This window comes from Grus americana, chromosome 3 (assembly GCF_028858705.1).
Source record: "Grus americana isolate bGruAme1 chromosome 3, bGruAme1.mat, whole genome shotgun sequence".
In the NCBI taxonomy this organism is placed as follows: Eukaryota; Metazoa; Chordata; class Aves; order Gruiformes; family Gruidae; genus Grus; species Grus americana.
Genome location: NC_072854.1, coordinates 98,657,660 through 98,767,031, shown reverse-complemented (window position 1 = coordinate 98,767,031; position 109,372 = coordinate 98,657,660). Strand labels below are relative to the sequence as shown.

The 109,372-nt window shown below is 39.7% G+C and overlaps 1 protein-coding gene and 1 non-coding gene across 2 annotated transcripts; one reads left to right on the top strand and one right to left on the bottom strand.

Moving 5' to 3' along the window:
* Positions 1–8,224: 8,224 nt before the first annotated feature.
* Positions 8,225–46,188, bottom strand: HAAO (3-hydroxyanthranilate 3,4-dioxygenase). Its single transcript, XM_054821249.1, has 10 exons — positions 45,986–46,188; positions 41,799–41,877; positions 30,593–30,676; positions 28,828–28,934; positions 25,873–25,962; positions 25,129–25,172; positions 13,473–13,618; positions 12,252–12,320; positions 10,989–11,071; positions 8,225–9,582 (listed from the first exon to the last, which is right to left on the bottom strand). Exons 1-10 carry the CDS (start codon positions 46,063–46,065, stop codon positions 9,504–9,506), a joined length of 861 nt encoding a protein of 286 aa, XP_054677224.1. The 5' UTR covers positions 46,066–46,188; the 3' UTR covers positions 8,225–9,503.
* Positions 46,189–51,850: 5,662 nt separating this feature from the next.
* On the top strand, positions 51,851–51,944 carry TRNAI-UAU (transfer RNA isoleucine (anticodon UAU)). The gene is made up of 2 exons: positions 51,851–51,888; positions 51,909–51,944. It is a non-coding gene; the product is annotated as a tRNA-Ile (tRNA).
* The last annotated feature ends 57,428 nt before the right edge of the window (positions 51,945–109,372 follow it).

Sequence of the window (109,372 nt, the reverse complement as noted above, 5' to 3'; positions counted from 1 at the left end):
GGCCCTGAACAAAAGATCTTTGTTTAGGTGGTTTATGTGGTGGTATTACTGTAGCTAATCATGTCCCTGGGCTCTCAATTTCAAAAATGAACACTTATGTCACTTTAAGTAGTTGCCATGGAAATCCTCACAGTGTGAATCTCTTCAGTGAAGACCTTATGGCAGATAACTTAAATTATGTCTATTATTTCCCTAAACACATCAGGCACTAGAGTGAAAGGGGGTTTGCGTGCCTTTAAAACACATGCACAAGAACTACTACTTGCTTGCTCTAGCGTAAGTTTCCTAACCTTACTTCTCCAAATCAGATAAATTAATGTCAGATTCTAATAGTGTGCATTTACTTGAGAAAACAATACAATGACTTGAAGAGATCTCTTTTAGCTCCTAGTCCCCTAAAATATTTTTGGATTAACCTCTTTCTTTTTTTTTAATGACTTCTGTATGGTGAGCTTTTAGGAATATAAATATGGGAGACGTTACAGGCATTTGAATGCTTTCCATTGCTCTACTGTAGAGTCTGCTCTGAGCAGGTGTCATCTCTGCTAGGGCAGGGCCAAATCTAAAAAATGGAAAATATGAATGGTCTTTCAGTTTCAATTTATAACTCTCTTCTTGTGTAGATGATTAACAAGCTAATTTTAGAGGTTGCTTTGGACTACACTTAATTTTCAGGTGAAGTATGAAATAATGAGAAAGAAGTTAGTCAACTGAATTTTTTAGGTGTTCTCATTGATCTCCAGTGCTGTCTTCTCCATGTATCTAGATGTTAACATCAACATTTGAAAGCTGTTCCTTTTCAACAGAATGCAGCTAATAATGTCTGTTTTTCTAGCATTTCTGTAAAGACTAACTCAGCTGTAATGAGGGTGTTAAAGCACCAAATGTTTTGTTCTTTTATCTTGAATAAGGTACGCTATTAGAGTGTACCTGCAGATTAGAAATGTCATATCAGAGGGTACCTTGTGTTAAGCAGCCTTCATGTGCTGATGTAGTTCTATCATTGTGTCAGGCTTTAGCTACAACACCTGTGTAGACAGAGAGCCAAATTGTCTTCTGTTGCAGTGCTGTGAGATCAGGGTAATTCCATTAGCTACATATTTACACAAATATTGCCGTGAACAGCATTTGTCCCAATAAAGACACCTGAGGAAATTAATAAAATGGGTTCAAGGCAAAATGTTAAGACATAATTATAGAAAATAACAGTTTAATGACAAAATACACAAGCTGTATAAAATAATCAGTGACATAAACAGTAGAAAATATTTTGAAAACCTATATGTCTTGTTTTTAAGGAAGATGAATATTATACCCTTCACAAAGAGTATTTGTATTAGTCCTACAGGGCAAGGAACTTGAAGATGACTGTTCATGAAATGATACAAACTGTATTTATCTCTATCCAGCTCCCACTGCACTGATGTTGATGTCATGGAAATAGCATCTGTGACTAACTTGGTGCCAGCTGCACCAAAAGCCAGCCTCAAATAGGGGTGGAGATGGCACTAATGCTGGGTTAAAGCACACAAGTGGCAAAGCAAACCTTTTCTATCCTTGCTCATCTAACAGCTCCCCCCATAGTAGATAAAAGGAGTGCTTCATTCTCCTGAGCTTTCAGTCTGTCTCTCCATTCACTATATTCCCTTTTAAAATTGAGTCTGTTTAGCTTCCCCTGCCAGACACTCTGGCACAGTTCCTCAGGCACTTAAATATCATTGCGGATTTGGGTTTCCAAGCCTACATCTTATTTCCCTCTGAGGGGGAGAAAGCTTTGCAAGTAGAGTTAATTTTGCTATAGAGGAAATAAATGCTGTGAAACCATTCTATTAGATTAAAACTGATAATAAAAAAAAGAAAAACAAACCCTTTGGCCCTCAATGAGGAACGTCTGTAAGCTGCCCAGCCCCGCTGCCTGGGATGCTGTGAAAAGGCTGGGTTGGGTGAAGCATTTAGTGTAGTCGGCTTCCAGTGAAGCCCAGGATAGTTCTTCCCTCCTGTACGATCTGCTTTTTCTGTCCTTCAGCAGTATGTATGGAGTGGATCCAACCCACAGAGAGCACAGATGTAGCTGCTCCATAAAAGCTTCTGAAACATCCTGTGTCTGACATAAATAAAAATGACCTTTAGTATCAATCTCTATCTCTCTGACTGCCAATAATGGGCTAGTTGTGTTACAAAATGCCAAGCGCACACGGTATGCTTGGCACAAATTTCACCAGTATGGGCAAGATACAACTAATTACTGCATAAAAATACTCAGAAGGCATATATAGGTGTGTTTGTGTGTATATATGATGTAAATAAACTCTATGCAACTATGCAATGGTATTTTGAGGGATGCAGAACACGGAAAAGCAACATTTGCGTTATTGTAGTATAGCAGCCTGATTCTGTTAACATACTGGCATAAATCAGGGCAGCTGCATCTAAAATGGCAAAGATGTAAGTAGTGGCAAATTGCTTTCAATTAAGAATTGGGAGTAAATTGCCTAGCTTATATCCAAAAGATGGAAGAAATAGCTTTAGATAACTGAACGTTGTCATCCGTATTGGAAATAGAAGCCAGAGTTGGTTAATTTTCATTTTAAACTCCAAGTCTGATGGGAAAAGGCAATCTGATTCCCGATTCCAGTGCTGGCATACAGTTTCCTATCTTGGTTTAAAAGTAAAGCTAATCTAGTAGGTTTTGGTGGATAAAAAAAATGAAACTAATTCTTGTCATTCTGTGAAGCTTTTGCTCAGTTTTATTCAGTGTTTACCATTCTCTTCCTGAAGAGAATAACAAGATATTGTCTGAATAGGGAACCTGCCCATTGAATGTTTATTTGCCACTCAGTAATAAAGCATATAGGGTTTGAACCATGTGGGTTGTTAGTCACCAATATCAGGAAGCAAGCAGTAACTGTTAACATTTTTCTCAGGTTGTCATAAAAAAAGCTGATCTATTTGTGGTTCGACAATCTGCTGATGATTTTTTCCCAAATCAAAATGTGTCGTTCACCTTTGTTTTGTAATGTATGCCAAGATGCTATAGACAGCTCAGATCTCAAATGGGTTCAGGCAAATAATTGCTACTGGAACAACGGCTTTGTAATGATACGTGCTTTCTGTCAGTACTGGCTTTTATTTTAGAGAGTAGTGTTTTCTGCAGCTCCATTTGGGGAGCAGGAATTATCCTCTAGCTCACTAGCAACGCTGTGGTACTCCCTGCACGGCTCAGCTGATCTTGCCGCAGTATTGTGGAGCTGTACCAAGGGGGGTGGAAATGCCCCTAACAGCGGAGCCTGTGACTGGGACCTTCCTGCAGAACAGCAGAGATTAGGGTTTGACTTTTCTCCTGTGCAGAGATGGGAGCTGTTCCTGGGCTTCCGCTTCTTGTGCGACTGCTCTTGTCCTGGGGCTATTGGGTAGAATGAGGTTATAGGTTTCTGGCCGTGATTTGCAAGAAGAGAACGAGCTCTGCCCAGCTCTTGGAAAAAGCGCAGCGCCTTGTGGCTCCTCAGTGGAGGTGGCTCTCTGCAGCACCCTGAGAGCAGAGCGTGGCAGGGTGGCATTTAAATGACCTTCCAGGCATTTCCTTGTGGCTCAGCCATGGACAGCTGTGTGCTGTGTGTGCAGGTCTCTGCCCAGCACAGCGGTTCTTGTGGAGCCTGTTCAGAGGTGCCCAAATCTGCCTTCTGCATGGAGTCCAGACGCTGCCCTGGGGTTTTTGGAGGAAGAGAGGGATACCAAAAAGCTAGGAAAGGTGCAATGATTGTATTTCAGGATCAAACCCCAGTAGTGTTTGGCAATTGTACGCTGAAGCTTTCAAGCTTCAGTTCTACACATTGGCACATGCTTAGTTGCTTTACTCAACTGGATTGTTAAATTTATTTTCAAACCATAAAGCATGTGGTTTTAATTTACGGTCAACTTATATAGAAGAGTTTAAGTCTGCTCTAAGTGAAGTACAAGCTTCATCACCTTCTAAACAAACGAGTTTTCTTCAAGGGGAAAACCTTTAAAACATCTTTAAATAATCTTTTTGCTATAGTTGTACAGCACTGCAGAAGTCCTACTTTTCTCTGACATAATAAAGATGTACCCAGATTCCTCACTGAAGCTCCAAATGTGCTTATGCTTAGTTTACTTTGTCATAGCCACGACATCTTTCTCAGTGGCTTATAAGATTTATATAATGTAGTGGTTTTAGAACCAAAATAATTTTGTCCAAACTTCAGCATAATTTATCTCCTAAATAATTTTTTTTATTTAGCTGTCTAATGGCCATGCACATGCACCTATTTAGCAACTCTAAAAATATAAACTAGTGTTCAAATCTTCCAGCGTGTGGTTCTGATGCAACTTATAATGAGTTATGGGGCCAAGGGTCTTGGAGATGTATTTAACCTAGAGCAACAGCAATTTAGAAATAATTGTTCTACAACTCGCAGACCCCAAACAGGAGAGCTGTCCGCAGAGGGGAACCTGACGTATGCATTGGGATTGGTTTGCCTAGTGACTTTGCCATTTCAGGGCTTGTTTCTGGAAAGGTGCTGAATACAGACTGTCTGACTTTGTATGTATGTGTGTATGTATATATTACCCTAGCTTTCAAGCTTCAATCAAAATTCCAGTAACATTAAATGGGAGAGTTTATATGCACTTCCACACTTTCTGGATAATTATTGAAAATATTGCTGACCAGATCCAGCGTAAGATCTTTCCGTACCAGATCGTGCTAGGACCTTTGGGTCAGGTGTTTACTCTGAGCTGCAGGGCAGATATTAACTTTGTCATCTTCATTATTACTTTAAAATCAACAGTTTTACTTTGGGTCCAACCAGCTATTATACGGCACACTTTGATGTTGAAGAGTGGCTCTACAAGTAAGTACTTGTGTATTAAATCAGAATCAGACCAGGAGGTCATGACCTTCATTAGCCTGAAGTGTTTATTCAAGTGCACTCTTGATTATTAGCTGAAAATAAATAAAATAAAACCCTAAAGCCCTGAAATGTCTGCATTATGAAGACAAGCTGGTTTTGTAGGAATTTGTGAAAAGCTTAAGTAATTTTTCTTCCTTTACTTATATGCAATGATGGTGGGAGGGTTGCTTTCTGTGCATCTGTTCTAGAAAATAAATGTGGCTGGAGAGCTGAAATCAGAGTACAATGAATGTTTTTAGCAGAATGAAAGCATTTATTATCTTCATGCAACAAGATAAGGTTGGTTTACAGGTGTAGGTAAATGCTGTGTGGGCTTGAGGAAAGAGTTTACTGCAACACACCTGATTTTACTGGTTTACTGACCCACCTAGTCTAGTTTTCTGCCTCTGGTAGAGCTTGTTACTTCAAAGGAACAAGCAAGATCTAAAAATAAAGCAAGCATGGAGGAAGAAGAGTTCCTCTCTTGACTCTTACAAGCTGTCGATTTATGCATTGCAAGATGAAATGTAGTTAGCATTAGATCATTGTCTTGCCTTAACTGTTCTGTGTTATTTTTTTTAAAAAAAGACAATCTTGAACTCTGCTATTGATCTCTGTTATGTTTACTACATGATCTATGAGGGCCGTTGCGGTTCTGAGAGAACTACAAGAGGAAAACAAACATATGTGTTTTGCTTAAAGTTGCTTTTTACAGGTCTTATTTCAATATTATAGAAACAGCTGGTGAAGACTTAAGCTTTATTTCCTGTACCAGGATTATTTTTTTAAGTATTATGATAACTTCAAGCAATACTAGTTGCTTGAACTTGTTTTGAACAGGTGCTGATGTATATATAATGTAACCTTACCCATCAACGTAGTTTGTTAATGTCTTACATTTCAACACTTAATAAGGAGCAATACAGTGATACACTTGCAATTTATTTCCATAATTCATGTAAGTTGGCTTACCTCAAAATAAGAACATGAGTACTCTATCGGGTCAGACCTGTCTAGCCTAGTGGCAATAGCAGACACTAATTACTGTAAATATTTTTGATCTATATTGCTAATTTACATGAACTGAAAGACTGACTTGCTGAATTTGAAGTACTATAATAATGCTTATATCACTCATTATACCATTTAAATGCTATAATAATAGAAAACAAAATATATCAATAGCTAGACAGGAGTGTTTTATCTCTCTTTCTCTTCACAAAATTTACCAATTTTCTTATTAGGATTAAATGTTTTAAAGGCACTGAACAGCCACAGTCTCTCTTGATACTTCACTCAACAACTGGCAGGATGGGACCGTGTCACCTTTTCCCATTCGAAGTGAAGGGCAAAGCTCCTGCTGACTTTCAGGGCAGGTGAGATTCAGGCTTGGAATAACTCTCGGTGGATGCTTGTAGGGAGACTCAAAGTCCTTGGTGTGTGTTTCTAAGCTTTCGAGTCAGCTCCAGCTTGTGATTCCGGACAATCCTGCATGTGTTTAAGGTAATAATTCATTTATGAAGTATTGTGCAGGTATGGCTTCTGGTCTGTGTAGGCTTTATTGTAATACTGCTTAGAATATATGTTTGTATTAAGTCTCAGAGAAACAGCGAGCAATAGGCGGACTGTCTACGTGATATTGTACTAATGAAGTTAGCACAATCCTGCCAAAATGTAGTAAGTTTATTAAGTATAAGGTGACAAAGTATCTGTATGATTTGGATGGAAAAATGGGTGCCCAAATCAGGGTGTAGGTGCACCTTGTATAGAAAGAGGTGTAAAGAAAGTCATATATATATGCATAGGACGTGGTTTTGTGCTGGTGTGTTGCCACGGACATGCACAAACAAGCACAGGAGTGCATTAGGGCACTTTGCAGACAATGTGCCTAACTAAGCCTTTGCCGCTGACCTGAGCCTGAAATCCTTATTTAGGAGGCAAGATTAGCATTGGAGTCCCCAGACTGTGATTCCAACAACTCGGGTGCCAAAGTATCTACTGACCTGACGGCATGTGCACAGAAACAGCGCCTAACAGCTAAAAGGACTCCAGGAACCAAACTTGCATCTGGCCAACTTCCTCATAGGCAGGGGAGCATGGGTGCATCTAACTGTAACAGTACCATTGTTGGGACAGTTTACAATATATATCATATGAAGGAAGAATAAAGCACTTGAAAAAGATTGTCTGACTGATCAGGAGCTCCCTGGAACTATTTGAAGACTTGGAAAAAGAAGTTGCAGGTTTCTAAATCACAGTGGTTAAGCACCTTGGAAGGAGTTAATGACAAGTAGTGTCTGTGCTCTTCTTTGTGCTGTCTACCAAATAATTATTGAGTTGGGGCAGAGGAAAAGAACAACTGAAACAATTCTCAAGAGAGACACTTGAACGTGAAATTCTCTTCTCCCAGTACGTAGTATCTAGGCCTTTTTCTATGTTGTCTTACGCTGTTTTGATCCTGATTCTTAGGCATTCTTATGGGACTGGACACCTCTTACCTAATTTTTAGAAGACAGCAGCTCCTCGGAAGAATTTAACCGATGAGCTGCTCAGGCCTGGTTTCTGACCGTGGGCAGTGGCAGAACTGCGGGTGACTGAGCTGTGGCTTAACCCTCCTGGTCTGGGCGTTCCTCTGATTTCAAGCACCTAGCACAGCACTTGAGTAGAATTCAGGTGTTTAAGCACAAGTCGTCATAATAGGATTTCATCACAAATATAGTTTGAGTGGAGCCTTTATTTTAAATCCTTAAGTCTCTAAAGCTAGGAGGTATCTAATCCAGGGGTGCCTTAATTTTTATTCTGAAATTTCCATGGCTCACAATGCCTCTGGACAGATGACGAGCTGTTGATTATTCTGGACTTTGTCCTATGTGTTGCTCTGTTTTATCCACTTATCATTCAGTGTGCGATATAGAAACATTTCTGTGATACAAAGTGAATCCCTAAGTAGCACTGCAGTGGCTACCCCCAAACTGGTGGACTAAAAACATAACACTTTGGTATCCTAGATCCCGCAACCATAGATGTTGACTCAAGGAGTAGGCAATTCTGCAGACACACCAATACCAGTGATAATCAGATAAATGACTCCCTTGTTCAAAGGGAGTGTTACAGCTCCTTTTCATGTGCAATAACTCACACCCATAATAGCCTTAAGCACTGGGCTTAATTTCTGAAACTATGTCCCCTGTTATTAGGAAGATGTAGTAAAGTTCTGCTGTATGCTTTTCTAGAAAAGCTAGGGAATTTGCATTTAAGTTATAGATTAAAGCCAAGCCATCTGAGTCTTACTCACAGAAGAACGAACGCTTGAATAAAACACATATGACATCTCAGTTTAATGAGCTTTGTAGGTGACAGATACAGTAAAGAAATATTTTCTGAACTTAATTAGAATTACAAAAAAAAAAAATCAAGAAATGGTAAGTTTTTGCTTTCTCAAACACATAATTGATAATACTTGCAAACATTTAAGCAACCTGTTTTCTGATGTTAATAATGTGAAGGACAATATGTTTAAAAAATAATTAAAAAACCCAAACAACAAAACACCACCCCACAAAAAAACCAAACAAGCCAAAAACCCCTCTGGAGAGTTCCTGGAATAAAAGCAGGAAAAGATAATTTGACATTTGTAATTTCTGCAAGAAACCTCATTGTTCAAAAAGCAGCAGCACTTAGTATAAACTGATTATAATTTTCCTGTTCCCTTGTCCCCCCAACGCACTTCTAAGGCTACTTTGACTTAAGATTTCTGCTGCACAGGAGCATCCGTGACCCGGATGCTCCTGTGTTAGTCTCATTGCTGTGCTATCTTCTTGACAGTGTAGCGCATAGACAACATCCAGCATGGCACGTGTGGCGTGTTACCGATAACTGTGACCGATCCTGGATTGGTAGCTTTGTCGGATTTGGTAGTTGATAAGAAGATACCTGAAGCAACTACAGTGGTGATCTAAGTAGGGCTTGATACTGTTGCAGGTACTGCTTCCCCCTTTACTAATGCACCTTCCTCTCTTTCACAAAGCACTGAGATCCTCCAGCAGCGCAGCAGGTAGCTTGTTTTGTTTTTCTAAAGGCCCTTTTAGCCAAAGATCTCAGATCTGTGAGCTACTGCCAATTAAAGCTCCCCTACTGTGGGCTGGGTAACTAATGTTATAGCTAATTTACCACAAATGAGAAAACTGAGACAAAGATATGAAGACTGTTACCTAAGTAGACATAGCAGTATCTCTCCTATCTCCTTTTCTATGTGCAGCACAGACTTGTGTTTGAAAAGCCTTTAACTTAATCTAGATACTATCATATATATCACATAAGTAATTCTGCTACTTGGATCTGTTTTCATCTCCTTTCAGATAAGAACTATTGTTCTGTTTGTTCTTAAAAAAAATTACTGATTGTAGATTTTGCTGAAACTTTAACTACTTGGGGGGAAAAAAGTTTTAATTAGGTACAGCACTTGACTCCACTTAATTCAGTGTAATCATTGTGTTAGACTATTCAAATTTCCAGGCATACCAACTAAAAGATTATCAAGATAAGACGAGTAGGTTGAAACTTAGTTATCATCAAAGTCAACTGGCACAGGAGCTAGGTATAAGGCTGCTTGCGTTTTGGATCCTGAGCAATGCTGAGCGCGATACAGTCTTCTGCTCTCTTCCAGCAGTACCTGGAAAAATAGAGAGATAATCCAATGTGTTTGGGTGGGAAACCACACACTCAAACCAACAACTAAAACATTGATGCTACCAAAGATTAGAGGAAAACAAACTAGTTCTGATTACACTTGCTCTCTTTCCACATTGGTATATCTTGTGATATTTCAGGAACTACTCTTCACCATCGGTAATATAAACTGAACATCATGACGCTGTAGGGAAGAATGTATATCTCCTTATGGATGAACCAAGGGGGAAGGCATCTATTCTGATCTAGGAGGCGTAAGGATTGGAACAGAATTGCCTCAGTACAGATATTATTTTAATGAAATGAAATAAGTATCTATGAATTCAATAGTATTTTTCTTGTGGTCATCATTTTTGTATTAGCTGTTTCTGTGTCAGTTGCCGAGATGGCCAGAGATCAATCAGTGTGCAACAGGGATGCGTACAATAAAAGGTGCCAGCTGTATAGTTCTGATAAATGTCTCAATCCAATGCAAACTGTGCTGGCAGATCTCTGCACGTGCATCACGCCATGATTTTGAGAAATCATGCTCATTGATTGGACTGCAGGGCTGGGAATTAATTTAAGACAAGTGATTTCACAGAAGTGTTGGAAGTAATGGTGAAGGGAGGAGGTGGCTGTGTGTTGGAATCACAGGTGCAGAGAACATCTCTGTGCACAGCTGGATGGTTTCAGCTCTTTCAGCAAATGTTTTCAGTGCTGTACAAAAGGTGCAAATGTCAGCACTGCTGCTTATTAGATTTTTCCTGTAGGAAAAGAGGGCATTTTTGTCATCTGCCTATAATCTGCTGCATTGCATTACCAGTGAGTTTACATCATCTTTCATCTTCGTCATGGTGGGCACTTTATCAGCTTATGGCACTCTTCACAAGAGTTGGCAAGCACTTTCCCTTTCTGTTTTCTCTGGAAACTATTTTCACTGTGTTTTCCTTTACCTATATCATGTGTGTGTCGTGATTATGAAACAGCTGTATGCATTGTACTCTGGGAAGAGAGCTGTGTTCTTAGTCTGAACCCCAAATCTTGCTGTATTGATGTTGGTTAAGCCTAGTCTGAAGCTTAGAGGATCTGCTGTGATTGCAGATTAGTGTATTTGTGCCATCTACCTTTATGCACAGTCTTTTTCATGCTGCTTTTTCTTGGTAGTGCTTATTTTTTTCTTATCTTCCCCCCCCAACATAAGAGGTGAACTATAAGGAATGTCTGGCTTTGTTTCCTCCTGAAGACACTTCTGCCCTAAGGACTAATAGAGGCTATTGCAAATCCTGCATTCACAGACGCTGCGTTTCTGCACCAGCTGATACTCAGCCTGATGTGGACCCAATACAGAGAATTTATGTTGTTGGAAGCTGGGAATCACACACTGAACCACTGTTCATCTCTACTCACGTAGACTGCGCACGGACAAGCAGGCTGTCATCAGCAGATAGAGTCAGGGTTTTACCATCCATGGTAACAGTAGATGTGCCCTCCTGAAGGAAAAGAACAGATAAACGGCTTTTAATTTTCCATGTCCTGTCACTAGCAGAAAGAAAAAGCTGCAGGTAAGTATGGCAATCTTTCCCACTGAAAGAACCCTTCAAACCTGTTCTGTTTCATAAGGCCTAGCTAGGCATTCAGCTGATCTTCCCTGTCTGACACTATCAGCATCAATAAAAACATGCTTCATGGTTCGTTGTTCCCCATCGTAAAGCAGCAACCCATTGCCTGACTCTTGGGGGTACACTGCTACCAATCTAACCTAGCAGCCTGCAAGTTGGTACAGCTCTGGAAATTACAGAGAGAACCTCCTGGAGTACTTCAAGTTCCTCTTCTACTTTTCTGATTCCTAATATCTTTTTAAGTCTTGAAAAGCAGTTCACGAGTCAGCAGGGAGCTGACAGAAATCACAAATAGGAGTCCATCCACGCTGGAATGGACTCTTCATTATCCTCTCAAGCAGAGGAGCCAAGTTCTTGCCAGCAACAAGGGCTTGATTGCATAGGCTGTTGTAAGCCGTGGTGTAAACAAATGTCTTTCAAGATTATCATGCCTTTAATTAATATTTGATAGTTCCTGTGAATTTCAGCAGAACAGGAACTGGTAGAAGTATCTGCCTCCCAAACTGGGTGACTTGTGTAAATGAAAACTAGCTTTTCTCTGTTTTTTTTCCCTTGGGCTGCAAGTATTTCCTAGAAGTCAGTTGAATGAATGGCATCTGGATCACCTACCACTGTGCTTTAGTATAAGCAAGTTGTCAGTTAGATTTTTTTATTAGCTTAGTCTACCTGACTCCAGTTCAAATTCAGTATGAAGACAGATGCTTCAAGGCAGAAGTAATAGGTGATGCCTTTTTATCACTCAGAGGCATTCTGATGTATTTACAGGCTATTCCCTGGGTGTAGGGTATGTTAAAATCCACACCAAGACCTGATGAAGGATGCTAGTATCTCTGTCCTCAACATACAACATAAGATGACTTTTAGGGTGTCGGTAGTTTACAGTTATTTTTCATCATAGCTTAAAGCTGAAGGGTGGTGCCTGTTGGTGATCTTTTCTATGAGGAGGAAGGTAATCATTTTCATTTCTGTTGCTAGAAGGCTTTAATACTGTTCAGTCTGCTCTGAACTGAAACATGAACTCATTGGTTAACAAGTGTGAATTGTCACGTACCAGCTGCCATATCCAGATATCTGAATTCTTTTTACTTTTCTCAGTTGTTCCTGGTCCGTAAGCTATGACCTTTAAAAAAAAAAAAAACAGGGAAGAAAAGTAATGGATTCATCCTAGTGACCAAAGTGTATATATTCATTTTCCTACAGCATTTAAAACATTCTAATTTTACAGAAAAATCTTCATAGAAGATGATGTTATTTTTACAGACATTAAAATTCACATTACGTTTGGTATTCTCATATTGATTCCTACTGATAAAAAGGGAACTGATCACACCTGCCACTCCTTATGCTCTTCTGCATCCTCACTTATCTATCCTTCTGCCTCCTCCCACTCTCAGCTTTGCATCTATATCCTTCCTGCTTCTGTTCTTGGAACAGGCACTTCCTCCTCATGAACTCTGGGCCCTGTCAAGAGTCTGTGGAAGTAGAAAAGATTCTTCTATTAACATTAAAAAAGCTGCAGACTGGACCTTATTTTTCTCATTATCTGCCCTTTCTGTGTTCTCCCTGACAGTCCTGCGCTCCCTGTCACTTTGCTGTCAAATGTGTTGGATTCTTCGGAGCGTGACTCCAAGTAACCCAGGGAAAGAATATGTTTTGTAAACTACCGTGCATACGGCACACCTATCAAGTGGTGACAGCTTCCTTTACACGCCAGCTAGACTGTGTTTGACTAAACCGAGAAGTGCAATGCTTCAGCACAGCCCAGGCGCCCTGGTACCCTCCAGTTTTCCTTGTTTCCAATTTTGTAGGTAGAGGGGGGAGGAAAAAAAAGTGTATTTACACACTCGGGTTAGACTTGGCACTAAGAATGCCGTTCAAACGTATAGGGAAGCTGAACACACTTGTGAGTAGTATTTGCATCATGCTGGTGTTTCTGGTTTGGGAAATATGGGGGGGCGGGGAGTAAGGGGATGGAGAGAGCGAGCTGTTTTAATCCCAAAGGAAACAAATGGAAGTAGGTTCAGGCTGACTTTGTGAAGGGAAGTATCTGAGGAAGGAAGCCCCTGCCCTAAGCTGGTCAAATCAATGGACAAAGATGGGCACTTCCGAAGGGCAGGGCAGGCTGAGACTGAGTTGTTCTGCAGGGGTGAGTAACTTCTCTGCAGACGACACGTTCTTCCCAGGCCTGGATTCCCTCAGTCTGAGCAGTAGGCGCCTATTATCTTGTACCTTTAAAAATATCCCTCTCTTTCAGAGAAATTAGACCTCCTACCTCTGTTTCAAAGTTATCTCCAAACATACTCAAGGATTTCTTCCATTTTATTTCACCACGGTGATCGTTTAACCAGTCTTGGAAGGAAACTGTCTCCATAACAGAAGTGGAATTTAGCGGGAAAGGTGTTTCTTTCAGGAGTTCATCTGTAAGCAAGGCAGAGGCCTATCAGTGACGCTTGCTTCCCTTGATCTTTGCAAACATTTTATTGTTTACAGCTTGAAGGGTCCAAGTTACAGATATCTAGTCAAAAGTCAGTTTGTAACAGCGAACAGTGCTATGGTCATTATTAGGACTTCTTACCTGAGGTTGCAAGACGTGCGTATTATTTGTGTATCTTCATGGAGTTGCTTCTTTGAAACTGTTGTGCATCCACGCTTGTAAAAATGCAGTCAAACGGTGTGCAATAGACTACCTAGTTCTTGCTGGCATATTCTTCGTTATCTTTCAGATCAGCTTTTGCACTGGTAAAATCTGATGTATCTTTTCTGAGCCTTGCTGAGTCACCTCTTACGTATCCCCATGTAAGTGGAATTAGGCCATAGAACCAGCTTACCCTACATCTTTCAAGTAGTTAGTGCTTGCTTTTTATGTTTGTTCTGCCCCATGTGTTTTTAAACACACTGACTGCGGTGGAGCAAACTGGTTATCACAACCCTAAATTTAATAAAATGGCTTTTTTGCAGTGTTCCTAGAGTTGTAGCTGGATTTAATTTCCAGCAATTCTCCTTCATAACTGATTTGATTTAAAATAGTGGGAGGACTGAATGCAGTTTCAGTGTAGCTGGTGAAACTCAAGATTTGTGCTGTGTGTTGCTGATATATGGAATTAGCTTTAGTTAGTTACCAGCTCACAGTGCAGTACAGAGACAGCACAATCTCCTTGGAGATCCTTAGCAGTTTGTTCCGAGATCCCATAGGGGAACACCTGTAAAGTAATTTCAAGTAATAATGCCAACCAGATGAAGGCAAAACTCGCTAGATGGCTGTCTCCCAAATGCATTGAGGTAATACACCCGCAGCCAAATCTCAGTCTCTGTACTAGTAGTAGAATAGGTCTTTTTAAAATATTGGTGTATTCATTATGCAATGTTCTGGTTCTTTTTTAAAGCTGTATTTCGGGTTTTGCAGTGTTTTGAATGTATCGTTTCCGTTTTTCATGGAAAGACATTTTTTCATGCAGTCTTTGAACAACATGTGAGAAGGTCAGTGCATCCAAGGGATAGCAGTGTACTGAGTAAGCTGCTGCTGTTTAACAGATCATAAAAATCACGGAGCTTCTACATCCAACTCCAGACAATCTGGATGGGATGCTAATCCTTTTATTGTAGAAACAGGTTTTGCCATTCACATTCATTCTCTCCTATATTAAATTAAATGGAAGAAGTCAACATGTTTCTGCAAATGATTTGCCTCAGGAAATACTGAAAGCAATCTGAAGAAATCTGTAGCAAAAGAAGGAATTTTTTGTTTGAAAGCTTTTTGCCTTCAAGCTTTTTTTTTTTTAAAAAACCAGCATCCTACTTCTAAATTAACATAAATATTTAATATGCTTTTATTGAAAAGTAAACTCCTCTAGAGAAATTAAGAAGCACCGGAAGGAAAAAGAAAATCTTTACATTAGACTTATTCTAATCTGGGCCTGGAAACATTAAGATTAAGATTTTATTGTTTGATACTGCTACAAAGTAGTGTTAAGGTCATTGCTGATTTATTTTCACTGGGCAATGTGTCTGATTTTTTTCCTTAATTTTCACAGGTGCATCAAACTTGCTTTGGAAGTAATTAGGAATACTTATATATTTTGTCCTTAAATTATGGATATGCTCAACTATAGCTGTATTGGAAAGTTGTTTTTTGGCTATGGCAAGATACAAAATATTATGATATATATTCACACACAGCAGAGGAGAAGTAAGACACTTTAACAGAAGGTACTCAGTGCAATTAGTGTTCCAACACACTTTTAAATATTTTGTTTCATTAATAGTAGCAATATTTACCTTCTGAAGTAATACGAAGATGATAGAAAATTTTTGTCTGTTTTCAGAATAAAACAGGTCACTCTTGAATTTAGAAAAGCCTTTTGGAATACAGGAAAGTTCCACATTGGAAGGGCTTTCTACTATATATAGGGTAAGAGAACACATACTGAGAAGCCGTGGGCATCCTGCTCAGCTCAAGGGGATACATCTTCTCCACAGGTTAGGAATTCCAGCATCAAGCTCCCAAGTAAGTTCAGACTCCACATGCTGGAGAATGGATTACAAAAAGCTGAGTCTCCAGGGTGGGCACTGGGATGTTTTAGGCAAGCAGCACTATGAATGCTCCCCGTCAGTTGCAAGGAATTTGGGGTACAAAAAAGCCAGAGTACTTGTTTTGTGTTCTGACCTAGAAGCAACACAAAATCTAACAATGAAAAGTACCTCTAAACTTCTAAGTTTGTAGCTTAACTTCTGTCCCTCATTCCCCATAAACATAATTTTGCTATTTTCCTCTTTCTCGTGATCTCTGACTCCAGCTGTGCTGATCAACGGGGACAACAGTCAACAGTGACCTGCGCATACTTAGGGCCACTGTAAAGTGTAATACATGCTACACTTACTATGGAGCGCTGTCCTTTCTTGCTTGTGATGTGCAGGCACTTCCTAACAGTTTCATTTACTTCCCAGTAAAGGTGGACTTTATAATTTAGACTTTAAGTTCTTCAGGATGAGGGCTGTCTTTTGACACTTGTCTTGTCCGTGGACCCTGGTCTGTGATGGGGTTTTAGCTGATTACCAATTTTGATGTTAATGACACTTGCCTGGTGATAGCATAACGGGCCTTTGAAAACTGAGTCTGCACGAAGTGAACCTTTAGTGTGACTCACTATGGTGATTTGATTGCCTGTTACTGCAGAACAAATAAGAGAGCGCTGTGATGAAGTACCTGACGTATGTCTGACATTATTAATAGCCTGCTTGACTGAGTCTTCATTTAACCCTGAGACTTATCCCTTGCATGATGCCAAAAGCTGCGGGTGCCCCAGCTCTTGTGAACTTGAGCTAACGAGCTACGATGAGGAGGATCCAATATTTCGCGATCCCACACGTATCAGAGTTGAAGCCTGGTGCTTCCAAAGGAACTGAGTGTTTCTTATCAGGCTAATGGCTTGTATTCAGATATTGTTGCATATATTTCTGCTTGGTCTGTACACTGGCTTTCGACAATATCTCAGGAAGTGTGAGTTGGTGTGTTTCTGGAGTTCTTATGTTCTAGTACTACTGTGAGGCAAGGAGACAACATGTTTAATGACGGTAAAGGTAAAAATATGCCAGCAAAATGTAAGAAGATGGCAATTCTAAGCTAGTCAGCTAAAAGTCTTGCGTATGTATCTCCAAGTATTATATCACTAAGTGGAACAACAAATTTAATATTTTCTTACATGTTCAGGAGATCCATTTAAATAGTTCAATAGTAAAGTCCACTTCTGTAGATCATTTACCATTAAATATTCATATCACAGCAATGTGTTCTTTATGGGTTTTATAGCTCTCTTCAGCTTTAAATTAGAATGTGATGATATCATGTTAAGCTGAAAAATACATCGTGTTTATCGAACGAGTCTGTAAATATTTAAAAAAGGAAATTACAGGTTTTAGAGGAAGTTGATTTCAGTTAAACAACAGAGACTGGGAATACGAAGCTGTGCAAAACCAGAGAGAACAGCTTGCAAGAGAACACCCGTGACCATACAGGTAGTTACAGCCTCAGAGACTATCTAAGGAAGGAGTTTGATCTCGCTCGGAGTACTGTACTTCTGATAGCAATGAAGAGGACAGGCAAAAGAGGACTGCCACTGGCCTAGCAGGTCTGTGTGGGTGTATTTGCTCACACCAAACTCACATGTTACATGGAAGCTCCCCCTTCCCTACCCCAGTGACGTGTCTAAGCTTTCTTGTCAAGAAATCAGACTATCTCATTCTCCTAGAGTGTTTCTTGAGCCCTACCATCCCCAAGCTCTTCCATAGCTCTCTTGCAAACCTCATTTCTTCAAGATTTTTTGTAAAGGAAAAGAGAAAAAAAGCACATGAAATATAATATATTAAAATAGTGTCAATTACCAAACTGATTACATGTTGGCTTTATGAAAAACTGTATTTTTCAGTGACATGCCATCCTTCATTTCTAGGCAGCACATTCTAGACGGAACAATCTCCAAATCTTTAAATCACCTTATATGTTCTTACTAATTATGAAAACCCCTCCACCCTAAGTCACTGTGCTGCCTCAGAAACAGTCTGTCCCTGCGTGCTGAGGCCCCATCTCCATGCAAGGATGTGAGAAAGTCCCTTACAAATGGTGTCTCCCTCTGTAAAAGCAGAAGACATCTTTATCCAAAGTGAAGCAGTTAGATCCTCATTGTTTTGTTATCCTTTAAGTGAGTGTAAAATGATGCAGACTAGGGATAAGGAGCTCACAAGTTATTTTAGAATTATGTATTCATTTATTTCTCTCCACTTTCTAATCATCCCTTCCATCTTTTAGAGAATACTGTATCATAATGAATAGTTCTGATGTGACGGTTTTGCAGCATTTCATGTTTAATTGTCAAATGCCAGCAATAATATATACCCTGGGATGTTTTCCCCCAGATGTGCCTACCTAATTCCTGTGAAGTCTGCTTTATTCTCAATGTTAACAGAAATGTCAATGAGACTAGTAGGAGTTTAATACCTCTGCAAATAAAACTTGTGGACTGAGGGATGTAATTTCAGGCATCTGGGCTTGAAAAAACAAGTAGTTAGCTCATTCCATATAAAAATCCAGAGTGAAAGCACTGACGGTGACTGATTACTCTGGGGGTAGTTGGTTCATTTCACTGTTGTTGAGTATAGATGCAGAAACATTTAGCTGAAAATACAGCACTCGCTTGGTGTAATCACACATTTCCCTGTGTAACTGTATTTGTTTTTGTAGCATGCCCTGAGAATTGGCATGACTGCTAATTTATGACTTGTCCCTGTAATTATTTCTAGGCACATTTTTCTTTGTGTCATTAAATCTATGCTGGAAACTAAACAACAATTTTTTTCCCCCCCTAATTGAAACAAAGAAGTTTGAGGAAAGCTTTGAAAAAATATTTTTGTAATAAAGAAATATAGCCTCTTCAAAAGGAGATATCGCCAGCCAGAAGGAAGGGAATAAATTAGAACAACCAAATTGCAAGATTTAGGCCATAATTCTGTTTAAAGGCTCTTCATAATATAGCTAGGTCACTGTAATTAAGAATGATAAATTGTATTGAGAAATACTGACCACTGTTCCAATCCTAAAATCAGGAATCTTATTTTTTGTTTCTGAATCTGCCTTTTATATGACTGGGCATTTCGTTAACTGTCTTTGTGTGTAACTTCTGCTTCCATAGAAGAGCAATAGGATATTTCCTTATAACAAGTGTTCTGACCTCACTACATTTGTGAGACAAGGATTTGTACAGCACGTGTGAGCTATTACTACTAAATAGCCTTGAAAACACTAGTGAAAATGTCAGACTGACTCCATTAGTGAGTTTTCTGTTTCAGATGTTGCTATCTGGGGAGCATTTAGGGACATAAGGAAGAAAGAAGTTATCTTATTAGAGAAGACATACCTGCTGTGGAACTGCTCCGAGCTTTAGAGCTCTTTAAAATGTTAGATTTTTTTTTTTCCACTAAAGTCTGAACAGAAAGGAAAACAACTTTATAGGGCATTATTTCCAATTTCCCTGATAGGTTTATTATATACATTATGTACTACAGGTCAGCAGTGGCTTGGCTCCCATGGTGTGAAGCATTATGAGAGCTCCTGGAGATTACAGTTTATGTTCTGCCTCCCTTTGAGGAGGGTCAGCTGAGAATATTGTGGAAGAAGCAGAGTTCTTCCTGGAGACTTTTTGTTTGGTGACTATTGTCATTAGCAGTTCTGGGCTCTGGGAGCCTAATGAACTTCTCTGAGCATTCCTGGCTCCAGGGGATGTGCAGCCTGCAGTCCTGGGTTTCGGATGGTACATTGTAGTTTGCCATTAAAAAATTTAGTAGAAGTCTTCATATGGCAATTTATAGCAGCCATACTCCAGACATTGTAATTCTACTTTTTTTGTGTGTGTATTAAATGTTGCTGACTTAGGTTGGTTTGCCTGAGATCTTCATCTCTGGTACTGGTTATATACTCCCTGGGGACCGGTGTGGTGAGGAAAGTTGTTAAATGTGAAGGGAGGGGAAACGGATGAAGCCAGTGAGAGGTGGCATGGTTATACAGGACTGGAGGTGTATACTAGATAATTGCATTCCCTTCTTCCACCTATGTCCTCTTGGCTTCAGGAGGGCTAGGAACATGACTTGGAAGTTACTTAAAGGATTTAGGTATGTCGGGATAAAGACGAACAGTGTATTCGTGTGGGTGTCTTTCCCAGAACAGAGACAGCGAGGATGATATGAAAAAGGAGTAGATTCAAGTTGTTGATATAAGTTATAGCGACAGTGTCTCGGGGAATTGTACAATTATGGTGGGTCTCGACAGTTTAAAATGATCGGTAGGAATACTGTGCTGTCCTGGAGACCTCCCGGTGGCTGTCTGCAAAACAAATTCCCTAGAGGAACGCTCCTTAATATCGAAAAACTCATATGCTGTTTCTTTTAATACAAGTACTCAAAGCAGAAAGAAGTAGCATATGATAGAAGAGAAGGAGCAATCTATTTAGATATGCTGGAAGTCCTTAAAAGATGAGAGAAAAGAGAATCAAATATTCAGTTTTCTAAACAGCTTCATAGCAAATAAAACATTTCCAAAATCATTGTTCTTATTTGGAAAAAAAACCCACAGTGATAGTATCTTTACAATTGTTTCAATGTACCCACAACAGAAAGGCACAAATATTTATACAGTTATTTCAAGTTCAAAAGAATGGCCCTATACTTGCTGTGGTGTAAATGAAGACAGAATTTCTTCCTCTCCTTGTTGTATTTTTCTGAGGTAGCTTTAATTTACATAATATTGCCCACTAGCCAGTTATCTTTATTCTTTAGCTTTTTCTTATTTTCCGTTATTAACACTCTCCTCTTTTTTGTTCTGCTTGTTTTTATACACCAGTGAAACAAGACCGAACAGCAAATATGGTCCACAGAGGTTGCACTGGATTACCTACAGAGGATGACAGTACAGAAGCTGATTTTTATAGCGCTGAGCTCACCCTTATAACTCGTTTAATAGCACTACTGAAACCAGAAAACACTTGTTTATAGACCATGCCCTGGGCTGTATGGTGTTTCTACTCCAGCTGACTGATGAAAGCACCCAATTTTTCATACTCATTCAGATCCTTAGGCTTTGTCTGCTCTGAATCACAAACTGTGCTGTATTCTAACAATACTAACCAGATTTTAAGTCCAGACTGTAAATTACCCTAGATATACCTAGAATCGATGAAAGTTTCGCTACTTAAGTCACTGCAGGACTCGGTTTTTGTATTATATATCTGTATGTTCACTAACAATAAAGCTTTTATGGGAATTAAAATTTCATTGGTAATTAGAAATAGATTAATTTGGATAAACAAACCCCTGACATTCTACCTACACCGTTAATGTAGACCACTTTTAAACAAGCCTATCTTAGGAAAAGACTTTTCTTGCACTTTCCCCCATCAAATTTCACATAAAAGAAGCCTAGATTATTTCAGTGAGCGTTGCAGGATGAACTTTCAAACTTCTGGATACTTTTGTGAACAATGTTCAGCCGTCACTGAACTGGGGTTTGTCTGTCTGAACTCTCTTGTCCTCTTCACTGTAAAACTGGGATGAAATAGAAACTTTGAGAGAATCTTGCTTCTAGTCTGATTCAACTGAAAGTAGCAAGAGTAGTTTTGATAACTGCGATTCCTCATGTCAAAAATCGTATAAAGTAAACCAGACCAACCTATCTTGAATCTTCCGTGTTTAGACTATATCCTAATATATTCACCCTTATCGACAAAAGGAGGGGGGCATTTTCTCAGGCTTTGTTTCTACACGTGGTAACAAAAGAGGTTAGTAATTCAGTACAAAACAGTTCCCAGGAAGATGCCTCAATTAAGGATTGCATGCTATATATATATATTTCTGATTGTATTTTACCTGATGGTATTTGAGTACCTCTTCTAAAAATGTATCTTTTTAATAGCTACTGCTGCCTCTTCATATATTCTGAGTACCTTGCTTTCAGAGGGACTTGCCCTAGTGTTGGCTGAGCCAGAAACTATAAATAAATCAAGAAAAAGTCTGGGGTTTTGGGTTTGGTGGCTTGGTGGTTTTGTATATGTGGTGGTTTTTTAAAGCAATTGGAGCTTGATTGATTCCATTTATAGCTTTCCTCTAAGAGTGAGCTGCAATCAAGGGTTTCTTTCAAGATGTTTTTCTTCAATTTTATTCCATTTCTCTCTAAAAAAGGGGAGGCACTAGCTCAGGCTTATGTGGAGATGAACCTGAGAGTGCTTCAGCTGGCACTCTTAAACTGAGAGGATTCTGGATTTTCAGAAGAGAAACTGAAAGAAAAGGCTGAAACCCAGCCCTCAGCATAGGCCAGCTCAAATCTCATTAAAATGTCTTGAGTGAAACATCATGAGAAACCAGTGGTAGCTTGTTATACTTTGCAAATGTCATGCTGGTTGTTGAATTGGGCTTCTTAAGGGAAAAAGAGAGATGCTGAGGGAATAAATCCAAGGCATTATTTCTCTATCGGTTGGATGTGCCTCCAGAAGGATCATATCACCAGCTTACTCATATCTCAGTCCAAACTTTGTTTGACTTGATTTTATTTTTTTAACACAAGTCTCACTGACAATTACAGGAGCTTCTAGCTAAAACTTCTGTAACTAAAAATCTGGGGCATTTTCCTCATGTATAGGACATCACTGAAACTTTGAGCTTCTTTTGTCCATGAGAACTGAAAATTGGAAAACTGGAGCTGTTCCCCAGGCTGAAAGCCTGCCATGTAATTTTGTTGACTGCTTTTTGCTTATAGCAAGAGTTAAGATGAGCATTTCAAATATTTTGTTGTCTTGACTTAGCAGCTAATCCAAGAGAATAAGCCATTCAGGGGAAAAAGATGTATTGAGCTTTGAGCAAAATAACTACATTTACTTGCTTTATTTTTTTTTGTCTTGAAAAAAATTTTTTTAAGCTTTAATCGAAGTCTTGCATCTCTTTTGGCCGTTTTATAGCTTTTGAATAAATTACAAGGAAAAAGCTTCTGTACTGAATTTATCAATAGCAATTTCTCAGAGTTCTGTATTTAAAAAAAAGTGTCAAGATGTATCATAGCTTCTGATTGATTGTCAGGTTTGTTCTTTAGCTCTAGTCTTCTGCAAAAATATAAATCTTTAATGTTCTTTTTTTCCTGCACTGATATAATTAATTTGTTACTCACATAGAAGCTCTTAGCTCAGACTGAGGTGAGGGATGCTTATTGGAAATCACTGTATTGAACAAGGATAGTGTGTGTGAGATATTTTTTTTATTACAGCAGCATCTAGAGGCTTCATCTGAAATTATATTTCCTCTGCTAGACATCATATGAACACACAGGGAGAGACAGTACCTGTCCTACCTACCCCCCCAACTGCAAAAAACCAAAACCAACTCCCCTGCCAAAAACAAACAAAGAACTCAAAACAAACCCCCCCCCACAAAACCCCAAAAGCAACCACAGTTCCAACACCTGAATGTGTCATACAGGTGACACACTCAAATTAAACACATTTTGATCATGCATATAAAGAAAAGTAAGATCTTGGAGACGACAACATTTTGTTTGTAAGAAACACACGGCCTTTTTCTGAGAAGTACACTTCCTAGCCAGTCAAAGAGCCAATGCCAAAACCCGGTTCAGCTGCAAGGCCTTTCAGGCAGGGTTTGACTGGCCTACCATTTCCTAATTGCAAGGGCTCGTAAGGTCGCTATCTCCCATACATAGTATTCTTCTGTGAACTTTTCATTTTGGTGACGATGATTTAGTCAACTATTTTTAAGAAAGCTGATGTTAATGCAAAGAAGATCTTTCATTGATTTTAGGATTTGAGTAAGAACTTTTGTTCCATTATTGATTGAGATGGCAGGCAGTGACATTTTTATGGTGGCTATCAAGCTGAGATATGGGATAGATGTGGAAATAACGTTTCACTAGAACTTTTGTCTCTAATAGAGTAATTCATAAAAATAATTTCATCTTACTTAAGACATTCAGGAATGAACATGGAGATTAAGGACAACTGGTTCCAAAGACTTCTTACAGAGGGCAGCTAAAATTTATCTTTAACTTGTGACAAGAGCTATGGAATTTAAGTTATGGGTGTGACTGAAGGATGACACTCAAGTTTGTCACGTAGCTGTAAGAGTAGCGTAGCTGGGTATTACGGCTGTGCATGTGTGCACATGCAGTGTGCCTGAGCCATAGATTTCCTGGTTGGTGCAGAACATCCCCCAGTCAATAATCTGCATAGATGAGACAATAGGGTGAAGTTGAGCAATGAGATTGACTGAGCTGGTGACCTTCACAACAGCATTTGGCTAACTGGTGCAGGAACTCTCCAGGTGGGAATCTCAGGCTGTCCAGAGGTCCCACAGGCAGCTCCTGCTGTCCTTACATTGATTTGTACTTTTCCATGTGTCGATTAAGATCCTGGCAATGTCATGGAGACCCTCCAGGTAGTTCCTGCAGCAGAACTGACCAGGTTGCACCTAACTAAAACACTTGGAAATAGTCCTTAGAAACAGTTCCTGCAGGTGCAGAAATGGTCACAGTGTAGTTTTTTGTACATAGTTCAGACAGGTGGGCGATATTTGGCACATAATTTATGTTAAACAATAGCAACGAATCATGCACATGCTGGATGTTCGTGTAGAGCTGTGGGCCAACAGGACTAAGATTTCAGCAAAACAAGTTTCCCACTGAAGATGCTGTTGCAAGTGTCCTTGCAACAGAGACTTGGGTTGCCATACAGAAAGGAAACCTCATGATTGACAGATCTGATTCCTAAAGATACTAATAAATCAGTTTTCTTTAACAGTCACTTTATGTCCTATGTCTCTGTCCAACAGACTCAAGAGAGGAGTTACAACTTGAGTATCTGCTCCAGTGTGGAAGTTGCAATCCAGAGAGGCAAAATAAAAAGTGGGGCAAGAGAGCATGGAAATAAAATGTTTAACGGATCAGACCCTACATGAACTAAAAGTGTCTTTTTCTAGGTGTCCTTATTTCCTGAGAGTAGATCACAGTGTGTAGTTATAGGTAAAGGAGTACAAGCAGGTATAGAGTGTGTACATTCACCTCACAAAAATCTCATTCTGCACAGTCAGAAATCAAATTTTGTTAGTATAAGACTTGAATGGCATGCAAGGATAGAGATATTGAGATTTCATACTGTACAGTTACCTGATAGGTCATTATGATGCCATCACATGAACAACCAAGATGCTGTTGGCAATCATGTATACGGATTTTTTTGTGGTTGGAGTAATGAAAGGAATTACTTCCCAAAGTAACTTTAATTTACATAAAATTACTAAGTTTCTGTTTTCTTTTCTGATTATGTGGACAGAATCATTACTGTTCAATCAGATACAATAATTGTTCTAATTCTGAAATCAATTTGCATTACCTGGATTTGGTTTTCCAGTTTTATATTGTCTTGAATTGAAAAACCTGGAATAATAAACATTTAAACAATAGTAAAAAGTCATGGTCATGTTCTGCAGGCTAGCAAAAACTGGGTAGTAATACTGGCCATTAAGCTTTGTGCTGAGAATGGATGTGCCAGATCCTCAGCTACTATCACGTGCATTCAACAGGACTATACCTATTTTATTGACAGACAGTTTGTCTGAAAGTCCTCTAAAATTCAGGTCACTAAACAATTTCCTTGTTCACCTTTAGCAACCATTTAACAAATTGATTAGTTAATTGATGACATTCACACATTTCCTAGAAAGCAGCTCTCTACCAAATTTGCCACAGTCCTGATTAGCCATGAATAATATCGATTAAAAGTACTTAGATTAAAGCAAGAGTGAAAGAAGCCCTAAGCCGAATTAGTGTTCTACCTAGTAAACCTAGCATCGATTCCCTGTTAATTTTTCATTCCATTCTTCTTGCACTTAGCAGCAATGTGCTTTTACTTGTTCAAAAAGTATGTGAGAAACACTTGATTTTCTTTTATTTTTTTGAATCTGATTTAATGAGTTTGAGGTACACAAGATATGATGAAAAATTTGTGGACCAGCAATTAACTTTTAACAAGTCTATGTAAAATGCAGCATAAATAGAAAATTAACTATGTAAGTCACAGACTGATCTGTTAGATCATTTTAACTGTTCTTTTAAAATTGACACAGAAAAAGCTTACTCTTGAATTATTGGTGTAAGTTGAGTGCCGAGATTTTCACAGTGAAACCATTTTTCAAAGAGGACGTTAGTTGATTCTCCAACATAGTATCTGCCAAAGTAACAACATTAGTCAATCCTTTTATTAACTAGCTGATCAGGCAGTTTCACTCTTTTCAAGAAAATAGCTCCTCGATGGTGTGTAAGAACACGTTATTCTCAAGCCTGATGTACTTTATTCCCAAGAGTGGTTATTTAAGGAAGCTTTCGGTTTCCCTGTGAGCTGCTTTGGGGGGTTGGCGCTCGCGCTCCTGTCGAGGGCCTTGTAGTTCTGCTGATTGACCACAGATAAGTCACCAAATTCCTTTAGCAAACTTCCCAGATTTAATCCTGGGAATGATTGGTGCCATAGTCCCTCGGGACCAATAACTCTCCCTTTGGATGTAGTTACTTCAAAAATAAGTGGCCCCAAATACTATTTCCAGTAACTGCTTCCAAGCGGCTATGAGATAAATGCTCATATTTACGAAAGTCAGCTTGCTTATTGCCCATGCATGGACTGATAAGAAAAAAACGTGGCTTATGGACTTGTTTGCAAAAAATAGATGATTATCAGCTGCATAAATTTGGGAAGTGTCATTTAGCTCACCCCTCTGAAGAGGATCTTAGTGCTTCCCTTGCATTATTTCATGTCTTAAACAAATAAATTGTGCTGAGATCAACAGGTCAAGGTTGCTGTAATCTATGGAATGGCAAATTTAGAATTGACCTACAGATTTAAAATAGGCTGCACGGGCTGGCAAGGGAGTGATGTTCCAGTACGGTCGCTCATATCGTGACTGGCTGTGAATAGGTCCTGCGTGTCCTTTGGGTTAAAGTCACTGGAATGTGTGTTTGAGGAGGGAAACAAGGCTTACATAATTATACCGTGCATATTGGTGTATTAATGTCTGCCTTATCTATCTATATGCATAAGAGCTCTCTGGCTCCTCAGGTTTTGCAAAAACAGGGTATTTGGAAGAGAATAGCATTATTAATCCCTCCAGTATGGAAAAGGTGTGCTACGAGCACAAATCTTGAACCGGGAGAATCTATAGAGAAGGGAGATGTTGCAAATGTCTCCGTTGGGAAAAGGCTTTGCACCTGGGAAGGATTTTGCACTTTACTAGGTGTTAAAGAATACAACCACACAAATAACATCAAACTTAGTTGTTTCTGTACTTGTTTGCCATAGGATTAATATTAGCTAGTGCATTTTTCTTGTAGTATAACGCATGGAATCATTACTTAGGCTGAAACGCTGCGGCAGGCTACTTATTCTTCACTTGTACAATAATTGGCATGCTGGGGGCTCTGATTTATGACTGAGGCTTGTAGGCATGATAAATAATGGAGCATTAATGTAATATTAGACCTTGAGTCAGCGTACTTCAAAGTTTATTATGACTTCCTCTTGTACAGTCTTTGCTGCAGGTGGCTGGGAGTGAAAAAAAGTTTGAGAAGATTAGAGGTTCTGGTTGTAAATCCCCATCTCTCCCAGGAGCACACAGAGAGACAATGTGGGTTCAAAAGAATTACATGATTGTTCACTTCCAAAACCTCAGGTGTCTTTGTTCATCACGTCAGTGTGAAAACAAGAGCACTAAAAACCTCTAAGTGGTTTATTTTCAGGCACCTGATTAGATATTTTCAATTAAGAGTGTGCTTTGTTAATCTGAGTAATTTTTTTTCCACCTGCAAGCCATATGGTAGCATTTAGTTTAATTTCTCCACAAAAGCATGACTATACTAGAGTGCAAATCTCTAGATTTACCTGGGATCCCTAAAAAGCATTCAGCATCTCTCTAACCCATATCATTCACAGCCTTCATGTATGAGGTAGGTTATTTTATTTAAAGTTACCTAAAGCTACTTATGTGCCTTTATTGCAAATAAACATTGTTATCTGAATCACTGGCCAGTTGTTCCTAGCTCAAAATATCTTTTTAATAATGCAAATGCTCACAATCCACAGACCTGCAATGAAAGTTAAAAAAGGGACAAGTGTTTTAAATTAACTGGCTTTGTCTGTAGCTTGGAATCCAATCAGGTCTTTTTTTGAATGGTCCCTTTCTTACTTTCTTCTTTCTTTCTTTCTTCAGCCTTTTTTGTTTGAATGAAAAAGTGTATCTTTCTAGTTTCACATATTCGCAATCTGCCTGCTGTGACACCGCCTATGCAACAATCAAAACTGTAGGCAAAAGGACAGAAACAGTACCTTACAGATGATATTACCACAGTTTTAAATCTTTAGATTACATGAATTAGGTGTAAACTCTCTTTGGTCAGTCATAGCTGGTTAACATCAAAACAGCTTTTCTAACTTGGCCACTGTTGCTGCTGTGACTTGCTGCCTTAGACTTACAAATTCTGTATGACCACAGGACAAGGCTTAGTCCTGCTCCCACTAGAAATACAAAGTAAACCTCTCATTTCTTTGAAGGTGCTGTTCTCATAAGGCAATAAAAGCTAAGCAGAGGTGTGTACAACATAGAGGGGTTAAGAAAATTGACTTTTGTTTCCACTTCCTACACTTTTGCCAAGAAAGCTCCTCTTCATCTTTTTGCTTGCAGTGCTTACAAAGGAATTAATGTTCTGCTTGCCAGAATTGATAAAAAAATCTTTTTTGATTTGTGTTTTTAGAACTCTCATATTTTAAAACCTAAGGCAATAGCAGTAGGCAATATAGAAGTAGATAGCTATAACCACAACATGCATTTAAGACGCTTCAAAGTGTTCCTTGTTTAACTAAATCAAATGCAAAATGAGATGTCTGTTTATGTGTGTATAGATAAATAGGCATGTGGATAAAATTAGTACAGAATTGCCAGGGCAAATCTGATAAATTATCAGGAAAGTAAAATACAGTATTGTATTGACATGAGAAATTAGTTTATATTACAAATCCTAACAGATTAGCCAACAGTTTATACTTCACCTGAGCCCATCAATTTCTGTCTTTAACCTTTCCCTCTCAATCACAAGACCCACAGTGTTTGCGTATCTCTGAGGAGAATGAGGTATCCTAGCAGGTAGGAGGAACATCTGTTCAAAGAAATGGGAAAGCATCAGCGTCAGGCAGCCTTTGTTCTTTGTGTTGCCCTTCCCCTGCCCCCTAATCTGCAAAATCCTCTGCTCCTCGCCCCACTTTTCCCCTACTCTTTGTTGCTCCTGTGTTGCTCCTTGGCAGCTGCACCCACTTTGGTACCAACAGCCCAGCAGATACCGCTTCTTGCTTTGTCAGTGAATGATGACCATTGACTCTGCCATCAGCACTGCCTCTATGGCAGCCAGGTGCTCTCCTCCTGGTTTGATCATCATTGCTAGACACAATTGAAATTAAAATCTAACCCGTTACTCATCTGGAATTTATAAATTTACTGCAATTTCTGACTAGCAGAAATGGAAATAAAAAGCAAGCTTGTTGTCAGCTCAAGAAAATGTCTAAACTAATTAACCACATGTATCCCTCCAACACAGTAAGCACCTATGATTGCATGATGAGGAGTGTTATTCTTTCCGGAAATAATTAACAAATATGAGGGGCTACTTACTTACAAGTGAATAAGCAACATCTGATCGGGAGAAGTCTATTACTGAAGTTTGAGAATACACCTTTTTCTAGCAGCTATCTGACTACGTAGGAAGGTGGTAAGCCTGTACTGTTCTTCAGTGCTACAGATTTCTTGGCCAAGTTTGGGCGAGTCATTAAAATTTCTGTGCCTGCAAAGCCGCACTAATGATAGTGCCTCCCCAGGACCGGTGTCAGTCTTCCCGCTAAGGATATTGTGTGCGCCTTTTCATTAATGCTTCTGGTACGTGCCAAGATCTCAGCTGGATGTACTTCTCCAGTGTGAAGTCTATTATCAGAATCTCACCGTCTATAGGTTTGAAAATGTAGATCTGCTTCTTCATTGAAAATGTCATAATACTTTTAATGACATCAAGCTATTGGGTCTCATATATGTCTTCCATTTTAAAGGCTGGCCCCACTGGATCTAATAATCCTTTCAAAGACTGCGAGCAGTTCAAGCTTGTGACGATAATAACGAGTGGCAGTTGTGGCACATCTAATAACTTGTAGTAACACCAAGTAAAACGTCTGGTCGCGCTGTCATCAAGAGCACTGCCATCTATGCTTTAGCAAGGCCACTACTCTAAGGAAAAACAACTGAGTGCAGCCGGATATGTTTTATCCATAAATTGCTCTCCTAAAACTGTTCTCCTGTTGTGATGGTTGTGAAGTCTAGCTGTGAGAACTAAAGAAGGCTGAAAATAGCGGAATCTCTTAACTTTCTAAGTTCTATGCAGTTTGCTTAATGGCGCGTTTGGGTGGGTGGGCAGTATGTACCTGACAATGTGTAAATAAACGACTGATCCACTTGAATTCACACGGCAGATTCCGTGCCATGCAGGGGAATAAGAACTCCTCTCGGTATAGTCCTGACTATCTGGATTGGTATCCCAAATGCCCAGAGATTTTTATCTGTTACTGAAATCACAAAATGTTGAACACAGTGTATTGTAGTTTGCCATTAATTACATGGAATTTGTTATACTGCGTTCAAGATTTTTAAATTATTTTTTTTTAATCCTGATGTCATCTCTTGCACAGCAGGGATAAATTGATTTTTAAATACTCGATAAACTATTCATTTAACATACCTCTGTACAACAATAACATAAAACCAACTCTCTTTTACCTCCCCTTCTCGGATGACGATGTCTTTTGGTTTCCCATTTTCAATTATCTTCAAACACATATCTCCTTTAACCTGGTAAAAAAGCTGAGGGAATAGGAAAATAACATTAAGACCACTACTCCAAAACATTCTGTGCATCACTTTCTGTATATAAAGGATACACATACAAATACATTCAATCTGTAATTGCAAATATTTACAGGTTTTTTTCTCACAATAAATGACAGACTTCCAACCTTTGCTGCTTTTGAAAATGTTACTAAATGTGTATTATTTCCATTATCTTACATAGATTGTCAAATGTATCTACGAATATCTGCTTATAGAGCTATTCTGTGGACCCAGTGGAATTCCATTGTGTTGTTTTTACTCCTGGGAATTTGTAGTGCTGGGACGTCATGGTTCAGACATCCATTAATTACACCGTATACAAAGCTTCGTTTCAGATGTAGCAGGGTCTTCGCTATTACATTGAGTCAAATTAAATGTCACTTTTGCAAATAAGCTCCAAATAAGCAGGCACAGGTTTCTTGGGTGTGTTTTTTCATTTTTAATGGAGATTTCTGATATGGGAATAATTGCCCATTTGGAAGCGGTTCGGCTTTATTTCTGTCGATACCCTCAAAGCCCAGCAACGTCTGCTCCTCTTCCTACTGTGTGTGTAAAAGGATTACATTCGTAGCGTGTATAAGGATAGAACCACTGAACCCGTAATTCTGTCTTCAGTGACTTTTCCACAGCTCTGTTTTCAGAGTAGCTTCGGGGGTGCTCTGAGGTGCTCAGACCTAGCCTTGTGTTTCATGGCAGAACTGTGCTATGATCTGTAAGCAGGTGTCTCTTTGACCTGGAATAATGGGCAGATTTTTCCTCGTTTTATATAATACAGAGCAATAATGCTTCAAAAAGTCCACTTCAATTTTTTGTCGCGCTCTGCCAAGCTTCTACATGCTTTCTGTGTTTTGTCTGACATATCTAGAAACCAAACAGATCAATTCATATAATTGCAGCTGAAATTGTCTGAAACCTGATTAAAAGTAAGAACTGTAATGACAATCATTTTATTTATAGTAATTCACCACAATTTTAGAAAAATGGAAAATAAATAGGGGAAAGAAGAAAATGCCAAAGAATATAAAAACCCCCAACTAAACCTTTTCCAACACTAGAAAAGCTTAATCAATTTTTTGAATCAGGATTATTTCCAAAACGGTGTTGAAATATTAATACATGTCCCTGAGAATTCAAGAAACATCTTTATGAACATAACAATAAATATGCTGCCAAGGGAATGAAACAGTAGGGAGAACTGAAGATGTACTGGAAAAGAGCTCATGCTGAGAGCTCTCACACGAGTGAAAAGTTCACTGTGTGCCGGGGACATCACCATGGATAAATTATAGCTCTTGTCTAGATGGCCACAGTGTCAGGCTACTTGTCCTCCTTGCACTCCATTTCCCCATGTTCTTTTCCTGTCATTTTCTTTGGTGTTACTGAATGACCGCACAAAATGCTGTAGTAGCCCTCATTACAGAGCACATCGGGCAAGGCTAACTGCTCATTGTACAACCTGAAGTGATTTGTGTGGGGAAATGATCTCTCCTTCATTTCAAAAAAGACTCATCTAAGACCTTAAGATCCTGATGGATTATCATGCAGGCCATTGGTGGTATGGCACTGGTAATGCTGAAACTGAAAGATCCTTTTTGAAATGTTGAGCTTTGGAGTGTTATCTTCCCTATAACTACTGGGGAGCTACTACTGAACACATCCACAGGACTTGTAGATGAGGCAAAGGACAACAGAGGCAGAGTTTTATTCTGGTTGTGACCATGAATCACACGGCTAAGCAAACTTTCTGGTAATTAAATACTAAAGGGGGGAAAGGGGCCATCCAGTTCAGTAGTCAAGCATCACAGTCATAAGGAAAGATTCTGAATTTGGAATTTAAATAACTGTCAACTAGGGAAGGTGCCCTTGGACCTATTGTTTGCAAACAGAGAAGGACTTGTGGGTGATGTGATGGTCGGAGGTAGTCTTGGGCATAGCGATCGTGAAATGATAGAGTTTTTGATTCTTGGAGAAGTAAGGAGGGGGCGTCAGCATAACTGCTACCTTGGACTTCCAGAGGGCAGACTTTGGCCTGTTTAGGAGACTGGTTGACAAAGTCCCTTGGGAGGCAGCCCTGAAGGGCAAAGGAGTCCAGGAAGGCTGGACATTCTTCAAGAATGAAATCTTAAAGGCACAGGAGCAGGCTGTCCCCATGTGCCAAAGCTTAAGGAAAAGGCTGAGGTACTTAATGCCTTCTTTGCCTCGGTCTTTAATAGTAAGACCAGTTGTTCTCCAGGTACCCAGCCTCCTGAGCTGGAAGACAGGGAGCAGAATGAAGTCCCCATAAGGGGAAATGGTTAGCAACCTGCTACACCACTTAGACACACACAAGTCTATGGAGCTGGATGGGATCCACCCAAGGGTACTGAGGGAGCTGGCAGAAGTGCTCACCTAGCCACTTTCCATCATTTATCAGCAGTCCTGGCTAACCGGAGGTCCCACTTGACTGGAAGTTAGCAACATGATACCCATCTACAAGAACGGCCAGAAGGAGAATGCTTGAATAACCTGATGTCTTTCTATGACAAGGTGATCTGCTTAGTGGATGAGGGAAAGGCTGCGGATGTTGGCTACCTGGACTTTAGTAAAGCCTTTGACACTGTTTCCCACAGCATTCTCCTGAAGAAACTGCCTGCTCATGGCTTGGACAGGCATACTCTTCACTAGGTAAAAAACTGGCTGAATGGCTGGGCCCAAAGAGTTGTGGTGAATGAAGTTACATCCAGTTGGCGGCTGGTCACAAGTGGTGTTCCCCAGGGCTCAGTACTGGGGCCAGTTCGGTTTAATATCTTTATCAACTATCTGGATGAGGGGATCAGGTGCACCCTCAGTAAGTTTGCAGGTGACACCAAGTTGGGCAGGAGTGTTGACCTACTTGAGGGTAGAAAGACTCTACAGAGGGATCTGGATAGGCTGGATCGATAGGCTGAGGACAATAGAATGAAGTTCAACAAGGCTCAGTGCCGTGTCCTGCACTTGGGTCACAACAACCCCAGGCAACGTTACAGGCTTGGGGAAGAGTGGCTGGAAAGCTGCCTGGCAGAAAAGGACCTGGGGGTATTGGTCGATAGCCGGCTGAACGTGAGCCAGCAGTGTGCCCAGGGTGGCCAAGGAGGCCAACAGCATCCTGGCTTGTGTCAGAAATATTGTGGCCAGTAGGACTAAGGAAGTGATTGTCCCCCTGCACCCAGCACTGCTGAGGCCACACCTTGAATACTGTGTTCAGTTTGGGACTCTCACTACAAAACAGACATTGAGGTGCTGGGGCACGTCCAAAGAAGGGCAACGAAGCTGGTGAAGGGACTAGAGAGCAAGTCTTATGAGGAGCGACTGAGGAAACTGGGGTTGTTTAGCCTGGAGAAAAGGAGCCTGAGGGGAGACCTTATTGTGCTCTACAACTACCTGAAAGGAGGTTGTAGCCAGATGGGTGTCAGTCTCTTCTCCCAAGTAACAAGTGATACAACAAGAGGAAACACCCTCAAGTTGTGACAGAGGAAGTTTAGATTGGATGTTAGGAAAAATTTCTTCACCAAAAGGGTTATCAGTCATTGGAACAGGCTGCCCAGGGAAGTGGCTGAGTCACCATCCCTGGAGGTATTTAAGAGACGCGTAGATGTGGTGCTTAGGGACATGGTTTAGTGGTGGGCTTGGCAGTACTAGGTTAATGGTTGGACTCGATGATCCTAAAGATCTTTTCCAACCTAAACAATTCTATGCCTCTATGATTCTATTCTTCAAAACATTTTTTGAAAAGTGTCTGAGTGCTTCAGTCATCCATAAATCATCTGATGTGATTAACACAAGTGGCAGTAATTATTGAATCTACTGCTGTGCCTATGTTATACCTTGAAATTTTATCAAGAAAACTGTCAACTGTTTAATATCTCAGTGAGTTACAGTCCATGCCTATTTCACACGACAGTTTGGCAATACAGTATTGTATGGTATTTTTGCTGGAATGTTATTTTTTCTAAATGCTGACTGAGCTTTGCATTCTGGGCAAATCTAATCTCTTCCTAAGTATCTCCTGGAAAAGTCTAGGCCTGAGTAAGGAAGTACTGGTGCGCACACATGCGTATATACATGTATGTATATACACAAACATGTATGTATATATAGATAGAGAGTAAGTCAGTAGAGTTCACGTCACCTGAAAATACAAGCTTTCCTAGTTGATCTGGTTTTACTAGGATAATCTGGTACCCATTCTCCACAGCAGTACTGAAAAATAAGGAAATGTGAAACATTTTCACTCTATTAACATCTTATTAATGACAAGGTCTCCTGCTACATGTACAATATACATAGATCCTTGCAGAAAAGCCTAGACTTTTACATTGCTACTGCATAATAGGTCAAAATTGGACACAGATTTGTCTGAGTGAAGAATGTGGCTCAAGGAAGAAACAAAGGTTGTTCACCAGTCTTTTTATCCATTTTGTTACTAAATGTGCTTATTTGTTGTTGGTTTTTTAAATTCTTTTTATACCTCCTTCTTTTCTTCCTTTCATTTTTCCAGACTTTTGCCTTTTGTTTAGCTTTCCTGCTTACTATGTGGTATATTCTCATTACGATTACACTAAAATACCTCCTCTTAGTAATTCTCACCTTACCTCTAGAAGTTATGACCCACCTAGAAGTCATTCTTTACCCTAAGCATAACATTTTTTCATAACGTTGCTCAGTATGATCATTATAACTGCAGTTATACCTATGAAAACTAAACTGAAAGCCCCTTAAGATTGGGAGTTTATGTTCTTATTATTCCTTAGTCTACTTCACCCTTCTTGATCATGCTTCAAACCTGACAGCGTTGTCTTAAGCTGCAGTGAAAGGCATTATGACCAGTGCTGAATCATTGTCAAGTCTGTAAAGGGGTATTTCACTCAATTATGCAGACTCATCAAATAAATTATGCAGGCATTTCTGGAGCAAATAGGTGGAGAAGCAGAGAGGTGGGAGTTCACTGTTCCCTTCAGTGGAAGCTACTTGTCTTGGTAGGAATTAATTCCAACAGAAATTAATTCACAGAAAGTGTGAATACTACCTTAAAGAGAGCACTATCATCCCCATCATATTAATGTAGTGAGAATTATATTGCTCCTTCGTTGCCGGTATGTGTATCCCAGCAGAGTAAAGAAGCATGTAGTAGGGAAAAAACACAGTATTTCTAATTGGTTTGCATAGATCAATTACAAAACAAGTCTATTTTATTTTATGTACCACAATGCATGTAATTTAATTTGGATTCACTTTTGATATCAAACTCTGCCTAGATGTAGGAGCCCAAAGGGCTCTCTGTGAGGGCTTTTGTAGCTGAGAGCTTATTTACAGACCTCTAAAGATACCTGCAGTTTGCGGGTACTGACTGCTTCTGAAAGTGGAACTTGGGATGGCTCAGCCACTTCTGGGATTAGGCTCTGACTTAGCATATCCTGGCTTGTATTGCTTGTCAGATTGCTAAGTACTAAATTAATTTGCAGAGCATATCAAATTCTGATGTAGGAGTAGAGCCTGGGTGTTCTCCAGGCTTCAGTGGTGACTGATGTATTTGAGCACAGAAAAACAATTTTCTCCCTCTCTCATCACAAGGTTTTTCAGCCATCAGAAGTCTGGAAGGCAAACAGATGAGGAAGGTAGAGAAAACTGTGTTGTGGGGTTTTGGGTTGTTGTGGTTTGGTTTTTTTCTCTCTGCTCATTTACGTGTCATCTGTGAAACCTGAATACTAGCCAAAACTCATCCCAACAATTTTATGCAGCAAACTTTGAAGACACAATCTCCTTCTGATGCAAAAGGATCATCACTCTCATTACTTTTTAGTAGGAGCTTTGTTTCTTATTAACATATTCAAGGAATTTTCACCAGATGAACATGGGGTTTCTAAATGTAAAGAAGCAAAAAGGTTTCTCTTGCTTTGCTGCAACTCATGTTCTCGGTTTTATCTGGGAGATAAGCACTGCAGTACCACGTACCAGGATGCTGACGTAGGTCCTCTTTCCTCTCCTTCCTAGGCATTCAGTATCTCCATACAATGCAAAGGGAGAACTGAGCTGCTAGGGAAGAGTTTCTCAAAAGCATGCTGCCTAGAGAGCGGCACACGCTAGAAGAAGGGACCAGGCTTCGTTTAAGCAGGCAATTTGTCAGGAACTGGAGCTGAGTCTTACTCGTGGTGTGTGCGAGGGGGAGAAAAAGAGAAACTGAAACTCAGGTTAGAAAACTCAGACAAACGGTGGCAGATGTGACCTCAAATCTGCATTGTGTTTCAGAGCTAGACATTACTATATCTCAACCAGATCATGTAAATATGCTAGAAGAAGCTGAAGAGATTGGCCAAGATGGTCAAAGGCGAAGGAATTTCTGTTCTGAGAGTCCTCTTCAGGGCTGCAGCGTAAGGGCTCTGATCTGTGGGGCTGCATCAGCACTTAGGTGGCTGTATCCATAGGGAACAACCTAGATGTTGAGTGCAGAAACTCAGGGTAAAATAAACACAGCACAACGAGAAGCAGGGCTTTTAAAACCAAGCAGAATATTCTGCCAATACAAATGTGTTGCAGGTGGTAGGTAAAAGGCTGGTTTGAATTTCTCTGCATGGAACTGCGCTGTTTTATGTAGATTCAACATGAGAACACAAATTGTTAAGAAATCAAAGTCAGCTAGTTGACATTCATTGTGTTTAAGTGGTGGACTGAAGTGGTAAAGAGACAGGAGCCTAACCACTTTTGTGATCCTAGATTCAGCTGTTAGCATATCTCACTTTCCCCCAAAGCAGCCCACACGATGCAGTAAATAAAATCTGAAATTGGTTTTACTATAGCTAAGCTTTGTTATGATCATGGTTTTTATCTGTCATTAAGTTCCTCCAAAACATACAGTTCCCTGCAGTTTTCACTTAACTTATTTCTTGAAAGTTACATGGTGAATTTATAGGGTAAGATTAGAGGGTTTTTCCCCCCACACCTCAGGCTGTGCAATGCCGAAACTCACAAATGCTACCGTATGACTAAGTTCAAGAGACAAAGGTACATCCAGGACTGTACCTGGAATGCACCTGCTACGCTGCAGCCACGAGGGGTCGAGCATCATGTTAGGACCACCACAGAAGCTTTCAGTGGTCTCATCAAGGTGACTACACAAGAATTGTAGTCACCGGTCCATGTAATCCAAAGCTCTCCTGACAAGTGAGGTACAGTGGAATAATGATTCCTACGCAAACACACAAAGCTAGCTCTATAGCACAAACAATTTCTTTTTAGTGCATATTAAGAAAGTTTTGTCTATACATCTATATAGGTGCATTCTCACAGCAGGGTTTTTGCCATGTTTCAACAGAAGATGCATTTCCCAGAGCAATTCAGTTTCATTTTGAGAGTGAGTCTAATTTAGAGAAAGAGAATGTACGAGTAGATGTTTGTTGACTCTATCTCTGTTCTGATGGAGAAGGGAGCAAGGGGGAACTTAACATTTGCAAATAGGAAAAAGAACGAATATGACATAGTGGTAAAATCACGCCAAAGAATGTGAATGGTTTAACTCTCGTAAGGTGCAGCTTGATTTGGCTCCTTGTAAAACCCCTCCAATGGAAAACAATGTCTCAGGTATGAGGCAGTACTTCTGCGACGAAGGATGGTAAATAAGTAGTATGCAGAAAATTAAGTGAAGTAGTACAGAGAAACTGAGAAGGAAGAAAATGTCAAGTTACATATTTAGGAAACGCTTGCTGAGAGGAGGAAGCAAAATGCACAAGACTAGCTGCCGTTTTAGCCTAAACAAATGTTCAGGAGACAATCCTAAAAGGCTTTGAAGAGAGTACAATTCAAGCCTGTAGTTTTTCTCATAATTAGCCAGCCACAACCGATCTTCCCGACGCACCTGCACATTACCAGCGCCAGCAGAGAACAGCTCAGCAGCAGGAGGATGCTCCTAAGCCCTCACCGCCGCGCGTGAACCTCCTGCTGCTCTGAGCTCCAGGCTGACAAGCGCAAGTTGTGCCACAGGACACGCTATGAGCTGTTTGATAACAGGCATGAGGGAACAGATATAAACAATCCTAAATTTAACTTTCTTTTCTAAACCAACGCTTCTTTGCTATCAGAACAATACTAGTAGAATAGCATCGGCTAAATTAATGTAAAGGATTTGTGGGTTTTTGCATTCATGATTTGGCCTGTTAACAGTATACCTATATAGTTTGTCTTTCAAATTATCACTCGGAACTATAAATGACCTTCTACCTGCCAAAATAATGAGTTGAATCTGGTTTCGAATGGGTTTTTTTATCCCAAATCTAATTTAGGATTTAAAAATGCCCTTTTACTAGGATGCTCTCTGCCTCACAATTCTTTTCTAATGAAAAACATGGATCTAAAGGTGGAATTAGATCACAGGAAGGTGCAAATGTGTCTGATAAAAAGCTGTAGTGAAATGCAACAAATGACTATATTGTACTTCCATAGAAGCGGACAAAATTGACCCATATGTTAAACTGATATGTAACCGCTAATGCTTCCGATGTGTATATTGCCAATTTTCCTACCCGATAAGAAATTTATGTTTCCGGTTTTGGTTGCTGAGTAATTGTTTTGGTTGCTGGGAAATTCTGGGAAATTTGCTGTATAAATGAGGATGTATTGATACCTAAAAAATCTTGTATCCAGCTGAATTAGAAATAATTTATTATACTATTGCATACTGATATAAATTATGCCTTTATAGATATGGCTAACTTTTTATATTGTTGGCAAGTCATATAATGGGTTTAGGCTTATTAAAGGTAGACCAAATTCCTTTCAAACACATGAGTATCTTGTAAAGAAAAGAAATCCAAAGTAAACGATATTCATTTGACTTTCATTTTAAGGGAAGAGAGGAAGAGACAAATTTCAAAAATGAAACAGGACAGGGATGGATCAGGGACCAAGGATAATCCAGTATGAATTGGGAGATGCAGGCAGAGACAAGACCATAAAGATAAAAACCCACCAAACCAATATATTTAGTATTGTAGTGCAGGCTATTGTACCAGTTAAACTTGAGCTGGTTTTTGTGTGTTCCGCTCTTAGTTTAGTGCTTTAACATATTCTTCAGAGCAAGAAAACAAATTAATTGTATAAACCCAAAAAGGTTAAGTTACAGAAAAAATTATTTGAAATCATTAACTTCCGTATTTACCTTCATGTACGTTCATTTTATGCTTTGCCAAACCTTAATGTCATTGACCTTGATAACAAAATTCACTCACCCTTTGTTAATCTAACATACAATACTTAACAGTATGCCATAACAGCAGTGTATAGATTAGATATTCTTCTCAGTGCTTTCTGAGCAGTCCCACTACAGATGTGATTACTCCTTTCCCAGGGATGCTATCATGTTGACAAAACCACATTTTGTTTTCCCCATCTCTGGAATTTCCTTTTAAATATACGAGGGATGCTAAATTCTTCTGGTTAGCAACAATCACTTCACAGGCACTGCCCTGAGACCTGGCTTCCGTCCTTTCCAGCCCAAGCAACCTGCTGGCGTGGTCCCGGGTGTTGCCAGAGCTCCCCCTGCGCAGCCAATGAGAAGGGACACAGAATCAAAGAATGGTTTGGGTTGGAAGGGACCTCCAAGATAATTTAGTTCCACCCTGCCCCCTGCCATGGACAGGGATACCCTCCACTAGACTGGGTTGCCCAAAGCCCCATCCAACCTGGCCTTGAACACTTCCAGGGATGGGGCATCCACAACCTCTCTGGGCAACCTGTTCCAGTGCCTCACCACCCTCACAGGGAAGAATTTCTTTCTAACATCTCATCTAAATCTGCCCTCCTTCAGCTTAAGGCCATTACCCCTTGTCCTGTCACTACACTCCCTGATAAACAGTCCCTCTCCAGCTTTCCTGTAGGCCCCCTACATAACTCAGCATGTTGGATAACCTCGTACGTGACCAACGTGCCTGTGCCCACAGCCGCGGGTGGGCTGTGAGACTGTGGTAGTGATCCAAAGCAGGCAGGAGTCAGGCTCTGATAAGGTAGCAACACTTTTTTCGGAGCAGTACGGTTATAATGACTACAAACACCTGCACGGCACAATTATAACAGAAAATTACTGAAGGCTGTTGTGAAATGAACGGTTGGGTTGGTTTTGTGAGAAATGGTTCAATGATAAGTAAACACAAAATTTTGATTCTTTTTAAAAAGATTTATTGAACCCAACTCACTACTTCTGCCTTGAGCTATGTAGATGCTAAGGCTTGGGTTTCCAAAGGTGCTTAAAATTCGGTGGCTACATTTTATTGGGATTACATGAAATTAAATTACTCTGCTGAAAAGCAAGGCCAATTGTCTCCCATCCTGAAATCCTTACTGCCAGGCCTCTACTGTCCACCTTCCCTTAGGGTTCCTTCAGAGCCAGTTGTGATACCTCTGACTCAGAGGAGTCCTCAGGTCAAGCACACAATTCCATGAAAAAGGCAGTAAACAAAATCGATGTAAATTGTTACAATTTTGATAGGTTTCTACTCTTTCTTCCTATGTTCTGCATTTGGCACGGTGGCTATGCACAACTCAAAGCACTGGGACGGCTTTCATTTGATACAGAAGGTGTAAAGAGAAGGGGAATGATTTGAAAACTACTTAGAGACTCTATTTAACCTTCCAAACCTGAATGAAAGCTGAAAATGCTAATATTTTTTACAAAGTCCAGAAAAATATCATTTCAGGCAAATCAAAATATTTTTTATTTTTGAATTTCAAAAACCTTTTGAATTACAGATTGATCTTCTGCAACAAAATAGCACTTTAAAAAATCGTTACCTTTCCAAAGTTTTGTTCCAAAATGTTGAAATGAGACATTTTGATGTGTTAGAACACTTTCTCTAGTTTCCTGTTTGAAATGAATTACAGCAAAATAGATCTGATCTCATGTGCTTGTTTCAAAGGAAACGCACAGATGGTGTATGGTTCTGGTGAATGATTCTGTTTAAGTCTTTGAATAGATCTAATAAATACAACATCACTGAGCCTTGCTAATCTGTAGCTGTAGCTTCAAAAGTAGACACATTTTAAACATTATAGATCAATTAAAGCAGCAAAATATAAACAGCCTATAGGTTACCTCTTCTCCTTCTTCAATATGATAATCCTTTCTTTCATTCGGCCCTCCAACAAACATCACATTTAATTGATGACGGTGCCTAGAAAAGAAAGTGACATTTTAAAGCTACCTCCACTCATGATGTTCCTTATTTCATATAATTTTTTTTTTTTTTTTTATTCTTTGAGGACAGCGAGTCAACGAAACAACGCTGAGTGACAAGCAACATCCAGAAGGAGAACTCAAAAGACCTTGGACGCATCTCTTCGGTCTGCCACCATCCTGCCGGGTGACCTGAGACCAGCTACCTCCCTCCTGGTGTTTCAGTGCCTCCGGCTATGAGAAGGGGACAATGACAGCCGCCAACTGTGGAAAGAGCTTCGAACTTTAAAGATTACTACATAAGAGACAGGAAGGACAGGAAGACATCTTTTCAACGTGTGCTGATTAGATCAGGATTCTCTAAAGGTAAAACACTTTTTAAGGTTAATAAAGATAAAACCATACTTTATTCCCATTGGTAGAATTATTAGAGGGATACTGATGGTAGGAATTATCAGCTAATTTCTCTTCTATTTATACTGGTTTTGCTAAGGTGGAACAACATTACGATGGTTTAATTGTGGTGCTGGTTGATTCAGAAAAGGAAATTCAGGCCCTTTCTCTTCACTCTGCCCCTTTTCAGAGCCCCAGTGAGCACTTCTCTGAGCTGGCACAAAGAATAGATACCATCCCAATTATCTGTCAGTCCACTTACACTAATAAAGAGGTAAGGCAGCAGGTTTTAATTTACTAAACCCCCCTGTAAATCAGGCCAGTTAGCTGCGATTCAAAATGCAACGTGGGGAAGAACAACGTGCCTCTGTGTCAGCACCCCGTAAGCCTTAACTGAGAGAAGCTATTCTGAACTGCTGAACATATACATTTGATCTGCTACTATCATCACGTTTACCTTGAACAGTACTTAAATGATAATGAACAACACAGTAGGGATTAATAAAGCAGAAATAACAAGTAACAGTGGCAAATTCCTTGGTCAAATAGAAGTCTAAAGAATTAAACTAGATTACAATTCTTAAATTGATTATTTTCACCATAGGAAGCTGTATACATTATAGCACTTGGCTTCATGCCCGTACCCTAAAATAAGGAACTGAAATCAGAACTGTTTGTACCATGCAGATTTAATATTCTTTTTCAAGAATGCTCTGTAATACTTTTGCATTAATGAACCCTTCTGCTGAAGAAGGGCAGGAAGATCAAAACAGTAACACCACAGCTAATAGTTAATGAAATAAATTACAATCAACCCTGGAGAATAAAATAAGAGAAAGACAATCTATGGGTATCTTGTACACTACTTTTAAGATGACTTAATTTTTTTTACAGAAACCCATGCAGTTTTGTTGTTAGTTCAATAACTGGAAGTGAAAATATTGCTCTAAAAATCATTGTTGCTTAACTTTTTGTTTGGCAAAGCTACCACTAATTCTGTTACCCCATGGATTTATCTGGGTTTTACATAACAAACAGGCAACGATGGGATAATCATTCCTATCACAAACAATTATAAAATGAGACCATCAAAAAATTCCAGTTGTCAAATACAAACAGGAACTGTTTGCTTGTCCGTATTGCTAAATAAAGTAGTGTGGTTAATATAGTTGCATTAAATTAAGAAGAAAAATCGTAAGGAAGGAAAGCAGTTTCAGTTAAGACTGCCAAAATGCAGTTAGAGTATCATAAAGGCTTCAGGGGTGTGAAACATTACTTGATTGCACTATTTTTAGAATGAGGTGCTAATCAATGGCCTATTAAGTTTTACATACTTTTATATTTCTCTTCTTAATCACATAAAGAAAATGATACCAGCAGGCAACCTTTTAAAAAGTCTCAAGACCATGAAAAATCAGATAGTCCATGACCACAGATACGTCTCCTTGTGATAAGTATCATATTCTGAACTCAAAGAGCTTTAAAAGTGCCATAGCTGATTTTTACAGGGTAGCTATGTCAAGGGTTCTGATTTTGCACTAATTGCTCATTGTTGAGGTTAAAAACCATTTAAACCTGCAATATAGTGTCATTAAAATACATCTAATTAAATTGCAGCTCTTATATTGTATCCTTTTATTGACTCAGGTGAAACTCTAAGCAGGTGGTGGTTCAGGAATTGAGGTTTTGTTTCGAAATCTCAAATAAGTATTTGCAACTTTTGATCCTCTCAAGTATATGGAACACAACTGAATAAAAGCTTGAAAGCCATCATAAATTTAGACACTAACAGTCCTACCGATTTGCTGTAAGACTTAGATTTTAACTGTTAATTCTCTCTTGAAACACAGGATCATAAGTTACTTGAATGTTTTGAGGTGGTTGCCTTCCAGTGGTGAAGGCAGTAAGAAGAATGCCTTATACATCTCTACTCAACACATAAAGGATCAAAGCCTTTGGAAAAATGTTGGAAATCTATGAGTCACTTCTTGGAAAATCGCCTAAAACCTCTTTGGAAAATCCTGAAAACGTTTAGATAGCACCAGGAGCAGGTGGTGAGAGACTCAGAATCCATATAGTAGTTGGCTTTCCTCTCCTCCTTCACAGGCTGAAGCTACATTGGAAAAATTGATTTTTTTTTTTTTAATCTATGCAATTTTTATCCCCAAAAATGTTCCTTGTTTCACTGTGGCTTCTCGCAATGTTTATGGTGAAGACTTGCCAACACTGAGTATTTAGGGATCTATGTGACCGTCTGACCTCTGATAGATGTCACGTTCCAGAGTTAACTTCAGGTTTACACAGAACTGCTGGTAGGGTGTGCAGAACAGTGCAGTAATGACCCAAAGGTTCATCTCTCTGATGAAGAAAGAAACCTGTGAATATTCCACATACTGTAAAATACTAAAATTTTACCACCATCACTGGTAAGTTTAGAAATGGTTATGCTTTACAAAATGCTTCCTAAATCTGTTTTGAAAATGAAAGAAATGGAAATGCTCATAAGAAGACGACACTTTCTTCATTCTCTCCCACTGTGAAACTACTGTAGTGATTCAAGTTTCATAATTTCTCAGTTAAACATACAACTGTAGTTTCTACAGAGTCATCTCAGTAAGGATGTGCCCTTTACCTTATTTTTGTCTTGCAACCATTCCTTTGAAAAGTAACCCTTGCGTCTGTGAATGGAAATGAATATCACTGCTACCGTACTGCCCGTTCAGCTTTTGATTAGAGGCAGCACTTCAGGGTAGGGCAAGAGGCACATTCTTTTGTGCTTTTTTTAATGATTAAAGTTGCAAAGCAAGATTTAAAAAAAAAAAAATTAAAAGCAAGAAAAATGCTTTTTATTTTCTTTATAAAATCTGGGTTATATTGCTCTTTACAAAGAATCCTTTCTTATGAAAGCCTTCTGTATATGGAGTTTTGGACAAAATATATTGTCCTCAGCTTCACTGACAAAAGAAATCCTTGCTAACGTTGTGACTAAAAGGTGCCACTCGTTGGACCATTTACACTGGAATTTGTTCATGAGCTTTGACACTGAGAATATGCATGTTGTACAACTGCATAATGCCCGCGCTTCCTTCTTAGATTCGCTGCCTCATTCAGAACATGGTTTGTAGCTCTCAGGTGCCAGTCGGTGCTCTGAAGCCTCTCGCTGAACAGGGCAGAGGGTCTTGCGCTGCCTGGACAGCTCTGGAAATGCCCTGGAAACGTGCTCCTCCACTGCCCCGGCCCTCTGTTTCTCCTTATCTTCCAGCGGTGTGTCCCGTTGGTTTTGATTGCTCCTCTGCAACGCTGAAATGACCCTCGGCAGCTCTAGCAGCTGTGTCCGGTTGTAAGTTGGTAGCACTAACCTGTTAGCTAAATCTTATCATTTGTGGATGTAATGCCGTCTCCTCAGATTTCTGTGAGTTTATTGTCACAAGGCCTGACACGAAGTCCCTTAACTCTGTCCCACTGCCTACAAGAGACTTTGAGTTGAGGCAAATATCTTATATTCAAGTTGATCTTTACAGCTTCTGCAGAGTTACTGCAAAACAGATTTCAGTCACTTCGTGTTCTTCGAAACAGCACTCTGCAGTCTAAGAGGAACTACAGTTCCTTACTAATCTTTACCACGTATGCATTTTAGCAGCTTCCTCTTATAGCTAAGAATATATAAATATCTAAGAACTGGGTGTAAAAAAAAATAATCTGCATTTACTTACATAAGCTTATTGCAAACAGGTGGCAAAAAGGCAGCTTTGTTTTCTTCTATCCATTTTCTTACATTTACAAGAAGCTCCATGGTCCACCAGCTGTGAAAGTTTTGAAGGAGATGTTAGAGTTTGCAGAGGGCTCTTTCCGTGAGCAAACTGCGCGTCACTTCATGCCCAGAGCTCAGGGGATTGGCTGGTAGAAGAGGTGTCTTCAGGATTGAGTGTCAAAGGGGACAGGTCCATCAGCCAAAGGTTATTTCGTAAAGAGTACTAATGCTCCAGCAGCTTGGCTAATAATTGACTAGTGTTTTTAAAAAATATATTTTAATCAGAGACTTATTCTGCCCACAGGAAGTTTCCTAGTTCTCTGTACTGCACCAACTGGAGTGTGCGTATGTTACCTCTACAAAAATTGCCTTCTTGCATAGACAAACTGATGGTTAGGAAAACAGGCAAGACTTGGGCGTGCACACCCTTCAAGTCTAAAATAGAAACAGGTTTCGAACCTAAATGCAAGTTGAGAGCAGTTCCTTAAAGTTTAGTTCCATATAATATGTATAATAAGTATTTTTATACATGTGTAACTATATATAGGTGTTTCAGGCTTGATAAAGAGCCCCATTTCCTTTTCCCACTTCCCCTCAACCTTGTTAGGCTGAACGTTTGGGGGGTGTGTGTGTTTGAAAAAATTGGGATCTTTTCTGCCAGATAACAAAAATAAAGATGTCTCTTGCATTTGTAAGACCAAAAGCAGGTGTCCATAGACGCTCATGTTAATTTGATCCGCTCTTTGCCAATGTTATAGCAGGGCTTGTTGGAGAGCTGAACGTGGTTCTGCGATGCCCTTTCGGAAAGTGCAGCTTATTGTCATCAAATTATCAGGCAAACAAGAAACCGAGAACTACCAGGCATTCCAGATCTGTGTTAGTCTTTATTGCCTCACTAGTTTCTGTTCAACATCTACATAGTTCCTACAGGATTGCTCACTCTGTTCCCCACCACCCCCCATTTTTTAATAAGTAAATGCATAAACATTTATTTTCAGACTTCAAATACATGAAATGGCTGATAAACAAAAAGCCCCAACACATTACAAAATTTTAGCACTTTTCAGTTGCTCTTGACATAGCTTAGTCTTCTGATTATATCTAGACTGCACTTAGTGGGTGAATGTGTATAAGGTTTGAACTAATTTGAACTAAATTTGAACTAATATGCTGGACTGAAGAGTCATTACGCTGGAACAGTACAAACTTGTGAGTTCTTTCCCTTATATCATTATAATTTTCCAGTGGAAAAAAAACAATGGAGTGTGAGTTTGAACTAATACCAATGCTCTTATTCCAGTATGTGTAAGAGTGACTCTGTTTTACCTTCATCTCTATCACTTCTTTGCAGTTTAGTTTAAACTGATTACATAATTGATCAAAAAAAAAAAATCCATTTATTTTGAGATAGAAAGGTACACATGTGGATTACAGTTCTGCTATATTGGTACAATCACAATGGGCCTGGCAATAATTTCCTCTGAAATAAGCCTAAAGTAGTTATTATTTCACTCAATTATAAGAAGAATGCCACATTATTTATTTAGAACATGAAATTTCTACCATCAGAATGGCTGTGGTGAGACACCGGTGCATAACAAAGTCATCAGGCCTGGCTTTGGACCTACAGACATGACCATTTCAGTGCTTTTTGTACTGTAGGCTGCTGGCACACTACTGAGCTGCGAAGAAAAGAGATCTATTGGAAAGGCACTTACACTTAGGGGATTGTGACCCAGCCTGGTGGGACCAGGAGAACTGAAGACACTCTATTTTAATGACGGTGGTTTTGTAAAAGCTCTACCTCATCATTACTACCATGCATTGTGGAGCAGGACTCCATTTGCTGGGCATGGAAATGAAGAGATTGTACAAAGCCACGGTAGGAAAAATCACAGGTCCTGGAACTGACAGAGCCAAGCCTTGTTCACCACGATATTAATGCGCCAGTTTTAACTGCAGGGCTATTGTCCACAACCCCCACTCTAATCCCTAGTCTCCACTTCTTTCCACTGGGCAGAATACAAGGTGCTATTACCTGCAGAGAAAACTATCTCGGTTGCAGGCTGATAAATCCATTCTGTGGCTAGAGTGAGGTATGAAAACCCAATAGCTAGACCTATTCAGGGAGGAAACAAATGAAGTTCACTTATAAAATTCACCAGTAGTATGAAGCTGAGGTTATTATCACAGGGTAGCATTTTCTGCAACCTTTTGAAATCAATAGGTTTCGAAAAATGCAGTTAATGGCCTTTCCATGTATATAAAAGGTATAAGGGAACATTGCTTTTTTTTTGCCTTTTTTTTTTTTTTAGGAAGAGGCCTATGAAATGGTCTATGTGGCCTGGAAGTACTGGGCGATGAAACCGTATTTTTGTGAAGTGCATTGGAGAGGCAAAGAAAAGAGCCAGCACTGCAGTCTTTGTGAGACTCAAGTAAATACGTACACCTTGTAACCTGACTGGGGCCTGGATTTCTCTTGCTAGTCTACTTCACAACGATTCTTCACATCCATCAAAGCCTCTTCCAGCATTTGGGGTTTCTGCTTCCGCTTTCGGCTCAGATCCTCCCCTTTATGCAAATGTGAGGACTCGATTTGTCAGATTTTGCTGCCAGAGAAGCACAAGATTACTGAAGCACAAAACTGCTACACACAAAAAAAACCCATTCCTGCATTAAGGGTGCAGGAAAAAAGTGGTAGTGGAAAAACCATGAGTTCAGGACCGCGCTTACTCTATTTTTCTACTTTTCTCAACCACCACACCTATTAGATACTTAAATTTACTAGCTGGTGTCCAGCATGCAACATATGTCAACAAAAAGCACGTAAGCTAAATATTGTTTCTAGTTAGAAAGGATATTCAGGTTCATTGGCCCGGATTTTTATCTGTATTAAAGGGATATTAGGTCATTTTTCCATTACTCCCTGTGTTTGGGGGTTTTTTCACCTAAAGAACTGATGATAAAGACCTAAAATGGTTTAGAGCCCCCGGGAAGGGAAGAGGGAAACAGACCATGAAGCCAGCAAGCCTCGATGCTGCCTGCTCCACTCTGCCCATTCTACTCTCGAAAGCAAACAGCATTGTGAAAATTGGCTCTTAAGCCTTGTTTTTTTTCACACTTTGTGCTAAGAAGTATTCTGAAAAATCTTCCCCAGGGGAGGTTTGCATTCACCAGCAATTTCAGGACAAAATCCTTTTAGTATCATCTCAACTTTGCCTTTCTGTCCCTGTGCAATACAGAGACTGATTTATCTCCATTGGTGTTAAAATAATGGAGCTACACTGAAGTGATGATCTGGAGATTCTGCAAGCAGCAGGAAGCAAGTAACTTTCTGCAGCATTAGGACAGCTTTAACTTCTGCTTTTTATCTTTTTTTTTTTTTAAATATTGTGAAGAAATGAAAAAAGGAAGGCATAGGTATGACCAAATAATCCATTTCACTCAGTTGAACATGCTTCCTATTTTGTGTCAATTCTGTGCTTTTGCTATTTGTTCAAGAGTTCAAGATCTAACAAAACATACTAGAATCTTCGCCATCATCACTGTTACTTTTATGGGAAGGCTGATTAAAATACAAGCAGCAGTGATTATCGTCTATATAAACACAAAAATTAGACTCACTGAGTCCTCCCTTTTGCCTGAGTCTAAGGTTAAATCTGCAATAAAGATCTTGTCTGTATGCTCACAGCTTCTGCTTTGATTCTTCCTGACATTCTTGCATTTGCCAAAAAAGCACTTGTTTGGATGAAATTATATTCACAGCAATCTTTGCGTGGTATAGAATGTTTTATTTTCTAGTGTAATGATACACTGCTAAGGGTAATGGAGGCAGCTGCCGGTTTCTGGTATGCCAACTAAACCTATGTGATGATGGAAAATTTCTCTAAGAAATGAACTGTCAGGTTTTTTCTCCATGCCAGCCACCTTCATCGATGGTCAGATACAGCAATTGCATGTTACTTTACCTGTTAATGGTGTATACCACTGATTCTCGGTAATGCCCACAGTAATAGTACCAACAGCAGAACAACTTCCCTGACAAGAGAGAAGCATGTCGTCTCCATCCAAAGCAATCTCAAAAGGTTTCAGCTCATTTATGGATCAGAGGTGGGGGAGGAGGTGATGAAGTCGCACATAACTGCCGCTCAATCTGCCAAAAGTAGTTGGGAGATCAGTGCTATTTACTTAAAACTGGCTGAGTGCCTGTCATCTGCTGCTGGGCCACCGACAGCTCATTTTTAGAGGCCACGGAAATCCAAGCACTGTGTAGCACTCCCTACGACCATCCGCTCTGTAGTGAAATGCCCGGAGCTTGTTGCTTTGCACACAGTAAAATAGCTGTAGAAAGGAAAATGCTTTCTAGTACTTAAGTCAGTAACCCAACAGAGCTGTTTAGGAAAGTAAATATGGTGACAATGCGTAACTATGGGTGGGAAAAAAAGGAAGAGTATGTCTCTGTCTCAACTGTGTAACAGTGTTGGAGCATTGCTTGCACTTAAGTATCTGCTGATGCCAATTACATTTACCATCTTCCTGCCACATAAAGATAAGATAGATCTAACTGCAGAATAAATCCATGTCAGTGGTATGTTTTAACAATAAACATGTGCATAAGGCTGTGTGTTTTCTTGTAGTAACTGTTTCTAAGCGTGTAGTACATCATATATACAGTGCTGTTTCTACCTGTAAGTAATGTTAGCCTTTTAGATCTATTCAGCATTTTCATATCGGTGCACCTGATTCCAACTTTGAATTCTAGGGAACAGCAAGACAAAACGTCCAGGTATTTATACAAGCAGTTTAGACCCTGTAGATGTGACGTGTTTGTATTACGGATGCTCTGTACTTAATAAAGTACTTGTACTACAGTAAAGTAAGATGAAGTCAGTCTAGAGGTAAAGTAAGCTCTCAGTGAATTATCCATATGGGATAAACCCCAACATTTGTGGTTATTTCTACTAAGCATCAATCAAAAATAATTTTGTATGACTCCTTTTAACCTGTACTACTTTATTTAAAAGTGCCAGGGCATCCCTGCACAGGACAGCAGCAGAGTAGCAAGTGGACTGCAAAGCCCTGGGGTGTGCAGCTAGCGATGCTACAGGCATAATAATTTAATTTATTGACAGTATTTAGTTGCTTTTCTCTCCGGCTGGGCCCTGAGCACAACAGACGAGCGCGCTGCTTCCCCACCGGCGTGAACTGGTGAGGGAGAAGTTCGTTGACCCAGAGGCCAACGCCTTTTACCACAGGCCGTGAGGAGGTTTGGTTCCGTCTCCGGAGCACGGACGTGCGAGGGCCGCTTCAGCCGGCTGCAATATCTGGGATGGAAGGGGGGCCCGGACGCTCCTGTTCCCCGCAGCCCCCCCGGCCGCCCCCGCCGGAGGTGACCAGAGAAGGCGCAGAAGGCCGCGCTCCCCGCTCCCTGCCCCGCCCCGCCCCGCGCGGCAGGCCCCGCCCTCCCGGTGGAGGGGGCCAGGCCCTCCCCGCCGCGGCCCGCCGTGCCGCCAGCTACCCCCACGGTCGCCCGCCCGGCGGGGAGCCAGGGGGTGGGCGGGCTTTGTCCCGGGCACCGCAGCCGCTCTCCTTCCTCCCGTGCTTGGGGGCGCTGCCCTGCCCGAGAGGCGCAGCGTCCACCAACTCCCTTCTCCACTCCCAGTGCCGCTGTTAACGGCCGTAAACGACGAGAGCGCGGTCCTGGCAAACAACCGGGGCGGCCCAGAGCCGCTGCTGAGCGCGGGGCGCAGGCGGGTGTGCCGCCGCCCTTCCCCCGCCGGGGCCGGGCGAGCCCTTGATAAACCGTTCGGGAGGAGTTGGTGTCAGGGCTCCAGTGGCGCAATCGGTTAGCGCGCGGTACTTATACAGCAGTACAAAGCCGAGCAATGCCGAGGTTGTGAGTTCGAGCCTCACCTGGAGCACACAGCTTTTTGGGAGGGAAAAGGGGCTTTTTTGGGGCTCGGCCGCGCTCCGTAGGAAGAATGGAAAAATTATGCAGCCGTGGCGGCAGCGTGGGGTGGCAGGCGTGCACCCTGCCGTGCCCACAGGCCTCCAGTGGTTTTTGGTGGGGCACACCTCGCCGTGAAATGCACCTCACGGCAGTACGCAAAAGGAGCCTGTGTGGGGGGCTCTTTATTGTCAAAGTTTGCTGTGTGAAGGCTTGTAGGGCTGTCTGCTCAGGCAGCAGTGTAAGTTCGGTGTGTTCAGAGCAGCTGGTCAGTGTGGAGTAATGCTTTCCTGGTGAGAGCTGCTTGTGTGAACTTGCAGGAAGTAAAGGTTGTTTTATACTGTGGTGGTTAATACAGAGTGCATGTAAATATTGGCTGATGAGGTCACTACAACTGAAGGGTAACAAAGTCTCCCCCCCTCACTTTGCCTCCTTCGGCAGCGAGTGCCTTTGTAACTGCCCATTACCTTGGTAATGCTTTACAAACACACCGCCCGTAGCAGGAAGGGAAATAATTGAAATAATTTCAGATTTCTTTTCACAACTTGAGAGGCGGCAGGGCCACTGGAAAAGGGCAATTTCCTGAAAGAGAAGGTTGGGGGACGCTGCCTGAATGTTTAGGCCCAGATCCTATGTTAACACCTAGTCTACTACTTTCACAGTGCAACTTATATCAAAATATAAATATAATGCTACCCCAGGGTGCGTGGGGAGCCTGTCCTCATGCTGTCCTGCGCTGGGGCAGCTGTGGTGTCGCTGTCGTGGCCTCGCCGGCCCTGACGGGGTGAAGTGTGGGATAACCCAGGCTGTCGCTTGCATTGCAGCTTTTTCCTGAAAATTTGGTGGCTTGCAGGCATATGAAAATAAAGTATGTGGTTTTGCTTACGCTAACATGTTTTTTTCTTGGGCTTTTTGGTCCTGAGTTGTTGGTTAATGCTTTAATGCTCGTTGGCGGTGGCGCATATATATATAAACGTGTATTTATATTGATATATGTTTGTGTAAACCTTTAAACCGTTATGGGAGAGCTCCCAATGTCTGTGTGTGAGTGCTATCTTATTTTCTAAATCTTTAATGTCTGCAGATGATGCATTTAGAAAACACCTGTGTGAGTGATGCAAGGTGCCAGCTGTACTGATGTGATGTAGCGAGGTAATCCCTCCCTCCCCAAATAACAATGTGGGTCACCTGTGCCTCGTTTCCCTTTTGAAAACCACGGGCCAGACCTCCTTCTCTCTTTTCTGAGCCCGGCGTTTGCTGTGGTCCTCGCACGTGATGGCCAGGGAGCCCTGGGGGCTGCTGCCAGCTGGCCAGGGGCTTGGATGGGCCTTGGGTGCTCCTGGCAGTGTCTTTGGGATGAAAGGCTTCCCCATGGTGAGTCTTCCATGCTGCCCGGTTTACCTAGGTGCCCGCCTCTTCGAGCGTATGCCATGTTCTTTGTTCCTCTGTTAACTTGCCTGGTGTGGATGGCATGCCTGCAGGCCTGTATCTCCCCAGCTCCTCTGAAATCCTTCCTAGGTCTCTTTTAAAAAGGTTCTTCTCAAAATTTGTGTTGCTCTTCGTCGAAGGTTGAGTATGGACTTTGTGTACTCTATAGGCTTATTCTGGCTGCTCTGTGTTCCCACTGACCGTGGAAGGAAAGAGGACTTGCTTACAGATGCTGATAACCTTTACGTACCTGTTGCTTATTGCTGGAGGGAGAATTTACAAAGATGTAGCTATTGCCTGGTTCTGGAGAATTAATAGTCATCAGGTTAGGGAGCGGGCTTTGTGTTTATCCCTGTGTCATCTTGCTCAAACAGGGAGTCCCACCAAACTGGGAGATGCAGGATCTAGAAGGAAGGACGGGCTCACACAGGGTAGCCCTTCCTGATGTGTATTTCTAAAAGTGGCAAGTTTTGTTTCTGGTATGTTAGTACGGTTTTGGTGTTTGTGAGGCACTTAAGCAAACACTTAAGTTTCTTTGAATGTGTCAGTCAGGAACTTTCCATAATATTAGGGCTTGCGTATCCTAACAAATGCCTATAAAAGCCTACGATAAAGACTTGGCACTCCTAATTGTTTTGAAACCGAAGTAATAAATATTTTTAGTCTTAACTTTACAAATAGTAGTCAGTGAGAGCCTGCTCTTCATAACTTTTCCAATAGATGGCACTGTGGTCCCACAAAGTGAAAAAGAAAAACCAAAGCAAAGCATTCCCAGACATCCTAAAAATAGAAATCACTTGCCAACTGCTCCTTTGTGCACAGCAGAGAACAATAGGCCGAAATTCCAAGAGTTGCTTAGAAAACAAAGTCCACTGGAAGTATAGATGCGTTTGACTCTTATTTTGGGTTGTGTCCCCCCCACGTAACATCTTGAGGACCTGTCTGAAATTAAAATCTATTGATTAGTTGTGTTTGGAGTAAGAGAGATGGTTGGGAAGTATCATGTCTTTTAAGTCTGTATGAATTCAGAACTGTGTCAGTGTAGCAGGCCTGGCTTAGATTCTCTTGAACACATTTTGTAAAGACTAGCTGGTGTTAGACCAGGCTTTTGTGCAGTGCTACCTGAAGTCCAGGCGGCTGCTTCCTGCTGAGGATGCCCATGCGGTGCAGGTATTAGGCTTGGAAGCAGCAGCTGGGAGGAGAGGAACAAAATGTAGGTGCTTGCAAACTGTGGAGAAGGACTCTTCTAAACCAAGTAGAAATATGCTGCTTCTGTGAGAGGAAAGGTAATGTAAGGGGGGGGGGGGGTGTGGGGGTGGTGGGGAGAGACATGGAAGCTTCCTTGGTGAAGGGAAAGGCTGAAATAGGAAGAGCATAGTTGGGCTCATACAGGCTGATGGAAGGAGGAGTGAGAAGAACTTGTGTAAGATCAGTAGAAAAGCAGGCTCAGAAAGAGAAAGAATTTCTGCATTGCTCTCTGAAACCAGGGAAGTGGATGTTACAAGGAGAGAACAAGAACAAAAGAGAAAGGGAGGGAGGCAAAGAAAGAAAAGGAGGAGGGAACAGGGGGAGTGGGTAGAAGAATATAGGTAAGGGTAAGAAAGCTTTAAAATAAAAAAAGGGTTGTCTGGCTATATCTCTATGAATGTGCTGCCTAGGGCAGTGAAAAAAACCTGTTAGCCAGTCAAGCCAAACTAAGATGGAGTTGCTGTAAAAAGCAAATTGGTCTGTACATTTTGCTTGAGCAACGAGTGATGTCAAGAGGCAGGTTTTTTCTCTGTGTGTTTTGAGTGGTTACTTCAGTGTGGTGATGTAGGAGACCCCTTGGTCTCTCTAGGAATTGAAGCTGGTGTTGGGAAGGTTAGAGAGCTCAGCTTTCTGGTTTGGAGAAGGAAGGGAATGGACAATCAGTACTGGATTTTGTGCCCATTTAATTTTCTTGCTTATGCTGAGTTTGCTGTGTTAGGCTCTGCTTTTAAGGTGGAAAAAGACTCTTGGTTTCTTCAAATAGTTTTGGTGAAGCCTAAATATTTGAAACCTTGGAAAAGTCTCAAAATATAGCAAAACAAACTAAACCAGACCCAGAGAAAGAACAAGCTGGGGAAGTGGCTGAAATGGCAGGGGATAGTCAGAGCCTGTAATTAAAAATTTTGGAGGAGGGATGCTCCCTTGAAGGAGGCAATTGAGCCTGTACTGCCTGCTTTAGCTGAGAGATCTTTATGCATGGGATAGCAAGCTTATGGTAGTGCTAAGAAATACTTCTGGAAACTTTACTATGAAGTTATACAGATGAAGATTGTGGGGGAGGATAAAGCAACAATTTTTAAACCTTTGTCTTCTGAAAAGTCTGTAGAGGAAACTGTGCTGCAGGTCATGTGACTAGATGGTGTAACTTAGATGGTTTTCTGGTTTTGTGAAGAGAGGCTGTCAAATTAATCATAAACATGAACATCCAAAATTATTTGCAAGGTCTCAGAGTCAGCTGACTTCACTGCTTGCATTTATTTTCCATATGTACCCATTGAAATGGCGATGAGAGTTGGTTAACTATACATCTTAATTTTAAGCACTATTTACATTCTGTTTAAAGAAGGATATACACCTATCTTTAAGGAAAGTCACAGCAGACTTGTGTCAGCGTGTATGAAGGCCATTTAAGATTAAAAAGATGTTAATAATGCAAATTTATGTAGCTTCGTCAGTGAGCCGCATCCTCGAAAATGGCTCTGTCACTTTTGCAAAAACTCATTCAGTGTTGCAAAAAGCTGAAAAATGTCTTAGAAGTGAAAACATTCCTGCCTCACTTAAGGTTTAGGGGAGTCTGGTAGGAAACTGATGCTGGATTTGAGGGTGCTTTCAGCGAAGGTGTGCGGGGGTGTCTGTATTAAGTGCCCAGATGCAGAGTCGGGGAGTTGCTCTTTTGTGTGTTCTGGGCCGCTCTGCCTCTCACTCTCCACTGACCTTGTGTCTGCCCCACCTTCTCCCTCATGGAGGGGCTCAGCCTCAATAGATAGAGGGTTGCCTTGAAGCTGGCACCCTTTTAGGGAAGTCAGGAAGCACCCTTTCAGATGCTTCCCTCCCCACCTGCATGTCCCCATAATCCCAGCTGCCTCTTGATGGGCTCAACTTGTCTCCTGCTTTGGTTAAGTGCTCTAAGGATCTCACACCGCAATGTGAGGTCCATGCCAGTTGCCTTGTCTCAAAGCAGCTGTGAACACATTCCTGTAGATCCCTGTGGAGCAGCAGGAGGTGCCACACTTCCCGGGGTGGCTCAGGAGGGGCTGCGTGGACACGGACGGCTGTAGGGTGGTAGCAGCTTGAGCCAACTCAGTGGTCAAGTCTTCTGTTGGATCCAGCCCTAACACCTCTGGAGCATTTGTTCCTTCTTGAGGCTTGCAAAGTCAACTAAGCTTGGTGGCTGTGTCCCACTGAAATCAATGCCAATAAAAAATGCCTACGTTCAGATCTATTGAGATTTATAGCTGTTTGCATATGTATTTAAGACCCTAATAGCTTTGAAAATTTGACTGCTGATACTGAACTGTTTGCAAGGCCTACAGTAGCCTACATCTGTTTAAAATACTGCTGTGACTGATGGGTGTATCTGATTGTGTCTGTCATCCTCATTTAGCTATTCTGCGCCTGCAGTGTAACCCAGCCAAAAAAATACTTATTGCTATTTATTATGATAAAGGAAACGTTTTGTGTGACTGTGTCGTTATTTCTTAAGTTCTTAATGTGCATAGTATCTTTGAAAATCCAGGGTTTTTGCTGGAGTTGGAGACTTGTGCTTCATTGGGGGTACTAGGAGTGCTATGGTGTGTCTTTGTGTTTGAAGGCAAGTTTGTAAATAGAGAATTAGGGTATTTGTCCCATTGTCTTTAGGCTCCTAATAACCGTAGCCCTTTGACAGGATTCTTGCAATGCTTGGACAAATTTTCAGAGCTGTTTAGGGATGTCTGCCTGATGTTGGTGTTTGCCTGCCTGCTTCTAAGCATCTGGATGTTGTAAAGGGTATCTAGCAAACAGGCCTCTTATTGCAAATGTAATGTATTTGAAGTATTCTTGTGGGAGTAGCCTCTGTCATCTAAATACCTCTGAAAATAAAAGCCAAACTGTCAAGGAATCAAGATTGAGGTGACTGATTTTGAAATGTAGTATTAATGTATAATACAAATGGGTGAATTTTCACCGATGTCAGTGAATTTGCTTCATATTCCATAAGAGAATAAAGTTTGGCCCAAAATAATGGGAAGCTTATGTCTGGCTGCAAGGAAACCAGGAAATTCATGGGGCTTTAAAGTATGACCCACTGCAATATTCAGTATGTGTGATTTTTGGCATCATTCAGCAGTAAATACTAGTTGAAAACAGAAGCACAAATTATAGGGTAAATAATTCAGGCCAAAGAGAGGCCTCCTGCTTATGCATACATAGTAAAGGAAATGGAAGTAGAACCACAAAATACAATTGCTGGGAAGAACAGCAGCAGTTTGGAATGTTCACTGCTAAAACTGTGGAAACGATCCTCCTGGATGACACCTGAGATCAGAATGGCATAATCTTCTCCTTCGTATGTGTTTGCGTGCACTGACCAGTAAATCGTGTAAAGATTGCTGAGCTTGGCAGGCATCATTTTGGAGGGGACTTTCTGTTCTGTGGCTGCTGGGTTGGAGGATATAACCAGTGTAATGTTCCTTTGGTAGATGATCTAATAAACATTGGTGATTTGACTTTTAACCCCCCTTTTTTTTTTGTCATTGGGCTAGATGCATCGTGCACTGGAAGAAGAGAACTTTATACTACATTGTCTTTCTCATCTTTCACTTTGCATTTTATTTAGTATTTAAATAGATAGCTTTGGCTGCTGACATAAGGCAGTGCTTGTCTCCTACTCTGTACATAGAGAGCAACCTAGGCAATGTTCTTACATGTCATTTGATATGATAACGTTTTTACCTTCTGCCAAAAAACAGAGCCAAGGTAGTCCCAACAGATGTGTTTGGCTAGCGCAGTTGCTGAATGATCTGGCTTCCGTTTGCTTCATTTGGAATGAAGAGGACTTTCAGAAATCAACAGGTCCCTTCCACAAGTGAGGTGCAAATTAAGGCAAATAGCACAATGAACTTTTAGCACAGTAAATGATCTAGCTTGGGTATCTTTTAGTTGCTCTTGGAGCTTAGATTGCCTGGCTTAATGTGTACCAGGCTTTTCGCAACGGGGAGGGGTATTACTGGTGTGTGACCTCTCTAGAGCCAGGAGTTGAGGAAGATGGCTAGCAGCATTTATCAGGTGTGACCCATGGTGAGCTGTTGCTTCAAGATTGCTTCCTTGTGCACTGTGACAATTGGAAAACTACAATTCCTTGATCTCTCCAGTGAATGCTGGTTTGAAATACAAATTGGACTGTATTTAGTTTTTACATGGAATATTTCTACTTATTAAGTTGCTTGTTTTCTCTGGAAGCCAGTCCATGGGATAATGGGGTGAAAATTCCTGTAGCTTACTCCATTAAATGACTGCTGGACAATATAAGAAAGTGGGGTTTAAGGGTCAATTTGGAAAGTAACTTAGACCAGAAGTTTCCAATAACAATTGTGGTTTGGATACAGTTGAAATAAGAACAATGCATCTAAATTCAATTGTACTTGCATTGGCTAAGTAATAATCTTAGAGTAGACGTGAACAATACATGTTGGAGACTAACAAGCCATATCCTGAAAGAAAATTATAACCGATACAGACAAACTGGGGAAAAAAATGGTAGTGATTACAAGCTATGAAAGTGCTGGTCTTAGCTGTCCCACTCAATAAATAATCCTGAAGGGGTATTAGCAGCATTAGTAGTAGCAGCATTTAGCCATCTGGCTTGGCTTCTGTGGGAGGTTTAAAAAAAAAAAAAATCACTGTTAGTGGAACTGCATTCATTGAAATTGTAGGAGAACTTGGCCGTGCCTTTTAATGTTTCAGTTCTTGTGTGCTGTATATCCTGCACGTGGATCTCATGTGATAATTTGATTTGATAAGGCAGATGTTTTCTTGATGTTCATGGACCACCAATGGTCCATGAAGTCCTAGTTAGTGCTCATTTCAAGTTACCATGCATCAGTTTAACCATGCTGGTGGTTTGCAAGAAACCTTAAGGTGACTTCAGACCTATGAACCTTTGTCCTGTAGCATTGGTGGCTCCAACTTCAAGCTTGTTGTCTATTGCACCGTGGACCAAAAAAAAGTTTTGGTCTCTTGTGTCATCAAATCTACTGTCTTGACTGTTTCCTTGGCTTGGAATTGTAAACATGAGTGGTCATCTGACAAAAATGCTTCTTGCTCATTCTTTACTGAGTGGGTATTTATGAGCTACTCTGAGTAAATGATTCTTTGCTGTAGCTTAGTGTCGCTGTGACTGTGTTTCCCACGCATTCTGTTTGTGTCTTGTTTTCTTGATAAACTCTTTTTGTCTTGTGTCTGTTAAGCAATGTAACATTCACAAATTACCAACTTAAGCGTGAAATATCAGCTTACTCCATCTGACTTTTTTTTGACTGACAATTTTTTTCCTAAAATTTGGCTTTCTTCATCCTACCAGAAAATGAAGCTAAGGATGAATGTTTAAATCTCTAAGCAAAGGCTTTTTTGTCTCTTTGTGCTAATGCTAGAACTAAAACTGCCTTGAAATACATAGTTGATAGTATTTCTTGGTATGTGATTCATACCATAATCAAACTGACAGACATCAATGGAGCACTTACAAGTTTATGCTTGGAATTAAGTCAGTAAAATGCTTCTGGAATCTCCTGGTAATTTCCTTTTATCAATGTAAATGATGCAGCGTGAATCCATCATAATTACTGTGGAACTGCACCAAGTTAGATGATATGACTGAGGCTGAGTTTTTCCAATGGATGTTTTGAAGAAATGAGGGATGGTAACAAGGAGGCAGGCTGTGTAACATTCATCATTTGATGAGTTTTTGTCCTCCTGTATATAGAAGAGACTGTTTTCTTCTGTTCAGTGTTCCCCATTAGATTGCTTACAGTCTGTTCAAAGTGATTACTGTATTAGAATAGTAATTGATAGCTGTGTGTTATAATTCTGTTCTTATTTACTTCAGTGCAAGGCATAGACAAATCAGGCTTGTACTGTTAAGCATCTGTATCTGGTAAAGCCATGCGTGACTAAACTTCGTGCAGTGGCTCACATCCTTGATTTGTTTACACTGAGAGAAATTGAGGTCCATGTTCACCCAGCTAAGCTGAGTTATTTCAGATTTACACTGGTGAAATGGGAACAAAAATATCTGGTGTGCGCTTTGTGTTGTAGTAGGATAAACTCTTTAGTCTCACTTATCTGAGAAGGGCAAATCAAACAGTAGAGGACAGGGCATGACTGTCAGACTGCTTCATGGGTAACAGTTGTGCAAGACAGACCATACTACATGAGAGCTCTGTATGCATATCTAAATTTAGTTACCACAGCTCATCTAGGTCACAGTGAAAATGGCGTTGTGTAACTTGTGAAAGTTCCTTTTTTCTTTAGTGGTTTTTGCTAGGCGAACAATTTGGTTTAGCCCACAGATGAGAAATGCTGTCTCTTGGCACGTTGGATATGAATTTTGGCAATTACAGCAGGCCATATCCATCGCTTAGAAGACAGGACAACTTATTATTCCATGACTCGATGTGGGGAAATAGAAATCAATTAAAAATATGGACTCCTAAGTTTTCCAACAAGTCTACCACTGTTGGGTGCAGCTGTGGTAACTGGAACACCAGCCAAGCTGCTGGAGGGCATGGTGTCCACCCTGATGTGCAGCTTTCCTTTGTGCATAGCCAGAGGAACCTGCGGGCTTGGATGCCCTATTCCAGAGATGTCACTATGCATGAAGCATTACTTTTGGTGCCTGCTGCTGACAGGGGGAGCCTTCTGCAAGATTACGGTGCTGCACTGTACACAACACATGGAAACGTGGGTTATTACCAAGTGTTGGGTGGCCGTCCCGTTAGAGGAAAGTAGAGCTACTGGACTTGACTACAGTTGACCTTGTTATCTGTATGCACAAGCGCTCGATCCAGATGTATTTGTTACTCTTCCTCAAATTGATCAGATTAAATAGGTCTAAATAGCTTTGAATGTTGAAAAGCCTGTAACTGAATATTTGGAAATGGTAATTAGACCATTAAGACAACCAATTTTCAGCAGATGGCAGCATTGCACTCTGTAACTTCATTTTTCCGGCAGTGGTTTTGCAACTCTTTACTACTTAGGCTGGTAGGAGCTGCCAGCTACGAAGTAATCCAAAACCACTTCTAAAATGTTTTGAAATACAGGTCTTAGTAGATTATGATAATTGAGTATTGTTTCAGACTCGGGACTTTCATGTGGAAAACACCACTGTGCTGCATAAGTAAATATTACACTAAAAAGCAACGCGAGTACACCTAAATCTTTTATGTTAACTCTTTAAGTAATTGCTTTGAGACAGAGGAAGGCTGTTTGATAAGTGTTCTTATTTGTAAAAATATTAGCAAATCACTTAAAGATGCAAGAGTTCAAACTGGAACCATGTGCGTAGAGCTGTAAGTGACTTCCTGCATATTATGTTTTTAAGACTACAATGCTCCCCCATTCCTTTTTTAGTAAAAAAAAAAAAAAAACATGCTGACTTTCCTAGTCCTTTTTGTACTATACCTTATAAACAGCATGCAGCCTGATCATCAGAGTCCATTGCTAGGCAGATGTACAAATGGACGTACCCTCATTGAAAGTTCTCAAATGTTTGACAGTGTTCAAAGGTTCAGATGCAATAGTTTTTGTCTGTGAGAACTAAATTAAGAATATTGCACTGTATGCAAAGCACATACTTGTTTGTATGTTCAATCTGGGCAATTTATAGCAATTAAGGTGAAACTGGAGAGGTCCTCCCCTGTTGATTCATGGGAGTTCCAGTAAGACAGTGGAGGAAATGAAAGCTGTTCCTGCTAGTAAAGGAAAGGGCTGACTTCAGACACCTCTTCAGGAAAAAAACCCCTTCTAGTTCCAGATAGACATCTGTCTGTGATGTAGTACTCTATACATAATCCTAAACTGCATAAGAGCTTTCATTTTTCCTGTATTCTCTTAGGGAGAATATAATGCTATTCTTAGGTTTGGCACAAAATGCATTTTGAGAGTATGGCATTACAACCAGCTAGCACTGATGTAAATCGCAACACAAAACACAAGGCAATAATAAATGGAAACTAGGTCAACCATTGCAGCCATTCAGAAAGAGGTTAAAAAACATGCTTCTGTTGCAGATTATGCCCCTGCAACTGTTGGGGAGAAGCAAGTATATTGATATTGATTACATTAGTGGTCTCTTTAGGAAAGTCTATGCACCTACTTCAGAATGAATGAAGAAACTTTCATCCTTTCCCTCTCTTTTTTTTTTTTTCCCCTCCCCTCCAGGGCAAAGTAATAGTATAAGTAAAACCAAAGTTCAGGCTGAATCATTTGGGTTACTCTCTGGTACAAATCTGCCTTCTGTCACAGAAGTGAACCACAATGAAACTTTTGAATTATTCTGGTTTTTGCAGTCAAAGTAGAATACTGCAAGTGCCAGACGGTTTTGCCAAGATGAATAAATAGTTTTTCAGCTATATGCTGTCAGGATGTTACTGTCTCAGTATTCTGGAACAAATTAAGCACATGCAAATTTCACTTGAATGGGAGAATTTCAGGAATATCAGCAGCATGGGAATTGGTAGTTTGAATTGAGAGGGCTCCTCACACTAGTCACATCCTCAGAACATGGTCTGGTGGTCAGAGCAATCTAATGAACACTTTTTATGTGGTTTGAGGGGGGAAAAAAAAGGCATTAGTGAACAGAAGTTGCATGTTATGTGGTAGAAATCTGTGGCAAGGGACTTTTTGGCCTACCTGGACTTCCACTGTAACTTGAGCAGAGTAATAAGAATTGGAATTAATTTCCTGTCTTCATCCACGGTTAAATGGAGCTTGTATAAGCCTATTTAAAACAAAAAGCAAAAACAAAGCAAACAAAAAGAAGCTTGGCTAATGTTGCAGGAGGAAGTACTTTGAAAAGATTAGTAAACATAATATTTTTATCCTTTAAAGGTACATTGAGAGACTGGGATTCACTGCCCTGTGTGCATCTATTGTGAAAGGGTAGCATTAGTTATCTGAGTCATATTTTAAAGCTTTGGCATGAAGATTTTGGATAATGCAAGTAGTGTCATCTTTTACTTTCTGTTCTCTACAGTTATATGTATATTGCTGTATTCTCATGCAAGGGAACAATGGGTGCTATGTAAAAAGAGTCACTGTTGTTTCTCTGGTGTAGTAACACCCCCTTCCCCCAAAGCAGGAGGGGCAGAGAGGCTCTTAACTCTATCTGCCCTTCCAAAGATCTTGCAGAAAGCCAACTAAATGTCAGGAGTTTTTTGGTCTTGGAATTAAACAATCCGTCTCCCATGTCTTTGGTATTATGTTTGTGAGATAAGTCTCCTTCTAAAACAGCATTCACACATCATTTCAGAATATTGCACAAAATATATTTTTACAAAATAAGACACAAACACTTCAAAAAAAAAAAAAAAAAAACAAAAAAAGAAACCTCCAAAAAACCCACCACCACCCCCCAAACAATAAAAACCAAACCAACCAACCAAAAAGAACCCAAAACAAACCCAACCAACTGCAGAAGTCAGGTGTCACCTTGTCCTTCCAGCTATGTGGACTCGCTTCCTTTGCTGTGTTGGAATGAGCAGTTCTGGGGAGGGCAGCTACTTTGGGTGGCTTCTGCTGGAATTTTGTCTTGAAGAATGTCTTCCACTGTATATCACTCTGGTTTTGCAGCAGCTTTTTATATCAAGAAAAGTTACACCACAGTAACAATAGGCTTAATGGTGCATTAATTCCTGGTGTCGCTTCAGTAATGCTATGGAGTGTATCCTGAATTTGAGATCGTCTTAGATTATTTTCATCTCCCTCGTGTATAATATGCACTTATTTGCGCTTTTTTAAGATTGAATGACACACTTGCTTCTGGTCTGCTTGAATGACCATGTTTTCATATTTTAATGAAATACTGGATTTTGCGACTCTGGTCTTCCAGAGGATATTATAAACTGCTTAATCTGGTTTATCTTTGAGACACTGAGCAACACTTACTGTGAAAATGAGTGGAATGTGTGGATATCCACCAGTTCCCCAAGTCCCCGTTGCAGCTGACATCTGGATCCATCCTTAATTTACTACATCAATGATGACTTTAGATGATTCTCATCATACCGGGGGGGGGGGGGGGGGGGAGTTCAGGGTGTGTAACCGAATGTGGAACATCGGTAGCTCAGCATTTCGGGGTTGCGTACTCCCAGTATGACAGGAGATGCCATCAGTTTCCTCTTTAATACTCCTAAGGAATTAATTTGTAGGGGTTTTTTCATAGCAAATAAGCCTGCAGTTTTGAAGGCAATGAGTTTGATCTTTGTTTGCTAAGTATCTTCTTTCTTAGTCGATTATATGTCATTGTTGCCTACCTTTCCTGAATACAAAGTAAGTGTTCTTCATTTACATGTTCAAGAAAACAGGATAAAAGATGTTTTTTCATGTGTTACAGCTCTGCAATAGTTATTTGCATGTTGTGTACATTTTAGAAGGAACCTATTCAAATAGCTATGTAAACCATTCAGAAAGACTCCCTTGGGCTCTGTTGTTTGCTTTTATAGGGCAGATAATTTAAGAATTGTTTCTTTTTAAAGGATTAACAGCTTTAAGAAAGTGCTTTCTAAAGAGTTGCTTTTGTTTTCAAAGTGGGACAAAGTCTGCTGGCAGACGGGCTTACAAAGCATTTCAGTCCTGGTGTACTTTGGAACTTGCCTAAAGGAATGATTTCCTGACCTGTATAGCCAACGCTTCTTCAGAACAAGACTAAAAAGCTTGCTAGAAAGACTCTCTCCAGCATTTGGAAAAAGGAGAGATCCTTATAGCTACTAAAACCGTGAACTGGGCTGGTAATTTCACATATGTTTAAGTGCTGAAATTGGACAGATATATTCCCAAAACTCAAAATCTGCCTTATCTTTCCAGAGAGAGTAGATGATAGCGTTCTGGGATTTTTTTGTTGGTGTGTGTTTGGCAAAAACTGTTTAAGGACACGAGGAGGAAAGACAAGATTTATAGATTTATAGATGAGAGAGGTTATGCCTGTTGTGTTGGACTGGTACAGCTGGTAAAAGCAGCCAAGCTTTCAGGTACTCAAGGCCGGGAGCGTGCGGGAAGCGTAAGGCTTCAAAGCTAAATGCGAGGGGGAACGTGACTGATGAGATCCCCTCTGTCAGAGGGGCACTCTCCTACCCACGGAGCTGAGATGACACTTGAGACAGAGGGGCGGTAATGAGGAGGTAGCTGTTTGGGTGTGGGAAAGGGCTCTGACACACGAAAAGGTGTAGGATTTCTGTTTGGGAATGGGGAGAGGCTGCATGCGGGAAAGCCGAGGAGACATGTCACACCTTGATGGAGTGGGATGTGTGGTATCCAGGGCAGCTGTGACTTTCACTTTCCAGGATTACTGTTCAGTGTAAGAGCATGAAGTCATGATGTAATATAATATATGAATCAATGTTATTTATGTATTATAGAATGATGAAATCTAAAGGATTTTTAAAACATCTGTATTCCACTCTTAAGTTTGGTGGAATAAAGGAAATTACTTATCCTGTTTCTTCTGCAGCAAGAAAGCTATAATCATTATCACTAGTGGAAGGGTCTGGTTGGGACTCTAGCGTTGTGTACAGAAAAGGTCTCTGTTTCAGTCTGAATGAGAGATGAAGTATGGGAGTGTTTCACTTTTCAGATGGGAAAAGGGATAACCGCATGGAGAGGATCCACATCTAAGTGTTAGCTTTCAGCTAAAGCAGTAGGTCAGGCTTGTTTCTGTGGTCCTCATCTTTTTTGCGGGCGTTTTCTATGCATTGGCTCGGTTAGCTCACTGCTGTAACATCCCACAAACATTTAACAGATTTATCTTACAGCATCCCTTCAAAAGACAGACACAATATTCCCTTCTTGCTGATAGGCAGGAAAAAAGTAAAGGGATCTTCTTTTCTTTGGAGTCCAATATTTAGCATATTAAACTTTTCTGGGAAAGAACAGAACAAGCATTACAAAATATGGTATTTGCTTCAAGGCAGGATTTTTTCTTATTACAATTTTTAAATCGATTTTTTTATGCTGGAGCCTGCAGTTGTACATAAAAGTTGCAGTGGGAATAAGAATAACAAAATTAGTATTTATCACTAGAAACATAGGTTTTTAAAGTTGTATTTGGATGACTACTTCCATCTTCTGAAACATCCCATTTACCAACAGGAAAGCATCTTTATGGCAAAGACTCGGCTTCTAAATGAGAACATGGAACACTCTGCTGTCTCAGTTGTGTAGCATGAAAGTAGGGAGCATGTGTTTAAAAAGAATTGCTCTGGAATTTGTTTAGCCCTGTATTTTAATGTGGTGTTTTTAATATCTAGACTATTTGTTTCAAAATCTTAATAAAGCCACGTGTCTCATATCTGAATTCAGGCAATCTGAAACCCTTATCATTAGGACTCTGTAGAAATATGAGGCTATGCCTACATGTTATCTTTGCAGGATATGGGAACTTAAAAGCTTATCTTAACAGTGAAATTGTAAATTGGGGTGGTGAATTTGTAATATTAGATATTACTCTGTGGCTGTTTTTTCTTTTTCTTCTTCCCCCCCCCCCCCCCCCCCAATCCTGGAGTTGCATCAGAGTAAATTGTATAGAGAACTTTGTGCTAATTGTACTACTTTCAACCTTCATTGTAATTCATAGCTGTGTTCCTTTTTCATGTACGTGAAAATTTAAGCCGTTGCCATCTGATAGCTGCTTGGGATAGCACCTGTTTCACCCTTCCCTTTAATTGAAAAAAAACCCCCAAAACCCAGCAACAAAACCCTTCCGTAAACCTTAAGGAGTATGTTCCCTGACAAACAAAAGAGCATTATGCCACCCCCATGGCAGTTCTGATATTTTAATTCAGAAATGGACAAGGGGAAGTGCTACGATGGAAACATATGTGGATCTGAAGCCCCAACAAATCTTGTGGCTGCACGCATCTACAGAGCCAAGGGTTTCTCAGAAATAGGAGCAGGGACTCTCTTCCGCTTAGTAAAGCAGGCAGATCCAGCTGGCCTTCGATGAAGCTGGGGAGTTTTTCTGTTCCGAGTCTCGCTCTTCTCTCCCTGCAGTTAGAAATCAAAGTGGATGCAACAGTGATTGCTGCATTCGTCACAGGCCTCTGCTGCAGAGAGGGAAACCAACATGGGGGCTAGCCTACGCTTATTTTTTACACCATATGGCTTTAGGAGGAAAATTAGATCATCTTATTTGACTGACATTATTGTTACACTTTTTTGGGGGTTTTTTCCCCCAATAGAATTAAAGCAACTTCCCAAGATGCAGTTATTCTCTTGTTTCCAAGTCACGTTTTCCCCTTGTTTTAGTAGAGAACAACACACAGCCTTTTTTATGCTCTCAGTGCATGCTACTGGATTTGTCAATGCATTTCCTCTGCAACCTGGTACATGGTGGTCTTAAGCTAGTCTTTTCTGTGTGTTTGGCTTGGGTTTTTTGTCAGGCAGTTGAGGTATACTGATATATAGTTTGAAAATTCAGAAAAGGAAACTGAGCTGATGATTCAAATTCTATCATACTGCTTAATTTTAGTCTAAATCTGTGGTGGTCCAATAGATATTTGAATCTGTATAGATTTTTGTGTGCCAGTCATCTTACCTTAGCAAATAGAAGAATTCAGCTGAAAAGTGGAGCCCAGTATTATACAAGTTTATCATTCTAGGTAATCCATAATACAGCATTGATAAATCTAATGCTCATTCATCTATTCTGTGGACAGTGGTACTCATTGCAAGACTTATTACTCTAAAACATTTAGTTTTATGTTAGGATTTCATCAATGTAAAAAGCTCTTAAAAAGCTAATAAATCATGACTTGAGGTAATGGTCTGTCTAAAAGATTAGAAATGAAATTTGTAGATTTCCAGTCTCTCCGAGAACTGATAATCATTTACTTGGCACTATCTTGTACGCACTAGAAGAAAATCTTTAAAAGGTCAGTTATCCTCTGGCTGAGGATTTGGTAAGATATTAAAATAGGCTAACATAACCCAGAGCTGGCAGTGATTTAGACTTGTGGTAGGTAATATTTATGAGAGTTCACAAATGTCTAAGCAGCCCTGCCAACTTATTACTTATCCTTTCAGTCCTTACAAAATTAAAGTTGTTTCTTCAATGTTCTGGCATTTACAGCCTATGCAGAAATGTCCATTTCTGTTTATTTTTACAGAAAGCAATTTCTCCAGCCTCTATGAGAGAATGATTGTGATGGGATTAGAGTTTCTTTTCTGAATTGTTTTCTTTCCAAAATCCAGTAACAACTAAAGAATATTCTGGGTTTTAGTCTCTTGTTTTTTTCCCCCCTTTCTCCCTTTGTTCACATGACTGTAAGCAAAACTTATTTTTGCATTTCTGTTTTATGGTAATACCAATACTGTACAGTCTTTCTGGCTTAGTATCTTTTCAGTAATAAGTCTAGTGATGTCTAAAACCCAAATTCGTGGAAAATTCTGCTGGAAAGCCTGAGAAAGCTCATGTTTCTGGTTTCTGCATCCACTGGAGGTATTCTGTGGAAAGCTAATCAGAGCATCTAACCAGCTGCTTTACTGAGATGAAATAGAGGTAATAGGATGCTGGCATCACTAATAACACCGTTTTCTTTATTTCCTTAAGCTATTAATTTGGATTTATTTTATAAACTCCGCAAGCTAGTTAATGGTCCCGTGTCGAAGGGTTGGCAAGGAACTGCCACGGGGCTATTCACGCTGGCTTTGGACCTCAGTCCCCAGGTTTCCTTAGTATGGCGTGTCTCAACAGCAGAGTAAGCGTAATACACTGGTGCTGTGCTGGTGGGTCCGTGAGCTGCCACTCGGAAATCCTCGAGACACACACACAGAGCAGCACGGGTGAACGTATATGGCTAACACTCCTGGCATCAGCTGGCCACAAAGGCTGCTCCTTCAGCCTGTGTTCTCCCTAGGCACCCGTGGGTGTGCCACAGTCACAGAGCGGTGGCACCCGCGCAGGTCGCCTCCAGACAGAAGATGGTGGTTCTTGTAATTGCCAGTGAATGCAAGATCTCTGAAATCTCAAAGTTTGTAAAAGTTGGGGGTGCTCTGAGCAGCTGACAGCATTGATGTTTGAAGTTTTTTAGTACTAATTGGAGTCTCTGGCACTTGTGTAGTAGTTGTCAATACCCACCTGCTCTAACATTTCTGGATATAGATAGGCGAGTGGCTTTAGAAAGTAAACATGAAGAAAAATGTGAAAGTATTTTGCAGAATGGTCTGATACTGTTTTTTGATGCAATAAGGTAATGGGTAACATCTCTGCATTCACTAAAAGTGTGTGTGTGTATAAAAATAAAGCTTGTAATGATATGGGCAACAAAGAGCTTTCTGACTTGCAGTGTTTCTAACCATGTCAGGTGTGCATTGGGTTAAGTTTCCGGTACCGCTGTACTGTATCTTTTTAGGGCTGAGAAGTACAAAAGTGATGCTCTTTACAGACAACTTGGTCTAACCAAAGCAGAGCAAGCTGGTTTAGATTCAAATTTTACTTCCTTATCTTCTTTCAGAGCATCATGTTCTGAAATACACTCTATATTTGTGGAAAACTGGTGCTTCTCTTTTTCTGGCACAGCCCCGCTGACCATAATGCAGTTATCCTGGAGAAAATATGGACAATGCAGACTCTTTAACTCAGACTTGCTGCTAATCTTGATGGAAAACAGAGGGAGGGACAATAAGCCCTTTCTTAGCCTGTAATATTAATTTTCTTATGCATTTCAACATAAAAGCTCTTCATTGGAGCGATCAGCTTTGCTATGAGTCAGACAAAGTTGCAGTTATGTCTCTGCTTTACTTTAAAAAGTGAAGTGTTGAAAGTACATCTTTGCATTAATTTATGCCACAAGCACCATGCTAGTTTCTTCTGTAATATTTGGATACAGACTGCAAAAGAGGAAGCAAAATGACAAGCAAATATTTTATCAACTTAGACTTAGGACTGATGCAAGGAGGATTCTGGCTTAAGGTAGCTGAGGGAATTAAAAGAAATAAAGTGAGAGTCAAAACTTGGTGCTCAGATAAACTCCAGTATCTGTTCTAGTGAAGCCTAAGGGAAATGAAATTATACGGGTATTTCTCGATATCTTAGGCAAAGGGAGAAAAAACATAATTTGTTATTGGATTCTTCATTTTCTGTGTGTGCACGCTTAAATGTCTCCTTAAACGTATTTCTGTTATGCAGGAGAGTCATGAGTGGCACTTGAGCTGGATAGGAAACAATTTTCCCATTTCATCAAATTTTAAATCTGTAAATATTTAAATGGCTTGGTCCACTCATTCCCAAGTCCTGTTTTGGTTAGTGATTTTTATTCTTATCATTTACTGCAGTGTTTAAACTTAGAAGTTATGTAAATATGAATTCATTTGAAAATGACAAATCAATTGTCAGAACTTTTTTCTGAATTTGATAAGTCAAACTTCCATCACAGCATCCGCATGTGAAAAATGATTTTATTCTGGTTTACAGTAAATCAGCAGTTTGGGGAAGCAGAGAAAGAACCTTGTATTCACTTTAAACTATTAAATCTAGTTTGGATAGAAGAGAACAGTATTTAACAGATCTATGAATTACAGGTTTAATTTGGTTCCTTTTTTTCTTTCTTCCTTCTTGGCTATAAAGTCATAATGACAAACAGTGTTTTTTCCCTTCTCGGCATATGCCACATGCTGCTGGAAAATATGCAACAAAATGTAACATTAACATTTCCCTGACACTTCTAAAATTAAACAAAACCTTCAGAGGAAGGAAGCTTCATGTTAATTTATGTATTCCTCAGCTTTCAGGCTAGGGAGTGCGGGTGGACACCACCCATAGCAACTGCTGAAGCCAAAGTTATTTCTAGCTTAATACAAGTACAAAGTCAAACCTGATGAGCAGGAGGTTTGAACGGTGATTTTAAAAACATGGTAAATGTGCATTTGTCTGCATGTATGGACTGTATTCTCCAGTCTTCTGTACTTCTAATGTAACAAGCCTCTTGAATTAATAATTTAAACACCAACGTTCTATGGATTATGAAGCGTAAATCTCATTTGTATTTCATAACGGGAATAACTGCCAGTGACTCTCTGGATATTCCTCAGATAGCTAAGAAACTCAAAGCCTGTAACTTTCCTTATTCAATTGGGGTGATTGGGTTGTACTTCCTCAGCTCGGGAGGGTAGACTTTGAGATTTGCTAGCTATAGAGCAAGACATTTAGTGGGTCACCTTGAAAGGGAGGTAGCCAGGAGAAAGCCTCAGCAGATTGATTGGTGCTAGGATTTTTTTTTGTTGCTTTGGTTTTGGGGCTTTTTTTTGGGGTGGGGGGTGGGTCCATTTTATTAGTTCTCATGTCTGCTGGAATAGGTCTGTCCAGAAAGCAATCTGCAATTCATCTTGTACTTAGACCTTCATACATGTCTGGAGCATAGACACCACAGAGCTGAAGCTCCATTTTTAAGGCACTAGATAGGTGGAAAAAGTAGTCATTCTACATACCATATTAGCCAAGTCATAAATTTATTAAACCCTGGACTATCATGTTTCACTCTGAGAAATATGCTGCTTACTCCTTTGTACCAACCTCTACTGGCATGCATTTGTTTCATATGAAATTTTACGGTTTTAATGTGTCTTTTACTTTTGCTGAAGACAGACCCGTGCGTGAGCGAAGGGACCTGGCAGTGTCAGAATGCTGTCAATGAAGGTTCCTTCGTGATCTCTTCACCTTGTGGCCCACCTCTTCTTGTGATCTCAGACACTGGCTTAATGGAGCTTGCAAGATTTTCTGACCAAGTTGTATTTCTCACTAGAACAGAACAAATATATCTTCCCCCCACCATCCCTTAGTAGCGTTTAGCAGCAAGAAACTAGGCTGTCTTGAGGGTGGAGAGGATATTCCCTGGAAATACAAGCTAGTCACCATGGCAGAGTAAGAAGTTACAGACTTTGAGCATCCCAATTATTTGAAGTACATCAACATTTCACTCCTGTGAAATCTCTTGTTAGCCTAAGTCTTCTGTATAGGGAAGAAACTCCAAGCTGTGTACATTCTGTTGAAAGCTTGGCACAAAATTCCTATTTGTGGATTTTAGTACTACGTGCAGTAATGTGACATCCATGCTCACGCTCTCTGACTTCTAATCCCCTTCCATGCGATTTTTTTCTCTGGCTCTTTTTTTGGTTGTTTGGGTTTGGGGGTTTTTTGGGGGGTAGTCTTTAAACATACACTGTATGAAAGTAAGCTCTAAAATATTTTATCTTGCTCCTCCTGGCCAAACACGTTTATAAGGAAGATATTGAATTTCAAGTTTGTTCAAGTTTGCAGACATACATGGTACTTTGTCACAGCTACTATTCACGTTTCATCTTTTCCTCTAGAATAAATTTGGTTTAGGCTGCATGTGTGTCTAGCATAGTTTCCTTTAGGCATTGGTTTCTTTGAAGATATAATCACAAGGTTTTGGGGAGCGATCCTACTCTTCGTGTAGAGATTGCACTTTGTTGATCAGACATTAAAATCTTTGCTGTTCTTCATAGTGTACAAAGGGAAGCTTTTGCTTATGAGGTGTGTAACCTAGTGGTATATTTTGTGTCCTTCCTTAATTTCAGCTTTTCTGGGAAGACTCTTTCATAAATTAATGAACAAGCTATGGAATAGCCAAGAATCATAAATTACCTCAAAGGAGTCGCAGAGCGCCATGGTACATCAAACAAATTTTGTCAACTCTCTGTATAAGCAATAGTGGGTTTTTTTTCTCCAGCATACTTTTGTTCTAAATTTAGGGATATATTCTCTCATTGGTATATGTGGAAATTTTTCATGTAATTTCTGTTAACGGATGTCAGGTTGGGTCCAGTAATTCCCTGGCACAGCTAAGAAAGAATAGGTCCCTTTAGTTTCTTTACTTGGATGTTGGATTTTAGCAATAGTCATGACACACTGTGTCAACCAGTTTCAGTGCCGATGCCAAAGTTTTTCAGCCACAGAGGTAGTCTTGAAGATGATTTTCCTGAAGTTCAAAGCTCCTGAACTGCTAAAAATAACTTTCCCAGCAAATTAGATAGTAACGGCAGCGTTCCGCTATCTCTCTTGCATCACTCGCTAGTTAGCCAAACGAAGGAGGAAGAGGGTGGCATGGAGACAACCTCAGTCCCACAGCAGCACGCAGTGTGTCTACCCATAGCTCTCCCGTTCAGAGCGGTATTGGCGCTCCTGGAGTTGCAACGTGCTAACAGTATGCGCTTCTGGTCTGGCATGCTTCATGAGGGGATGTGGCAGGCTACCTCAGAGGAAGATGCCTTCTGCTAGTATTACTTGTGCCTTGTGGGCTGCCAGAGAAGCAGCTTACGAAAGCAAAGCCTCTTGCGAATTGGTCGTGAGCCATGTAATGGCAGGATGCTTACCTGCTTCATGACTCGGGTGTCTCAGGCAGACACGGTGAATGTCTGCCTTGCTTGCTGAAATGTTTTAGTGATATGTCTGGGTACGGAGGTACTCACGTTTGGGAAAATCGGGGTTTGTGACGAAATATACATTTAATGTATTTAGGCAGGTACCCAACGTGAATGTGCTGCTTTAAGCTGCTCCGTATCTCAGAAAGAGCAGTAGCGTCTGTGAATTTGCTCTGTATCCAGAGCAGCAGTGCCGCTAAGGCTGTAAGAGATCACCAAGTGCCATCACCGTGGAATAAAAACACCAGAACTCAATGTGCTGTAAAGAGACTTCCTGTTATTCTGTCTGGCAAAGTCAGACCACTGTCCTCCCTGTGCTGTGTAAATGTGAACCTTTGGAGACCAGCATTAGGAAATGAATTCCACAGAAGATGAGGGAGACAGTAGTCAATGACTGAATTAACGTGTGCCTCAGGGCTGCAAAATATAGTGTATGGAGAAATCTACCCATCAACTTTGTAAGAGCAAGCATAATTAAAAGGAGAGTGTTTGGTACATTGTCCAAGCTTGATATAAAATTGTGGAAGATGCTGCTAGTGAATAGGGTGGATAAAGCAGTTAAGTCTATATGTAGTAATTACTTTTTAACATACAATTCTGCAACTTGCGATGTAGGTGTTCAGTGTATTCAATTAAGAGGAGATGACGACGCTTAGTAGAACCAAGTGAAGGGTAAGGGCTGTGAAACAACTTCTGCAAAACATGCAAATAGGTTAAAAAATGAAGCACACAGTCATGCTGAAACATCTTCAGAATGTAGCCAATATATTTAATTCCTTTGGCACACATACAGGATTTGTAACTGTAAATCTACATAAATTGTATTGTTCTTCAAGTGTTTACAGGCTGGCTGTGGCTCTACTAACCTCAGTGTGAAATTAGTTTGGTTTTAGTGCTATATCATGGTCTAGACTGGGACTCATGTATCAGCACATTGCATATACTTTGGAGATCTTGATAAGACGAACCATCAAAGTTACTCAGATATTATAATGTGCATTTATGTCTACAAATGAAAACCGAGTTTGGGTTGTGCAAGATTTGCTGAGGGCTTGCATGTTGGCACTCACTCAATACTTTAACATAAATACGTTAGCTGCAGTATTTTTAGTTTAAGGTCACGGTTGCACAAATTATTTACAGGCTTCTCCGTGTCTGTTGAAGGGGTGGTGGTGGGGAAGCAGCAGTTGGCACTTTCAGTGTTCTTGCTCACTAGGCTTTATGTCATCAAGAATATGATTTAATATGACTTCCACTGTAGCAATAATGAGATTAAAGACCCATGCAAAACATGCTCAAAATCATTATTTTCACTTGAGAATATCTTTTCCATGAGCATGATCATACTTGTATGCAAAGTAATGATGAGGCTTCTGTTTTGTGTTTGTGAACAATGCTGGGATTCAGGAACTGCTTCGAATTTTAAAATGAGTTAAAATCTAAATTAAATATAGACAATGAAGGGAAGAATGACCTCTTTAATGTAACTGCACTGACTTCAGGTCAACCTCTTTAAGTCTCTTATTCATGCTGAAGTAATTAGAATTTTATTGGATGAATTTTTGTTTCATATAAACCTATTAATAAGCCTCCTTGCTCACTCCACCCCCTGAAAACAAAACACAACTAAAACTGAGGCACACAATGAGCACCTGAAGATTTCTTCTGAGTTGAATCCAGCTGTGCTTTTCAGACCTTTCTCTCTGCCAGTGTGCATGTGAGACTAGGACTTGACCAAAAAGCTATTCTACAACAGGAGACTTTCAGTGAGAGTGTTTGACTGCTGAAAGCAGTGCTGTGTTTATAGACGGAGAATATGGAGGTGAGAGAAACCCTGGAAAAATGTTATGCCACTGGGGGAGAAAAATTTGGTGTGATAGAGAAACCCCAGAGGTCCTCTTCAGCAGCTTCAACTGGGAATGAGCCAAATATACCTATACTAATTCGACAGGTCAGGAAACCTGAAGGCTTCTAATGCTCATAGCATAGCTTTCCACCCTGCCTCTTCCAATCTTAAGCCTTTTTCAGTTGTGTAGAAGATTTCAAATGAACGCACAATGAATATTTTGCTCTAAAGCTTGGTTGGATTAGAGATTTTCATCTTCTAGATCTTTGTGTGGAGCTTTGAATGGGCATTGCTTTCCTATCTTGTTTCATACTTCTGTCCTACTCTGAGGAGTTTTGTTCAGCTGAGGAATAGATTTGGGACAACTGTAAAGTAACTTTCTCTTCAAATGCAAGAAGGACTGACTTTGTTTTCTATTCCCTGCATGGTTAAGTGGGAGTTAATTTGGCTCTAGACATGGACAGCACCTGGTTTGTAATGGGCATGCACTTAGACTTAAGCATGACAGAAACCTATATTTACTTAAGAGAACTTAGTGTTTGTAAGGGCATACTTATTGAACTACATTTTTTTCATAGAGAACGATCCAGGTACACAGATGGTCAAATGCTACTACTGTGGAGTGACCTGCAATGCTATCTGTCTCCCACCTAATGATGAAAAGAGGTGAATGTGAAGTGTATAAGGCATACCATGTTTATAAGTAGGTTTAAGATTGAACTTAGTGAAAGCTGTGTAAATACATAAATGTATGCTAGAATTTAAAAAAAAAAAATATCAACTTACTGCTTTGTATTTAAGCCAAGGTTCAATAGGATTTGTAAAGGTACTTTAAAATCAGCAACCTTTATATTTAGGCTCCTTAAACTTGTTTAATAAGCATCTTGGAAAGAAGTTGTGAATTCTTTTAGCTAATCTGCAGTAGCACTAAATCTTTTTATGCTTGAAGCTATCCGTCATCATCCTAGAGGAAACATGGAAAGAAGTTGTCCTTTGTGAAATGTCCAGCAAGTCGTTACATTTTGAATTGGTGAAGGATCAATTTCAGGGTTTGAATTCTGACTGGATTGTGTGTAATCTAAATTCCTGGGCATGGTTAGAATGGGAACAGACCTCTAGCTTTATACTTCTTCTACTGGAAATGTTTACAAGAGGCATACATTCTTATGCTGAAAACTCATGACAGTTTAAAAACAAAAAAGCCTACTTATCGTAACAGTCTGAGTCATGTAACACTGAGGACTTTTTAAAAGGAAAAAAAAAATTGAAAATACCCACCACCCTTCTTGGTCAACTTCTGCAAAGATGCAGTACTTCATGTATGATGCTATCCTTGTGCACCAAGAACTGTTATAAACCTTGCACTGGTTGCAGACCACTATATTTAAGTTTTACTTTTTTGGTAATAAATTACTTGCAACTGTTTGTCTCATATCTATCTGGTTTTGAGAGCAGAAGTATTTTAAGGAATCCTTTAATAGTTGTGTTTCAGTTTGGATTTTGTGATTCTAATGTAACAGACCTTCAAATCTAAACATAAGAAGAATTAAAATGGAAACAGATCCCTCTACCTTATACCTTTTCTGTTGGAAACGTTTGTAACACCCTCTCCCTTCTCTTTTTCTTCTGCTTCGCTGAAATGATTCATCATAGCTGTTAATCGCTTTTTCAACTCTTGTAACAAGGGAAATGTAGTACAAAAATAGTAGAGTTGGGAATTGATATATAATTGATAAATCCCTAATCGATATAATAAGTTTCAGCTTAAAAAGTTTGGAAAAAGTATACAAACATATAATCTTCTTAATTCATTCTGTAGAAACTGGTAAGCAGAGATTATATGATAGAGGGGAAAACAAAGCCAAGCTATCATGAACAAATGTACTTTGCAGAGTTCTTTGTGTCACATTGCGACTGGTCTGAAGGAAGCGCTCACTTCTAATTCTAATCCAAAGTTCATCTAATGGCTTCTTTCTAATATGGAAGCAAAAATATCAGCTTTTTGTTTCTTAAACAGAGTCTCAACGTATAGCATTGGTAGCAGCAATAGGGGAAAGGCAAACGTACAGAGGAAGGAATATTGAATGCATGCTGCTAAACTGTTCAGCAGGGAGGTCCTCTGCTGCACAAACAGCGTGCCATCAAGACTTGGCTTGCACAGTTGCTGATGAGCAGCATGCACAACGAGATCTGCAGTGAACCTAACCAGCAGGACCAGACAGAGGGCACTCCCTGGCTGGCACCTTGCTTGTGACCTCTGTCTGGTTATGGGCTTTCCGTGCTTTATTCTGAGGCGAGTGCTTCTGTGCGCTCGCTCTCTTCTCTCTTACTGTGGCCCTGAATCGGTTAATCATCCACTGAAGGAAAACAAACTAAGAAACTGAAATAAGAAAATGTTCCAAGGAGTGCTCTCTAACAAATACCAAATACCCCCACTTCTGTTCTAATTTGCAGTACATTTCTAGCTTTCTCCCGATGGCCAGTGACTTGTTCTTGCCCGATTTAAAGAACTTCTTTGCAAATCAGCCTCTGTCAAGAATTTTCTGAATTTTGTTAGAGGGGAAAATGGCTCTGGCTATCACTTCTTAAGGTGACAAAGGATGAATCGAAAGTTGTGTTTGAAATCTGAAGACTAACTTTTTATTATACAGGAAGAGGGTGGCTTTTGGTTTTACAGTTCAACAAAAACTTAATATTGTATACTAATAATGCAAACTTGTTACTATTTCATAGCTTTCTTGGAAAAAAGCAAATCATCTATTGTGCATGCACTAATAGGTCTTGCCTGTGTGTAGAAGCAGGGTGTTTTACATTTGGAGAGTAAGGAGTTATGCCCTGATATTAAAATTCAGCAATCATAGAAGAGAGAGCTGACTCAGTGGTAGGAAAGGTATCTAAGATGACAAAATTCTTATAATAGATGAGAGAATTAAATGATTGCCAGGAAACTCCCATGCAAAAAAATGAGCAAAACAGGAACAAAAAGATCCTCTTGGCATAATGAAATCTGTATTCTAAACACAGCTGAAACTAATTAAACTGAATGAGGCAAGATTGATCAGGTTGGTCTGGAAAAGCTGTTACCCCTTTTATTATGGGCCGCCATTCCCTAGTAGATTAAAATAGCAGTAAGTTTTGGGGTGATAGATGAATTTTGTTTTCACTTTCTACAGAAAAAATATTCAATGATTTTTTTTTTTTAATTTTAAGATTTGCAAATTACTACTTATCTGTGCTCAATGTAGTCACCCACCCAACTTAAGAGTAATAAGAGATACCTTGAAAGCATATATTTGTTTTTAAGTATGTTTTTTAAAAAAACCCTTTATTTAAAAAGGAACAATTTGATAACATTCCAAACATAACTTTTAGCTGGCATACTACTTAAATTAGAAAGTAGACCAGACTTCATATTTTCTACAATTTCATATTTCTAGATACATCAAGAGTAACATAACTTGTAGAGTAACTTCCCAGATCATGAACTTCCCCAATTTTTATCTGTATACTACTGTATTTAAAAAAACCAGTCAGTATTTGATTGTTGTGGAAGGGGACTATGCCTTGAATTCAGTGTGGGAATGAGGTTGAACAGTAAAGAAACAAAAAGTTACTTTATTTGTGGGATGTACATAAGCGGTTGCCAAGAAAAGCTTAGGAGGAGGAGGAACCCTTATTCTTGTACAAGCAACACAGAGATTCACTTGGCACAAGAGTGTTATTGTCCAAATAAAACTATTACTTTTCTTCTTTTCAGTCATATGGATATCTCCACCAGTACAGCATCTTGATTCAGAATTCATGAGTGATCCAAAGTAAAGGGGCTTTATTAGTGAGGCTGGCACTCTCGTAGCACAAACACACTAATTTCTTAAGGTTTTGCTGTTCTGTGGCTTACTTGGGAACTCTCATCACTGAGTCACTGAAGGCTTTCAGGAAGGGAGTGGTCAGTTGCCTAGGATGAAAATACTAATTTATCAAAGTCTCCTCAACCCTCTGACATATGAAGCATGGACTATATATACAGAATGACCTATGCTTTCTGGCATGAGTTAAGGACCCTGTAGGTACTTTATTGTTCTTCATCTACAGAGATGATAGAATAGACCAACCTCCTGGTCATCTGTGCTGGTCTTTTTAATAAGCATGTTAAAGAACTGAAACAGTTACAAAGATAACATTCCTTTCTAAATATATTTATGTATTTATGCCTTTATGCATGTTTTCTTGTACAGGAGTAAAGGATGTGATTGGGAATAGAGTTTGGATTGCAGAGTGTTGGAAGTAAGCATAAAGTACGTTGTCTGGAGGTGAAACCAAAACAGAAGATCTTCAATGGCTGCACATATTGGGCATATGGGGTCCAAATCAATGCATGGGATCCAAAGAAATGAGGAGATCTCCAATCTCCAAATAAACAAATGTTGGAGCAGGGTAATGCAGCAGGATCAGGAGGCTGCTAAACTTGTCGCTGCTGTGGGGTATGAGGAGAGAAGCAATCAATGCGCATGATATTTAGGATGATGAACAATATCTCCTTGAAGACGCAGAAAATGGGGACCACTCGACAGCTGGGCCCTCAGCGTAAAGATCCTGAACAAATCCTTGGACATCTGTATTTAGGGCTCCAGAGCTGTAGCATGTCAGAGTTGGGAGGAGAGTGCAGACTCGGATCTGTTCCAGGATCCCCATTCCTGAAAAAAGATACTGAAAAGGGCACACTGATGTCCAAGGGTGCCCATGTTCAATCTGAAAGAGGAGAGTGATGAGCTAAGCACGTTATGGCACTCCTTCCCTTATGATTTTCTTTAGCATGGCTGATAACTGAGCTCAGCATTGGAGGTTCAGTGTGGTGTCACTGCTTGATGTGATGACACACAAGATGGTGTCACTCCTGAGTGAAGAGGAGTAGAAATGCAACTTGCTTCCATGGGGGTAAGCAGTAATGCGCTGCTGTCATTTGTGTGTGACAGCCGCCAAGATAGCATGACACTTTCTGGAGTGGTCTGCTGAGGTTCCTGCAAAGCAGGCAGCAAAGGCTTGTTGGATAGCTTTCCTTCAGACAGCTTCAAACTGCGAATGCAGTCAGGATGTTTGGTTCAAGGAATCAAAATAATAAAGTGAAGTAGAAATCCAAGAAGAGTGTACGGTATATTATAGCCTGCAGAACCAGCTGCTCCAAGCTGCTGATCTGCTGCAGCATGGTACCAGGCCAAGATTGCCATTCCTCCCTGAAAATGAACATGCTGAATTTGTGCTTGAGCTGTGTATGAGGGTTTCTCTGTCACTTGAGATTTCTCATTCATGTCAACAGATTTTTTTTTTTGGCAAGTAAAGCTGTTGGGGTTTTTTTCACAATAATAAACTTTTTGTGTGTTTGATATTCTAGTAATTTACTTCATAATCAATGACAAAAGGGATATGGGAACCTGAGGGAAGTGCTTCAGCTGTGTTGGACAGGCAAGCGTAAAGACCTGACATTCCAGCAAAGTGCTTAATTTGAAATGGTTTTATGTGGAGGGAAAACTGGGCTCATATGGGCTTAGCCAAGACTGTACATTTATAGGTTACCTCATGATGAAGCTCATGACACTTCAAGGTATGGTGGCTGGCTAGTGGAAAATTGGGCAAATGTCTGAGAAGACAATAGATAAATTTACAGCTACTGAGTGGTTGCACATAAGCATCTGCTGTTGTAACAAAAATTATTTAGCACGGCTGCTGGTTTCTAGAAATTCCAAAATATGCAGTGCTGAATCTTTACAGCCGAATATCTCCGTGGTTTGTTTTTCTTTGTGTGTGAGATATAAGGTTTCATTATTAACTTTCTTTAAATATTTCTCCAGTATTATAACTTGTTCAAGTGTTTTAAAGAATCTTGTAAACTGATGGTTTGTTTCATTGATTAAGTAAGAGTTTTGTGTAGGAAAGACTTTGTAATGACAATTGAAACTGTACACATAATTGCATAGTTTCCACTCTATAAAAAGTGATCTGCAAAGCTGGAAGATATCATTATACTTGTGTTTATAACTCAGGATGGCCTCATTTCATCAGCTTTTCTTGCAAATTAGTTCCCAGATGTCAGGAAATATTGTCTGGTTGCCAGCTATTGCATAAACTCCTGAAGTGTGAGATATGACATATGCTCTTGCACTGACCTCAACTGTCAACAGGAAAATAAATGATCATGAAATAGATTGGATGAAGCAAGATTCAGAAAAGCAAACTTAATATCTTATTTTAAGTGGCCTTTGATTATGCAACTATCACAGTTAGAGATAGAGGATTTTAACATTTCTCAACTATGTTAGTAAAAAACCTTGTATTCTTGGATAACCAGAAAACCTTTATACAGACTGGCAGCCGTGTTTAAAATCTCTAGCTATCTGTCTTCTAACAGCACTTGTGTGTAATGTAGAAATGAAAACCAATACTTTCGAAGCTGCTCCTGGGTGGGGAAAGTGCCTCCTAATCCTATGTCCCAGATTGTTGATGTTGTCTTTCTAAGATCAGATGCTTCCAATTTGTGCCCCATGCGTTTTACTACAAAGTGTTGTAGCGTACGAGCTATCTGTGTCGCACGTAGCATCTCTGCCCCATATCGTACGTTGCGTGGCAGCATGAGTCTCCAAAAGTGACCTCTTGGAGAGGTCAGCTCCTTATTGCTGGACTTTCCTGGGGCCTTGGCTGGATTCAAGAAGATCAGGCTGCTCTGTCTGTATGGCACTGGTTTTGTGTTGGCCCCAGCGATGGGGATGTTGAAATGTAGATCCTGGCACGTAGCGACCCCCACCTCCTTCCCAGAGTGGCACAGAAATCTCTTGGACAAGACCGTAGCTGGGGAAAGGCCTTCGTGTCCTGAGGAAGCAAGGAACAACCGGTGTATCTAGTTTTGAGAGGGGTCAACTGTGCTGTAGCAGCTGAAACACACTTTTGCTTAAAGCATCAAAACTTCCCTGCGTCCTTTGCTTCATCCTGTTTTCCCCTATTATTGCATTTTATAATCTAAAGCTTGGTGTTTTGAGGAGTTTAAACCAGGGCCGTAGTCTTGCATGAAGACGCGTTTTTATTTTTCTGGGGACTTGGTTGACTTCTATAGCAGAGGTTTTGGGGGTTTTTTTATTTGTTTCTAATTTAATCCCAGTCCTGCAGAATCTGCTGCTGTTAATCTCAGCACTCAAAAATCACAAGCTAGTTCCCAGGACAACCGGATTATTTTTTTAATAGCGTTTTCTTTACTTCCTATTTTATGAATTTTGGGGAAAACTCTTTTCATGTTTGCAAGCTCCCTGCCTGAGCTGAGCCTTAAAAACTTTCTAAATGAATGACTCTTAAAAAAAAAAAAAATCTCATGTTTTCTAGAAGCATAAATGCATAATATCATGAATTTGCAGGTAGTATCCTTTATACTTGCTGGTTAATAACTCTCTTGCTTATTCCATGTGTTTATCAATCAGATTGATGTTCATAGCTAGCTATAGTTGTCCTATAGTTAGATACCTGTAGTACCTATAGGTACCTATAGTTGTCCATACATGTATGCATGAGGATATGCCTGATTAAACAGCTGGTCAGGTAAGCAACATATTTATGAAGACACAGAAAGTCATTCTGCACTAACTGGACTAGAAAACTAGTCAGATGGACCCAGTCTTGTTCCCTTGGCTTTTTTAGCTTTGTTTTCAAACATCAAGCTATTCTCCTAAATAAGAGTGCTTTCCTGTGTTACTCAGCAAAAACGTAAGACAGTCGACTGTAGCTTGCAACAGTATTGCCTTATTCCAAATTTGCAGGCTAAAATGATTTATATCAGGCAGATGGCATACAGTTTGCTGTAAATCATGCACGGTTGCCAGCTCACCAGTCATTGAATCTCAGCTCTAAAAAGTGACACTGGGTTAACAATTTAATTTTGTATAGGGAGAATTGCACTCAGAGTAGTTTTTCACTCAAATAGGTTTGTAAAACGACTCCACTGTATGTTTTCTTAGGCTATTGTTATTTCTTCATTTAACTTAATTTGTTGTCTGTGTGCAGACTCATTAGATGGCTTCATAATCAAATTGCAAGGTTGGCCATAATTATGCAGTCAAAAGTGGCTAATGGGTTCAATTCTAACTGTAAGTTCTAGCCGAAAGAGCTGGGAGAGGGTAATTCTGTAGAGTTTTTAAAAAGAAAATTAGCTTAAATTGAGTTTTTTCAGTTTAGAACTAAAAAGATATGTCCTAATCAGAATGTATGTGTCTGTTCCTTTTTAAAAACTGGAAATGTTACTAGAGATGTAATGCTGAAATGGTGTATATATAAGCTACTTACTGTGTTTTCATTTTAACAAAAATTCCAGATCTCGGTGCACCAAATCTTGGTGACTTTTTAACCTAGGAGCACAAACAAATCTGTTGGATGAAGAAACACAAGCTAGTAGTTTACGCTGAACTGATGTAAGGTTAATGACCTGGTATCTTTTTGTGTGCTTCAGACTTATCGATGATTTTGGGGGAAATTGTTTGTTTTTGCTGAATCAGTTACGTGCCTACCTGAAATGTTTGTATTTCACAAGAATGCCATAGTGGCTTCCTCAAACTCTTGCAGAAAATGCCAATTGTGTAGGTTCCCCGTGCCAGTCAGTTGAAGAATAATAAATAGGGTAGGGAAATCATTTTGTCTGTTTAGAAAAATTAGGAGTTTTAATGAAGTCACAATTATTTTATTTCCACTTCATTTAGTAGGATGGTGTTTAGAAAAAACACACTTAAACTTGAAATGTTTTGGCTTCTACAAGGCATGCTCTAGTGGGTGAAAGATCTTAACATTGGTTGTTGATGTTTTGAATAACATATAAATGCTTATTTTATATATATGTGTGTGTGTGTTCATGTATACAGACAGCTATGAGAGTTTTGGACATATCTGCTCCAAAACTTAATTTAAAAAAAAAAAGGTTTTTTAACCACAAAAATGCTCTACTGGGAAAAGTCTCACTACTTCTAACAGAGATTTTCTTCCTCACATCTAGGCAGTCACTTTCATAAACTGTTAGTCAGAGGACCTGCAAAGTTAAGCTTCACTTTCCAATATCTACAGCTTAACTAGGGGATTTCCTTCAATTTATGGGGAATTTCTTCTGTCCTGAATTATTTTTATATCTGGAGCATCTAAGATCATTTCTTGGCAAAACCTTATGTGCACTAATTTCCAGCTACAATTAAAGTATTTTCTTAAATGTTAAGGTGTTTTTTGCATGCAGTGACATATTTACAGAGTAGATACTGTAATGAAAGCTGGAAGGATGCTCAAGATGCAGTTCCCACCATTTGCATTTAAATTCCAAAGCAGGCACAGAGCTGGCCTCTTTCCCTTTTGTCTTTGTTAGTATAACAGCCCCTGAAAAAGGGGAGACTTGCATTGTTGGGTTTTTTAACACCTACAGCTCTCGTCCCTTGTTTCCCCTTAAGCAGCCGCCTGAAGTGTGCCTGTGCTCTTTGATCACTCTGCCTTTACCCTCCCTGGTCTAGGAGCAGCAGAAAATTCCTGCTGCCATCTCCGGAGCAGGACTTGTTGGTTTACAGCAGAATGAGATGAATAGCAACAAGGACAGCAGATCTTGAAGAAATTGAGCTACTGAGCAGGGTTAGAGCCATGGAAAAGTTATTTGAAGCAGGAGAGTAGTCTTAATATTTCTGTGATAATACCTATGTGGCTAACTAGGCTTTATCCTAAATCAGAAATTCCCAAGACCGGGTTATTGGGAAGGATAAGGCGAGCCAGCTGGTTTCAAGAGCAGGGAGACTACAGGACGTTGACTCCGCCATAGTTTCCTGCAGGAATGTTTCATGAAACTGTTGAAAGGGTTTAATGGATCTTCCTAATTTCACTTTTCCTATAAGCAGTTTGTGTGGCTATTGTAACAATGCTTGTTGAGTAATAGGAAAAGTACAACTGTGTTTGTCGTGCTTTGCTCCCTAGACAGTAATGAGAGATTCTGTATAAACTGTTTTGAGGATGCTTGTCCAAAGGGATTTGTTCTTTGGCAGTCAGATGCTTACCTGAGAAGATTTTAAGCATCTGTTGAAAATTGTTCAGTTTCACTTTGCAACAAAAAATATAGTATTATAGTACTCTAAGCACTTTCCAGTATATTAGAGATTCCAATATAAAATGAGATATATTGGAGATATATAAAAAGAGATACATTAGAGATTCTGATGTAGAAAGTTAAATTGGAAGACAGGTGTAAAGAACTGTAATTAAATGCATGGTGACTCTGTCTACAGTTTAATGATTGTGTGATTTGATGGAGGAAAACTTCCTATATGTAAGCTTATGCCGAAACACTTTTGCGACTGGTGGGGGCTTTACTTTTTTTTTTTGTCAGCCTCACCAATTACAGTTTTCAAGTTCTTTTTTTTTTTTTTTTAAAAATCTCTATCCATATGTGTCTTAGACCATATCAAGGACACTTGATTTATTGAGAGTGATGTTAAGTCTATAGGTGTCTGTGCCCTCACATTCTCTGAACAGTGTAGTATTCTAGCAGAATTTATGGGCTTTGCAGAGCTAATACCATATTTACATTTACTCTCTTCTTTCAACTTTAATAAAAAGCAATCCTAATAGAAAGAGCCCTATTCTTAAGACTCTGAACATATTCTGGGAAGTGTTGGATGTTTTCATAAAATTTTTTTGGGAAGAAGTGATTGTGATCATTCTAAGATGTTTTTTCCCTCAGTTATATTCTAAGTCTTCACCTAAAAAAAGTGCTTGTGGAGGTGTGCCTTTCTTACACCTTTTGAAATTATGTTTTTTTTAATAGATTTTAAATGAAAAAATCTGTTTGACTTCTAAGTCTATTTGGATGGTCCGGTGGAGAGCTAGAGCTGCTTACTGACATCATTGTAGCCTCAAGAACCATCTCTGTGTTCTCAGTACTTTTATACTTTTGATATGAGGCACTTGTATACATTGACATCCTTCTTTCAGATGTTAGGTTTTACTATGATTTGTTTGAATTTATATGTGATATTTTCTAAAGCTACCTCCAAATGATACATAAGTACACATTATGAAATGACAGCCTCTATGATAATTTTTCTGTCTTCAAGAAGTTGATGTGGCATAAAAGAAGACATATTTCCTACAGTAAAATTATCTGTTGTAAAATATCAAGAGGAAAATTTGGGAACCCCCCATTTGTCTTCGAGGTCTTCTAAGAATACTAGGAAACTTGTACTTTTGCGTTAATGTTTACCACTTAATGAAATTTCAATGAGAAGAGACCATAAAATGCAGTGACCAAGAGAAACTTCAACCGTAGGGTCTGTCTAGTTCAGGATAAAGACTTAACGTCTATTCATGATGAAGTTTTAAAGCTACATTTATAGTGGAATACCACTTCCTATGTATCACTTATCCTGCACTGTCATATTCTTTTTTTTTTCCTCCCTCTGGTTTTAGTCGCTTATTTTTTTTGGAAAGAATGTGTTTTTCTGTTCCTCTGTAAAAGACGGCTGGCAAACAAGATGAAGGGCATTGCCAAGAACATCAGACACTTGGGCTCCAAGGCTAATAGTTAACCCTTGGGAGTGTATATTTGAACAGTAATACGTTCATACTCTCTATAGGCTGCTACATGATCACAGGAGTGCTGTGAAGAGAGCAGAAGTGAATCTTGCAGATTCCTGTGTATTTCATCAAGACTGAGAATGTAACCTGCTGTTGCGAGGCCCAATGTGACCCATTTAAAAGGGTTTTTAGAGTGTGGTGTTGCATGTGCAATAATGCTTCACGGAACAGTTGCACGTATGTCATGAATACCCATGCAAGGCACGTTTCATAGTTTGAACACCTGCATTCTGTTAACAACTACAAGGCATTGTGACTTGCTTGTTCTGGGAGTCCAAAAGTTGATTCCTTAAAGTGCCTAAAATTCCTAGAGCTGCTCATGGGATTTCCATGAACTGCTGCATGGATGTGCAGAAGGGAAGAGTGCTGCAAGGGAAATGGGGAATAAAAGCCAATATTGTAACTATACAGCAATATCCTATCCAGATAGTAAGGCCTCTCCTAGCAATTTTTTTTTTTACTGTAAGAATTGGCTTTCAGCATAAATGGCTAAATTTTCAGTTAGAGAACTCAGTAACGCTAAACAGTTTTGCATCATCTGGTCTCTAAATCCATATTGTTAATGCTGTCGTTAGCTCCTATAATCCAAGTGACTGGCGAATTGTTTGTGTCTGCATGAGGTAACTGCTCAGTGCCATGAGCACTGGGTTAACTGCTGGCCAAACCGATCGAGTTGATTGATTGTGACTTCTCGGAAAGGGATGGTTGAAGAAATCATCCCTATTCCCTACTTTATTGTTCAATAGTACATTGCTCTTAAAATATCACTGTCGTTACGCTTGAGGGAACTATGTAATTATTCAGCGCAACTGATCTCAAATTGGCCAAGCTAAGGATGCCCCACTAAGGTAAAATCTTAAAAACTTTAGCCATGCCACTAGTTAACATAATTGTAGGCCTCAAACTAAATTTACTTCAGGTGTAACTTTACCAGACATTATAGAACTACAATGTAAATTACTTTTTCCCCTTTATTAAACTTGAAGGGTTTCTTTGTTTATATATGTGCTCTATCCAGTATTGTTTTTACCTCTTGTAAAACCTAACTGCTTTGGAGTCTTTACTCATATTTCAAAAGCTTTAGTTTGTATATTAAAAAAAACAACAACAAAACCCCATAAATATCTAAAACCCCAAATCCATTTAAGTAACACTTGCTGACTCCACACAGACTGTAGTTGAATGTAAAACAAACTACAGTTTATTATTTCTTGTTACAATCCAAATTGGATCGTAATTTTGCAGTATGTGGCTGCAACAAGAAAAGAAAAAAAACATTTTTTCCTTCAATAATAAATGTGCTGAAAAGGTAAAGATCTTTGAAATTAGTATTCTGCAACTGAGTCTACTCCCCTTCTTGTAACTGAGCCGGGATAATGCTAGCATTAACTTTATATTGCTTTTATACCTTGGGTTTTATCTGTGGTGAACAGTGACAGTAGTTGTGTGTTTTCAATTCCTTTCTTCGTTAGCAGGAACTCAGGGACTTCTATCTCCTGCTCTTAATCTTGTCTAATCGTGCTTGCCACAATTGAAATAGTTGCAGAAGACTTAAATAATGGAGGATGCTCACTGCAGTGGTGTCTGATGGGAAGAGAATTCTGTTCTTCGTAAGGGTCAAGTTCAGATGGAGCAGTGTTAGTTAAATGATGTCTTAAGTATCCACAGCTGTTTATTTTTATAGCATTTTTACAGTTGTTTAATTTTATAGTCGTTACTGTACTATTGCTTAGTTTTTGAAAACGCAGCTCTTCCCTCTTTAAACATTTGCATAGTGGGTCACAGCAGTTTCTCCAGTGGGTTTGCTCCTGCAAGGTCAAGAGAGCATCTCTCTGAGCAATGCCCTTTTCTGTACCCCTGGTTCTTCAGCCGCTTGCTTGGTAGCATCACTGTGGGTGCTTGTTCACTGGGGAGCTGGAGGGGAGGAGATATGGAGTCTAAGGCAAGAGGCTACCATTAAACTTTTAAGAAGCTTTGTGAATAACAGCTAGTCATAAAAACAGTACTTAGAAGCATCAGTTAAATCTATATGCTCATCTGGACCAGAGGTTCATTGCCAAGTAATCCCTTGTTTTCTGGCTTCACAGGAGTCTCGGAGAATTGAGATCTCAAGGTTTGTAAGGAGTAACTTATTTCTCTTAAACTTGTTGCATCAAAGTGAATGTAGCTAATTGTGAGGTAAAACATTACACAGTGTAAACTTATCAGGATTTAATATAACAAAAGTAAGGCGCTCGGATGCTTCTGTATTTTCTCTGTTGAACAGAAAAGCTGCAGCTGGTGACTTGCTGCCCTGTTACTGCAGGGTACCCCGGAGCGTGGACTGCAACGTGTAGTTGCAGCTCAGCCAGTAGCCGCTCAGAGACATCTCAGACTCTGCCAGAGTTGCTCAAAATCTTCCACTAATATTCTGTAAGGTAATTTCTATGACAGTGATGTTAACCCACACAACACGGTAATGCTTTATAACTCATTCAAGTGAGAACAACAACATCAACAAAATTGCAGAGTGTCATATGTCCAGTCAAAAGTGCAGTGTAAATAAGAGTGTAAAATTGCCTCCTGTGAAGTACAGAGCCAAGAACACAGTAGTAATCTTCCAGCCTAATTATAATTCCTCTCACAGTGATTTACTATTTACAAGATGCTTGTGGTGTAATTTAAGACGACAAAAACGCATAGTTCAGTTGAACAAACCAACAGAAATTTTCCTCCCCAAGCTGAGCATTCCACATGATTCCCTAGTTCATTTTCTTCCAAGTTTTGCATTTATCAATGATGTTTGTCACTGAAAAAAATTCTTGTAGCTTCCTCATTCCAACTCCTCTTATTTCTTATTGCACTTACTGTCCCCTCCATTTCTCTCCCCTAGCTCCAGGATTATTTGTTTAAAAAAACCAACCAAACAAAAAGTAGGTATCACTTTCTTTCCAAGTTCTTGGTACTCCCTTTCAGCATCTTAAACATTTCATGGCTAGATGAAGATAGGAGATCAAATTCCAGATGTCCCCCAAATTTAAACCTCTTGGACTGAGGAGTTTGCTTTGATGGTAGCAGACATCTGAGGGGGATCAAGTTTTTGCTTACATAAGTACCTGGTGGGAGGAACGAAACAGTAGAAACCTCGTCACCCTCATTTTACCTCTTGAATGTGGATGGATATACATGATTGCATCATGTGCAGTCATTGTAGGTGCTGAGAAACTGAGGGAAGGCTGGGGTTGCTGGAGGTGTGATGCTCTTGGAGAAGACTGGGCAGGAATGCTTTATTCCTATTACTATGAATTTACCCAGGTATTTGTCCAAACTTTGCAATGTGGAAAAATCTGCTGTGTGTTGTCCCCCTCCCATTACTTTGAGGTCTAATGTTTTATGTAAAACTTGAAAGCCTGTGCTGTGCAAACTCTAGCCTTTTTGGAATTATAACGATATCTTTGACAGAGACATCCCACTTCAGTATTTTTTTGCTTATGCTGGGACAATTCCTAGTGTACGTTCAACAAAACATGAATTTCTAGCAGTAATGAAGATAATCTTTGTAAAGAAGCTGTTTGCCGTACAACCTTGAAAATAGGATTGGAAGGTAAATAACAGAAGTGAAATACTAAGATTTTGCAGCCTGTGCATGCTGGGTTCAGTAGCCCTGGAAGAGGGGAGCCCCTATGAAACGGGAATCTTCGGTAGATATCTTCTCTTACTCTGGCACTAGGTACTGTAAGGCAGTTACAGATCACTGTGGAAACGGCAGAGTTTCAGTGATGATTACAAGATTTCTAATAAATTCTGCTAGGTCTATTCTTTAGAATTTCTAAAGAAAATATTTACAGATGGAGAACTGAAGTCTCTTGTGATAAGGAGCTGCCTCAACTGTGAATATAACATCACAGAAGGCAGCGTTCCTGTGTCTGTTTTCTGTGCTAAAAGTGTATTACACTCTCACTTACATGGAATTCTCCCAGGGCAAGGATGGAAGAGAACAGAGTGCTTTTATGCAAACCATCTCCAACAGCAAGACTGTTTTCTCTTTGAGACAGCTATTTAACTGCTGATGACAATGATACTGTAGTCCCAACAGTGGTGTCTCGGCACTGTTGCAATGTATTTTTCCGCTGTTCCCTGATTTCTGTCCACCCAGCCTCCCAACAGTCATCAAAACCACCAGAAGTAATCTTTATTGCTCAAATGAATATGTTTCTTTTCCCCTCCTGCGCTGGCATGCAAAGTTTAGAAAGGGATTGTATTTCTTGAAGCAAGTTTTTTCTTTAAGCTTCCCCAGTATGAAACATAAAAGACATATACTATTAATCTTCTAACAATTGCTCTTATAATTTGCAAATTGCATGACCACATAGCCTTACTAAGCATATAGTCATGATATATTTTTATAGTGTATGCTTTCATATATGTTGGCACAGCTTCTTGTGATTTGTCTGGTTGAAATGTTCTTCCAGCCTTTTATAGGGCTTCCATATTTATTTTTCTTAAGCTATATATATTTCCCTTCCATTTGTTTAGTGTAGTTGAAGAGACTACCGTGTGTGCCAGAGCAAAAGACTTGGTCAAATGTGTTTTCTTAAGATAGTATTTACTCTTTCTGTGATCTGGAGTGTTCAACAGGAAGTTGTCTGAGAAATCTGTTAAAAAAGGAGAAATTCTTGTATGGGCCCTATTTTAACTAAAAAACATTGGAATCAATAACGAAGTGTCCTTGCAAATTTCCACATCACGGGCTCGGAAGTGAACCATGCAATATATTTGACAGAAGGGGAATGGAAATCAGGATTTCAGTGTCTCTTCCTCTTAATGCCAGTGGCAGTTGTAAAATAAATTAATATACTCTCCTATCTACCACATAAATGGTTTCACTTTTAATGAGAACAGAAGGCACTTGATGCTTGGCAGACATCATGTACTAGGATGCCACAGAATTGCCAGAGATGCTCTTCCCCTTGCTCAGCCATGTGGCTTGATGCTTCTGTGCTATGGGAGAAACTAGATTGCTAGTCCTGATAGAATGGGGGCCTTAACAAAAAACCTTGTTTCTAATTTCTCTTATGTTTGTCCAAATAAGACTATTTATCCATCTGACTTGCACCTACTGTCTATGCTCAAACCATTAGAAATGGTTAGAACTTGCATGATTCAAACAGTAGCTTTGATAATACTTAGGTGACCTCACAAAACCCAAGTACCGAACAGACCCTTTCCAGCCTGGAGCAAGAGCAGAGGGGTCTGTCTGACACCCTTGAGATGGAGCTCCCCGTGCCCTTTCATGCTGAATGAAGCCTGGGTGGTTTCATTCTGCCAGCGTAGACACTTGGTAGGCTTTCTCCGCTTTCATGAAAGCTGGCCATTTCTGATTCTGCTGTTGCCGTCACTACCCACCGCACCTCTGGTACAGTTGCCCTGTCTGTCCAGTCTCTGCAGCAGAACTGCATCGTTGTCATCTCTGGCTGAAAAGGTCACATCTGGGAACAAGTAGCAGCGATGTGTCTGAATGCCCAGTGAAAGAAAATTGAGTCCTACTGAAGTGTTTGCGATCTTCCAAATGTGCAAAAACTAATGACTGAATAACTCAGTCTCAGATCTCATCAGTTTGTCGCCTGCAAGAATGGCCAAATTATTTTTGTTGCGGTTGCAACTCGTTTGTTCAGATTCAGCTATGTTAACTGTAACACAACCCTGTCATCCACCTTCTTGAAACAACTGAGACACCTGGGGACAGGTGACTTAGCTGTTAGCTGTGGACGTAGTAGAGCTGGGCATCTTACTTGCAAATCATCATCTGTGATGTGATATAGTTTTGAACTGCAGCCTGTGACTTGCAAGTGATTTGGGTGCACATGTGTAGCCTTGAAAGGATCATCGCTCCCAGCTAAAGCTGGGATGCCTGGCTGTTCTTGTCCTCTTCCCCACTCCCTTTTGTTAAAGAATAAAAGCTAGGGTTGCTGCAAATAGTGTCAATGTCCAGTGTGCTGAGCTCTTTCAATAACTTGTTTACTCGAATTCATATCAAAATAGGAGGTGAGCTGATTGGAGAGCTGTGTGGTGGATAACTTCCCTGAGAACTTTGTCCCAGGTTGCTCTTGACTCCTTGAGCCTCATGCTACAGGTTTCACATGAACACTTTGCTCCTTACTTCTCAGTAACGGCATTGGTGTTAGCATATGATGAAAATACAGGAATCCTTTGACAAAAATGTCCTGTCCATCTGCAGTAAAACCAGACAGACTTCTTGAAGTCTGCTCTCCCTTTCTTAATGTGAGTTCATACTCTTTCTATCTATCTTTCAGGAAGGTGCAGTTCCCATCCTTTTCAGCATGCTGGGGTTTCATGTTTCCAAATTAAATTGTGTGAATTGATAATTTGAGATATGTGATAAGCATCTGATTATTTCTTTTTTCCTTCTGTGTTGAAAATTGGGGTGGAGGAGGTTGAGTTAAGGCTTTGGATGTTCCTATTATGTCTTTGTATTTTCATATTTTTGCCTTCTCTGTGTAGAGTGAATTACAACTGATGTCATTTGAGCTCTCATGAGCTTTGGACACTTGTAGAAATTTTACACGTTTCTCAAACTCCTATTTTCATGTTAATTCTATGTATTCCAACCTGTTTTAAGTAAAAGCTGAGAATAGGAGAAACATACAATGAACTATGAATTGACAATTCTCCATTTCCCTCAGTCTGTCCAGCATACAGACAGACAGGCAATGTCTAAGGCTGAAGTTCAGAGTTTATCCTGTCTTAAGGATTTGGTTTTGTATATGATGCCTGAAGACGATGGCAAATATGTTATAACAGATTCTTGAGGCTCTAATGATTATCTCTAGGTTTGTTTACAATAAAATTGTTCCCTTTTATTGCAGAGAGGACTCAAAATAAGGGAAAAGCCATGCTTGACCATAGCCTACCTACAGTACCGTGCCTCTTAATGTATTGCATAGTTTTGAGATGGAGAGCAGTGTTTGGCACTTGGGGTTCCACTTCTGAATTAAAAATGTACTGAGCTAATAAATAGGCCTGTTCATAATTTTGGTCTGGCAGGTCTAGTATGGGTATCACATCATCTTGAGCTTGACAAGCTTTTAGCAAAACACGGCATATTTTATGAAAGCTTAAGCTTTGCAGGAATGTAAAAGTTACTCTTCTGAAGGCCAAATGAGTTTTGTATCTCCTTTAGATGAGCAGTGGAGCTAAGGAAGAGGCTGAATGTCATGCTCTGAAATTCATCTCTTTGAAATCATTAATGATCATATAAAAATTCATCTTCCACAACTGAATGTGGCTATAATGTCGGGGTAGATGGTTTCCTTTGATAAAGGAGTCCCTCCCATGATATCATGATTTGTTGTCCCTTCAGGTGTGCTGACACAGCTGTTGTGTCCTGTAGATTGCATCACCAAAGCCTTTTATTTTCAGGGTGGTGGCTGTAAACAGGTCTGGGTGACAACTGACATTTAAGTCCTCCTGTCTCCATGTCTTGCTGAATGTTTCAATAACTGAGTGCAACCAGTGAGGTGGAAGATGCTCATACAAACATGTCACTTATGTGCCACAAACACATGTGCTCTGTGAGCAGCAATGACTGGTGATGCCCAGGAGTCCCCTTGTTGCTTCCTTTTTAGATGCCAGGAGGGTTTCCAAGTAATTGCAAACTTGTAGTGTAACTATGTGTGTATATTAGGCCAATAGAACTGAATAATCAACTTATAATCAGTGTCCAGTTATGCAAATCCTCTTCGTATTAGATGATAAGCTCCTACTTTAATATGTGTTAGAAAGACTGCTGCTTTGTTGGCTCATGTAAATGTTTATTTTGGTATCAGGATCAATTCTGTGCACAGCACTGGGCATGTGAAATCAAAACCTGGCTTTTGTGCTTAGTCTCATCTTGAGACTGCAAAATGCTCTAACGTTCTGTAATTGCAAAAGCATAGAGGGTTAGTGTTGAGTTATCTCCTCTTTTCTAATTCTCTAAAACATTTTTCATGGCAGGGGGGTTGGAACTAGATGATTTTTGAGGTCCCTTCCAACCCAAACCATTCTGATTCTATGATTTTTCTTGAAATCACTACCAGTTTGGTTTTTTGGCTCAAAGAGCTTGTTTATAGGTTGGCACATTTTTTTATTCTTTTTTTTTTAAGCCTTTAGTCTATGAACTATTGACACTACTTCCTTGGGCTTTTAAAATTTAAATCTGTCACTATTTATATTAAGCTTCTGCTAGGTCTTTTACTACCTTTACTGCCTACTATGTGCTTGAAGCGGTGAGCTTTAACCAAGGCACCAAACAGAACTGCCAAGACAATCCGCTTATGAACTGTAAGCCATTATCTTTAACTCATCTGGAATCTCTCAGTGAGTACACTGCCTTATGCTGTGTGTGCAACATTTTCATTTTATAGATATTAGAAAAATAGCGTAGGAGTAAGAGAGAACCTTTCCATTCAGAAGACGCAAGCCAACCAGGCATCTGGTGGTGCTTCGGAAGCTGCTGCGGTTTCAGGGCTGGCCTTGCATTTTTTGCATCCTGTTTTGGTTGCCAGTTTCACACTGGAGGTTCTGCCAGGTTTTTGTTTCTGCTCTTCCCCTGCTGTACTACTGCCCTTCTGAGGAACAGGCTGGAATATAAGAAACAAGCATGAATTGCAAATGCATACTGTGGTTCAAAGTTGTTTTTTTTTTTAATGTGGCAGAACTCCTCTGCACACTTCATTCTTTTGAAGCCCATTTACTTAAGTTTTGTTTGATGTGAAACTGTCTTTTTAAATAGCATTTTAAAATTTAAATTTCTGTTTGAAGAAATGGGACCATCTCTGCAGGTTACTTAGAGCTTTAAACTGGTAGTCTGCTGTAAGGCAATAAAATTACAGTGACTCTTAAAGCCAATTCAAGTATTTCGTAATATATCAGATGGATTGAAGTATCTGTTAATCCTAAGTAATTACTGCAACGCTTTGCACAATTAGCTTCAAACTTTCAGGTCAACAGAATAATTACATAAAAAGATGAACCTGTTTCTTTTCCAATTCTCATTTAAGTGGAAGAATAAATTAGATGAAGCAGATGCCATAGATTTTATTTGGTTAAGAGGAGATTTATAGCCTAATATTTTGTTGAATCACAATTTCATATGCACCTGTTTTAAAAGAATGCAGAGGTTGATTTGCAGCCACTGGAAATCCAGAAAATATAAGCTCCAATCTGTATGGCCAGGCAGAATGGTATTGAAATGGAAGATGGAAAGCTTCCTTCTCTTCCATATTGTGTGATGTTTTATTAAATCAGGATTGAGTTTATTCTGATTGGCTTTGGTGCAGATTTCCAATGTGTACTTACTTTAGAAATCAACGTGTAATTTCAAATGTCATCCTGCTGCTTTTATAAGTAATGTGCCCAAACCAAAGACTGATTTGGTCTTGTCATGGAAGACGCTTTTTATTTTACACTCTAGTTTGCTGTTTAGACTTGTGTTTCTTTGAAAAGTGAAGGTGTGTGGCATTGTGTTTTGGTTTGTTTTTGTTCTGGTGGGAGAGGGGGTGGTTTTGCTTGATTCCTTGGGATAAGGCAGAGAATTCAGATTTATTTCTTTGTTTTTCTTTTCTTCCCTTGAAACATATTTGTATTGCACAAGGAAGGGACATATTTTACAATGAGATGGAAATGACTGTGCTTTTCAGATAGTATTGGGAAGTTTTAACTTGTCTACAGCTTGAATTTTAAGGAAGCTCATCAAGGAAAGAGCTACTGTTAGGCAGGAGTAGATGTGAATGTACATATTGATTGCGTCTTATGTTTCCAATATTGTTCCAGTAATTACTTCTAGATAAATTAGCAAGAAGTAAAATATGCTAAATACTTCAGATCAAGTGAAGACAATGTAAGGTATAATTGTTTTAAGGTCTTTTAATCCCACTGTAAGGAGAGACACATCTTCGTCCCGCTATTCTTCTTACTTTCCCTTACATGTAAGGTCCAACATCACCTGACAAAGAAAAGACTGTAGAAGTAACTTGAACATCACTTCATCCCTTCATAACAAATATTGCAGCTCTTTCTAGGGCTTTACTCTTGAGAAGTTTTTTAATAATATGTACCATCAAGCAAAGGACCAAGTATTTTGTTTGGACTTTTAATAAAAATGCGTTAGGATTGGCGACAGAGGAAGTTTTAGTTTTGTGTGTTTTTTTTTTTCTCTTTATAGTTTCATACTGGGCATTCTTTTATGCAACAGTGTTGCGTTAGATTAATTAAATATTAAGGTGTACTAACATTATCTTTTAAATCTGAATCATGTATAGCAAATCAACACAAATACTTGTGTTGAAAAAGATTTTATCCTCAAGCAGCCCGTGAGCCTCAAGCTTTTGGAGTGCAGGAATCATAGAACCATTTAGGTTGGAAAAGACCAGCCGTAAAAGGAAGGTCCAGTATTGCCCATTCTTTGCTCTATTCTTATACAGAATTTTTTCTTCACCTATTTTGTTGTAGCTGCCTTCACTAATTTCAGCCTCCTTACTTTCCTTCAAGAAGCAACGTGGAATTAAATTGTAGTTTTGTGTTAACATGTTAAGAATTGTTTCCTTCCAGTGTTTAGAATCTGTTCCTGGTTGTGCAGAGATAGCAAATGAATTTCTAATGGCACCAGTGTGTCTCTGAGCTGCTCATACTGTGAGAAAAGCCATTTCTTGTTACTTTCTTTAATCGCATTCAGCACTGGAATAAAAAAAAATAATATCACATTTCTATGGAAAGACCCCTAAATTGTCCCAGTGTCTGCCACATACGAGCAGAACTAGACAAGGCCTGACCTTCATCCTCTTTGAAGCTTTGACGGAAATCTTTCAGGATGCTTTCACAGACCTTCTTATTCAGTGGTTTGGTGTATTTAAATGCCAGCTTTACACATCTTAAAATTAGGAAAGGCACCTGGTTTAGTATATGAAGTTGATTCAGCCTGGACACACCTTTGTTTGGTCAGGTGCTGGTATACTAATTAAATCCTTTATTCATCTTGCCAGCCTTGTCTGACATGGTTCAAGATGCCTGACATACTAGATTTCACATTGCCTCTAGTAATCTAAAGGAGTAGAACTACATATTTTAAAAGCTGTTACCAAATACAGTGCTTTGTAGTTTATTGTAATGGGATGCTGGTGCTTCCCTACAAAATCTCATCTTTGCAGATCGCCATTTTTTGGGGGGCAATCAGTGCCAGGTGCAGTAACACTAAATATTTTCCGAGTGCAGCTAACCAAAAGGCTTTTATGTCTATTTTAGTGCTAGTAAATCCAGTTCTTCATTTATTTTCATAAGTATTTATAGGTGTCGCAAGATTCTTTGCTTATTTTCCCTGCCATAGAAAATCCTAGGTAGAGAACAAGAGTAGTGTTTATACTGCATTTAGAGAAGAATTTCCTGCTGAAGTGGTTGCCTAGGATGTACTAGCTAGCTGTTAATACACTAAAAAAATATTGTTAATTCTACTGCAGCACTTTTTAAAAATGAATTTATCTAATCCTGATTTGATCTATCCAGAAAATTGGAAATGCAAACAGACTTCTTGATGATTATTACTTTTTTTCCCCCCACCCCTAACTACAGATAGCTATTCTAGTAGCCAGTTCAGTATTTTTCACTTGTAAAATGATCAGGTAATTTGTTACGTGTGTCCGCTGCTGTGTCGATTCTTTCTTGCTTCAATGAAAACAACTGAAAGTTTGTTAGAGGTATGGGACTGTTTACAAGGGCAGGTAGTGACAGGACAAGGGGGAATGGTTTTAAACTGAAGGAGGGCAGATTCAGATTAGATGTTAGGAAGAAATTCTGTACTGTGAGGGTGGTGAGGCACTGGAACAGGTCGCCCAGAGAAGCTGTGGATGCCCCCTCCCTGGAAGTGTTCAAGGCCAGGTTGGATGGGGCTTTGGGCAACCTGGTCTAGTGGAGGGTGTCCCTGTCCATGGCAGGGGGGTTGGAACTAGATGGTCTTCAAGGTCCCTTCCCACCCAAACCATTCCATGATTCTATGGACGAAAAACACTGCCTGAAGTATGCAATTAGACTTCAGGTACAATTAACATGAAGATAATGCAAAATGTAGTCTTCTGTGTTCTCAAATTCCTGTGCTGCCTGCAGATGTAAAGTTAAGCAATCTGCACGATGAGTGGGCTTATGATTAAAAGCTTTTTTGTTTGTTTGACTCTTTTAGTGTAAGCATTTCCTTCCTAGGTTGTTGACTTAGCTCATAATACGAATACTGTACTATACAAATAGCGTATTAGTTTGTACATATTTTCAAAATTACTTCATCTGAGAGGTGGCATGCCTTCTTTCCTTGAAAGGGTGTGATTTCCAAAATATGCTCGGTACCAGCCAGTTGAATCCCTGACAGCACCGATATTTCTATCTTCTGTCTTCCTCCAGATGATTTGCTTCAGCCCCTGCCACTCTCATTGCAGTTGTTTTTGTGGCTGTGCCATAGAACTTGTTTGGGTTAAAAAGAAAGCAAAAGCAATGAGCCAGCAGGGCTGGATCTTCCTGTGTTGGCTCTGATGCCAGTTCAAACATTTTAGGAACTGAGGACACCAGATAAAAGACCTCCAGGAGACTCTCTTTAGGAGCGCTGCAGGAGCAGGGCTCCTTGAACAGTGGTAATTAATGGGCTGTTGCAAACGGGTCAGCTTTCACATTTTAAAGTGTGGAGCCGCAAAGGTGGAAGCAGAGGAAGTGTGTGCTTGCTCTTAAGAAACCAAAACCCTTTCTGATGATTAAGCAGAATAGTTTACCTTATACTTCTGTTCCTCCTTTTCTCTGAAGGACATTTCTTCTTACATTACTATAGATATTAATCCTGGGATTTTCCCACTTGAAAATAAGTAATCAACTTTTTCTAAGGGAGCATGTGACGAGGACAGTTACTGAAGAGATTATTCTATGCTAGTGAAGGCAAACTGGTTGAGGGAAACTGCCTATGACTATCTGAAGTGCAAACCTGAAAGAAGAAGAAATAAATTAAAAAAAGGCATTAAAGTGTTTCATTTCAAGCCTCTGGCATTTCTCATTGAAAAACTCTGCTTCATTGTGGGCTTTTTTTCTTTACTTTACAGAAGAGAACCAAGAAAACTTTTCTTCACCTTTCTCATGCCCGTACCGTTTGCAGTTAACACTTGTGCCGCAATCCCAGGCCGTTTGGTTGGTCTGTAAGTTGTGATCATGCCTTGCATGAGATCCTGCCCATATCAAAAACCAAAACAGAGCCGCCTTGGAAAGGGAAGCTCCTCACCAAGCTGCAACTTGTACGGCTGCAGCGATCACGTGGCGTTGGAGCGAGCCAGCTTGCCAGCGCCTGGGAGTAGCACGTTATAAGGGTTGACTTTGTAGAAACAACAACATGGTTGCTAAGGAGCAGGTAATTAAACCAGTCCATTAATCATGAAGTGCCTACAGCTAGATCTGTTCAAAGGCAGCAGCCTTTTGAAGCTGGTACTTCAAACTGCGTTGCAAAGGTGCACGACTGGAAGTCACGTGTGACCAAAGCTGCTTTTGCCCCCTGTCTGGAGGCTGTTGTTTGGCTCAAAAGGAGTTTTCTCATTGTCTAGGGTAAATGTGAGGGCTCATCCTTAAGCCAAGGTGAGCGATGGCAGGCAGATAGCAGCAACAGTGCTGTGCTAAACTTCAAACTATGTGATTCAGAATGTGTGTGAAAAGGAAGTTGAAATGCAATGGAAAACAACGGGGGGGAAAAAATGCCAACTTTTTTTTTTTTTTAATGGAAACTGTATCCTGGTTGTACTGTCTGTATTTCTTAGGCCCAGGTAGTAACAGACCACCTAGCAGTACAGATTTGGTCTGACTGGGCTCAAGTGTGCAGTTAATTCTTGTCAAAACAGCCACAGCAAACAAAATGAAGTTTATATAAGCCTTTATTGCCTTTTTTTGTTATGGGAAGAAACCTAATATCTAATCTCACTAACTTTTTGACATCAATAAGCTTTAATCTCTCCATTAGTGCAATGAGTTCATGGTGAACATGTTGTAGTTGGGATGTCTTTTATTGGAATACCTCTTACTGGAATCCCTACAGCCCAACTTTATTCTTAAACCATGGCTTTCCTGTGTTTTCTTGCTTTATATGACTTCTGGCAAGGAAACAGTCTTATGGTGCTATCAATCTGGGCTTAAGGAGCTGTTATCAACATGCTGTGACAATTGCTTAAGTCTGTCTGTTAGAATAATATGAGCCACAAGAGCTGATTTCATTAGCCTAGGGGCTAGCCAGATCAGTGGGTAGAAGACTGATCACAATCTAACAAAGCTCACTGTGGGATTGTTTGATAATAGAGAATGAAGGTTGTGTTTAAAAAAAAAATAAATCTCTGAAAGCTATATATATAAAGGAGAGTCTGTAAAGAAAACTAGATATAGTAAAGTTTTTCTGTGCATCATGGTACTTCGATATTTGGTCAATTTGATAGGTTGATCGAAAGAATGCTCTACTACTAAGGAAAGTAAAACAAAAGTATAGACTGGGTTAAAAAAAATTCCACTTCTTGAAACTAGTCACACTAAAAACTCCTTTTAGCTACCATATCTCTGGAGAGGTAGTCTTCAGTCTTGATTTTCTACCAGTGGAGTGCTTAGAGAAATCTTAAGGTAATTGTGAATGCTAAATCAGCAGCGGTTGCTTTGTCCCACTTCAACTAAGGCATAAAACCCCTTCTCCTCTTCCCACGCCCTGGTATGCAGAAGCTGGAGAGCATAGGGCCAGTGCTGTGGGAACAGAGCAGCCTTCGGGAGAAGCTCGGCTAAGGGGGGAGTAGATCAGTTGAGTAAAGCAAAATCTTCAAAGTTTGAGACCCATAATCCATGAATAGTATATAGGTGATTGGTTTGTGTCATGTGCAGCCTGATTTTATTCATCCAAGATGAGGATATGTACAAAGTAACCTTAACAGAACCTGTATACTGAAAACTTGTACCTGTATACTGAAAACTTATGAATGAATAAGCATGACCCTCCGCTGGAAGTGAAGCCCTTATCCAATAGTTTAACAAAAGCAATGTTTGGATCAGCTCAGTCAATTACCTCAACCAAATAAGTGAGGGAAAATTACATAGAGTTGATGGCATTTACCCTTCAAAGGTCATATTCAAAGCAGCAGGTTTATTTATTTTTTAACTTGGAATGTATTTGTAGTAGTCTTATACAGAACGGTCGCCATTTTCTCTTCCTGCTGCCCCATTCCAGAAACAGTGCAGTTAATTACTGTTGTTTCTGAATACCCAATAGGCTGTATTGGTAGATGTCTCGTAGGTATGGACAAATGTGTTCGGAGGCCCTCAGTATTTTTCAGATGAACACAAGGGATGAAAGAACACTACCCTGTGAAAACTTAAGTTGTAGCTTACATTTGTGTGTATTAGTAAATGGGGTACTGTAGCAAGCACGAAGTGAGAATTGCAGCTGGTTTCACAGAGGGTATGAAAATGGCACTTTTCTGTCTAATTGTTTATAATTGCTAGTTGGAACTGTCGCTACAGTAATTTTTAACTCTGCTTTGCTATAGTGAGTGACCCTAGAAAATCAGAACAAACACTCTTTTGTGTTATTAAAAAAAAAAATTCAGTAATTGCATATGATTTTTTTTGCTTTTCAATCCCAGCTCCTGGGCAAGTAACGAAGCTCTGGCTAATCCTGTCAAACAGGATGCTGAGATCAATCCTTTCTTTTGTCACTCTGTGTATATACATTTGGTTATTGTTTATTGCTTATAAGGAATCTTCATAGACAACTGACAATAGAAAATAGTCAAATTCCAATAAAAAGTATTTGTTAGAGTAGTGGCACGACTGAACAATTTCCGTTCAGAAAGGGAAAGAAACCGCCAGAATAACTACAGATCTAAAACTTTGCTCTTTTCTGGATTTATGCTTGAAATGAAACATTCAGACAGCTTTTGTTTTCTAAGTACGATCAGACATATTGCCTGCTGCTGGCTAAGTGAAGACTGACTTTTTAGCCAAGGAAGTACTTCACCAGGAGGAGTACAGCTTAGGCTAGGCTTTGGAAAAACTGTAGCTTGTTGGTGAAGACACTTGTTGAGTTCCATTTTTCTTTTGCGTTAAAGGTCCCAAGGCTGATCTCATCAAACAACTGTCCAAAACCCTTATGACTGACACAGTAAGACAGCAATAGAAGATGTGACTTCTTTTTTTCAGTGGAAAAGGATGACTCCATAAATCTATGACTAATGCTGTGGCCTGTTACAGGAGAGAAAAAAAGGATTTAATTCCCTGATGAAAATCAATTTATTATTCCTTGTTTTTTCTTTTGTTTTTCAGTATCACGAATGTGAAGATTGCAGCTAAATAGCAATTAGGCAGATGAGTTGTGAAGAAAATGAGAATGTAAAAAACAGCCGTTCTCAAATGTGACTTTAGGAATGAACGACAGTAGTAAATAACACTCTGAGTAGAAGCATCTTAAACATCTTAAAGTGTTCTTTCATTTATGAAAACTGCAGTATCATTAGCAAGCAGAAAATTAATTCTTAAATATGAATTCCTGGTTGTCGTCTTTCTCTTCAGCAATGCTGGTGTACTGTTGTGGTTATACAGTGAGAGAAAATCGGGGAACAGATTTGGCTGTGAAAAGGCTTGCTTGTTTTTTTTTTTTAATGTTTTCGGACAGATCAGTGTCATGAGCTACCTTGTAGTAAAGGTAGAAAGGAGAGGAGAAGGCAGAGCAGGCAACTTCACCACAGAGACAGAGGAGTCTTCGTTGCTGCTGGATGTTGGACCTTGCTTTAAGCTTCCTGTGTTTTTATACCGGTACAGAGAGTGGTAGTTCCCTTCGCCTCAGGGACCCACGGACTCATTCCAACATGCTCCTGCTGCTGTGCGATAACATTGCAACATCTGGCTTTGCATCTGGGTGACATTGGGTTTGAGTTGTGGCCATCCATCTTAAAAAAGGATTTTTGCCTTTTTGGTGCCTTAGGAATCACACGAAACATGAATCTGCTTCTGAGTTACATTTTTCTTTCTAAGTCTTCTAAGTTAAGAAACTTATTACATAAGACAAACGGAACGGAGAGAGATCGGTGTGTTGCACAACTGACACTGGTGGCCACTTAAGCAGTGAGGGGAAAAAAGATAAGGACAAAACCTCTGGTGTTAAAGGAAGCGTAGACTTTTACGTACGATAAAATGTCTAGAGGCAGTTTATATAGCTGAAAATCAAGTGGTAAATGGTTGTACTGGGACTAATATAAAGGTAGCCTCAGATAGTAACGTATTGTGCCATAGTACTGCTTTTCAGTGTTTGATTCATCTCCGAGTCTCCCTTAGGAAATTCATGGGAGGTAGGAGAATAATTTTAGTTCTTAAGAAAATGTTAAACAAAGCATCTCATGTTGTACGTCTCATTAGCAGAAGAAAAGAAACAAACCAAACAAGCTATAACCCACGCTGGGAATGGTTCAGATGGCTGCGATCTTTCTTCACAGTAATTGGAATTTCTTCCCGCTAATTTGCTACTTAGTAATATCTGAATTAATCTGTTTTGTTTTTTCCTTGTCATTGTTGATTTAAATTTGTATCTATAAAATCAATGTCATCATGGTACTTGCAAAAAACCAGTTGATTGCAGTTGATTCATAGGTGAAATGTCTTATGTAATTTTGTCTGCTGTAATAGTATGAAATATAAATGTCACTCATCACTCGGTGCAGGCACTGTTCTAAAGATTTCTACAAAGCCAGGTTTAATGAATTTTATGTCTAAAAATAGATATTAAATTTCATGCAGATCATGAATGTTACCTATGTTTTACAGGTGACAAATTTTGGTCAAGGGAAGAGAATTTGCCTGGGGTTAATAAATAGAACTGAAACAGCAACTTGGTTCTCCCAAGCCCAGTCTTTCTGTTAAGCGCTTTTGCCCATGTGCTTATACGTGTTGCTGTATTGAGAAAAAGGGAAGGGGCAGGCAGAAAACAAAAGATAGGATACTGTATTTGAGATCGAGAACTTGGAGAAGGATGACCGCTCTGCAAAACATAACAAAAAGTGTCATCCTATCCATGATTCCTGTTATTAGATTTAAGAAGAGGTATGTTTCTTCTCAAGGAGGCATTTTATTACTGATCCCCCCCCCCCAAGGGTGCCAAGGAATTATTGCAGCGTACAGAGGGGAAAAGCTTGCTCTCAGTTCATGATCTATTATGCAAAAAATTTGCTTCCCCTCCCTTTCACCATTTTTTCCATGAACACAGTGCTACATCAGTGATGGCCAGGTCAAGTACATCAGGAGAAAACCGGGCTGTCACATAAGACAGTCTCTCTTGGACTTGGTACTCTGGGAAGTGCAGTTTTATAGTTATCCCCAGATAAGCTCTGTTTGGATTACTAAGTCTTTGGTAGACTTGTGTATTACAATTAAAAATTTTAGCAATCATTTTACTGTGGCTTTGGTTTGGTTTAGTTCTGCAGAACTTCTTATAATACACACAGGCACCCTAGGACTAATTTTTCCAAAAAAGTTGTGTCCACCTGTTAGTTGTAGAATCAAGACCAGGAAGTGGTCTTCATTTCTACACCGTGTCACCATAGGAAATGGTAAATGGACATGTGGATGAGATTATATATACTGTTATGAACAGCAGGAGGAATGTGTAAGAAGCCTGAACAAGGCATTCCTATGGGGATGGGGTTGGGGGAATGCATGCAGGTTTGGACTTCAAAGATAACTCTGTCTCTTTAGGGCAAATATATAAGTAATGGGACTCCTAATGGCGGACCAGCCTACATCCATGACTACTGGGCTAATCTGTCTGTTGTCGTGGCTGGGAGTTCTTAAGTTTTTGGAGTCTACTCCAAAAGGAACAGGAATGAGCAATAAGAGGTGGGATGTGGATACAGGCTTAGGACCAGATATGGCATGCTCAGATTTTTATTTGGTTCATTTGCCTTATTTCAACTTAGTCTAAAACATCTGTAGGAGTGCCTCATACTATAGGAGTATTTTTCAATAATGAACTCGGCTGAAGATTTCAGGTTTTGAAGGGCAGCTGTACATGTTAGAAATGTTTAGGATATTTAGACATGGTGCACAGGATGAACGTGTACTTGGTTTTCTCCCCATTGTGGTTAAGTCCCCCGAAACAATCTATTGCTAAGGGAACAGTGGCTGTCTCTTAAAGGATTGCCAGTGGAAACATGGATGACATGCTAGTGAACCCTTAACAAAAGGTTCGGTATGGAGCAAAGGAGGAATGTGGATAAGGTCTGTTGGCTGCGTCTTGGACTAACTTGATGTAGATGTAACTTGCTTTCTAAATTGTTCAAGAGATTGAGTCAAGTTATGTTTGTGACAGCTGATCAGTCTGGCAGTGAGTGTTTTGAGTATTCTTAAATAGAATATAATTTTAAAATCTCAAATCTGTAAAACTATTTCTGTGCTGCAATTACTTATCACTTGCTGTTGGCCTCATTTGGATTCACAAGGGACTGTGCTATGCCCACAGTCATCCGTACTGGCTTTCAAAGCTCTGTCTTTTTATTTTGTGACCTAAGAGAATCTAGTTAGGAGGTACCAACTCTGGAGGGTTTATTTTTAACAGTACTTCAGAGATCACAACATGTTTTGTGAGCTGGGACAGAGCTGAGAGGCTGAGGGCTCCGAATCCATAAACATGGCAGAAGGTCGAACAGGGAGTGCTGAGTTAAGCCGTAAGCCATCAATAAATCATTCCGCTAATCTTGAAATTGTCTCATCTGGAGGAGGTACTTCTTAGAAATGAAGAATAGTGTTTGGTGTGGGAAGTCAAACTCATGTTACTCTTCTGTCTAGCTTAAATAAACAATTACATTCAAAAGAGAGGCCCAGTTCATCACCTATCTGGCCGTGATTGGCAAGTTACCATTCTGGCCTTCTAAGAGTTGGCTCTAGAAGCAGCCCTTAACTGAAAAGTTGTTCAGGTATAAAGTGTAATTTCATAAAGCCACTGATTGCCCTTTTCTTTAAAAAAAAAAAAAAAGAAGTTACTTTTTTATCCCAAGTTGTTCTGTGGGTTGAGGTGTGACTTAGATGTAGTCAGTGTCTTGATAAAGCAATAACAACTTCATTTTCACCACTTAAAAATCTAGAATTTTCTAAATGAGGAGGAAATGGAATGAATTAACTAAGAATAAAAAAAATCAGGAACTCTGACAGTGGTTCAGGTGCTTTGCCAAGTGACCTAGCTTGAAAAAATATGGTTTTATTGCCAAGGAAAAAGCAGCTCATTTATGAAGTTGAAATGAAAAGGTTTTTAAATGCCCAAGTATTAAAATATGGGTGCCAAATGCAGTTTTGGCCAGCATGTAAATAACACCCTGAAATCTGGTTTGAAACTAGTTTTCGGGTTTTGGTGCTGTCACTTGCTACCTTGATCATAAATTGTATGTTTTGGATTTTTTCCCCTGCTTGTTCCATTCCCCTTCTTTCCCCAGGAAAAAAATACTTGTGTACATTTTTATTAATTTTATATGTATGTGCTGGATAGCCAAATTCACCTTTATATTACATCTGGAAGTTGGAGAACTAGGGATGAAAAAATTGTACTCCAAATTTATTTGAATTATTCTTTAGATTTCTTCTTTGTTTAAGATTTGATTTTAATATCTGGAGAGCATTTCTAACAGTTAGCAATAATGAGTAGGAAATACAAGTAATTTAGGGGTCAAATTATTTACATAGCTTGCATTCTCACTTGGGTACCTAAACTCCACTTTTCCAAGAGCAAAGCTGAAAAGCTGATTTGGAAGGCTTCAGAAGCATGAATTGTAATATTCCATACGTGTAAAGTTGTAAGGTGAGCTTTTGCTTACTTAAGTTATCAAAGGAATTTATCTTAAGAATATATACAGCGTGTGCATGTATCCTTGAGATTTAAATATGAATGTACAAGCTTAGGTATCTGGAGATAATGCTTTTGCTCAAAACTTGTTCAAAGTATACCAGGGAAAAATTATAATTTTTTCTTTAAAATGCTGTGTTTTATCTCTAGTGGGGTCTGAGTGTAGCAGAGATGTAAATCTACTTGATTGTAAAACTGGGCACTGGTGAAGCCATTATTGTCCCTAAAGAGTTTTTCTGAAACCAAGTGCTTACTTATATTTCCACGTAGGATGAAATACAAACTAACAATGTATTGATATGTCCGTATCTATCGGGTGAAAAGTCAATGCATGGAAATAAACCATAACTTTTTTTTCAAATACTAAAAATAGTTAAATAGGGGATTTTTTTTTAAATTAAATTTCTAATCTAGAGGCAAGAGTTTAAGGAAAAGGTTTATCTTGTCTGTGCCAACAGTAAAGTTAGAAATAAGTTTATCACCTTGATGAGTAAGTAGTGACTGAAAAAATAATTTCATATCAAGGCTTTAGGTACAGTTTAACAGATGGATAGTAAAAGCCGATGTTGAATTAAAGAAACCATACCACTTTGGTTCAGATCAAGGGACTTTTTTCCTTATTGAAAAGACATCCCATAAAAATACCTTGTTCGAAATGAAATTTTGTGGTATGAGATGTTTCCAATCAAGGGCACAGGAGTTAGGACTCGCGGTGGGAGAGCACGCTGGCCACATCAATTGGCTGGGTGGTGCCTCCACTAGGATAAAATATAGGAAAGAATGATGCTTCAGGCACTTTCATCTACCAGTCTTACCATTGCCTTCTATATTGCCTCACTTGGTATGGTCAGTTGTCTTCATCAGAAATGAATTAAAAGTACTATAGGGGAAGGCCAGTTATAGGACAGACTGGGAATTTGGATTATTTTCTGAGAAAAGCTAG

Bases quoted from the DNA above. Each gene is read 5' to 3' on its own strand.
- HAAO (XM_054821249.1), bottom strand. From the start codon at position 46,065: ATGGAGCTTCTTGTAAATGTAAGAAAATGGATAGAAGAAAACAAAGCT. The intron at 28,935-30,592 runs GTAAAAGAGAGT...TTCTTTGAACAG, and splicing joins TCGTCATCCGAGAAGGGGAG to ATGTTCCTCCTACCTGCTAG. The intron at 13,619-25,128 runs GTAATGCAAATT...CCTTGCTTACAG, and splicing joins AACTGGAAAACCAAATCCAG to ATGAACTCCTGAAAGAAACA.